The 143,222-nt window shown below is 41.5% G+C and overlaps 9 protein-coding genes and 3 pseudogenes across 23 annotated transcripts in view; 9 read left to right on the forward strand and 3 right to left on the reverse strand.

The window, feature by feature from the left end:
- Positions 1–6,690: 6,690 nt before the first annotated feature.
- Positions 6,691–10,785, forward strand: LOC127764088 (transcription factor MYB64-like). The gene is made up of 6 exons (XM_052288913.1): positions 6,691–6,859; positions 7,299–7,350; positions 8,111–8,200; positions 8,310–8,415; positions 9,143–9,271; positions 9,425–10,785. Exons 1-6 carry the CDS (start codon positions 6,794–6,796, stop codon positions 10,599–10,601), a joined length of 1,620 nt encoding a protein of 539 aa, XP_052144873.1. The 5' UTR covers positions 6,691–6,793; the 3' UTR covers positions 10,602–10,785.
- A 14,402-nt stretch (positions 10,786–25,187) lies between these two features.
- Positions 25,188–26,576, reverse strand: LOC127764463 (uncharacterized). Its single transcript, XM_052289346.1, has one exon. The coding sequence runs from the start codon at positions 26,574–26,576 to the stop codon at positions 25,467–25,469; it is 1,110 nt and encodes a 369-aa protein (XP_052145306.1). The 3' UTR covers positions 25,188–25,466.
- Positions 26,577–39,735: 13,159 nt separating this feature from the next.
- On the forward strand, positions 39,736–42,758 carry LOC127761966 (probable indole-3-pyruvate monooxygenase YUCCA10). Its single transcript, XM_052286302.1, has 6 exons — positions 39,736–40,347; positions 40,632–40,871; positions 40,984–41,106; positions 41,229–41,389; positions 42,324–42,447; positions 42,705–42,758. Exons 1-6 carry the CDS (start codon positions 39,736–39,738, stop codon positions 42,756–42,758), a joined length of 1,314 nt encoding a protein of 437 aa, XP_052142262.1.
- Positions 42,759–47,555: 4,797 nt separating this feature from the next.
- Positions 47,556–50,305, forward strand: LOC127763452 (rop guanine nucleotide exchange factor 10-like). The gene is made up of 4 exons (XM_052288155.1): positions 47,556–48,253; positions 48,374–48,720; positions 48,800–49,375; positions 49,458–50,305. Exons 1-4 carry the CDS (start codon positions 48,040–48,042, stop codon positions 49,860–49,862), a joined length of 1,542 nt encoding a protein of 513 aa, XP_052144115.1. The 5' UTR covers positions 47,556–48,039; the 3' UTR covers positions 49,863–50,305.
- A 281-nt stretch (positions 50,306–50,586) lies between these two features.
- On the reverse strand, positions 50,587–55,733 carry LOC127763453 (uncharacterized). Its single transcript, XM_052288156.1, has 3 exons — positions 55,153–55,733; positions 53,123–53,203; positions 50,587–51,463 (listed from the first exon to the last, which is right to left on the reverse strand). Exons 1-3 carry the CDS (start codon positions 55,544–55,546, stop codon positions 51,027–51,029), a joined length of 912 nt encoding a protein of 303 aa, XP_052144116.1. The 5' UTR covers positions 55,547–55,733; the 3' UTR covers positions 50,587–51,026.
- Positions 55,734–64,555: 8,822 nt separating this feature from the next.
- LOC127764663 (gamma-secretase subunit APH1-like) lies at positions 64,556–69,832 on the forward strand. Of its 2 annotated transcripts, none has more exons than XM_052289571.1 (6): positions 64,556–64,866; positions 66,336–66,491; positions 66,636–66,721; positions 68,040–68,165; positions 68,404–68,531; positions 68,633–68,979. In XM_052289571.1, exons 1-6 carry the CDS (start codon positions 64,754–64,756, stop codon positions 68,660–68,662), a joined length of 639 nt encoding a protein of 212 aa, XP_052145531.1. In that variant the 5' UTR covers positions 64,556–64,753; the 3' UTR covers positions 68,663–68,979. The 2 variants fall into 2 exon arrangements, with proteins under 2 accessions (XP_052145531.1, XP_052145532.1); XM_052289572.1 differs by lacking the exon at positions 68,633–68,979 and adding an exon at positions 69,495–69,832 and having other exon boundaries at positions 64,562–64,866.
- Positions 69,833–71,194: 1,362 nt separating this feature from the next.
- On the forward strand, positions 71,195–82,373 carry LOC127762922 (D-amino-acid transaminase, chloroplastic). 10 transcript variants are annotated; one of them, XM_052287462.1, is made up of 8 exons: positions 71,196–71,503; positions 71,742–71,801; positions 72,697–72,812; positions 78,526–78,709; positions 79,896–79,951; positions 80,950–81,128; positions 81,327–82,000; positions 82,150–82,373. In XM_052287462.1, exons 3-8 carry the CDS (start codon positions 72,714–72,716, stop codon positions 82,242–82,244), a joined length of 1,287 nt encoding a protein of 428 aa, XP_052143422.1. In that variant the 5' UTR covers positions 71,196–71,503; positions 71,742–71,801; positions 72,697–72,713; the 3' UTR covers positions 82,245–82,373. The 10 variants fall into 10 exon arrangements, with proteins under 10 accessions (XP_052143420.1, XP_052143422.1, XP_052143421.1 ...); XM_052287457.1 differs by lacking the exons at positions 71,196–71,503; positions 71,742–71,801 and adding exons at positions 73,370–74,982; positions 75,130–75,553 and having other exon boundaries at positions 72,704–72,812; XM_052287459.1 differs by lacking the exons at positions 71,196–71,503; positions 71,742–71,801 and adding exons at positions 73,370–73,482; positions 75,130–75,553 and having other exon boundaries at positions 72,704–72,812.
- LOC127762924 (uncharacterized) lies at positions 71,800–72,672 on the forward strand (annotated as a pseudogene).
- A 12,885-nt stretch (positions 82,374–95,258) lies between the features above and the next one.
- LOC127762107 (uridine kinase-like protein 3) lies at positions 95,259–103,641 on the forward strand. 5 transcript variants are annotated; one of them, XM_052286474.1, is made up of 16 exons: positions 95,259–95,474; positions 95,891–96,069; positions 96,200–96,291; positions 97,254–97,323; positions 97,417–97,532; positions 99,039–99,135; positions 100,125–100,204; positions 100,340–100,534; positions 100,684–100,767; positions 100,846–100,906; positions 101,569–101,629; positions 102,049–102,142; positions 102,214–102,286; positions 102,604–102,686; positions 103,155–103,345; positions 103,449–103,641. In XM_052286474.1, the coding sequence occupies exons 2-16, from the start codon at positions 95,907–95,909 to the stop codon at positions 103,456–103,458; spliced, it is 1,470 nt and encodes a 489-aa protein (XP_052142434.1). In that variant the 5' UTR covers positions 95,259–95,474; positions 95,891–95,906; the 3' UTR covers positions 103,459–103,641. The 5 variants fall into 5 exon arrangements, with proteins under 5 accessions (XP_052142434.1, XP_052142431.1, XP_052142430.1 ...); XM_052286471.1 differs by having other exon boundaries at positions 95,260–95,494; positions 95,888–96,069; XM_052286470.1 differs by having other exon boundaries at positions 95,260–95,494.
- Positions 103,642–103,775: 134 nt separating this feature from the next.
- On the forward strand, positions 103,776–110,162 carry LOC127762106 (disease resistance protein RGA5-like; annotated as a pseudogene).
- A 22,571-nt stretch (positions 110,163–132,733) lies between these two features.
- LOC127761265 (uncharacterized) lies at positions 132,734–133,356 on the reverse strand (annotated as a pseudogene).
- An 8,349-nt stretch (positions 133,357–141,705) lies between these two features.
- LOC127764544 (TOM1-like protein 9) overlaps positions 141,706–143,222 on the forward strand; it is a 5,511-nt gene continuing 3,994 nt past the window's right edge. Inside the window, exons 1-3 of the mRNA XM_052289438.1 lie at positions 141,706–141,968; positions 142,090–142,254; positions 142,924–143,002. Of these exons, the coding sequence (XP_052145398.1) occupies positions 142,154–142,254; positions 142,924–143,002 (180 nt within the window). The 5' untranslated portion in view covers positions 141,706–141,968; positions 142,090–142,153. The remainder of the gene's footprint in view (positions 141,969–142,089; positions 142,255–142,923; positions 143,003–143,222) is intronic.

Genomic DNA, 143,222 nt, shown 5'->3' on the forward strand with positions numbered 1-143,222 from the left:
GTAATAAATTTTATTTTTTATATAGAAAATACTTTTTAAAAAGATAGTCTATTTTTCGATGATGGTTCTGATATTTACATATATTTTTCTTTAGGGTTTTATAGCTTTTTTAACGTACATCCTTTTTTTTTCAAATGAACAGTAGGTAAAGGTATTTTTTCCATCGCTAAACGGTATGTATGTCCTTTGTTTTGTTTTTCAAATGAATATAGTACGTAAAGGTATATTTTTTTCGGCCCATAGTACATTTTCCTGGTATGCTGACTTTTTTTAGGTAAGTGTAAACGGATTATGTATATACATGAAGTATTAACTTTTTTTAATAGATCTAATCTAACGGTTTTAAATAACGGGTCCACCAACTTAAATGAAAATCGACGGTAAAATTATAGCATGCCACGTGACAACCTATGAGTGCTTGTAGGAGCGCCACATGGCAGCTTAGGAGCGTTTATAGGAAGATTAATGGACTTTTAGTATATAATAGATAGATAGATAGATGTTCTATGACTATATAATACATCTCTCATCAAGATTATTGATACTAAAAAAAATCACACAAAGTATATCTACGCGAACCAACTCAAGTACTAGTTGATGGCAACATTATTGATGGCAGAACTGAAATAAAATTCAGGTATTGTTAATTTTGTAAATTCACATGCAGTATCCTACCAGTTGACAATACCATGCCACACCAATTGCAACAGTGTAACATGCGAAGGAAGAAAGATTTTGAGGGTCACAATTCCTTAGATATTGAGGAATTCGATCAATGAAGAAGGTTTGAATCCCGATTTCGACACTGAACTGAATGAATTTTGAATTTACGAAAACTTGAATTTGGATATGAATTACCAACTTTGTCTTAAAAAAAGTGTATTTCTTATAAATATAATTTGTCTAGGTGCATTACCAGAAATACATTCTTTTTTATTTTGAACTAGGCTATTGAAGTTTGATTTTTTTTTTTAAAGAGAGAGACAAATTGAAATCCTTAGAGTAAGTTCAATAATATATCCAACTACTACCTCCAAAAACTAAAACATCGTCTACAACAAATCTAATAGCTCACTTGTATAATAGTTAGTTACACATATATATTGCATAATTAATACCTAATCCATCCATATCTCTAACATAATTTATCGGAGCTTCTGCTGCAGCTGGGTATAAATTTGTAACTCATTTTTTTTCTCTCTTCTCTTCTATTCTCCACGCGTAAGCACAAATATGATATGATAACTTATACTACCCGTTTACATTATATCATTGTACTCGCTCTTAACGCTATTAATTTTTATTCAAAAGTAATACTCCCTCCATTCCAAATTGATCTACATATAGTTTTTTTTAGGTTATTCCCAAATGATCTACATATTTGTGTTCATGTATTAAGTCTATTCGTTATTTGTGCATTGGAGTAAATAGACATTGATGCACACATCCATGCACACAAGTATTTATAACCCACATGCAATATCTTGATTTGCTATTGGCTAGGAAATAGTGGGGATGGTACATGCATCGAGTTTGTTGCTAGAGTAAATATAGTATGAGAATTATTAGCTTTTCTTGGTCTTAGTGTACCTATGAAATATATAGATCAATTTGGAATGGAGGGAGTACTACATAGCAGATTTGTTTATTAAACTTGAGTTTTTTATGGTCTCACCACAACTAACCGATGCTTCCTTCTATTGACCATGTTGACTGCCTTTATTCTTAATAGTAAAAAAAAAAGTTACCCAAAATGACAGGTGGCGCCTAAAAGATATCTATGCCCCTAGTAGGTTTTAGTTAATTGATGATAAAAGATTAAGGGACTAATGTGTTTATTGAGTGTATAATTGTTGACAAAAAATTCGCGCTCGGCCAATGTTGCCAGAACTGTGTTGGTGCGAACTAAGTCGACAAACACAACAGCTTGAGAGATCTGCTTAGCTCCAGTGCAGGTCCAAAAATTGATGAGATGCGGGCATGCCAGTCAGTTTGATTCTGCAACTGACAAGATAAATAACTATGTTAATCACCGAAGAGCCAATCAACTGACAAGCCGATGGAGTTATTCCAGCCGAGGCTGGTCCTAGCCGATGTCGATATTAGCTGATGCCGATGGGGTTTCGAGCAATTGGCTATATGTCTAATTTATATTCTGATACTTGAGTAAATAATGATATATAGACAATTAGCTGATGATAATGTAATAAAACAACAATATAATCTAATTGAAACCAATCGGGTAACAATGATATATCAGAATAAACACTGATATGAAGGTTAAAGCATACATCGGCTGAAGGTCCGATGTCATTAAATCTAAACGATTAGATAAACAATGAAACCTTTGTTGCAATCGGCTAAATCCAACTTGTATGAAATTCTAATAAGCCGATGCAGCGTCCAAATAACTCATCGGCTGAAACCCCGATGAAACCCTTATTGGCGATCAAAGGCATGTTAGTTTCTATGTTTCTAACCACGGCTATGGTCGATGCAACTCAAAGTATGCAAAGAAATATAAAGTCTAAACAATCAAGCCTTTGACTGATTTTAAGAGTGGCGGATAACTTAGCTAATCTAATCTGGCAAAGCAATTTAGTTGATACTGGCGAAAACCCTAAAGCAGATCCCAACCAATACGAGTAAATCGAGCTACCAAACTAGATTAGCCAAGATATATGATAGGTAAGCGGCAACTATATCAACCGAACCAGAGCGATCCAAGAGATCGAAGTGATGCAGCCTTGAAGCACACCAACATAGCCAATACAATTGCCTGAGCCGGCGGAACGTAGGACTTACCCCTTCACCGGAGATCGAAGTCGATGCAGCCTCACGTGAGGTGCCAAGTTCCGCCGGTGATAAGTGAAAACCTCGGAAAAGTGGGTGGTGATGCGTCTAGAGTAGTTTTATTGATCGAGAGGTAATTTACAATGACTCGGGGTGTACATATTTATACACATGGGTAGATACTATTCCTTATTGGACAAGAAAGAAACATTCCTAAATATAATAGGAAAACATAAAGTCCTTATCAGATACTAAACACACTTTTCTAAAGATAAAAAGGAACCTAAATGACTCTTTCTAATTAATAGATAAACTATCATATCGCATCCTTCTTGAACTCGGTTTCTTCTAGATAAACTTCCTTTAATTGATTGATTTCCTTAATCGAATCTACCAAGAATCTGACTATTGGTAAAATTCATGATGACCTCGGGGCTTACCAAATTTTGGCGTTAACAATAATCAAGGGATTAGTTCGATGAAGAATCGACAAAGATGATGAAGAAGAATATGCAATACAACAAGGTTTCATTGCGATCCAAGGCTACAAGTGATAGAAGATGGCAAGATGCAGTGAAGGTTGGCAAGACTTGGCTACACAATGGACCATGCAAGGGAGAAGGGCAAGCAGAGGCTTGGCGACGAAGGATGAAGGAGCAAGTGCTTGACCGAATGCCGATGAATCGATCGAGGCCATAGGGTGTCAGAAGTTGCCGAGAATCAACCCTTGGTAAAGAAGAAGTGCAAGATGAAATGTCAAAAGATCAAGAGGATATGATTTGTTGATGAACATCAAGCCAAATTCCATATTATCATTATTCAAGGCAAAGAAAGATGATGGCATAAAGGTACTCGCATTAGTATAGCTTTTCTATTTGCTCTTGAGTTGGTAGGAAAGCCATACCATTAAGGGAAATGTTGCCTTGATGTCTAGGGATGAGTTTGGTGCTCAAAATCTTTGTTGAAGTGGTTCTCACTCTTGGATTTGTGTGTTGGAGTTTTTCGGAGTTTTTTGAAATTGGTTTCGGAAGTTTTCGAATTGGTTTTACCTTTGAAAACCGGTACAGGTATTTTTTCGGAAGTTTCTGAAAGTCATTTTCGGAAATTTCCGAACTAATTTGAGTTTGCAAAAACGGTACTGGTGTTTTTCGGAATTTCCCGAAACTGCTTCAGAAATTTCCGAAATGTTGTATTGGCGAAAAACAGGTACCGGTGTTTTTCGGATTTTTCAAAATATTTTGAAATTTTTCGAAATGCTTTTTTTGCCCATTTATTGTGTTTGTGCTGGAATTTTGCACTGCTCGGAAAATTCCGAAGTTACTTTAGCAAACTTTGAAAGAAAAGCCTGAAGTTACTGTAGCAAATTCCGAAGAAATTTTCGAAAGTTGTTTTTGCTCTCTGGTAATCACTTCGGAAATTTCTGAAATATGGAATCTTTCCCCCTAACGGGTGATCTAAGGGTGTTACTATAAGTAACCCCCTCCACCCACAAGCTAGGGTTGCTGGCTCTATTGTTTTTCTTATGCCATTGGCTTGGGTTGATTTGAGATTCACTTTGAGCCTTGCCTTCTCACTTCTTCCTCTGCACTGATCTACAAGCTTGGTTTCGTGTGTACGTGTGAGTGGTTGATTTGAGTTTGTTTGAATACATGGTGTTGACTTCGTGAAGATTTATTGAGCACTCGATTCATCCACAGGAAATCTTTGTTGCATTTGTTACTCTTAATGGAAAGGAAAGAGATACCCTTAATGGAAAGTGGATAGGGTTTGAAAAGACCCGACTCATTGTGATATCCTCAACGAAGTGTAGAATCCCCTCAAAGATTTGAACTTCGAGCACATCATCTTACAAGAATCCCAGTGATATCTCGGCCACTCTTAGCTTTGATATTTGGTGCTGCTAGTAGTTTAGTTATTGTATGTGCAATCCCTTGCCTAATTGTGCTGCTCTTCCCTTTTGCTTGTCTTGCTAGTTTGCTTGTAAATCTGAGATTTTTGGAAAATTCCGAAAATATTTAGAAATATCCAAAAGGTGCTTCTACATTTATTTAAAAGTTTTAAATGCCTATTCACCCTACTATAGGCGACATCGAGGTTCTTTCAGCGCCCTTCCAGGACGTTGGTAGGTAGCAGTAGCCTATATTGATTGCCTCACAGGCTCACACACAAACTGTAACGTCCCGCCTCTCCCAGGGCGGGCCTAGTTACATTTGGCAGTTTTTCTTGGATATAGACTGCCATCAGACCAACACAAGTCTTTTCTGCACACTTTGACCACTCCGAGTCCACACCAGCCATGCGCAACTGCGACACACGCGCCCCAGGCCGGGTTCACTTACATCTGGCAGCTTTTCAAATTGCTCTAGGCCAAGCACGCTTAACCTCAGAGTTCTTTGGAGATCAGCTTCCGGAAAAAGAAGTTGCAACTTGTTGGTATGAGTATTCTATTAATCCTATTAAGCCCTTGGCCAGGATGTCACACAAACCCTCCTCTCCGTAGGGAGCTTGCACCCGCTGCTCGCTTCCCCCTCCTCCTCCTCCTCCTCCCCTGCGCCCCGCAGGTGAGGTGAGGCCCCGATCCCATGCGAAGAGCGGCCGATTCCTCCTCTTTGCTTGCGCCATTAACTCCTGTCGGTTTTATGGATTGGTTAACATGAGTTCTTGCCTTGTTCTTTTCAAATTTGGGGGCTGATGCCCCTAGCGGATTTGGGGAGCGGGGATGAGGACGTGATGAAGTGGTGAGTAATCTTACCGAGTATGCTAGAAACCACCTCATTCCGCATGTTTCTGCATTGGGCTTGGTTTCGGGGAACATAGGTTTTATCTCTAGATCCCATTATAATGCATATGCATGTAATTAGTAAATAGTGAAAGTCATAACACACTTTAACAATATATATAATGCACTATGATCATTAACTTTATAACGAAGTATATATCATATTATGGATGAGAGCTACTTTTCTCCTCGTGTGTTGGGCTACTGACCAACCTCCTTTTTCTTACCTTCTCTCGAAGTTCTCCTAAACATTTTAGGTAAGAAATGTTTTGTTTTGAGTAAAATAAAGAAGCGCTTTAACTAGATTATTTTTAGAGAGAATCCATCGTGTGTCACTGATTTTGTTCCCGTTCTATAATATGCCATTGAGTTTGTTAAGTTATACACATATCATTGTATTTTGCTTAACATTTATAATATACCATCGCCGTCCAATTAGACTCGGTTGGATACTATATAATTTTGTTCTAACTAGAAAAAATGCTAGTGTGTTGCAATAGGTGAATGTTTTTTTAATCTTATTATTGTTATACGATTTAGCTAGAATGAAATTCACTGTGGAAATTCGCTTAGATTTTATTTAGAAAATCATGAGCTACAATTACAATTAGGAGACCGACTTTCATATCAGGTTAGCATGCAAGTTTTTTTTAAAGAAATTTCTTATTGACTTCTTTTGTATTTCCAAAAGTAACTAAAATTCCGACTTAAACCAGAATATGTATTTTTAAAAGGGAACGAATTTAAAAAATTGACTCAAATATGAATGACGTACCAAATACTGGCAATAACATCTTTAATTTTTATAATAGTAGAGATAACTAAAATATCTCAAAAATTTCAAAATACTAGCATACTCCCTCCGTTCCAGACGCCTCCTAAGTTGATGTATATTGACAGGGGCTTTTAACTATTTGCCACTTTTAGATTTGGCAATTAGATATTTGCCACACCTATCTCGATGACATGTCTCTATGACATGTGGGTCCAGTGACAAATAGTTAATTGCCACATCTAAAAGTGACATATAGTTTAATATGTCATGTTGACATAGGGGTGGCCATCTCAAACTTTGCGAGTGCAGTTTTGTAGTACAAATAAAAAGATAAAAATGGAGTACTCGAGACGAGAGTATCTTCTCCTTCCCCTGGCGTAAACGAAAATCTCCTGTCTCGTCTCCTCCGCTCCTTGCGCTTGCGCCAAGACGAGTCGCGGCTGCCGATGGCGAGCAGAGCAGTCGAGGGGGAAGGGGAGGGGGAGGAGGAGGGGGAGGGGAAGGGTAACCTGGTGAGCATCCACATCCTCTTTCTGATTCATCTCTCTCACTCTCCCACCGGGAGTACTTATATCTGGATTCTTGAATTTGCTTGCGTTAACCCTAGCTTCCCTTCTAGATCTGGAAGAAGCTCTTCTCCTCCTTAATTTCAGAGCATTAACCTCTCTTAGTACAAGTAGTAACAGTTTGTTTGTTCCCCCAATAATTTGGGGGTTTAACTGACCCCCCCTGACTCGAGCGAGGTTGATTGGGTTGCGGGAGGATGTGGTAATGATGTGCCTCTGATGCTACCACACAGATTACTCTTTAAGAATTTGAGTTTCATATATGAAGCAAATTAGCGAAACCTAAAAAGCATCCATGTTTGTGATAAAACAAGCAACTAGTAAAATGGGTGTGCTACCTCGAGTTGTTATCACAGAGTATTTGACTAGTTAACTATGTGTTCAGGCTAATGCACCGGAAGACAGTCACAAGCATTGCCAAGGAGAAGAATTAGAAGGTATTTACTCTTGCTAATTGCATGTTCATTTAAGAATATGGGAAGTTCGGACCTGCATTTTCCCATGGAGATTTTCATTCATGTTTCTTGGCGTCTGGATTGTAAGAAGTGGCATGTTTTTTCAGCAGATAGCCTTCTTTTGGACAATACAAGTTTAAACTTCAGAAAGCATTTTCCTTCGTTATCCCATACAGCAAAGAGAAAAAAAACAACTTCCTGATATCGCTTTGGTCACAGCAGCTTGATTAACAACTGATGTGTAAACACTCTGCAGCTTTGTAGATGTTATTACATGTATACAGAAGGACCCTTTCCTACTATTATCCTTCAAAAGTAAATGGAAGTTTGGGACTTTGGGTAGTACATTTTCTGTTTGATAGTATGAAACTGATTACCATTCATTGATTTGCCCAGATCTTTTTTTGTTCCCGCCAATTGAAAGTTAATGGGAGTAGGACATTAGTTATATCTACTAATTCAATCAGGAGTGCTTTCTCATCTATGTACAAGTAACTAGTTGAATTAAATGTTTAGTACATGATAGTCAATTGTTGATTAACCTTGCATCCATGGATTGCATACCGAGTTTTAACCTCTCTTCATAAAGGTCAATCAAAATTGCCACAGACATTACTCAAGTTTTCCATTACTTGTTTCATTGTCTCATCATATTTATGAACCCTATTTACTACCATTAGTATTCCTATGATCCTATCTGTTCATTTTAGTCCATGATGCTTATTATGAATTTGTCAAGCAGCTGGCCAGTCTTGCAAGATAAATTATCAAGACATCATGGACAAGTGCGGTATTGAAATATCTGAAAAAAGAAGGCGGCGATGGTCAACAAAGGAAAGTTGTTTAGATTTCTACTTTATTATTTTGCTTCATGTAATTGTTGGGTTTATTTATTTGTTCATCGTTATGTCCACTAACAACATGAAATCAACTCTGAATCCAGGAGGATGAGTCACTTATTCAAATGATTAACATATATGGGCATAACAACTGGGAAACTGTTGCACGCGCTATACCTGGTCGAAATGCACAACAATGCAGAGTAAGGTAATTAAGTGAAACTAAATTGTTTGATTGAGACCTTTTATATTTTCTAGCCATGACCTTTTATACTTGAGTTAACAGCTTGGAATAATCTCCACATTAAATACTGTCTTGGTTATTTATGCTTAAGCTTTCATTGCCACCATCCACAATGGTATTTTCTTATTCTCACCCATTTCATTGTCAACCTAGTCTGTTCTGCTCATAAATATCTCGTAGCCTACATGTCTTGATTCATAAGCATGCTTGTCTACTTCTAATTTGTCTTAGAAACATAAAATCCATTTCAACAAATGAAACTGCATACTTGTGTTAGAAAATATGCTTGACATCAAATCTCTTTATGGTGCAAATTTTGTGATAGATAATTAGAAACAACAAAATGGACATGCATCTTGTGTCGATATCCTTTAAGCTAAAAAAAATTGATTCCCTAGTTGTGGCAATAAATGGAATAGGTTTTTTGATGCCTTCTGTGTTATTTCCAACACCCATGTTACAGCTGATCTTTTGTGAACAAGAATAGAAATATTTGTTGCACTAAAAGCATGTCCTGAAACTTTCTTACTGTACATTTCTTTGCTCTCTGTTATCATATATCGACTAAAAGCCTTTATGGCTTTGAGTAGTGACTAATGAGAATTCCTATAGTACATGGTCAATATGCATTCAGATTTCGTCAATAATATCTGTTTATTAACTAAGTATGGATGGACGTAATGGAAATCAGGTGGAAATTCAATCTAGACCCTGCAATCAGCAAACAGGCGTGGTCACGAGAGGAGGAGCTAAGATTGATTCATGTCCAACAAATTTTTGGAAATAAGTGGTGTAGAATGGCTGAACATTTCACAGGGAGGTAAGATCTCAAATATTTAAACAGATGAAAAATCAGGATCTCCCCTGTCCTCTAATTTTCCCTGCACTTTACCTTTGTTTACTTTATTCAGCATGCATCTAACCACTTCAAAAGGCTTTCTGAACTAAAATTGTTAAAGTCGTGTACAAGCAGGACAAGTGCTGCAATCAAAGAACACTGGAGAGGTCCTATGAAAAGAAAATTAAATTCGTATTTAGCTTCAGGATTGCTCAAAAAATCTCCTGGTCTGCCTGAAAATCTATCAGTTTCGCAGAGTAGTGACTCAAATATTCTTCAGCAGTGTGATGTTTCATCTGATGAGAATAAACTGTTATCAGATTTACGACCAAGCCTAAAATCTAAAGAAGGGATGAGCTCAAAATGTGATGGTTCATCTTCTGATAATCAACTGTTATCAGATTTACGAGCAAGCCTAAAATCTAAAGGGGCAAGCTCAAAGTGTGATGGTTCATCTGGTGATAATCAACTGTTATCAGATTTACGAGCAAGCCTAAAATCTAAAGGGGCAAGCTCAAAGTGTGATGGTTCATCTGGTGATAATCAACTGTTATCAGATTTACGAGCAAGCTTAAAATCTAAAGGGGCAAGCTCAAAATGTGATGGTTCATCTGATGAGAATAAACTATTATCAGATTTACGAGCATGCTTAAAATCTAAACAAGGGGCAAGCTCAAAATGTGATGGTTCATCTGGTGAGAATCAGTTGTTATCAGATTTACAAGCAAGCTTAATGTCTAAACAAAGAACAAGCTCAAAATATAAACAAGGGGCAAGCTCCAAATCTAAACAAGGGACAAGCTCAAAGTCTAAACAAGGGTTCATAGACCTATGTGAAAATACTGATACATCAGAAGGAGAAAGTTCTGAGTTGATATGTACAGAAAGACCAGATCCTGATTCAGGTGAAGCTTCTCAGAGGATAAGGGATAGATTGAATTGGCGTAAAAGAGCAAGGAAGAAGCTGGTTTTCCTGTCAAGCCCGGTGGAGCTCAAGGTGTCTGCTGTGGCAGAATCTGAAAGGCACTTACAGGAAAGTAAAGAAATGAGTCCAGAAGTTAACATCGTTTCTCCACCAGCTGTACTCCAAGGTTTTTCACCAGAAGTTCCATCAGTATGTGAAAAGATAGTCGAACCACCACTGGCTGATTTCAACCAAGCTAAGAATGTTTGTTCTTTGGAGACCTCCTCAGACCCATGCACACTGGAGCAACATCTGGCGAATGTCTCAGATCTTCTAGACATGTCATACATCGATGGCTTGATGATCATTCCTCCTGCAGGTTGTCCATACGATGGTGATTTCATATGAGACATGAAAGGGGCACAGACAAGTAGACCGCGCTGGTATTGCACTAGCAATCCATTGTAAAAAAAAACAAGAAAGCCGCTATGCTGCTGTGCATCTTTTGATGAACTTACATAGTTCCTGTCTAATTATCTTTGCATTAGATCAAGAACCTATCTCGAAAAGAGTTAGCAATGTTGTTCTGTTAGCAATGTTGTCCTGTGCTGCATCTTTTGACCCTCCACAGGTACAATATATGAGCATGTGGTATTGCGACAACATATTGTCTACTAGCCATATTATTGCCTCATACCACTTTTTAAGCTTCGAGGGATTTGCCAAACGACCAAGAGAGCAGAACTTAAATTTTGATTTACTCGGTCTGGTTTTATGTTTTAATCTGGCATATATAACTATCGATGCATTTCATTTTTGTAAGAACCTGGTTATTAATTAGAATACATAATACCCAACATGGCTACATTTGCTATCAGGATATATATCCTACTCCAACAGAGGCATACTTGTAGAAATTAACTTTTCTTTTCGAGGGAACGGGCAGGAGCTCTGCCATTTCAATTATAGGAGAAGAGAAAACAAGGTTTTAGCATACATTGTTCCAACAAACCAAGGGTGACACTAAGTAATGCCACTAAAAGAGAGGAGAGGGGCACAGGTAATTTGAGAGAATGCAAAGCAACTAATATCATCAGGCGTTGTAAAGATATGTAATCAAACTTTGTTTCATCGTAGGCATTGCGCATGGTGATGATGGAATACTTGTTGCATCGATCCATATGCACCATCGAAAACTCGATCATTTCTTTGAAGCCAAATTCCCCATGTTGTGTAGAAATTAAATTCACAAAGTTAAAACAGAGATCAGATATATCACTCACCAAAGGAAGGTAAACAACGTAGTATATTTAATATTCTTCAATCAAATCTCTCCAATGAGTTCACAGTTTACACTTGTCCATCCACACACAGATGATCTCAAATGCAAACTGGAAATCGATACATATATTTAGAACAGTCTCCTTGAGACAATCAAACACTATACAAAGAGCTTTCAGCTGATACAATGCAAATTACATCTCAAGGCAATATAATAATCATATAATAATGGCATGCATCTAGTACTTCTTCAAATGAATGATGAACAATACACTTAGGCTCTCTTCCTCCTGCCCTTGATCTACTCTTCGTCTAGCTCCAGCTCGCCGCCGTCTTGTGGTCGCAGTAGGAGCCCGAGCATGCTCGACACCGGGCTGTGGCGCGACGGCGCGATGACGCGGAGCACGCCGTCCTCGCCGCGGTGGCACTCCGGGCTCACCGCGTACTCGATGTCGCGGGTGATGTCGAGCGCCCGCAGGTGCTCGCGGCGTATCGCCTCCATGGCGAACAGCCCGGCGCGCCGCGCCTCCCTCTCCATCTCCCGCAGCGCCTCCCGAGCCTTCGCCCTCTCGGCGTCTCGTCCCCGGCGCCGCTGCCGCAGGAGGAGGAGCTCGTCCTCCGCGGCGGCGGCGAGGTTGGCTCGGCGCCCCTTCGCCTTCTCCGGGACGGCGGCCTCGCGGTGGGCGACGCCGATCACGTCCTGGGACTTGGCGATCAGGCCGGCGTACTTCTTGCGCATCTCGTCCACCCGCTTTCGCGTGGCGAGCACCTCCTCGTTGCTGGGCGGCGGCGGCAATGGTATGGCAGCGAATCGGGCTCGGGCGGCGCGCTTCGGCGGCGGCGGCGGCGGCAATGGCGATTTGTTTTGTTGACGATGAACCGTCTTCGGCCTCTTCGAGCTCGCCGTCGGTGAGGATTCAGGGCCCGAATTCCTCTTCTTGGAGGAGGTCGCCGTCGCGGCTGCTTCCGGTGGAGGCTTCAACTTCAAGCCGTCGGCGGCGACGGCCGACGAGGAGGACGTCCTCACCGTTGGAAGGGGAGCCGCCGGCGCCGGCTTGGATAACGACGACGAGGAAGCTTCTCCTCCCTGACCACCACACCACCGAACAAAACCCCATCAGTTCCGGGAATAATCTTCGTCACCTGAGATGAGAACGGCGTCGGCGGCAGCGGCGACGGCGGCGGCGACCTCGCAAAGACCTCGGCGGCCAAGAGCTCCCCGCGGGTGATCCTCCACAGGGAGCCACTCACCTCGCCGATCTCCGACCGGAGACGCCGCGGATGACCTTCTCCTCCTCCTCCCCCCGTCTCGCCGTGGCGCCGCTGGCCCCCTCGCATTTCTTCGTCGTCGTCGCGCTGGTGCCGCCTCGTCCCGCTCCTGCTGCGCGAGCGGCGGCGCGTCGGCATCTCTCTCGTCGGCGGCGGCGGCGGCGGCGGCGGCGGCGTGCGCTTAGGTCATCGGAGCAAAGAGAGCTGAAAGAGAGAGGGGGGCGTGCGCTTAGGAGTAGGGTTTTCTTTTCTTTCCGTTTATATCGACTATCGAGTGGGCATGAGAGTCCTACTCCTATACCAAATAGGAAACTGACACGTGGAGGCGGAGGAGCGTGCAACGTACACCCACGATATGGACACGGTAATAACGCGACCAGCTCAACCTCTTTACTAGTATATAAATCATTTATATGCATATGGTTCTACTGTATATAACCCTGATGTGGCCGGTTCACACCTATATATAACTAGGATAGAAAAAAAGCTTAGGCTTGGCTTGAGCTGGCTTAGCTCGGTTCGGCTCGAATGCCAAACACCAAGCTCAAGCCTCTTTTTCAGCTCGTTCCTAATATGTACAGAGCTCGAGCTGGCTCGCAAGCCGCTTGTTTGGCTCATGAGCCTAGTCTATATATGGATGATTTTATTTTCTAATGAAGTTATTATTTGTCAATATACACTTTATCATATAGATTATGATGAATTGAATATATAAAATTATTTAATTTTACATGTCGATGATTTGTTCTTACTTTTATTAATGATTACAAATTATATATGAAGAGGTGTTTCAACGGGAAGGCTCGCAAGCCAGCTCGATCTGGCTCAAGCTAGTGGCGGATCTAGAATTTTTTCTGAGCCTGGGCAAGCCTAACGATAGAGGAGTAGTACAATTAAATCCATACAACCACGTACACGATTTAGCATAGATCGAGTTCTAATTTATGATGAAGAGAACCAATGTGCAAAATTATATTTGATGAAATGAAACTAGCTAATTGTTAATGTTGAATACTATACATTTATATATATAGCTAGTCACTTTGCTAGTTTATATGATGATCCACTGATCTGATATCCATTAAAACTAGTTGATTAAGCACATAATTAGCTACTAGTAGTATTTTACTCAACACTACGCGACTAAACACCTGAATTTATTCCTAAGCATGGTAATTATCAGTAACTAATAAGTAAAATACACTGCGGCTGCATCCGACGGAGCCCGGGCACCTGACAAGGCTAGCTGGGCCTGGCTCCGCCAGGGGCTTGAGTCAGGAAACGAGCCAAACGGAGCTTAGGTTTTAGCTCGTTTTCTTAATCAAGCCAAGCCTAGCTTATTGTAAGCCGGCTTGGCTTAGCTCGTTTCCACCCTAATATAACAGCTAGATGAGAGGTGTAAATCATCAAAATTTTACAGCGTTTTTCATGTGAATTGGTTTGGTTTCAGAAAATGCGAAATGATTCAATCTCTGCATTAATTGAAATATACTACTTTCCAAAGAATGCCTAAAATATTTATGTCACCAGCCAATTTAATTTTCGACATCCGCCAGACCGTGCCATACTGTTATATACTCCCCACGTTTTAAAATATAACTATTTTTCTTAACTGAACGCTGCTATACTTCCGACGCAGGCGTCCAACCAACGTACGACTCATGATGCATCACAAGCTAAAAAAATCATCTCACGTATACACCGTCACTGTGGTAGTAGAAAAGTCATGTATCACAGTTGTGTGTATAGCATTTTTCTTTTTAACTACTCCCTCTGCCCTACAATATGAGAATCTAGAACAGAATGGGATATTTTATAGTACTACAATCTAGACAGTCTATCCAGATTCGTGGTAATAGAAAATGTCCCATCCGATACTAGTTTCTTATATTTTGGGACGGAGGGAGTAGTACTTCCTCCATACGTATCCACCAAAAATCTTTTAAAATATGGGACGGAGAGAGTACCTAGATATTAATACGACGATATTCTTTGCATGGACATATAAATATAAATATTGTTGGAACAAAGTGAGTGTATCTATGTACTATATGGTAGCATTCTGTATTCATCTTGTCTAAATATATGTACATCACTTCTTCTTGTAAGGCACAGACACTGGCATGCAGTTTTGGTGGTAATGTCTGCTGCATTGCTTATACATTTCCTCCTCGGTGTATAAATTAAGTACAGGTTGTCTCTAGCTAGCTACTGTCGAAAATGATATCAGTTGCTATGCCGCTTCGTCGAGAACTCGACATCAATGCATGGTTTACTCATGTTGGAAAGCGAGAAACAGACTGTCGATATTTGAGATCTCAACTACGGTATTTACATGATATGGGGATCGTCGGTACCAGAGTATATGCGAGATTGAGGTAAAAGAGATAGAGACAAGGATTTTATACAGGTTCAGACCCTTCACAGGAAGGTAACAACCCTACTCCTGTTGGCCGAAGCCAGTGTTGCTTTATATTTATCTGAATCACACAAGTATCAGAGATGGCGCTAGATCCCCGTCGTCGGCTTCCGCAGGCACCGGATAGGGCTTGCGTAGGCTTACCTCTGATATCGATGTCTAGCGACGTGTGTTGGCTTGTGTTTCTCGTGTCTGTTGTGTCTTGTTGGTCTGTCTCCCCTCCCTCTAGGGGGTGTTGTATTTATACCCATAGATGTCCCCTTGTCTAAGTAGAACTAGGGTGACCAATATGAATAGACGATTTTAATAGTGCATTACCAGGGATGCAACCATTGTCCATATAAAAACCCTTTTAATAGTTCATCTCTCCACTTGTTGAACAATGATTAAAACCCATAACCGACGTGGGATTTTGAGAACAGCATGCATATAAAGAACATAAATATAGGTTGGATTTTTAAGACAAGGGTACAAACATCACATAATAAACGGAGCATTATTCCATTGAAACACCTATAAGAGGGGAAACTCTTTTAACCCACCTCTAATATCTCTTGAATAGAGAAAACCCCCAAACTACATCCCCGGCAGGTCAGCGGCTGCTCCACCGGTACCCGGAAGACAGCGAGTGAACCGTGCCGGCGCTGCCACGCTGCTGGTTATTGTGGCCACCATGAACCAGTGCACGGCCATGGCTGACGTCCCTTGTCATTGCCCTCCACCTTCTCCTCCTCCGACGAGTCCGAGCGGTACCGAGGAGTCGGAGCGGTCGTCGTCGGTCACAAAGGGGACGACTGGATCTTGAGGTGGAATTGGAAGATTTACTCGTTCTGGAAGGCGAGAAGCACTTGTTTTCTTGGATCATGACATTAATTCCCTTGTTTTCCTGGCATGTACGCTGGGTCATCAGAAATTTCGGCAGCTCGGGAGGCACAGCAAGACACACACTACCACAAAAATGTGCCTCACACTTTCACACACTACTACAAAAATACACACAAGTTCGGTACTATATATGGCAAAAGTGTTAAAATCGGCACCTATAGATATTTCTCACCTCTGGAAACTAAAAACATAGAACCGACACCTTTTGACAATTGTAGGTGCCGAATCTAATGAAAACCCACCACCAATATATAGGTGCTAGTTTTTTTTTTTTTAAAAGGCACCTATAGTATATTAAAAATAAGATTTGGAGAGAGAGGTCCCTCCAAACATTTTTTAAAAAGAAATAGTGAGCGTGTTGGTGATTGAACACGGAACCTCCGAGTGACACACATAATATATTATAGGTGTCGTTCTTTTAAAAAAATATCAGCACTCGAAAAATCGAGCCGAGTCAAACTCTCGCGCTCTCCCCTCAACCTTATCTCCTCGCTACACCCACCCACCTGTCTCTCCTCCTTATCTCCTCACCCAACCCATCCGTACCTCCTCCCTCTCTCTCCATCTCTCTCTCTTCTCTTCCATGCTTACTCTATCTATCTATCTATCTATCCCTCTCTCTCTACCGCATCCACCCGGTGGCGGTGACCTCCCCTTCACTAGATTTGGTGGTAGGGGAGGCAGCGTGCTACTAGGTGGAGGCGGCGCCCTCCCTCGCCAGATCCGGAAAGAGGGAAGGCAGCGGCACCCTCCTCTCTCTTCTTTCTTGTGTTGTCGATGCTTTTGTGTTCTTATATTTTCTTGAATTAAATGTAATTAAAAGTGCGATAAAATCTGGTTGGGGTGATGGGGGCTAGTTTTTTTTCATTCCTGTTGGGTGCCGGTTACCAAATCCGGTATCTAAAGTGTTTTTTTTATGTAGCAGTGACATACTGCTGGTTGAGAATAATTTTTTTTTACTGATTTTACATGAATATACATGATTTAAAAAATAAAAATATACCACTACTGTGGAGTGGGAATGTGAACTCGTGACGAGTTCGTACAGTGAGCACGCGCACTCGTAACGTGTTTGTAATGTCTTCACGAGATCGCGCGGGTAAACAGCGAATTCTGACCCTGCATGCCGCGAGTAAGAACCGGGACGCCACAAAGTCGTCGCGACTTCGTAGCTAGCGAAGAAAATGTGAGCAAAAGCGCCGTGCATCAAGTTCGCATGATGGCACGATGGATTGGACTCATGGTGAAATTGCATGATGGAAGTGCAGTGAAGTTCGTACATTGGAAGTCTGAACATGCGTGTACTAGCTATATACCCCCGTGAGATCGCATGAGGGGAGAGTGAACTCGGAGTGAGGGACTACTCACTGACATGTGGGCCCCACAGACCCTCAGGCCCACATGTTAGTGAGCAGTACAGTACTGCAGAGGATCTGGATTGGTGAACTCGTGCGCCGCCACGAGTTCGTACTCTATACTTGGCGATGACGGCATATACTTTTTTTTTTTGTCAATTCTTTTCAAACTTTTATATTTCTGTAGAATCGGTGAAAATATTTTTTTCTGAGGTGCTGTGTCCAATTTCGGTATATTGTAGTATTTGTGTGCACCTTGCTCTGCTCTCTATATTTGTGAAAAACAAAAGAAGACCTCCTGCTTAATTACTTGATGCCTGAGGGAAAAAAAAAAAGGAAAACCAGAGATGGACTTCTCTTTTTTTTTTCGCGTTAGTTGGCATAAATTGAAGCAACCAACACCGAATATTTAGTGGTGGAGGTGGTATAAAATATAAATAATGGCTACCTTTATCGGGGGCTGATAAGCTGCCGTTCTTCCTTTTTGAGTATTAAGTCTCTAGTCGAAATGGAGTCCATTTCCATTTCTACTGGAAATATAATCGTCTGTAGTTAGAATTGAAAACAACTGAATTATTCTGTTTGAGTGCCATTCAGAATTTCAAAATTGTAACAGCATCAGCAAGAAACCAAGTTGATAAGAAACATTTTTGTCATAATCGCCAGTGTAGGAGAACAAAAATTATAAGGGTCCCTTTTTTGTTTATAGAAAAAAACATGATCTCTTCATCCCAAAATTAATATAGTAACCTAGTACTGGTAAGACACATTATAATACTATGAATCTGGCTAACAAATCTAGCTAGATAAGGGTTATTCAGATTTGTAATACTAAAATTTAATATCTCATCCGGTAATAGTTGTTATATTTTAGGACTGATATAGTAGGAAATTTGTATGATTTAAATTCTATATAAAAGTTTCCTACTTGATCAAAGATTGGAACTCCAACAACTAATCCTATGAAGTTGCTATGGAATAGCTCAAGACAAGAAGGTTTAGAGGAAAATTACCTCGAGGTCCAACATCATAGATACTTAATATCGCAGTACTTCATTTTATACTTGTATTCCAATCAATGATTTTTGAGGAAAATTTCTATGTTTTTTCTGTTGCTGTGTTTTATTAGTCCTTCGTCTCAAAGAGGCCTAAGAAAACCTAATAATGTTGAAAAAATATCCCAAAAAATTGTATAAGTTGTAGCTTGAAGGAGTGTACAGATCTTCAGTAGAAATATACAGGCAGCTATGCATATGCATATGTGACTTTGTTTGTGCCTGAGAAAACTGTATGCCTAAGTGGCGCACATGCAGGAGGGCACGCAGGCACGCAGCGGGGGGAGAGGGGCCTGAGCAGTGAGCACCCCTACTGCAGCCCAGGCCATTAATTGGTTCCCTACGCGTACATGAGGCTTTTTTTTTTAAGAACCAGATAATATATTAAGCGATAGAAGCATAATACATAGTTTAGCGTACAATTGTGAGATCTGAAACAGACATTTAAGCGCTTAGCATGACAGTTTCTTTCCGGGTAAACCCCTCCTGTGAGAGGAGTTTGCTTCCTTTGCAAGTTTATCCGCCATTTTGTTGATTTCTCTCGGAATCCAGCTGATCTGCAACAAGTCAATGGGAAAAGCATTGATGATTTGAACCCAAAATGGTTTTAAGCTCCAATGTCCTGATCTTCTATGAAATTTCTCTTGGTAACTGCTCTATGAACTACCGAGTTACTTTCTTCAGTTTTTGTTTTTATATGCAATTCATGTGTAATTTTGTAATTGGAAAAAGGTTTTCTCCCAACATTTACTTAAGTTGCTACCGCTTGTGTTTTTTTTTCTAGCACCCCCTAAATTTTAATCCTGCGTTGCTACTGGGCACGTGAGACTTTGATGATTTATGCCTGACAAGTGTATGAGAGAAACTTGTTAATTAGATTATTTACTCTGAAACGTATACTAAATTTAATTATGGATTATTTTTTCTTAAACTCTGAATACATCATGAAATAATTAATCTTGTTCAGCCAACATTTTATTCTTTAGAAGCGAAAAGATATAGGGAGGTGAACAGAACAAAAACAAACGAATGCAACAACTTACAGCAAGCAGCAAGCAGGATGGCTAAATAATGCAATAATCACTGATCAATCACTCAGTCTAACCAAGCGGGTGTCGCATGCTGCAGCTCACGCGACCTAAATCCATCGCCTGACTCAGGCTAATAAACTGGCAAAAGAACCCAGGCCAGGCATTGAGCAGTTGAGCTCAGGGAGCCAACCAAACACACGCTCCAGGCAAAAGAACCCAGCAACTTCACCTCGAGGTAGCAACCAAATATATAACCCCTTAGTTTACCGTCATCCACCGATTCCAATTTAAGGTACGACTAAACAGAGTCAAAATTTCCGAAATCAAATCCAATTCGTTGATTCCTACATAATTCTTGCATCCAAACAGGCTTTATTCATGTCTTTTAGAAACACTAGATTGCTTATCACTGACATAAACTGGGTGTGCACACGCATATATAAGAATACACTCTCTTATTACACCCATCTAAAGTCTAATCTATCGATGGACGCTAAAAAATTCATAATAAACCTATAAATTTCCTACTGAACACTATACATGTAGACCATAAACATGGGTAATAAATCTTCTACAGAACACCATACACATGAAAGCATAAATAAGGATATATATGGCAGACATACGATTTTAATAGTGCATCATTAGGGATGCAACCGTTGTCCATATAAAAACCCGTTTAATAGTTCATCTCTCTACTTGCTAAACAATGATTAAAACCCGTAACCGATGTGGGATTTTGAGAACACCATGCATGGATGTGCACTTATCACTTATCACTGGCGTACAATGGATGTGCATAAGCATATATAGGAGTACACTCTCTTATTACACTTGTCTAAAGTCTAATCGATCAATGGACAGTAAAAAAATCCATAATAAACTTATAAATTTCCTACTGATATATAGACCAGAAATATGCGTAATAAATCTCTACAAAACATCATACACATGAAAGTATAAATAATGATATATAGTAGCGGATGTGCGATTTTAATAGTTCTTCATTATTAGGGACACAACCGTTGCCCACATAAAAACCCATTTAATAGTTCATCTCTCTACTTGCTGAGCAGTGAACAATAACTAAACTCGTAACTGATGCTGGATTTTGAAAACACCATGCATATAAAGAACCTAAATATAGGTTGGATTTTTAAGACAAGGGTACAAACATCACAGAATAAACGGAGCATTGTTCCAGTGAAACACCTATAAGAGGGGAAACTCTTTTAACCCACCTCTAAGATCTCTTGAATAGCGAAACCCTCAAACTACATCCCTGGTAGTCAGCGGCTGCTCCACCGGTACCGGAAAGACAGCGAGTGAATCACGCTGGCGCCGCCACACCGCTGGTTATTGTGGCCACCATTAAGTCATGAACCAATGCACGGCCATGGCTGATGTCCCTTGGCATTGCCCCTCCACCTCTTCCTCCTCCGACGAGGGATAGTCTCCGACAGCAGCTCCGGCGAGTCAGAGCGGTTGTCGTCGGTCACAAATGGGACGACTGGATCTTGAGGTGGAATTGAAAGATTTACTCGTTCTGGAAGGTGAGAAGCACTTGTTTTCTTGGATCATGATATTAATTCCCATGTTTTCCTAGCAAGTACGCTGGGTCATCAGAAATTTTGACAGCAGGAGACACAGCAAGACACACACTACCACAAAAATGTGCCTCACACTTTCACACACTACCACAAAAATACACACAAGTTCGATACTATAGATGACGAAAGTGTTAAAATCAGCACCTATAGATATTTTCCCACCTCTGCAAACTAAAAACATATAGAACCGGCACATTTTGACAATTGTAGGTGCCGGATCTAATGAAAAACCACCAACAATATAGGTGCTGGTTTTTTCAAAAAAAAAACACCTATAATATATTAAAAATGAGATTTGGAGAGAGACATTCATCCAAACATTTTTTAAGAAGAAATAGTGGGCGTATTGGGGATTGAACACGGAACCTCAGGGTGACACATATAATATATTATAGGTGTTGTTTTTCTAAAAAATACCGGCAATCGAAAAATCGAGCCGAGTCGAACCCTCTCGCTCTCCCCTTGGCCTTATCTCCTCACCGCACCCACCCACCTCTCTCTCCTCCTTATCTCCTCACCCAACCTATGCTTATCTCCTCCCTCACTCCCTCCTTCTCCTCCTCCATGCACCTCTCTCTCTCTCTCTCTCTCTCTCTCTCCACCACACCTGACCGGAGGCTCCCCTCTACTAGATCTGGCAGAGGGAAGGCAGTGTGCTAGGCGGCAACGACGCCCTCTCCCCTCCGCCAAATTGAGAGGGAGGGGAGGCTGCCCAGCGGCGCCCTCCCCTCCGCCAGATCCGGGGCGCCCTCCTCTCTGCTCCCCTTGCTTGTGTTGTTGATGTTTTTGTGTTGTTTCATTTTCTTGGATTAAATGTAATTAAAAGTGCAACGAAATCTGGTTGGGGTGAAGGGGATCTTGCTTTTTTTTTTCATTCCTGTTGGGTGCCAGATACCAAATCCGGCACCTAAAGTGTTTTCTATAGTAGTGATAGACCGCTGAGGTGCAATTAAAATTTTTTAAATTTTTTTACTGATTTTAAAAATATACCGTTACTGCGGAGCTGGAATGTGAACTCGTGATGAGTTCGTAAAGTGAGTACGTGCACTCGTAACGTGTTTGTAGTGTCTTCACGAGATCGCGCGGGTGTTGATGGTAGTTATAAACCAATTTCGACTATCAATACTTCCAAAATTAATGGAGAACTAGCAATGCTTCCGATAGGGACTATGAATCTTTTACTATGAATCTCACCAATGAATTCAGATAGGGATTGTTCAGATTTGTAGTACTAAGATTTGTTTCATCCGGTACTAGTTGTTATATTTTAGGACTGAGCTAGTAGGAAATTTGTATGATTTAAATCCTATATAAAATTTTCCTGCTTGGTCCTTTGAAACAAAGATTGGGACTCCAACAATTCTATGAAATTCCTATATATGAAATAGCTCAATACTAGAAGATCTTAGAGGAAAATTCATATGTTTTTTCTGTTGCGGTGCTTTCTCAATCCTTTGCTTCAAAGGGGCCTAATCAATGTTGAAAAAAAATATCCCAAAAGTATGTATAAGTTCTAGCTTGAAGGAGTGTACAGATCTTCAGTAGAAACATAGGCAGCTATATGTGCCTATGCACATCTGTGACTTTGTTTGGTTAGTGACCTGAGTATCGTGCCTGAGAAAATTGTATGCCTAAGTGGCACATGTAGGAGTGGACGCAGCAGATGCGCAAGAGGGGCCAGAGCACCCCCTATACGTACATGAAGCTAACCAGCAATGTTGTAGTGGCATACATGAGTGCCACTTAATATTTAGGTGAGCTCTGAATAATATTCCTTCGATCCATGTCATTCATTGCTCCATTTCTTCTATATAACGTTGAGGTTTAGTATTTAGATATCACTGCTAGAATTCCATGGGTTACCTAGAGGCAAATACACTAGCTAGGGATCATATAAATATAATTCTAGGGAACATATTTCCCTAGAGTTTACCTTCACACTGATTTTGACAATATCAATATATATACAAGCGATTATTAATGCATGTTTATCGGTTGGTAGGACTGCTCTACGAATTTACCGAGCTACTTTCTTCAGTTTTTGTTTTTATATGCAATTCATGTGTAATTTGCGATTGGAAAATGTTTTTTTCTCCCAGCATTTACTTAAGTTATTACCACTTGTGTTTTTTTTCTAGCAACCCCTGAATTTTAATCCTGCGTTCGTCACTGGGCACGCGATGATTTATGCCTGACAAGGCATATGCATGAGAGAAACTTGTTAGATTATTTAGTCTGAAACACTAAATTAATTACAGATTATTTCTTAAAAACTAAAATAATCATGTATTATTTTTTCTTAAACTCTGAATAAATCATGAACTAATCTTGTTCAGCCAAAAAACTGCCTATATATGCATACGTGACTTTGTTTGGTTAGCGACCTGTGCAACGTGCCTGAGAAAGTTGTATGCCTTAGTGGCACGTGCAGCAGTGGACACAGCGCGCCCCCGGGGGGGGGGGGGGGGGGGGGGGGGGGGGGGGGCAAGACTGTATGCCTTAGATAATACTAGATATCACTGCTAGAATTCCATGGCTTCCCTTAGCTAGACCCAAATACACACTAGCTAGGGATCATAAAAGAACTCTAGGGAACATGTTTCCCAAGAGTTTTCCTTTCACACTGATTTTGACAATATCAATATATATACAAACGATATTTATGCAGTTTATCGGTTACTTTCCTCAGTTTTTCTTTTTTTTTTCTTTGCAATTCATGTGTAATTTGCGATTGGAAAAATGTTTCCTCCCAACGTTTACTTAAGTTGCTACCACTTGTGTTTTCCTATTAATTACGCCCTAAATTTTAGTACTGCATTCGCATTGGGGACGTGAGACTTTGATGATTTGACGAAGCATATGTACGAGAGAAACTTGTTAGATTATTTAGTCTGAAACACTAAATTAATTATGGATTATTTCTTAAAAACTAAAATAATCGTGTATTATTTTTCTTAAACTCTGAATAAATCATGAACTAATCTTGTTCAGCCAACATTTTATTCTTTCGAAGCAAAAAGATGTAGGGAGCTGAACAGAACAAAAACAAACGAAGGCAACAACTTACAGCAAGCAGCAACCAGGATGTCTAAATAATGCAATAATCACTGATCAACCACTCAGTCTAACCAAGCGTGTATCGCATGCTTCAGCTCACGCGACCAAAATCCATCTCCTGACTCCTGTTTGGGGAGCTTAAGATTCTGAGAAGTAGCTGATTAGTAGGCAGCTTCTGAGAATCTGGAAAAGCTGGGTTCCCAGCTTCTGGCTTCTAGTCCATTTTCTAAATTCTACAACTACAACTTCTTAGAATCTGGACCAAAAGCTGGACTGTTTGAGGGAGCTTCTGATTCTGGGAGAAGCTGCAGCAGCCAGAAGCTCCCCAAACAGGTCCTTAGGCTAATAAACCGGAGAAAAAACCCAGGCAAGCTAAGGCCTTGTTCGGTTTAGAAGGGATCAAAGAGGATAGAAGGGGGATTGAGGGAAAATAATTCCACATCATAATAGGTGTGGCATAAATCCCCTCCAATCCCTTTCTCACAGAGATTAACCGAACAAGGCCTAAGGAAGCCTACCAAAATCACATGCTACTGTCAGGCGTATGGTAGGCCAGCAACTTCATCTTGAGGTAGCAAATCAAACAAACCCTTAGTTCACTGTCGTTCACTAATTCCAACTAATTCCAATTTAACGTACAACTAAACAAAGCCAAAATTTCCAGAATCAAATCCAATTCATTGATTCCTACCTTATTCTTGGATCCAAACATGCTTTATTCGTGTCTTTTAGAGGTACTAGATCACTTATCACTGCCATACAATAGATGTGCACAAATATATATATATATATATATATATATATATATATATATATATATATATATATATATATATATATATAGAAGTACACTCTTATTATTACACTTGTCTAAAGTCTAATCGATCGATGGCCACTAAAAAAATCCATAATAAACTTATAATTCCTACTGAACACTATATATATTAGACCATAAATATGTGTAATAAATCTTCTACAAAACATCATACACATGAAAGTATAAATAGTGATATGTAGTAGCGGATGCGCGATTTTAATAGTTCATTATTAAAGACACAATCGTAGACCACATAAAAACCCATTTAATAGTTCATTTGTCTACTTGCTGGAGAGTGAACAATAACTAAACTCGTAACTGATGCCGGATTTTGAGATCACCATGCATATAAAGAACCTAAATATAGGTTGGATTTTTAAGGGTACAAACATGACAGAATAAACGGAGCATTGTTCCATTGAAACACCTATAAGAGGGGAACTCTTTTAACCCACCTCTAAGAGCTCCTGAACAGCGAAATCCATAGCCGGCGGTCAGCGGCGGCTCCATCGGTAACGGGAAGATGGCGAGTGAACCGCGCCGGCGCCGCCACGCCGCTGGTTATTGTGTCCACCATGAACCGGTGCACGGCCATGGCTGAAGTCCCTCGGCATTGCTCTCCACTGCCTCCTCCTCCGACGAGGGACACTCTCCGGCGGCAGCTCCGGCGAGTCGGAGCGGTCGTCGTCGGAGAGAGGGACGACTGGATGTTGAGGTGGAACTGGAACATGATCATTGTGCCACATTTCAACAATTGCCGCCTCCAAATCGAGCAGCCATGCGAGGTTCACCGTGGCTGCATGAGGTCCGATATTAATAGGTATAGGTCGATGGATCGCCACCGTGAACCTCTCCTTCCAGCTCATCTCCGGCGATTCGTCGTCGGCGCGGACGACTCCGGCGAACCGCCGCGCGTCTACCACGTCCTCGTACATGGGCTTCCAGAGCACGGCGTCGAGCTCGGCGACGAGGCGCCGGAGCGCGGTGCAGGTGCACTCCACCACCATGAGGTCCTCGCCGTCCTCGAACCTCGACAGGATGGCGGCCATGGCGTCGGTGGGGAGCGACAGGAGGGTGCGGCCCAGCGGCACGCCGCTCCTGGCGCACAGGTCGGCGAGGGCGCGCCGGCCGAGCCCGTCGGTGAGCGCGCCCCAGAGCGCGGCCAGCGCCGGGTCGCGCCTCAGCGCGCGCGCCGTGGCGTCCAGCCCGCCGGCGAGGAGCCGCGCGGCGGCGAGCGCGTCCACGCAGAAGCAGTACGCGTCCTCCTCCGCCACCCACAGATCCGCGAGCCCGTCGACGCGCACGTAGAAGACGAGGTGGCGCCGCCCGTGGACGCGCAGCCTGAGCGCGACGGCGGCGGCGGCCGCGTCCGGCCGGTGCAGCAGCTGCGGCGCGGCGTACCTGAGCGGGAGCGCGGCGGCCGTCCTCCCCACCTCCGACGGGAGCCTGACGGAGTTTTCTTGGTCGGCGGCGGCGTCGGCGGCGGCCACGAAACCGGCGTCGAGGAAGGCGGCGTGGGCGAGGATGATGAGGCGGCCAAGGAGGCGCTCGGCGGCCCACCGGCCGTCGTCGATAACCTTGTGGAGGGGAGAGATCTTGGCCATGGCGGCGGTCGGCGGAACGAAAATGCGCCGCCGCCTTGAGGGTTGTAGATGTGCGAGGGTTTGTGAATTTCGTCTGGTTAGAAGGCACATTTGGGTCCTTTTGTAGTCAAGAAAATTAATTTTGATAAATCAAATTAGGAGAAAATCAATAATTGGGTGTTATTATGGGTCTACTTAATTTGCATGTGAACTGGTTATTGCCTAGAAAAATTTGGTATGTTCTAACATAGTACATTTTTCCCGCACAGTTTTTCCGCGGAGCGATTTAAAATAGTTAGTTCTGTTTACATGTATATATATATGATACAATTTTTTTTTCTTTTTGGGGCAGGTAAAAAAACGCCCCGACAAATTTTATTAAGACTATGATGATAATTTATATACTACAGCAAATATGGTTGTTATGGAAGTAACCCAATCCTAAACAAGAAAGGGGTTTTACCGGCAAACGACATTGGGGTGACACAATCAAAATGTAATTAACCGTTATGTATCTCTTCGATCATGATGCTTCCAAAACCAGCAATATGTCATGCCCACCGTTCTTCCCCAATACACACCAATGGACCTCCATGGCAGATTTAGTGATTCCCTCGATGATCCTGACGTTTCTCTCCTTCTAAATCATCCAAGTAATCAAGATCGATCACTCCTGCGTAAAAAAAAAAAAAAACTTTCCGTTGAGCCTTTTGCATGGCAGCCTGAGGAAAAGTGCCACCAAAGCTTCCATTTTTGATGACATATACGGGTTCTGAACAGAGTGTAATAACCCTGTGAAATCGCAGCTGGCCATGAAAAAATGATGACAAGTTTCTGGCTCAACACACCACAAAGAGAACAACAGACTTGTTCATGCGGTCAACCAAGTCGCGCCAAATTTTCAGCTGTCAAGCAAAACTCCCGAAGAGTACAAGATACAATTTTGTTTGACGAAGCATATAGCTAGGCTCTTGTCATGCTATACCAAGCATGCCATGTCATCAATGTTTGACGATACTGATGAGTTGATGTGATAAGAGCCACTTTACATTTCACATAGGATATACAATATTTTTTGTTCCGTCATTTCTCCATTCCGAAAAAACATGTTCCTCATATCGATTGACAAACCTACACCTATGATGAGTTGATGATAAGTCGTCATACATTTCGTACATTTTTTTCCCGCCATATTCGTCCGTTCCTTAAAAATAGGTTCATATCGATTGACAAACCTGCACCTATGCTTGAGGTGGAAGATGAGAAAGCGTAACGGCAATCTTACTCCATCATGCTACTCGTCTTCCACAAACATGCTATTCACTGATATGCCACTCATGGACCGCCTTTAGTGTCACGCCCCGAACTAGTCCCGAGCGGAACTAGCCCGTGATGCTCCAAATTAACCTGTTAATCGATACCAGTCCCAGGAATCAGTGCTGGTATCACAGGAAGACAGAATATCACAGCAACAGAGGTCTTTTTATTATAGAGTAGGAGTACAATCATGTTGGGCTGCGGACAGATCCCGAGCTCACAACTGCATTACAAAAGGGAAGCGGAAGCCAAGACTTGGACCAAACATCACAAGCGTGACTTGGGAACTAGGCCGAAACCCTAAAACTCATCGTAGCCGGCTTGCTCCTGGAAGAACTCCTCGTCAGCGGGATCTGCTTCATCTTCTTCAGCAACTGGGGGGGGATTATTTATATAGAGCAAGGATGAGTACGGGAGTACTCAGCAAGCCATGGGAAATAAGTGTTTAATGCAGGCTTCAAGGAAAGGCTGTTGTTTTTGCAATTGATTTTATTTGAACTTATTTCTGAAACGACTAAGTGAGTGCTTCTCAAACGACACGGGTGAGACAGTGCGTCTCGTCCAGTCGGAGTATGTGCAATGTATCAGTCTTTTGAATTGTTCAAGATTGGTACCCGGCCAACAGCTTTCAAACGGCCACCCGGGCCTGGCTGATCCCATCAGCCGCAGATTTTCCAAACATCAAACCCATTTCACAACAGCAAATTTCACAAGGCAGTAGTCAAACAAAACTACGCTAGGAATCACCTCACACCCGCCCATGACCGTGGGCACGGCTGTTCGAACAGTTTAATAACCTCTGCAGAGGGGGTACACTTTACCCACACGACATTACTAACCCGAATCATCCAGCCCATGCAGAACGGCCACGACTGGAAACCATAAGGCTTTCATGACAAGGCATTTCGAGAGCCGACATAGGTTCACCATATGCCAACGAGAGGGGTCCCAGACCAACACCAGATTAGGTCCTAGACCATACTGTGCCAGGAAGCCCAGGGGTCCTCCCCGACACCACCCCGGCGAATCCACATGTCTCTTGGCATCAAGGCTCCCCCGATTAGCTAATTACTCAGCCAGGAGTGTCCCATTCCACCCATGTGGTCGTACTTGTCTTATGTTCGGATGAAATTCCAAGGAAACGGTCCTTAAGTGCAAGAGCGGGAAACCGTACACCCGGTACGTTCCCCGGTCCGCGATTTTGGAAATTCATTTAGTTCGCAAGCACCGACCCAAGTGTCGGGTTTTCCAAGTCTTTTGTAAAACCCAAGTTTTACCCAAGATTTTCCTCAGATTTTAAGTTTGAAGGCGACCGTCGATACCCGTGCAGGGTGCACGATTACCGAGGCGCAACTAGGTGGTTACAAGGGAACATGATATAACAATTAACAATGGAAGGATCAGATGCAACAAGTTAGGTAGGCCCACCGGTCTGCCTTGCAGACGGGGCAAACAGATTAAGTGCAATCCTATCAATGCATAATATTTTGCAAACAATATAATTAAGTTCAAATATAGGCTCAATATGTTCAAAGGTGGCTTGCCTTGCTCGAGATCTTGAGCTTGATCCTCGAAATCCTCGCACTGCGGGTCTTCGGGCTCCGAAACTACACGCGAAACGGGACAACTCAACAAACGGTGAAAATAAAGCCCTGTTATTGACCTCTAAGCGTGCCATTAGATAGATCTCGAGATTTGAGGAATTTTGGAAGTTGAACGGAGTCAAACGGACTTACGGTTGGGAAGATATTGAATTTCTAAGATTATTGGATTTTTGGTCTAAAGGAAAAGGATTTATTTAAATCCTTTTTGAAAAAGAAAAGAAAAGAAAAGAAGGAGGGAGGGAAATTAGACTTTCCTCGGGCGGCTAGGGCGCGGCCCGAGAGAAAGGGGCGGCTCGGCCGAGCTTAACGGGCCGGCCGGCCCAAGAAGGCGGCCCAAGGCGCGCGCGCGGGCGGGGAGGGGAGAGAGAGCCGGTGGGCCGGGTCTATCCCGCGTGGTCCCGGGTGGGACCCGCTTGTCAGCGACTCGGCTCATCGTGAGCGAGGTGCACGCGGGCGTGCTAAGGTTTTGGGAGGGAGGCGCGGTGCATGCGCGCGGCTTGCGGAGGACGCGGTGCGGCGGGCCCACGCGCAGCCTCACGGCTCGCGGTGGACCGCGTGCACGGGGAGGGAAGCGGAGGGCGCGGCTGGCCGGGTCAGTCGGCCTGGTTGCGGCTGACGTGGCGCCGACGTGGCGCCTACGTGGCTGCCACGCGGACCGGCGGGAGGTAGACGACGATGGCGGCCGGAACGGACGGCGGACGGCGGTGGGAATCGGCGGAGCGAACCACGGCGATACAAGCGAAAGCGAGCACATCGGGAGGTTGCACGGGACGAGGGGAGACGAGCCAACGGCTCGGATTTGCCGGGGGATGCTCGACGGCGACGGATTGCGGCGGCGGCAACCGGCGGCGGGAGAAGGGGGAAACGGCGACGAGGTCACGAGGGGTCGATTCCCGGCGGTGAGAGCATCTACGCGGCTACGGGAATCCATTGCTAGCGTCGGATTGGGTGGAAATGCATCGAGGAAGGCCGGCGACGAGAGGCGCTTCCGAGCTCGGGCGGCGACGGCGGCGAGCACACGGCGGGCGGTGGCAGCCGTCGGGGCGGCGCCAGCTAGCTACGGGGAGGCTACTCGTGCTACTACCCGAGTCTAAGAGGAGGAGATGGAACGAGAAGGGAGAACGGAGGGAGACACTACCGTGCGGGGAAGGGGGCGCAGTGACGAGAACCGACGGCGCGGGAGCGATCTCTCCGGCCTCGGGCCGGGGAAGAGGAAGAAGAGGGCGCGCCCGGAGTCCCCTTCCGCGTCCTAGCGCGCACCGGCTCCTCCGGCACACGCGACGGCGGCGGTCGGCGAGAGAGACGGCAATGGCGCGGGCGGAAAACGGGGAAGATGGGGAGGGGAAAAAGGAAGGGAGGGCGCCTGGGTTTATAGGGCGGCGATGTCGGTTTGGAAACCGACCTTGGGCAGTCAAGGCACGAGCTGGCGCTCGGCGCTTGCGGCCAAAACGGCGACAAAGGAGGATGACGCCGGCGGAGGGAGAGAAAGAAAGAAAAGGAAGGGAGAAAGCGAGCTTGTCCCTTGCCACTTTGGGAAAAGGAGGAGGGAGCGGGAGCGACGCGGCAGAGAGGGGGGGGTTCAGCCTCCGGCCCTTGGAGGCACGCGCGCGAAGAGAGGCGGGGCCGAGTCGATGACGACAGCGATGACGGCGGAGGCGGCTTGGAGCGGAGCGGCGACACGGGCGACAGGCGCGGCAGAGGCTGACGGCGGCGGCGACTGGCCGGTCGGCCACCACGGCGCGTGCGCGCGGGAAGCATCGGCGCGCGGTGACGATTTGGCGGCGTCGGCGGGAACGGCAGCGAGAGCGGGAGGGAAGGCTCGGCGCAGCACACGGCAGAGCGGAGGGAGAGAGAGAGAGAAAGAGAGCCGGGAGGGAGGGGGGAGATGGGCCGAGAGGGATTCGGCCGATCGAACCCTAGGGAGGCGAAATAGACTTTTGCGGAGGGATTTGATTTGGGAAGGATTTGGATTCGGGATTGAACTCGACGATAGATCGGGGATTTGAGATCTGAGATGGCACGGACACTAGACAACAAGCAAGGAAACGGATTTCGCAATTAGGGTTTTTAAGAGATAGTTTTCCCGCTAGGCGCCACGACGGAACGGGCGCTACATTTAGATGAACCATATTAAGCAAAATCTTATTCATCCCCTCTATTTTATGACAAACCCTAGGCCCAATGATCTGGCGACGCTAATGACCGATCACCATGTATTCCGGCAAGGCATAGAATTCTTGGGTCTGCCACTGCCTCAATGCTTGAAAAATAGTGGATAATTAACCTCCTACCTAACTCGTGCCTACACAGTTGAGAAGAAAGGATATAAAGTGTTAGACTTTAGAGCATGGTCTAAGGTAGTACTACTTTTGTTTTTTTAATGTATAACGCCGTTGACTCTTTTAGATATGTTTTACCGCTCGTCTTTTTTTTTCAATTTTTTTGTGGAAATATAAAACAAATATAAGTCATGCTTGAAGAACCTTTAATAATAAATCAAATCACAACAAAACAAATGAAAATCACATAATATTTTTTAAATAAGACAAATGATCAAACATATCTCAAAAAATCAATGGCATCGTATATTTAAAAAAAATCAGATATAGTACATGTATATCATGAGCTCATGGTTGTTCACTTTACAAGATGTAATCTTTTATCTTGGATGTAAGTTTGAGGATATATTTGAACTTTTATCTCTTGGATGTGGTAGAAAAAAAAATCCATAAAATAGAATTAAGTTGGGAGTTTGAACCTTGGTAATGAGAGACAAAATCCTCTATATATGGTTGATCTGAGCGTTCATTTCGATGGTTAGTTTTGTAGGATGTCCATTTGTCAAATAAGTTTTGTAAAGGGTTCAAAATGTCCAAAACACCAGGCCCAGGCTTACATCCAAAAGAAATTTAAAACAAGAAACTGTATCCATTTATTACTGCCTATAATCGTCCATTCTCCTACTACCACTACAAAACTTGTGTATTGCATGGACTATTATTTTTAGAATAAAATATTTATGTTCTGATCGTATATAAAATGTGGTAGTTAGATTAAAATTAGAGGAGTCCTCGCCACAAGGGTTCTAGCCTTTGACGAGACACTTTCATCAAGAATTAGCGAAATTCCGTCACAACTAGTAGTAGTATTTTGTGACAACCTAGCCTGTGACGAAAGGACACCACCGCAGAAGCTTTGTTTGGGATTACCTTATGTGTGCAAAATGCTGCATCTGTCAAATGGTTGCGACGATTTCTCCGCCCGTCGTCAAGAACTAATGACCTTCCAGATTGTCACCGATCAAACAAAAAATTTCACACACCGGTTGAGACGGTGGTGCCGCGTGGACAAGCTGATGGCATCAATACAACATGGTTTAATTTGCAGTTTGCCACACGCTGACCTGACAAACCGTTCTTCACTAATTTATTTTGTCATAAATAAACAACCGGAGGCCCAGCATATGAGGGGGCCGAGGCCCAAGGAACTTTATGCCATGGCCCATGGCCCAATGTATGGTAGAACGAGGCCCAACTAATGGTGGGTTGTGTCCCAAATTAGGAAAAAGTCCACTTTGACTCCCTTAATTGTACGCCGAATCTAATTCGTACCCCTCAACCAGAAAACCGGATAGAACGACTCCCCGAACTATTGAAACCGGTGCAATTTGACTCCCTCAGAGATATTGGAGGGCGGTTTTACTGACGTGGCGCTGACGTGGCGGTGTTAACCCGGTCTTCGTCCCACGTGGCGCTTAAGTGGCATTAGAATTTTAAAAAAATTGTGGGACCCATCTGTCATTCACACAAAAAAAATATATTGTGGGACCCACTGACATGTGGGGCCCACATGTCATCCTCTCTCTCCAACCCTTCTTCCTCCTCCCTTCCCTCCTCTCTCTCTCCCCTTTCTCTCCCCCTTCCCCATCTGCGGCCGAGGAGGCCGGAGACGAGAGGGGCGGCGGCGGGCGGGCGAGAGCGTAGACGATGAGAAAGGCGAAGAGGAGGTTGGCGGCGACGCCCGCGGAGACGACGAGTAGGCGGTCGGGGACGGGGTGGTTGCGGAGGAGGTCTGGGTTGTCAGGCGCGAAGTCGGAGTCCGGGTCGTCATCGGGGAGGTGGCAGCAAGGAAGTGGCTTGACTCGTGACGAGGACGATGGTGGTGAGGGCGGAGGCGACGGACTCGACGCTGGCGAGGAGGTCGGACGGGGCGGCGGAGATGGAGATGGGCCTGGAGGAGGAGGAGGGGTGGCAGTGGCGGTGGAGGGGGAGGTGTTGCCCGTGCCGCTCGCCGCAGTCTCCGCTTCCCCGACATGACGTCCCCACCGCCGCAGCGGCCGGCAGCTACGGCTGCGCCCCCCTCCCCTCCCCTGGCGTGCGACATCCCCGCCTGCGCCGGTCGCCACCGCCTCCCCCCAGCCGCTCCCTCGTGCCTTCCTCGTCGCCACGGCCTCCTCGCCCCACCGCGCCCCCGCGTCCCAGACATGTCGTCCCCACCGCTGATGTGGCCGGCAGCTACGGCCGCGCCCCCTTCCCCTCCTCCGGCGCGCGACATCCCCGCCCGCGCCAGCCGCGGCCGCCTCCCCCCAGCCGCTCCCTCGTGCCTTCCTCGCCGCCGCGGCCTCCTCGCCCCACTGTGCCCCCACGTCCCCAACGCCGGCACCGCCGCTCCCGCCCTTCACCGGCACTACCGTCCGATGGGGAAGAGAAAAAGGGAGAGAAAAGACAGAGAAGGGAGAAAGAGAGGGAGGAGGAAGAAGGGTTGGAGAGAAAGGATGACATGTGGGCCCCCACATGTCAATGGGTCCCACAATATATTGTGTGTGTGTGAATGACATATGGGTCCCACAATTTTTTTTTAATTCTAATGCCACTTAAGCGCCACGTGGGACGAAGACCGGGTCAACACCGCCACGTCAGCAAAACTGCCCTCCAATACCGCTGAGGGAGTCAAATTGCACCGGTTTTAATAGTTCGGGGAGTCGTTCTATCCAGTTTTCTGGTTGAGGGGTACGAATTAGATTCGGCGTACAATTAAGGGAGTCAAAGTGGACTTTTCCCCCCAAATTACCGTGCGCCACAAGCCCACAACCCAACATATGGTGGGCCCTATGATCCGTTGGCTTTGGACCAACATAAGGTGTGAAATGACCTTGATGTCACCTAGAGTATGGTGAATAGGCATTTAAAACTTTTAAGAGAATACGAAAGCTAAACTTTACGAATATTCCAGAATATTTTTGGATATTCTGAAATTCCTCGTGAAGCAAGCTAGCAAGGCAAGTAAAAAAGGGATAGCCACACAAATAGCAACAAAACTACTAACGGCTCTAAATAGCAAAGCTAGAAGAGTGAGAGAGATATATCACCAGGATTCTTGTAAGATGGTATGTTCCCGAAGTTCAAATCCTCTAGGGGATTCTACTCTCCGTTGAGGAGCTCACAATAAGTCGGGTCTTTTCTAACCCTATCCTCGTGAGGTTGCACAAATATACTCCTCATTCCACTAAGTGTATCTCTTTTCCTTTCGGAGGTGAGATCTAACCTTCACATCCCTCAGCACACCACAAATAAATCGGTGTCTCGAGATTGACTCCTAGCCATCTAGGTGTCCTCAACCACCATGAGTAATAAATGCGACTAAAATTTCTTCAGGATGAATCGAGTGCTTAATAAATCTTCATGAAGTCAACACCAAGCACTCAAACAAACTCAAATCAACCACTGATACACACGAAATCCAAGATTGAAGATTGGTGGAGGAGGTGAGAAGGCAATGCTCAAGTTAAGAAATTGGACCAGCAACCGTGAATTAGGGGTGGAGGGGCTATTTATAGCCACTTCCTGAGATATACCTGTTGTAGGCAAAGATTCCATTTTTCGGAAATTCTGAACATCATAAAATTTTAGCACGAACTCAGCCAAAAAAAAGAGGGAAAATTACATTTCAAAAATATTTTTGGAAAAAATCCAAAAATCACTAGAGAACTTTTTCACAAATTTTGCAATTCCTGAAATTTCGGAAACCGTTTTCGGAAAATTCCGAAAATCACATAAGAGCTAAATCAACTTAGAATTCAAAATTCTGAAATGCACTTTCAGAAATATCCGAAAAACACTAGAGTGCAATTTGTGGACATATCAATTTAGGAAATTCTGAAAAGTACTTTCATAAGTATTTAAAAATCATCAGAGAGCATTTTTCATGGCACGGCCTTTTCGGAAATTCCAAAAATCACCATAATGTAAAATCCGAGAATGAGAAACACTTCAATGTGATTTTTGAGCACCAAAGTCATTCCTAGAACTCAAAGCAACATCCCTTTTTATAGTACGGCTTTCCTACCAACTCAAGAGCAAATAGAAAAGCTATACCAATACAAATATCTTCACATCATCTTCTTTCTTTGCCTTGATCAATGCTATCATGGCTTTTGACTTGATGTTCATCAATGAATCACATTATCTTGATCTTCGACATTTGATCTTGTGCTTCTTCTTCACCAAGGATTGATCCTCAACAACGTGTGACATCCCATGGCCTCGATCAGTTCGTTATTGTTCGGCAAAGCATTTGCTCCTTCAACACTACGTCGGATCCTTTGGCACCAGCCGATGCTTGCCCTTCTCCCATGTCCATCGTATAGCCAAGTCTTGCCAACCCTTCACCACATCTTGCCATCTTCTATTACTTGTAGCCTTGGATCACAATGGAATATGTTTATATCACATCTTCTTCTTCATTATCTTCATCGGCTCTTCATTGGACTAACCCTTTCCTTGTACACTCAATAAGCGCATTAGTCTATTAATCATTCATCATCAATTTACCAAAACACACTTGGGGCATAGACGCTCTTTCAAGGTGGATGTGGCCCACTGGACCGTGCACCACTACCCAGCATATGGTGGGCCCTAGCTCATCAAAGAGGATTGTTGTGTCAATTACAACTTGATAATTATTAATTTTAAATTTCAAATTAATTTAAGAAACTACTAAATTAAGGGTCCAAGATGGTACGACTTTATTAATATTTTATTTTTTTGAAAATTTAATAATTATTATGTTTTAGGATATTTAACACTACAACGTTAATGGTAGTAAAAACTAAAAAATCCACGATATTTTTAATAGCTGATTTTATTCTAAATATGATTGATACACTCATAATAATTAAATCCAACTAATCAATAGATCATTTTAAGACTCAAAATACCTCTCCAAAGAGCTAAACTAGTATAGGAAAATTTGATATACTCAAAATATATGTTATTTAAATAATATTTTATGCTCTACTACACACAATAAAAAAAAATTCTTACTTGCAAAATTTTAATTCTATTTTTTAATTCATTAGAATTTATAGAGTTAAGATTTAATTTATTGGTCTACTCATCATGAAAACAGTGGGCACGTGAAAAGTACCCCACATTTCATGAGAAATTGAATTAAATAACAAATTAATGGTTGGCGCAAACCTTCAAAACAATGTAATTCATACGATAACAGAGGTATCTGTAAACAGTCGTTAAGTGCCGCTATCGACCTTCAACTATCAAAATAAATAAAGGGAGAACTAACATTTCTTACACGTATATTATTTATAAATGATGTAGTTCTACTTGTATTGGAGAACTAATACGGATGCAGGAATCATACACTAAAGTGAAAGAGAAATAGCTGGCATGCGAAGAAACACACCTCCGGCGAATCACGTGCGAGCACACGAATTGACGAGCCCATAAGTCAGATCAAACCGACCTAAAGTGGAGCCAAATCACTACGAAATGCCATAGGGGCCCACATGTCATCCCCTTGTGAAAGGCGGTTGAGAGGGGTAGGGCCTAGGGCCAAACCGACCTCACCTCCTCTCATATCCACGATCCACGTGTCACTCCCTCAGCCACTCTCAATAGCAGTTATGCGTGGATCCCAGCCTCCAACCGCCATACAGCCATCATTACAAGGATATAAATAGGGATGAGTTTCTCACTTCACAACATACACTTCAAGCAGCAATTCTCTCATTCCATATATTGTATTCTCTCAAGTAGTAGGAGAGTTAGGCTTAGAATAGTCTTTGTTCCTATAGTCTTCTTGGAGATTCTGGTATATTTTTAATACTTTACTCTTCTTGTAAGACTATAGTTGCAATCAAGAAATTATCTTCTTTACTCATTAGTGTTCACAGTTCATATACTAGCTTCACCGGTTTATACTTCATTTATATGCTTCACCTGATTAGGCTACGAGATTGCTATTGGGCGAGCGATCGCCCGGGGCGATCAGGCCGATCCCCCCTCCTCCCTCCACGTGGTTTCCTTTTTTGGTACCGCATTACTTTCCTATTTTAGTAAATTTATGCACCTAAAGTTTGTACACCTCAAGTTTACACATCTAAAGTTTAGAGACCCAAAGTTTACAAGTCAAAAATTTATATATCCGATTCAAATTTGAATTTGAATTCAAATATTTTTTATATATAGTATTTCTATACATCTAAAGTTTATACACCTAAAGTTTATAGACACAAAGTTTATAAGTCAAAAGTTTACATACCCGTTTCAAATTTAAATTTGAATTCAAATATTAGTTTATAGACCCAAAGTTTACAAGTCAAAAGTTTACATACCCGTTTCAAATTTGAATTTGAATTCAAATATTAGTTTATAGATCCTAAGTTTATAAGTCAAAAGTTTACATACCCGTTCAAATTTGAATTTGAATTCAAATATTACTTTATAGACCAAAGTTTATAAGTCAAAAGTTTACATATCCATTTTAAATTTGAATTTGAATTCAAATATTTTTTATATATAGTATTTCTATACATAAAATTTTTCAACTTTGTTTTTTTATTTTTTTAAATTTTATGGTGTACTGTAGTAGGAAGGGAAGAAGGGAAGGAGGAAGGGGGAGAGAGCGTATAGGGGTATAGGGGAGGGGCGAGCGGAGCGATCACCCACCCATTAGGTGCACCCATTAGGCTAGTCAATTCTATACTATGGTAATGGTCAAATGAGGTTGCACAAGTTCTAACTTAGCCATCCAAAGGGTGAGAGTCCCGGGGGAATTAGTCACATTATTTATTTACATAAGCATGGTGGTTAGGTTAGTTAAATGTCGTTGGATGCAGGTATGCCCCACAAAATTGAGGTAGGTGGTAGGTGGTGACAGTCTTGTTTGTCCTTTGTATTCCTCCATGTCTGGATATGTAGGGGTTCATAAAAACGCTATAAACACACTGGAAGACCAATAGGGAGTGGTCTCTCAGCAGTACATGGGTGCCTGGAAATAAGTCCTAGCTTAATCATGAAAGTGTTAAGTGTATTAGTAATATAAAAGTACATATGAACCTTAGCTCTCTACAGTTCTTCTCCACTGCCTAGTGTGTATTTATTAGAGACGCATCTCTTGTGTGTCACACTACCCACTATCATTTATCAATTAACCCATGTTCAGAATATGTAATATGATTGTAACTTGATTAAAGAATGTATGAACTTTATCTTTGCACCGTCGCCTTCCCAGCGGAAATATAAATATGGTACCCTTGGAATACTCCTAGATGAAATACTATAGTAGTATCCGTGCACTTGCTGATTTATTTGTGACCGTAATAAATACCAACTGTATGCTACGGCAATTGATTTTTTTAAAACAAAAGGCACGTACATAAGCCGAAAGAAAAGGAATGCGTACTTACGTTGGAGACAGATTAGATGGGTTTGCAAGGCCCATTAGGACATGACATTAAATAATAGAGATTAATAATATACAGTTAACATAAGATGTTTTAGTTGTTCAATGGTCAAATATATCTCATGTCGTGGGAACTCGTAGAAAGTGTCTAATTAATATATGTATAAATATTGGTAGATAGAGTAGGTAGGTAGGTAGAAAGATATGCCTCATCATTGGAAATTAATAAATGTATTTGAAGACACCTTGTCCATATTCTTTTCAAATCATAAATGATGTGATATCATCATATCAATATATAAATGCAACAAGATAATAATAAGAACCCAAGCATTAGTACACATTTAATGCATTTAGTGGATTCATCTAAACATTACGTCCAAATCCAGAAATGCATTACCTGCTATAATTTCTACCAATATGATCCGTCCCATTTTTCATACTACAAATACACCCATGTTCCTCGTTAGTATGTATCACGGAAACATCACTAACTACAGTTCTCCACTTCAGTTCACTAGTTGCATTGTGTTACGTGATTATGAGCAATTGAGGCAATGGAGGAGGTGGTTGTTCTCATCATCGGTGCGGGGCCGGCAGGCCTAGCGACGGCAGCATGCCTCACACTGCAACATGTCGCCTATGCCATTATTGAGCGTGAGTCATGCACCGCATCGTTATGGCGCCACCGTACCTATGACCGCCTCAAATTGCACCTCGCCAAGGAATTCTGCGAGTTGCCACACATGGCGTATCCCTCTGGCACGCCGACATACGTCCCCAGGGAGAGTTTTGTGGAATACCTAGACAGCTACACTGACCGATTTGGGATCCAACCAAGGTACGATACCTCTGTCGAGTCAGCAACATATGATCAAGGAAAGAAGCATTGGGCTGTGCTAGCACAGGACACTGACACCGGTGTTGTAGCAAGACTCACTGCACGGTTCCTCATCATGGCCACCGGTGAGAAAAACGCAGCAAGCATTCCACTAGTCCCTGGCCTCGCCGGGTTCGAGGGAGAAGCTATCCACTCATCAGCGTACAAATCCGGGAATGGCTATACTGGGAAGAGTGTGCTTGTTGTTGGTGCCGGGAATTCTGGCATGGAGATCGTCTACGACCTTGCCACACATGGCGCCCACACCTCCATAGTTGTTCGCAGCCCGGTATGTACATCATATTTATTCATCTTGCATGTATGCACTTCATTTTGGGTTTTGATTCTTTGCAAGGTAGACTATCTAAGTAGTGTTGAAATATGGTAGTTCCATTATGCATATATAACTGGGAATTATCAGTGTAGTACAAAATTTCTCAACGTTTAGCTTTATTTCTATCCAAGAATATTATTATCTATCTCTATGTATATTATCCAAGGCCGACTTGTTCTCACTTTCTAGCTACATATTCCCCCCTAAATTATAATGGTTTCATGGCAACTTGAATGCAGGTACACATAATGACAAAAGAACTAATACGTTTTGGGATGACAATGGTGCAAAATCTAGGCCTATCAGTGACAATTGTGGACCCTCTTCTTGTAATGGCAGCAAAATTAATTTTTTGGGACTTGTCAAAGCATGGAATTATGAGGCCTAAAATGGGCCCTCTCTTACTGAAGTCACAAACTGGCAAATCTGCTGTCATTGATGTCGGCACTGCAAAATTAATAACTAGAGGAGTTATCGACGTAATTGTGCATCTACTCTTAAGATATAAAAGTAAATTGCTTGGTGATAGTGAAGTTTTTAGCCTCAATTGATGTGACGAACCTTAACACCGTTGTTTTATGTATTTATTAGGTGCTCGAAGGAATATTGAAGATAAATGCAAACAATGTTGAATTTCATTGTGGGAGGCAAATTCCATTTGATGCCATTGTGTTTGCCACGGGCTACAAAAGCACAGTTAATACATGGCTAAAGGTACAAAGATTATTGGTAGTTTTTTTTTTCAAATCTCTTGGTTTAGACAATAATATTGTTGTAGCATACATAATTTTTTTTTCATTACTGCAAATGGATAATCCTTTTTTTGCTGTTGTCAGAATGGTGAAAGCATGTTTAGAAATGATGGTTTTCCCAAGAAAAAATTTCCAAATCATTGGAGAGGTGAAAATGGGCTCTATTGTGCTGGGTTTGCAAGGAGAGGATTGGTCAGTATTGCCATGGATGCTAAGAATATTGTTGATGACATCAGAGCCACCATGTATCAAGTGTCTTGCTAAATTTGGTTCCTTTTGTTTCCAAAGGATGGTTAAATTAGCTTAAACATGGAGATAAGAAATGACTATGTTTGGACAACTTATGCCTATTAAAATCCAACTTTGTTATGCAAAACTAGTGGAAATAACTCGATTGGCTTATTTAGAAGCTATTGTAGAATCCTTCCATTTATAATAGCTTGCCTCTTTATGGAAAAGGTGAAAGATAAGTGTATCAAACAGGGACCTAAGTACTTTGTTCCTTTATTGATACGGCTTGTGTCTTTGTATGGACAGCTTGTTTGTTACAAATATCATTCTAAACATACAAGGTATAAATCCATTATGATATATATGGTGGAGTAAAGCGGTGGATAAGTAAAAGTTAAAATTATTACAATGGCAGAAGCAGAAAAGAACAAAGGGCTACTGAATTAAAGAAAGGAGAAAAAAGATATTCACGGGGGCTTGAAAGAAAATTCATTTTGTTCTAAGTCTTCTAAAATTAGGTTTACAACCTCTTCTACACTCCTAGAATTCCCTTGGAAAATTCTTGCATTTCTTTGTATCCAGAAGTGCCACCATGTTGTGATCAAAGTTCCCAAGTTGCATCTTGTTTGTCTTGGTGTTCCATTAGTAGAGATGGTGCTAACCCACTTAGTGATAGTTTCTTGTGGTGGAGTCTTTGTGATTCCTCTTAATATAGAGATCAAGCTCCAAACTTGTCTTGTGTATTCGCAGGCTCTGAATAGATGATATGTATTTTCAAAGGCATTTGTGCACAAAGAGCATATCCAATCGCACGGCCAAAGTCTGATTAGGACATTCTCAGCTGTGAGGGCCTTTTGGTGCATGATTAACCATCCTAGAAAGCGTTGGTTTGGTTGCGCATCCGAAGACCAATTGTACTTGAAGATTGGGTTGATTGTTGATCCTAAGAACTTGGGTGTTGATTGCTGATCCTAAGAACTGTGCTTGCTATGCACTTTTTGTTGAGAAGTTTCTTGATGAGCTCATTGTCCAGACTATATCATCCTCAATGTCTTCAGCAAGCTGGATGCAGGTGAGTAGATTGCCCAATTGAACCAATTCGTGGAGTGTTTCAACATTTGTTATTTGTCTAAAGGAAGTGAGCTAGGAATTGTTGTGGATCTCAACAGAGATTGTTCTGTTCTTCTTTATCGCCAGATTGAAAAGATTTGGCAAGTCTTTGGGACATTGACCTTGAAGCCAATTATCTTTCCAAAAAAATGTTTTTTACCATTTCCAAGGAAGATCTTTGTGCATGCATGGAAGAGTTTGCGATCTACATCATTGCAGGGAAGCTCCATTGAGGCCCATAGCCTAGAATCGTCTTTCCATTTGATCACGTAGTGCTCTCGAGAATTTTTGGAGATCCAGAATTCCCAGCCCTCCAAGGTCTTTTGGTCGGCAAACCATTTGTCAGTTCAGCAGGCTATTTCATGAGTGGGTATTCTCCGGTTCTGTTCCTTTCCAGAGAAAGGCGCTCCTCAATTGGTCAATTTTTTTATGATCCACTTCAGAATTTGCAAGGAAGTTAGCTGGTAAATTGGCATTGAAGAAAGGACTGATTTCACAAGGGTTTTCCTTCCCACTGAGGTATATTTGCGTCCTTTCTGTCCTTGAATTCTTGATCCAAATTTTTCCAACAGTGGTACAAAGTCAATCTTGCGTAGCTTTCTTAGATGCAAGGGCAAGCCTAGATGAGTTGTTAGGAAAGCATTTACTTTTCCAGGGAAGCTTTGTATGGCACGTTCAATGTTCAAATGTGCACACAAAATGGTGGGGATCTCAGTTTTCTGAATATTGTTTTGTAGCCCTGAGACTTTACCAAAGAGAGCTAGTAGGGTCTTTAGGTTTTCAATCTATGATTGGAGTGCTGGTCTTATGAAGAAAGCTACATCATCCGCGAACATTGAAACCTTGTAGCTGAATAGGTCAATTTTTTCCCATTTGTTCAGTTCAATCAATTGAAGAAGCCGTGCAAATAGTTTAGAAGAGTCTGGAATCTGAATATTTTCTTTATTATTTTTTCACCAATGCTTCTCATATTTATCATAAAATTAATTATGCCATGTGGTCCAATCAGTTGTTAGTTTTACCACCGACTTGAGATAGATAGATAGATAGATAGATAGATAGATATATGTCAGCCCGAAAACTTTTCCATGTTAATCCCCAAAATAATGAATAAATCTAGTCATCCATTAAGGGGACCAAGGCCCAAATGGTTCAAATTAATTAAGATAAGAGTCTGTCCTTGTTACAAGTCGATGATTTTGAATTTCGAAACTAGTAAGTTATAAAATACTATGATTGACACTCAAGATTGAATTCAGCAACTGACTAACAGCAGCCAAAAATGCAGCAACTGGACTGCAAAACTCATGGTCAGCACCACATTACTGTCGAGTGCCAATGGTGAGTTGACACAATCAGTGTTTGCTAGCTAGGAAAGGAATTTTGATCCACCCGTATGATGGCATTTTCATAAGAGGAATTAATTGCATAGAGGGTCAGTTACACGAGGTAAAATAGGCAAACCGCAAGCACTCATCCAGCTTAATTAGGATAGAAAGGGATGACATGGCCTCCTCATGTAGCAGAAAATTAGCTTTAGTTAAAGTTCGTGGGGATCAATTGTATGGGTTTTATCTTTTATGAGATACGCTAATTGAAAATAATGAACTATGTATTATCTAAGTTAAGTGCATGGTCGTACAGGAACAGGGGTGGGACTAGAGTATACGAGGGGAATGCCCAGAAACTTCGGTCAAGAAAACTTTTTTTTAAGCTATAGCTTTCATATTTTTACCATGTGTACATCCATCTCAATATAAACTTATGTATCTACATAAGCTTAAATTCGGTCAAAGTAAAGTAAACTAAGCAAGTAGTACCTTCTTTATTTTGTTCCAGTCCATCCCTAATAGAAATACAATTGACTATTGCTTTTCTCCTGTATATCTTTATTTTATTTTCATTGTTACAGCAAGATATACTTAGGACTTTCAACGGACTCGGGCTTGTTCAGTTTTTCAGGAGTATGGTACTCCGTTAGGAAAAAAAACAGGGAAATTATGCTAGGTTAATAGAGGAAACACCGTATAGAGAGACAGGATGGGACATACTCGATTTTTTTTTTTTTTTGACTGGAAACATACTCGAATTGGGATTGGGAGTAGCAAAGATGGGGATAACTGGATAAGTTAAGCGGGACTGGTGTAGATTAGGACAGCATAGGGAATAGCCGTGCAAGGGCCATAGAACTTGCCTTCTTCTTCTTCTTCTTCTTCTTCTTCTTCTTCTTTATGTAGTAATAAAGACAGAATTTTAGTCTCATACTTTTTCGTATTAAATAGATAGCGTCCACGGATATTATCTAGATAATTCCTTACATGTCCCTAGGTTTTCGTTATGTGTCTTATATATATGTCCTTAAGTTTATCCTGTACATACCGTCGAGTTTTCGTGTCGATTCCTGTTACGCCCATTTCAGCAAAGTTGTCTATTAGAAATAACTATACTGTTGTTTGCTAAAAAAAAGTGCTAGCTAGATTAAAGAATGTCATTCTCAACATGAGAACTATTTCAGTTTAAAAATCGTATGTAATAAAATTATTTAACTCCAAACAGTTTAATTTTTTTTTAAGTTTTGCATCAAACAGTTTTGTTCCTCTGGTTTTATATAATTATTTTTTCAACTTAAAAAGTAAGTTTTTATAATAAGCTAGGACTTATAAACTAATGAGAGGCAATATAGTGTTTTTTCTTAACAAAAATATAGTGGTTTACTCAAGGCCAAATGACAGAATGAGTATAGAGAGGATTAAAACGGGGCGTAGGCCGGTGATAAGACAAACTCAAGAGTATGGAAGATATGGAGGGGATTGAAACGGGGGTATGCAGGAGATAAGGGAAAACCCAAAAGCAAGAGCATGAAAGGTAAGGGATAGAGCGAAAACTTAGAGAGACACGAGGAATTGTCTGTATTGTATTATAATTAAAGTGTGAGAGTGTATCTCCTAATAAATTAGGTAGAGGCCATAACCAATACGCATATTCCTCATAAAATTTCTAAGCATAAGTTGACTTGTCAATACAAAGTTTTGGCCACTATGTATATATCTGGGTCAACCATTCATAATTGAAAAAATAAAGGTTAATCAAACATGTGGTGCAAGAATTGTCTCCACCTGTCAAAAGTTTGTTCGTATTAAATTTTCTTTTTATATAACATTTTTGTCATTTTTAATCGTCGACATAGTGGTTATCCTATTTGTGAGACTTTGATCTATAAGTTATTTTTCTGGTATGTTCATGTTTTTCTCATATATATTATGAATTTATTTGTCCTTAAGGATTGATGTTTACAGCATATATAATGAGCAATAATATGCATGCATCGTCCGGACTGCCAACCAATCTAGCCACGAAATGCGAAATGTGATCTTGCTAGTATACTAAAAATTCGGCTAAAGGTGGTGCTAGAGTAAAAATAGGTAAAATGTATCTACACTACTCTGCAAATTAGTGGTGGTGGCAATGAATCTATGACCACTATCTCCATTATTGTTGGTGAAACCCACATACTCAATAAATTTAAACGTTGCCAAAAGAACAATGTCTAAAAAAAAATAATGTTCATATTATTTGGTAAGATCTCCAGGGAAAATTCCATATAGCTAAAGGGGATGGAATGAGTCAATCTACATGTCCTTCAAATGATGAGCGTGCAATAATATACACAGCATGATTCTTTTTTCCAATGAAGCGCATAGGTAATTTACTAGTATCTTGAAATGCAAGTAAATTTGCTCTATTATCCAAGTAAGTCACACAGAAGTTGATGCGATCATACTACTTGGATTTGTCGCGTCAGTTCTTTCTAGATAATAGAATATAACATCCCGACCTTTACTCAAAAGAGTTACAGCCCATTATTACAGTCTAGCACTCAAAATAAGCATAATCTAAAAATAATAGCGACCAGCATATAAAGATAAAAATAACCAATAAAATATATGGAGAACACATTATTGAAGTCTATTTGAGAATCTCCATCCATAATTGGCAAAAAGCTACATAACCATCGACTCAAGCTTTCTGCATGCAATTTCTAAAAGATCTCCATCTTCATCATACCTTTGTAACCATGCCCAAAAACCGGAGCCAATATGTTGCCCTGAAAATTACCTGCATATATGAAACAGATGGCGATTTATCAAAAACAATGTCATTCGTGTACAACCACAGAGCCCAACATATTGCAGAAAGCTCCCAGCAATATAAGTTTACTTTTCTTCTTGTCCACCCCTAACAGCCACCCATCAAAAATATGAGAAATGCTAGTAGGAACGTATAAGCCAAAAGAAAACTAAACTGCTCTCCATATGAATTTTGTGTAATGGCAATCGATAAACAGATGGTTAATTGTTTCATTTTTCATACAGAAACAACATCTTAAGCTGCCATTCCAGTTTTTTCTTGCTAATTATCTTTCTTTAATACCACCCTTTTAAGCAAATACCACATATATTAAGTGGCATCTTAAGCTTCCAAATTATCTTTTGATGATCTTAACGAAAGTCCCATGCGGCCGGTATAATCTCAGAGCGTAAATATATGCTTTGTTTCTATTACCTCGATCTGTTCTAGTGAAATCTCATTAGACATGTTTATTGGGATTAATACACATGAGAAAATGATTAATTAATAAACGATATTAGAACTTGATATGAGAAAGTGGTATTGGTAGATTAATTTGTCATCAAAACACCCTCATATAATTAATTTTTAAAATAGTTTTTACTACTATATAGTTAGAAAATAATAATAATTAGACATAGTAAAAAAAACAAAGGTAGTACTCATAAACGATCTTAAATTAATATCCTGTCCGTGAGTCCGTCCGATCAGGAATTGGACGGCCAGGATTTCTCCACACCATTGCCAAAACATGCAAATAAAAAGAGTGGGCGGCCACGCCCACGCGGGCCCCGGGCGCGGCGGAGTGGGCGGGAGCGTTCTCCTGCCCGTTTCCCGGGCTTTTTTTTTCCATTTCCCGTCGTCTCCACCTCACCACCTCTCTAAACAAAGCCAAGATCCCCCCACCAACCAACCACCATTGAGGAGATTCCTCTTCTTCTTCTTCTCCTCCTCCCCCTCCTCATCTCCCATCGCAAATCCGGCCGCGAGCGCGCGCGAGCGCGACATGCACCCCACGTTCGCGCGCGGCTTAAATTAGGCAAGAGGCGCGCCACGGTCGCGCCTTCTTTGTCTCTCCCTTGTTTTTTTTAAAATTTTTTTATAAGCTGCGAGGCCGCGTCGTCCGCCATTCTCTTCTTCTTCTTGTTGCACACCGCCGGCCGGCCGTGCGTAGTGCGTGGCATGTCCGTGTTCCCCCTAGCAGCTGATTGATTTGATTTGGTTTTTTTCTTTGCTTGATTACTTCCTTCGATCTTGCCCTGGTTGGTTGGTGGTGGTGGTGGGTTTTGCTATCTCTGCGTGCGTGTTCCGGCCGTGTCGGCGGCGGCGAGCGTGAGGAGGCGCGGCGGCGGAGGCGGCGGTGAGCGAACGGCGGGTGCCACGTGCCCACGCCTTGCGCGCGAAGCTCGAGGCGGTGGGCTGGGTGATGGTGCGGTTCCTCCGGCGCCATAGCCTCGACAAGAACAGCGCGCAGTTCCATCGCCAGCTGAGCCACGACAGCAGCAGCAGCAGCAGCGACACCGCCGACATGCACGAGCCTCACGGCAATGGCAGCGGGGGCACTCCCCCGCTGCCCAACGGGAGAGCCGCCGCCGCCGGCGCGCCGCGCTCCCGCTTCGGCCGCGACGGGCCGCCCTCCGGTACAACCCCCCCCCCCCCCCCCCCCCCCCCCTCAAACTCTCTGGTTCATCTCGTTCTTGATGCGCCATCAATCTGTTCGCGAAATTGATCGATTCTTGTGTTGATCTGGGGGGGGGCAGATTTGGACGTGATGAAGGAGAGGTTCGCGAAGCTCCTGCTGGGCGAGGACATGTCCGGCACCGGCAAGGGCGTGTCGTCGGCGCTGGCGCTGTCGAATGCGATCACGAACCTGGCGGCGTCCGTGTTCGGCGAGCACCGCAAGCTGGAGCCCATGGCGCCGGACACCAAGGAGCGGTGGAAGAAGGAGGTCGGGTGGCTCCTCTCCGTCACCGACCACATCGTCGAGTTCGTCCCCACCCGCCAGACCGCCGAGAACGGCACCACCATGGAGATCATGTCCACCGCCCAGCGCCGCGACCTCCAGATGAACGTCCCCGCCCTCCGCAAGCTCGACGCCATGCTCATCGTATAATTAACCTCCATTCTTGCTCTCAATTCTTGATTTCTTCCGCCATGGCGCTAATTAATGGAGATGGAGATGGCAGGGGTACATGGACAACTTCGTGGACCAGAGCGAGTTCTGGTACGAGAAGGGAGGGGACAACAAGAGGGACGACGACAAGTGGTGGATGCCGACGGTGAAGGTGCCGGCGGAGGGGCTATCGGAGGTGACGAGGAAGTGGCTGCAGTACCAGAAGGAGTGCGTGAACCAGGTGCTGAAGGCGGCCATGGCGATCAACGCGCAGGTGCTGGTGGAGATGGAGATCCCGGAGGTGTACATCGAGTCGCTGCCCAAGAAGGGCAAGACCAGCCTCGGCGACGCCATCTACCGGAGCATCACCGACGAGGAGTTCGACCCGATCGAGTTCCTGGAAGGCGTGGACCTGTCCACGGAGCACAAGGTGCTCGACCTCAAGAACCGCATCGAGGCGTCCACCATCATCTGGAAGCGCAAGATGCAGACCAAGCAGGAGGCCAAGTCGTCGTGGGGCTCCATCATCAGCTTCGAGAAGCGCGAGCAGTTCGAGGAGCGCGCCGAGACCATCCTCCACCTCCTCAAGCTCCAGTTCCCCGGCACCCCTCAGTCCCAGCTCGACATCTCCAAGATCCAATACAACCGGGTTAGTAGCACCTTGATTAATTCTTGCCATCAATGGCGATCGATTGGTGATCTTGAATGTCTGAAGACGTCATCAATGGCAGGACGTGGGGTACGCGATACTGGAGAGCTACTCGAGGGTGCTGGAGAGCCTGGCGTACAGCGTGATGTCGAGGATAGAGGACGTGCTGGGGGCGGACGCGGCGGCGCAGAACCTGACGGCGACGGAGGCGGCGAGGAGGCTGATGGACGGGGATGCGGCGGCGAGGAAGCTGGACGCCATGGAGGAGCTGGAGAAGCTCAACGAGGCGCCGGCGTCCATGACGCTCTACGACTTCATGGGGTGGCACTTCGACCAGGACGAGCTCATGAGGAAGAAGGAGGAAGGCACCCTCGACGAGGCCGGCGAGGCCAAGCTCAAGAAGGCCCCCAGCCTCGCCCCCAAGAAGTTCTCCTACGTCGACAGCCTCTCCGCCGGCGGCATGAGGAGCCCCTCCTCGCGCCACTGATCACCACCACCGCCGCCATTACACTCTCTCTCACAAGCACAAGATGATCGGCACCATCGCCGGAGTCGGACAAGATGACCGGCGCCGCCGCTTTCTTGCACGCTGTACATAACCGAACTCGACGGACACTAGAGATCAACGACGACACTGGAGTAGAGATCAGCTTGATTATTAATCTAATCAGCATCTAATCTCTTCTTACCAATGCCAATTAATGCTGGGGGGTAATTACTATTGATTTCTTTTTTTTTCTTCCTTCTCCATCTTTATTCTAGAGGGGGAAAAGAACAAAGGTGGTTTCATCTGCAATACCTGTAATTCGACGCCATTGCTACTGATCATGTAACTAGTACTGGTTTGTACCAAGCAGTTCTGAGTTCTCTTGAAAAAAGGAGAAGATGAACTCCTTGGGATGTATGTATGTAACTGGGTGGACGGGGAACACACACTGTATTCTTTCATTTGTTTCAAACTAATCTTTTTGTTACACTTGGTTTCCCATCTTGAAATGCCTGGTTCTTATCCAAACTTAGGTCACACTGTAAACTGCAACAGATTATTTTTGTAGGTTTGTGCAAGTAAAAGCATATAAGATTATATCAGAAAGTAGCCAGCCAAAAAAAAAAATCTGAAATCTGAAATAAGCCCAGTAGCACATCAGATTTAGCACTATATCGTGCTTTTACTCTTTAACACAATTCATGCACAACTCAAAAGAACAATATACTGGAAAATGAAAAGGATGGAATTTTATAACTTCCAACTGTCTCATGCTTATGACATAATATACAATTCACCTAAGCAACTCTTGCTCGACTCATTTGGCACTTCAGAGATCTCAGGTCACAAGGAAGCAATTGCCTCAAGAGTAAAGACCAACCAAGCCCAACAACATTTTGCCAACTGCTTGCTATTTACTCCTTCCACCAACACGTATGACCCAACAATGGAAAGGCAAAGGATTGACAGGAAAGGGTACAGGGAAAAAAAGGTAACCTCTTGTATGAACTTCAGTGGCTAACTAACCCTCAACATTTGTTTCCTCTAGGGGAAAAGAACAAACAAAATCACTTGTTAGCAGTCAAAACCCACGCCAAGCATTTACAAACATTACCAAACATCAAGGAATAAGTGGAGCACTATGTACATCTGTTTATACATTAGTCAACTCTCTAGATCATTCTCTTGCCTGACTTGAACTGACGCAGTTGGGATAGGCACATTGTGCTCTATATAGTCATCCGAAGCTTCCTCCTCATCATCAGAAGATAGAGTAGACGGCCCCATCCATGACTTGAAACCATCATTAATTCGCCTCTGCATCTCTGGGGTTACTTCTATTGTTGTCTCCAGCATTTCTAGACCCACATTGTGGGGAGTGTAATCACCCTCATCAAGGATCACCGCAGCTTTCCTTCTCAAGAAGAAGGCAGTGCCAGCATATAGGATTACCAAACCCCATGCTGTAATTTCATAGCACCAGAAGAGAGGAACAGAACAACTACTTCCAAGAGCCAGAAGCGTTGATCCAAGAATAATTGCCATGAGACCAAATATGACAGCAAAAACTGCATTTAGTATAGCCAAGCAACGCACACCACCTGCATTTCCATGTTTGGTGTTAATGGCTGCACTTAGGTATAAATTAACATAAAAACATTGGTATGGAACACGTTTAGAACCTTTTGCCAATAACTTTCCACACAACATATGATTTTACAAAAATAAATGGGAGGTTGCACTGTTACCACGCTGTATTAGAAAAGTGTAAGTACAAAAACTAGCTAAAACATCAGCCATACACAATTTACTCCACAACTGATGTCATGACAAGGTATTAGATTAAATTAAAAATTTCAGTCCAGTACAATCATGAAATCAGATGCAAAAAAGATCTACAGGACAGCTATCCAAAATACTTGGATGTTGATGGTTATCACAGCAGCCACTAATGTTCAATCTTGTCCACAACAGATAATCATGTCATCACAGGAATACAAGAGACTGCCTAGTGAGAATTTTGTGCATAATTAATGGCAAAATGCATGAACACATAATCACATCCTCATTGTCAAATTTTAGTAGTGATTTCTAGAAGAAAAGAAGTTCCAATTTTGGAAACACATTTTTACCGATGTCCACTAATGATCAGGGTTGGAAATTTCGGACCGAAATTTCCGAAATTTCGGTCCCCTCCAATCAGGGTTTACATTACCGTCGGTAACCGCGCGGTTACCGCCCTTACCGCGGGGGTACGATAATAAAAATACCACGGTAACCTCCTTAAATTCAAATAAATTTAAAAAATAATTTGAATTTTTGATAAATTTTGCACGGTTTCTTACGGTTTTTCACGGTTACTGCAGTTACCGCGCGGTAACCGTGCTTACCGCTGGGGCGCGATAACCCCGGCCCCAACGGTTTGGGAAACCCTGCCTCCGATACGATATTACTTCGGCCGAAATTTTTCATTTTTTCTATTTTTTCATGAATTTTGGTAATATATGTTCAAATTCAACTAAATTTTGTTCAAAATTTCGGAAATTTCGGACCGAAATTTCTGAAATTTCGGGATTTAGGTGACCTCCGATCAAAAGGGCTAAACCGATAAAGTGAACCCGGATAATAATGATGTAGAAGACAGATTTTCAGGAGTGCTGTGTCTGTTGCTGGGCAGATGGCAGATGGGAAGACCACAGGGTTGGAGAATGTGAATGTTGGTGAAATCTTTAGTCACTATCTATTTATGAGTGGAACACTTATATTTCAAATTAAGGTAATGTTGGTGAAATCTTTAGTCACTATCTATTTATGAGTGGAACACTTATATTTCAAATTAAGGTAATGTTGGTGAAATCTTTAGTCACTATCTATTTATGAGTGGAACACTTATATTTCAAATTAAGGTAAGGAAACATTATGAATGGACTTCATAAAACTTAATGTTCTCTAATATCCTATCGACCTTATGGCTTCCTTGCCTGCATGGTGAAAATTAGATATCAATCTTTAAGATGATTGTAATATTGAAACCATATGTATGTATGGTCCATGACATGTGATGGTAAATCAGAACCAAGTCTTTTGGTTGCACACACTTCCCAGAATTGCACTGTGATCCACACTGTGTTCAGCACTTCAAGGGGAATGCCAAGCAATAGATATGTTCCCAGAAAGCTAACTCATTTAAATATTTCAATAGCCGAAACAAGATACAAAATTATCGAAGATCTCTGGTAAAGATGCAGAAATAAACTCACCTCTTTTAGAAGCACAGAAGTTATTCTCGACGACACAAATCAATGGATGTCTTCTTGGAGCAGCATATGCAACAGATATGCCTGCAAGTAAATACAGATTAATTATTCACAAAAAATATACTACTCTTTTCTGGCAAGAAAAAATGGGTATAGAACAAAGAAAAATAAATTTCATGAGGTAACTCCAGGCAGCTATGGCCAATGCATCCAAGAAAATTTCATGAGGTAATGTGTCAGGGTGGAACCTTGCTCTGTTCTTAACTTCATACCATTTCATCAATCTTACAAAAACAAAATAACCTTGCAACAGGATAACAGAACTCTAGATCATATTTGGATACGTAAATTAAGGCAGACTATCTTATTTCATTAAAAAAAGTGGGAGGACAGGACAGGATCATAAAGGCGAAGAATTCAGGGTGTTTTCAGAATGTAAGTAGCTTTTGGTGCGTCTGACTCGAACAAATTTCAAATGATCATAGTTCATGGTTGGTAATTCCTAACTTCCTGATATCCTATTTCAAGCCTGGTTCTAGTTAAGGGGCTAAGAAATCTGGAAAGTTATAAAAGGCCATGGCTAATATTCAATAACACAAATAATTGCCCTCCTCTGTAAATTTGCTTTTCAGAATGTTGGAAGAATTTCCATGATTTTTGTCTGCAAAACCTTCTAAACACGTTTTCAAAAATTATTAATCATTATCAGTTACTTAAATGGCTCATTCATTTTCTTGTGGCCGTGGTGGAAGACTGGAAGGTAACCAACCGACAGCTAAAGAGCAGTAGTCGTGTCATACTGGGGCTTCAGTATAAGATTAGATTAGTTTCTTAGAGAAAAAGGCTGCTTAGGGATATTAGAGTTATCTGTTAATTGAATGGTTGGATTATTTGTTAGCTGACTCCTGATACAAAGTTAATCAATAAAGTAAAGGAAGATTCAATCAGTAAGTCCCTTCCTACTCTATTACTCCCCCTTTCCCGAGTCCTCTCCTCGCTACCAAGTGCCCCTTGTTCATCTAGTGTTTGACCTCTAGTTACCCTGTTGTGAGTTTTGACTTTGGTCAATAACACATTTCTTAGATAATTAAGTCCTAATATAACCTGAGTTTCTGCTTTGCAAGTGTACTATGACTCTATGAGTCCATAGTGGAGATATATTTTATGTTTTCATGTGTATTCTGAACTTGAATATACCATTAATTAATAATAACGTATGTGTCACACTGAAGGTACTAAACACACAATTACCCTAGAGATGCCATGTGAAAAATCAATATTCTTATAGTACGAACTGAGGAAATGTTCATGTGGCATCAGTTGCAAGAACCTGAGAAATGGCATGCCAGGAAAAGGGAAAAGCAAATCATATCCAATTAGATAATACAGCCTGTTGTTTACATGTAAGATTTACATGATGAAATGGTAAGATATACATGGTGAAATGGTCAATGAACAGCTACAATCAGGATCCAGATTATGCTCTGAATCTTTTGCCACTGGTCACTAGTAAAAAATGTGATGAATACTTTGCTAGTCATGAAATTATTGGCTCATAAATGTTTTCATAAATTGGGCTTGACTAATTCTCAGCAAAGCCTCCAATATAAAGATACGAAATGGAAAGATCATACACACTAAAGTTTCTACTTCACTCAATGGAACCGCACAAGGATATTAATCTTTCAGAAAAAATAATGAGACAACTAGGCTTCCCATTAGTTATAAGTTTCACATGATTTGTCCAGACAAAAGTCAAATGCAATTTCAGGTGAAAATACGGTCAATTGAAGTCCTATATAACTAGATACACGGTAAACCTCATAATCTCATGCCCCTTCCGATGCCCATTTTTGGTAAAAATATGACCAGCATCAAAGAACAATAGTACAATGCCCCTGATCACATTTATAATGTAATTCTGTGTATAGAGATAGCTAAGTTAATCAACCGAGTAGAATGCTCCCGATCACATTAATAATGTAATTCCGTGTAGAGATAGCTAAGTTAGTCAACCAAACCAGGGGGCTCACCAGATACAAGGTAGGCAGACGAGACGGCGAAGAGGAGGGCGGACGGGACGAAGACGACCATCCAGTAGAAGTCGGCGGCCTCGGCGGTGGTCATGTAGAAGGCCCCGCCGCGGTACCGGTACGCCTCGGGCTCCTCCTCCCTGCTGCTGGCCGCGGCGGGGAGGGCCTCCAGCATGCGGCGCTCGCGGCAGAAGGGCCGCTCCGCGGGCTCGGCGGGGAACACGATCCCGAGGCTGACCCCGGCCGCGGCGGCCACCGCGGCCGCCACGCACGCCCCCGCGGCCGCCGCCAGCGGGCGGCGGAGCCGCGGCAGCGCGCGCTCCTCGTCCCGCAGCGCCGCGTACGCCCGCCGCGGCATGAACGCCTGCCGCAGCGCGTCGCCCAGCAGCGCCATCGCCCGCAGCGGCAGCGGCGGCGCCTGGAAGAGCGGGTGGGGGGGTAGGTGTCGGTGGCCGGCGGCGGCGGCGGCGGCGGCAACCCTAGACGCGGTGAGGCGGGTAGGTGTGGGAATTGGGAGGCATGGGGGGATTTGGGAGGAAGGCTTTTCGGTTAGTTAGGTTGGCTTGCACAGGGGGAGAAGAATGGGGTGCGAGTTTCTTTCTTGGTCATGCCAAAGTCCAACTTTGATCACCTCGTACCGGTTGTTTGGCATGGGTTTGGGTCAAGAATTTAATTCCTCGACAATAATTTGGTTTGAAAAAATGTTATTCTGGGTGTGTTTAGTTTACATCAAAATTAAAAGTTTGAAATTATAAAGATGTGACGGAAAAGTTAAAAGTTTACGTGTAGGAAAGTTTTGATGTGATGGAAAAGTTAAAAGTTTAAAGAAAAAGTTGAAACTAAACCAGGCCTCTATGTACCGGACTAGGGTGATTCCAACTTATTTCTTCAAACTTCCAACTTTTCCGTCACATCGAACTTTCCTACACACACAAACTTCCAATTTTTCCGTCACATCGTTCTAATTTCTTCAAACTTCCAATTTTGGCGTGGAACTAAACACAACCTAAAGTTGCAACTTAGGAAGGCAAATTTGTGGGATGGCAAAGTTGCAAACGATTGTCTAGTATCGTTATTTTCATCAACAATATAGATTAGGGTGTGGAAATCCATCAGCATAGGATTAATTAAATATTAGCTTAAAAGACTTAAAATTAGATTGATATGATTATGTCAAAATAACTTTTCTATATAGATTATTTATAAAAAGAAATTACACCGTTTAACATATCAGGAAGCGTATACATAGAAAACGGTGTCAGCCCTCCTAAGGTCGGCTCATGACTGGGCATCATGCGCTCCCTAGCACGTGACTAAGAGTACGGTAGATCATTCGACATGGAGTGAAAAGTGTAGGAATCAGTGAAGTCCTCACTAGGACTATTTGGCTCTAATTCACCTCCCACTCCCACTTCGCTTCTTCGTCGAACATGATATCTTGTGTTATATGAACTGATGAACATGGTTACCCACAGGGTCATATACCTACTAGGCATTTCTCCTTTCCTGTAATAGCTCTCCCTCCAGAACCGCGATAGACACTATCTTGAGATTGAGCAACTGCTCGGTCGATAAGGGGTGGCACTACGCGTAACATCTTTTTTAGCATTTGCTCATTAGAAAGGATGTCTCTGTTGATGAAAAAAAACACACTGGCCTGAGAGATTTGCTTTACACTAGTCCAGGTCCAAAGATTTGCTTTCAGGTTCAGGCATGCCAGTTGGTTTGATTCTACAACCAACAAGAAGCAAAGAATCCAAAGTTGGTTTGATGGGCTGGTCAGGGATGAATTGAGCACCAATAGGCTGATGTTGCTATGGAATAGGTGATTGTTGCCCAATGAGTATCTAGCGAATCCGCTCAACAATCGGTTGCTTTGTCTTGAATAGTGCAGCAACTTGCTCTGGAGCGACATGCTGTAGATTATGCCTTGTATGCTGTGGCTGTTGCCTGAATAAAACACTTGGTTGACCATGAGCTGATGCTGATGCACCCGGCTTCCCAAAAGCCGATATTACTGCAGGCTGCTATTCTGGGATTATTCCAGATATATGTTGTCATTTACCACCATTATTAGTACTAATGGTCCTGTATTGTGGAAAAACACCCTTAGGAAGGAAAACTGGCCCCTTAGCTTGATGCTCAGTTATTGTGCCATCAACTACAAATTTGATCATATTAGTTAAAGTATTAACAAGCACTCCCGACTGATTGATCAATGCATAATGAATAGCATAATCAATGCGATCTTGTAAAGTGTGGAACTCTTCAGGATCTCCCTCTGGTTTCTCACCCTTTGGCTCGGCATCTTTAGGAGAACTTGTTCCTTCATCATCGAGTGGGAAAGTGACTTTGTGTCTTTGAATTACTGTACCTTGCTGGGTCAATATGAATGAAAGCAAATACTTATTTTGCAATTGGTTCATCATCTGCTCCAGATTCGCCTTTTGTTCTTCTGTTAGCTTATCCAACGTTACTGGGATGATGTTGTCTGGGTCAATATCATTTGCTTTGATATCAACCATGATGAAAACCTTGTCGAAGTCGGTCCCACCAGGCGTGCCAAAAGCGTGTTGATGAAAAAAAAACACATTGGCCCTTAAGATTTGATTTACTCTAGTGCAGGTCCAAAGATTTGCTTTCGGGTTCAGGGCGTGCCAGTTCGTTTGATCCTATAACCAACAAGAAACAAAGAATCCAAAGTTAAATCCATAAACGATAGCCGACCGGCTAGATTGTCGATGACGCATCGTCTAAATCGAGCCGATGCAATATGATTTGGATTGGCAATGAAATATATAGTGAATAAAGGACTAATTTTACTGCATTGGCTATAGATATCAGCAATATATAATCTATACTTTAAAATATGTTTAAACCAAGTGATTGGGATAGATCGGACAGCTACCGAGACAGTATGAATCACTTATGTCTAAAAATACTTCAAGGTAAAGATTATATAAGCTCATGTCATAGCCGATAGGTAAATCTAGTATGTATCGGCTATTGCTCCGATACTTCTTTATACTAAGATATCATTGAAGGTTAGATATATTAAACAAGAATCAATTTATCTTTAGTTTAACCTAAGCAGATTGGTCTCAAACTTAATATATTTTACCTTAGTGATATCTTGATATAAAGGGTAGATTTAACATATCAAGTAAATAGATTAAGAAGAAGATAGCTAAGCCAGGTAAGATCGGCTGAAACTCCGATACTATCTCTATTGATTATCATGAAACAAGCTAGAGATTATGGTTCTAGATATTACTTAATGGATCAAACTTAACTGATGTAGCATTAAGCATGAAGAGAAACATAATATCTAATAAACAAGCAAATGAGAACCTTTTCGAGATGGTAGATATACTATATAATCTAATTCGAGGTTATCTAACCCTATCAACACTCCCTCCGTCCCAAAATAAACAGTATGGGATGTTGTTTGATGTAGATGACATGGATAGTATTTGGAGCCAACACTAGGCAGCTGCACTATTTACCTTGCTCATCAAGTCTAATAGTAGAGCTAACTCCTAGCTATAAGCAAACGGATCCCCAAACCAAACAGATCATGCACCAGAGAAGACAAGCACGGACAACAACGAATGAGTTCAAATCGAAACCGGTTGTTCCTTGCCTACGGGCTTAGTCCATCAGCGAGAGGTGTCAGATCGATCAGAACACGGCAGCCAACTGGATGGATCTGGATCAGTTTCCCTATGGGTGTGTTTAGTTCACGCTAAAATTGGAAGTTTGGTTGAAATTGGAACAATATGACGGAAAAGTTAAAAGTTTATGTGTGTAGGAAAGTTTTGATGTGATGGAAAAGTTGGAAATTTGAAGAAAAACTTGGGAACTAAACCAGGCCTATGTATACAAAATAAACTCAAGTATGACTAAGCTTCTTAACCAAAAAAATAAATCAATAGAAAAGTAAAAAAAGATGTATCACATAAGTAAAGTTTATCTTCCAACAGATTTTATTTCACATAAATATGGGTATAAGAGATGAGAACAACTGCATGCAGATGTCTGAGAAAGTAGGAAGAGCGATGTTTGTTGAGACCAAAGATGATGGGCCCTATGGTTACTGCTCGATTTTGGGATGGATAGGGGCGGTGCGGCTAGCGAGATGGAATAGAGAGCGGCGGCAACGGCTGCTGGTGAAGAGATGAGATATGGATAGGGGCCTGCGACGGTGGCTGGGTAGAAGTAGGAGGGTCTACGCTTGGCGGTGAAAAATGGAGGGATCGAGAATGGTGGTGGAAGGTGGAGATGGGGGGTCGGTGCCCTACTCTTGGTGGTGATGGAGGCAGCGTAGTGCAATTTCCAGCGATGGGGCTAGCACCTAGCTCATAGTGGCAGTGGGGGGTGTCGCCCTATTCTTGGCATCGATTGGTGGCAGCGCCCTTCTTCTTCCCAACAAGGGGGAAGGCACCCTTCTTGGTGGTGAGAGGGGTGATGCGAGGGGATGGAGGTGGCACGTCTTCTTGGCGTTGAGGGGGAGAGGGCAACACGTGGTGGTGATGTGGGTGGCGTGTCTTCTTTGCGGTGAGGGGATGGGGAGGGGATGCGGGTGGCTATGTGGGTGGCGCGAGGGAATGAGGAGGGGATAAGGATGACGCGTGGTGCTAATGAGGGATCGATGAATTGCAACAAAGAAAGGTGAACTGGGAGGCTAGGTCTTTGACCGGAGAGGATAAGGCTAGCCCGTGTAGAAGGGATTTTAGGCACCAAATATTTGGCCTATAGCCCGCGTAACAAAGATTTTGGTGCAGCTAAATTTTTTGCGGGACTATCGACAACCCTAGCTTTGTCGATCGACGGGCTGACCGTACTATTTTAACTTACCGACAGATTGTTTGTCTCTAACAAAAAAAATACCGACAGATCGTCTGTCACAAAGCTTTGGCAACAAATTGTATGACATTAAATAGCAACCTTTACCGATAGATATCTGACCTGAATTTGGTGTAGCATGATTCGGCAAGTGGCGGGAACGGGAACGATAAGTGTGTATTTTTTTATTCCGATTTGGAAAAAGAATATGAAACGGGAACGATAATTGTGTATTTTTATCAGTCTCACCTATATGATCTCTCATTTTCTTTAACCTATACATTTAACGTATCTATCTTGGAGGACTTCTTATTTTCCTGGGTCTCTCTTCTCAACATAAACTTGTAGCTAACTTATGGCCTTGCTATTATATACTACTTCCTCTGTCTAAAATAACCGTCCCTTTTGGATGGTGCACTAAAGTGAAATGGCATTTATGCCCTTCTGCGATGGAAGGAGGATGTAGCATTGGGATCCCCACATGCAATAAAAAAATGGCATTGGGATATCCATGTACAGTATAACAAAATAAACAAATAAATGACTACACATGGCCCCTTAATATCACTCCTCCTAGCAACAAAAACGAAACCCTAATAGTTTGAAAAACTAATTGCATCCTAATAAAAGGATTTTTTTTAATGTACCTTAAAATGAGTATGGGCCATCCATACACCACGTCCAATGGACAAGGTGTATTGCTACTATATCAGTATATATTGTTTATAGTAGTGTAGTAGAAAGATATTTCTGGGAGAAAACTACATGGCATTCGTGTAAATACTCAGATGATAAATGAAGAGTTTACGGCCGATTGACCGTGCGATCAGGATACGGCCGGAGAGGCGAGGAAGCGACCGTGATGGCTAGGTTCTATGGATCGATCATGAACGAGGACATGATGCATCGCTGGCCTCCGTCCAACCGCCGTCCGTCGCCCTTTGCCGGGATGATCTGGTGCTTTCGATCGGCACGGCACGTTGGGGGTGCCTCCAATCTCCATGACCGTCGAGTCGCCGGCCTTCGTTGTCCCAGCGCCGCACCAAGCCCGCCCCAACTCCGGATCCACCGCAGATGAGGGGGAAGGGTACATCTCCGGTGAGCACTCCCCCGTCAGAACCCTCCATCCCGCTATGCTCAGCCCTCTCTGATGCTCGCGCCGGTGTACGCACTTGTCGCCGCACATCAGAGGGCATCGGCAGAACTCCTATGTCCGGATCCTGACATCCACACCGGCCACTGGCCATCGCCCCCACACCAATCCTGCCTCGATCTACATCGCGCTGGGTTTCTCATTTGCAGCTTCTCTCTACCGAAATAACCCAATAAAATGGTTACCTGTGGGACAGTCAGAATATGATCATTGCTAGAGGATACCGCAAGAACATGATTTTGCCGGTGTATGCTGTGAAAATATATACTGTTTTCTTCTAGAGGACATGACACATTATTTTATAAATTTCATCTGAATTGGAGCATGATTTTCATGTCTCACGTTCAGGAATGTGTCTGATGTGAGCCTGTCCAGGAGCAGACCATCCATGAGCAGAACTGCCGAATATCATTAAATAATGTTTATATATTTGAAGTTTCTTTGTTTTATTTTTTATTTTTACGAGTAAAACTTGTCCTCATAATAGATTTTACATAGTGTATTTTTTAACAATAATGTATTGAAATATTAACAAATACTATAAAATCACAGCACATAATTATGTCAATCGATGGCTATTCGCTACGATCTTAAGTGTGCTAGCGCAATATCTGTGCGTTATATATGGGGTTATCTGGAGGAACAGTGATGAATGAACATTTTCTTTGATCCTTATTTGGTCCTAAAATTAGTAAAATTTCTTATATTTTCAGATAGGGTTATTTAAAAATATTATACCAACTAGGTATTTATTATTATAAAAACAAGAGTAAATTTTACTTTAAACCATCCTTTAACTAACGTTTTCAATTTGAATCAGCTATTTTTACCTTTTATGGTACTGTGAACCATATTTAACTATTTTATCCATGTACATCCAAACTTGGCATATGCCAACAAGAAATAGTCTTACATATAGCTGCGAGAGTCCATTGATGAGTAGAAACCGACGTACTTGAGATCGTTCATATACTTGAGAAGAGAATCGGGGTAATCCAAAATGAATTAAAGATAAAATTATCCGTTCCAAAGTGAAAACACGAGTTAGGGTGTGTTTGGTTGGGCTTTTCAACCTGCTTTTGCTTTTGCAAAAGCCAAAAGCTAACCAAAGGGCCCAAAAGCCACAGCTACTTTTGTCCAAAGTCAGCTTTTGGTGTAGTACAAATCAAAAGCACATCTACCCCTGCTTTCATCTGCTTGCACCTCTAAAGGGTGATGCAAAGTGAAAAGTCAGATAATAAAATGTGGCCTAAATTGAAATTTGCTCTAAAAATGTTTTTACACATTCATTTTTTGGAAACCCTTGCAGTGTGATGGTAGTTTGTGGTAGTCACTCTACCCATCAACCATGAGAGTTTAAATCCTAGTGCCCACGAATATGAAACATGTGCAAGTGGACTTTAGTGAAATCAGGGATGTGTCGTTTTTTACTCTATTAATGTATAATTTACTAGGCACATTTATAGGTATGTGAGTGTAGTGTTGTGTGTGCGTGTACGTGTGACCTGTAATAAAAAAAGAACACATTCATTTCATAATTGTCCATACCAATTACTACCTCCGTTTCATGTTATAAGACTTTCTAGCATTGTCCATATTTATATAGATGTTAATGAATCTAGGTACACATATATGTCTAGATTCATTAACATATATATGAATATGGGCAATGCTAGAAAGTCTTATAATATAAAACGGAGGAAGTAATAAGCTGATGATTATTCAGGTAAGCATCCCTGGCCCTACATGCGGTCCCACCAGTCATTCATTTGATCACATACGGTAAGATTATAATAGGTGGCATGCAGAAGATGGCCAAGCCAGTATTCGAGAATGTGGCAGTGGACGTCCTTGGGCTATCAATGGAAAATGATGGACTGAGATGCTTGGGCCGTCGGAACGCTTGGGCCGTCCTCCTGCTAAACTCACGATGCTTAGGACAATTACTTAATTACTCTTCCACCTCACTTAATCAAATGATTAAAATGTCCATAAAAATCAACGGTGGGATTATTCCTACTACACTACTACCATCTCCTACTGGGAGGTACAGCTAAAGGCCTCTAAAAAAGGCACTGAAATTACAGTATCTCATTTCAAAAACAGTTCCTCCACATTATGGATTATTATGCTCCTAGGAGTAGTTGTGTGCCTGTCTTTTATTTTTCCCACAAGCCTAGCTGCACTACTAACTCAGAGCATTACATAGATATATATGAGATGGACCCTACATGATTAAGGAGTAGTTATTTGGATATAAATTTTAAACCTAAAACGAGCAGTTATTTTGGAACGAAGGAAGTAGTTGCTAGTGGAGATTAGCTAGATCCACTAACACTTGAGATACACAGGTAAGGTCTTGAATGAATGATTCGAAATCGCGTCTTCCTTCCTTAGTACCCCACGACTCTTGTCGGCATTCGACTACACATGCCATAGGCCCCCACCATGTCCGATGTGCTAGTCTGGAGCTAACTAATCTACCCTTCTCACTCTCTATAATTAATTATGCCAAGTGAACCAATCAGCGGTGCATACCTATCAACTTAATAAGATATATAGAAGAAAATCCTTTAGATCGGTCGCTCGGGGGAGGAAAAAATCGCCCCCCCCCCCCAACGCACGCATGCCGCCCCAGCCCACCACGTGTCCCCGTAAACACCTGCCATGTGTCTCCACCATATAGTCCATTATAACAAATCACACACATATTATGGAAACCCTCTATTAAAGAAATCTGTTTCATTTTTTTTTCTACCAAAAATATTTCACCTAGTGTACTCGCAATGTTTCATTGTGTATGGATCTAATGTTGGTGAATTGAAACATTCTTTTGTAACAAATCACCCACATATTATGGAAACCCTCTATTAAGGGAATTCTTTTCATTTTTTGTTCCACCAAAAACGCTTCACCTAGTGTACTTATAATGTTTCATTATGTATGGATCAAAATGTTGTAGTGACTTGAAACATTATTTCACTATTTGCTGAAACATTTGTTTTTATATAAGGTGAACCAGCGCTCGATTTAAACGATTGAAACATTTTCGATCTACTTAGTGAAATAATTCCGATGTACTTGGTAGAATAGAACAACGTGCAACATTTAAAATAATTCAACAATAAGCTAAATTTTTTTCATCGGAATATATCCATGTGTGGTCTTGTTTTAAAGATTTAGTTGCAATGAATTTAATGGTGCAATCGAATCATGATTTGGATAAATAATCTAAGAAAAAAATTAGTTTAAAGTAGTTTTTCACGCATATGTGGTGCTAGCGTCCAATTTTTACACCTACGGATCAGACGCCCGATCCATAGTCCAGTCCAAATAACTTCCACAAGATAGAGAGATAATACAAGGCACACATGAGATTTCGGCACAGAGAATCAATTTACGGGCATACCCACTGGCCTTTTTGGGGTCCACATTTTTGTTCTGCTTCTGCACTTCTGCTCATTCCGGAGCCTTCGCCGCGTCTCGCCGGCGTACGCCGCAGGCGCCCCACCTCCTCCGGCGAGCCAGCCCGGAGCTAGACGCCTGCCCTCCCCACTCTCGCCGGCGGTGGGCGCGCGGGGGTTGGCCGGACGGCGGGAGGAGATGACGGTGGCGGCGGGGTTAGGGTACGCGCTGGTCGCGCTGGGCCCCGCCTTCTCCCTCTTCGCCGGCGTCGTCGCCAGGAAGCCCTTCCTCGTCCTCACCCTTCTCACCAGGTCTCTCTCCCCCTCATCCTAGCCCTCTCTTAGAACTCCCCTGTTTCTGCCTTTGGATCAAATCGTTGGCGTTGTGAACTTGTGATGTGGGTGGCGAAATCGTACATCGGAGTTGTTCGGTTGGCGTAAAAAGATGAGAATTAAGTTGATTTGTGCGTCCCTGCCCCCTCCTTGGTTTGATTGTGCCAGGGTTTCGTGTGGAATTTTACTCTCGGATTCTGGATGCTGCTTTCTGGTCGTATCAATACGGTGCGACTTTTTACATTAGGGGAAAAAAGACTGAATCTGATTAAGGAGTAGATGTGTGTAAAATCGAATCCTAGATTACTCGGCTGTGTACATGATGCTACTCTCCCTAGGTAGTTGGAGACCAAAGCAGAAAAAGAATTACTGAACACCTACTCTTGTTGCAGATAATACTTTTTGATCCTATGTTGGTGTGCAGAGTCCAGTGAATTTAAATCAGTGCTGTTTACTGTTGGACATTGATTAGCTAATTCGTGTGCCGCAGGAAGCTTATATATTTTTTCTGAAAAAAGAAACAATGTTTTTGCCTTTTTGGTAGTGTTGGGGAATGATAAATGGCTTTATATAAATTTAGTAAAAGGTTGCCACTGAAGAAAATTCAGTTGCCAGTTCTGCTGTATGGGTATGTTAACTTTATGGATGTACCTATTATCCGGGGATTTTGTGTGTGAAGTGTTTTTTTTTGTCACAAACTGAATACCTGATCACATGCCTACTTAAACTTTATTTAAACATGGTCATCTATGTCTTTCTGTAATATGCAATCCAGCAACACTATGCAACTTCTATAGAAATGTTCACCTCTGCACCCTGCAATTAAACTCACACTATCCTCAGTATGTCCTTGATTTGGATATGTAAAATACAAAAGGCCCAGTGCTTACTGGTACTAGTACATTTGCTAATTTTAAGTTGTAGACTGCATTACTTTGGGGATTCCCTTATCAAACATGCTGCCAGGAGATCACACATAGACAGGAAGCTGCTTTATTGATGACACCATGGTTAGTAGGATATGATTAGTTCTTTGGGTCCCAAAATATGAGAAATGTTTTCAAATAAAAAGATGACTCCATCCACCATATTAGAAATTAGAAGGATTAGATGAATTTTGCCATGCAAAATTAACTCGAAATTAATCACTAGATCCACATCAGCATTGGAGCCTTGCTGTTGTGGCAGGGTTTGAGCATTCCATACATCATAAATCCATAATTGCTACATGATCCATTATTTAGCAGTACTCTTTGTTATGATAGTAACAATATTCACACAACATGCTATCTTAATTCTGCTCTTATAGTACATAACAACAACTAACTACTAAACAATATGCACACATATGTGAGGTACTTGTGAAACTGATTCTTGAGGTTCTAAATACAAAATACTGTAATATCTTCATATTTAAATGTTAATTCTGTTAATTTCTGTTTGTGCAGCACTTTATTCTGGCTTATAAGTTTGATAATTCTCTCGGGAATATGGAGGGTATTTCTCCCTATAAGATCAGGAGCTTGGTGGCCGTATGCAATTCTTATCCTTACATCTGTTGCATTTCAAGAAGGCATTCGTCTTGTCTTTTGGAGGCTTTACAAGTAGGTAAACCATAATTGAAAGTTGAACTTCACACCTTTTTATGGCAGTCCCTGTAGTGTATTCACTATGTATAGAGATGATATAATTATGGAACTTGAAGTTGATTTATGTCCTTATGATATGTGATGGTTACTGTTTTTCAGGAAAATGGAAGAGATGCTGGATTCCTTTGCTGATAGAATATCTAAACCGCGCCTCTGTTTGACAGACAAGATGCTAATATCGTTGGGTAAGTTCTTGCATCACTAGATCAATATGTCCTTATTTCAAGATTGGCTTAATATTTCTCCATCCATCGTTTATATAGAAACTATTTCTCTATTTGGCTTGTGTTTGCCTTGAATTTTTATTTAAAATAGGTACCCACTGATATCTTTACCGTCATTTCATTTCTGTGAAGAAATACATATTTCATTTGGATATGGGATGAATGGTACCTCCATTTTTTTAGGTGGTCTACAGTTGCAACTTTTTTCCACAAAAGGAATTAAACTTTAACTTTGTATTATTCACAACTCACAAATATCCCGTAGGTTTCTATTTTCCTGATGTGTCATGGGCTTGGGCCCATTTCAAGGCAGGATGGCCTGTGTGGCTGTATCACGCGATCAATATACTTATTTACTATTCACATGGCAACAAACGACTTCACATCAGTTGCCTTAGAGATAAGATTAGATTTGCTAATCTGTTTCATAGTAGTGAAGTCATCCAATCTTTATAAGGATTGATTCTCTCTCTAATATTCAAGCAAGGAATAATCAAGGTCTTTAGTCTCCTTCCCTTTCTCTCTCTTCTCAACCAAGTCTTATGCCTTGGTGGCAGCAATGGCCAACCAATCAAGGGTGTCTCCTACCTTGCTCCTCATATGTTCATACTTATATCCAACCAATGTCTTCAACATGGAGTAATAATTGCAAGCTGACGTTCTAAATTTTTTAGTTAGACTATCAAATTGACATTGACTTTGATACAGATAAACAAAACCGTACTTGTCCTGATTTTCGTTAAAAACTACTGAGTGTAAGTTTTCAACACACTCTTCATGTTCTTGTTACATGGTGCACTTAACATTTTGACATACTCTTCATATTCTTGTTACACAGTGCACCTAACAGTGGACATAATTATAACTGCAAACGATAGGCTTTGCAGTACATATATAGGTCATCTTGGACCATCCAGTTTTAAGTTCTTATTTCATAGATTACATAAAAAAGTGCAATATGTGGTAGGCATTAAGGATTCTTAGTAAAACAATTGCAGTGCTGAGTTGGTAAGATTGGAAGATTCACTGCAAAACTACCAAGCATTCTTTTAAATGGAGTATAGAACAGAGCCAAGGCACACATATGTGGTTCTTCATCTTGTGATTCGAAACTAGAAAATAATCAAAACACAAACTTGGTCTACGGTATTGGCTCAGCTGAATATTCTAAATGCAAACTGTGCATTCACTTATTGGTTAGTGTGAGCGTTTGTCCTTCATATCACTGTAAGTCAAAAATGATAACTGCTATTGTTTGAACTTTGAAATGTCTTTGCAGCTGGTGGTTTAGGCCATGGAGTGGCTCATGCCGTCTTTTTCTGCCTCAGCCTTTTAACTCCAGCATTCGGCAGAGCCACATTTTATGTTGAAAAGTGCTCAAGGATGCCATTTTTCCTTGTGTCAGGTAAGTCATAGTTTCTCCTTACTCTCTAATATGAATTGGGCTCTAGGAATGAAAAGAAGCCTTCCTTCTAATTGGATTGGTGGTAAACAATTTTATAATACAACTCTTTCTGTTAATGTTGTGCTTTCATTTGTCAACATATTTTTTAATTTCATAAATCAGGGTGATATTTGATGCAAAATTGTATTATGCTGAACTTGTATTGCATAATGATGTTATCTCTGTGTGCTGTTTGCAGCCATTATTTCTCTTGGATTCTTGGTCATCCACACATTCTCAATGATTATTGCTTTTAATGGGTACGACGAGAGAAAGAGAAGTGATCAAGTATTTGTCCCAGTTGTTCATCTGATTGCTTCTGTAATGGTAAGAACTAGGTTTCAATTTTTTATTTGAGCTGAGCATCTCTTATGACAGACCTGACAATGCTTCAACAGATTAATGTATTTTCATAATGTTGTATGCAGCATTCATTGTTTTCTTCATACAAAATATAGGTTCGGCTATACAAAATCATGGAAACATATTAATCTGTTGAAGCTTTGTCAGGTCATTCCTTAGCTCGACTTAACAATGCTTCAGCAGAGTAGATGTCATGTCTTTTGGAATGTGCTAAACTACTGTATGGTATAATATAAAGGAAATGTATTAGCATTTGACTGTTATTGGTATCAAGATAACTTTATAGTAAACTGAAACAGTGAAATGTTGCCCCAAGATGTAGGAAAAATATACAATATCATGTATAAGGTAAATGCATTAATAGGTGTTACTAGCTTTCGAAAGAAGTATAGTTACAAAATCTTTTTACCTACTTCATATTTTTAGAAAAGGCAACTTCATCTTGCATGGAAAGTTGGAGCATTTTTCTATTTCTTCTATCATGAAACTATGACATCAGTATCCATCTATATCACACCATATATTGTTGTAATATCTTTTATATTTCCAACTTATTAATTACTCCCTCCGTTTTTTTAATATATGACAATGTTGACTTTTTGAGATACATTGACCATTCATCTTATTAAAAAAAATATGTAATTATCATTTATTTTGTTGTGACTTGATTTATCAGTAAGTGTTCTTTAAGCATGATTTAAATATTTTTATATTTGTTCAAATTTTTTTAAAAAAGACGAATGATCAAACGTTGATTAAAAAGTCTATGGCGTTATACATTAAAAAACGGAGGTAGTATATTATTTGAGTAGCATGTGGTATGACATATGAATGTTTCTTCTTGATCTTCTCATGTAATCAAGTATGGTTTGCACAATGCACTGCTGAATTTGGGCCTGGCCTGATTATACCATTTGTTCATTTCAGACACTAATCAATCTTGCACCTGGGGGCTGCGTAATTGGTACACCACTATTATGCGTCATGGGTGCAGTGACGTTGCAGTACTGCTGGCAAATGGTATGGCGGAGATTATCTGAGCAGCAGCATCGGCAGTTTAGCAGCTAGTGCCTGGCAATGCTCCTTACATGTATCTTCTCATGTCCAATTTTAATAATCTTTTGTTTGGGGTACTAGGGCAAGAAGTTGTAAACGTAGCGAATTAGCGATTATACCACTAGTGGGATTCACATCTTATGAAAATTGCATGCAATTCAACGTCATGACTGAGACATTGAAGCCCATCTGTTTGGTTGCTCATGACATTTTTCATTTTCTTCTGTGCTTTGATGTTGAGTGGTGTTGCAAGTTTAGGTGCTCGGCTTCATCAGAGTTTGCACCAGTCATCATCTGACGTTAAATGCGCTTCTGTCGCTTACTGCTTAATCATCTTTCATTGGCTTCGATTTCTAGTCTAACGCCTTGGAGAAATCCTCAAACCAGTGCATTACGCTTGAACATCTTATGGAGAAAATATGAAGTTGCTCAAATGGCAATGAAGAATCTTTGCTGGTAACCATTTCTACACAGACGTAGTTCTTGTTCACTTAATTGCTGTAATAAACCTTAACAAATTTATTTTGGTAAGGCAACAAACTAACATGATTTTAACCTTATCTAACTCTGCTAGAATTTACCACTCTTAACAAAATTTGAACACCAAAAAGTGGTAAGATATCAAACCAAACAATACAAAAGTTGCAGTAGCGTCTTTTTATAGGAGTGTAGATATGCGCCAAAACCGGAATTTAATTTTAAGTATGACAAATAATGCCAATGCACAACAAATTGACTAATACTAAGGCACCGTTTAAATCAGCTTCTCTACTCAGCTTTACTTTATTCTTTTACACGTTTATTGAATTGCTAAGCAATGTGTTTTTAGAACTTTTTATATATAATTTTTAAATAAATAATTGCTAAACTTTTTTTATAGTTAATATGCTAATGACTTATTTCGTTTTATGTTACTCTAATAATTTAATGGTGCGAATATGTGATATTGGTACGGTGATATGAAAGTTTTCAAAAACATGAATAGGGCGATTATATATAAATTTTTAAAGATATAAAACATATAAAGGTTGAGAGAATATTTTCTCGGCTGTTATTCTATAGTACATTGCTACTCCCTTCGGGTTGATAATACTTGTTGTTTTGGACAAGGTTATCATTAAAGAATTAAAATTAGCAAACACCAATCTCTCTATGGCGTTCGGCAGCGAACATTCCAGGGCCTACCGTGTACACCGAGTCACCGAGAAGGCCGCTTACCCTTTTCTCTCTCTGATGGTGGTGGGTGGAGCCCTATGTTGCCTAGACGGCGAGATGAGATGATGGTGGCGGGTGGCGGTAGGGTTAGCTAGGGTACGCGCTGACCCCTCGCCTTCAACCCTCTTCGTCGGGATTATAGCCAGAAAAGATTTGTTTTTGTCCCGGTGAATGTTTTTTTTGATGTATTCTTAAATCCAAGTGTATTTTTTTTTATAAAGACAACATCAGTTCCATATTTCCAAAAAAAAAAGGAGCAATTTGCACAATTTTCACATGCAGCCACACAATTTTAGGCGATAGCGATATAAACACACATCGCTGTTCTCTATTTAACTATCCACCCATCCAGCCTAATCCCACTAACCTCCAAAAAAAAAAAAAAAAAAAAAAAAAAAGCCCTCGTCCCCGTCGCCGCTCGGAACGACGGCGTTGCTCGCCCGCTCGTCCCCCTCTCTCCCCCGGCGCTCGCCTCCGCCGCCGCCGCTGGGCGCTGGATCGGGTGGCCACGAGCTCCAGGCCACCGAAGCTTGTGGCCGCCGTTCCACGGTGATGAAGGGAGGGAGGCGGCAGATGGCGAGGAAGACGGCGCCGGAGACAGAGAGGAGAGGAGTTCGCCGCCGGTCGAGGCTTCTCCTTCCTGACATCAGCCGTCGCCCGCGCCGGTGCGGCGCCAAGCCCTTTCTCCTCCTTCTCTGGTCGCTCGGGGGCCATATGTGTCGCTCCGTCTCCACGCCGCGCCCGTGCTCTCGGCACCTCCGACGACATCCGCCGCCGGCGAATGTAGTATTTGATTAGTACCGCCTCGCCGGTTTATGAACGCAGTTATGAATTTAAAAGGTGGATCAGCTCACACAAGTTCTCCTCGGATATTATAACGTGTTTGCTTTGTCTGTTGTGCAGGTTTGCAGGTGTTTGTCTTCCGCGAGCTTCCGCTTCCCGCTTCTCGGCGCGCCCAGAGAGGTATGTGTGTGTGTGTGATGGCGGCGTTGGTGGTCGGGAGGGCGCGTGGCGGGTGGGGATTCGGGCACGAGCGGGTCGGCGGTGGGTCGCCGGATGACGCCCGGTGGGACGCGAGGAAGAAGGAGAGAGAGCGGCGGAGGAGGGCGTGAGGTCGCCGGACCTGAGGAAGAAGGAGGGGTGGGACTTTGGGCAGCGTCGCGTCGGCGGCGGGTCGCCGGACGATGACAGGTGGGACCTCCGGAAGAGGACCCGAGGTTCGCCGGACGATGCCCGGTGGGACCTCCAGAAGAAGAGGAGGGAGGAAGAGGAGAGGAATGGCGGTGGGTCGCCGGAGCCGGAGCTGGGGAAGAAGAATGATGAGGAGGAGAAGAAGAAGGTGGTGGTGGTGGCGAGGGGGGAAGAAGGAGGTGAAGAGGGGGAAGAAAAGTGGTGCGCCGGCATGCGCGTGCCGTGGGTGGAGGAGGGGCCGCACATGCTGTACGCGGGACCCAGTTTCCTCGCCGGCGCTGCACCGGATCCCAGCTCTCTCCCCATCCCCTCCTTCGGTCCTCCCAGAAGGAGGACGAGCAGCAGTGGCGGTGGTGTGGCCGTGCGCGTCGCGCTGATATTCTTGGCGGGCCTCGTGCTACGGTTACGTCAGTTGGAACGTGTACGAGTTAGTAGGCTAGCGTTGCTGTGCCTTAGCCAGTAGTAGCAGCAGCAGCTAAATAAATAAATAAATAAATAAATAATAATAATAATAATAAATAACTAAATAAGTAATAATAAATAAATAAAAAATAAAATAAATAAAAAATAAAAAATTTTGTTCTTCCTTGCCTTTTTATAGTTTAACTAGAGTTGAGACAATCTGAAGGGAAAAAACACTTGTATTCTGATCCATCCATTCCTGCAGTTTTGCCCCGTGTCCTGATGCCCGGGCCTTCACGTGGAGCACAGCCGTTGGCTGGGCTCACTCCATCTCCATGGTGCGGGTGGGGGAGGGTGCCGCCGCAAGCTCCAATCGGACCGGTCAGTCTCCTGTTCCATCCACTCTCTTCCTCATTGTTCCCATGCTGATCACCTTATCGGTTTCCTTCGCCTGCCGTCTCCTACCTTTGGTTGGTTCGAGCTGAAAAGATTTTTCAGTTTTTCTTTTCTGAACTCTTGACTCCCTGAGGTCGTTTATTCTATGAGTTCTCAGTCCAAAGGTTGCACGCTTGCACTTGACGTGTAGTTTTAGGATGACGAAGAAATGGATATTATATTTAAACATAAGTGCCATGAATTCTTGTTTAGCCGCGTATTGAAGTTTTGCATCAATTCTGAAGTGTCCCACCTCCAGCGATTAGTTTCAGGATGATAAGAAATGGATATTAGTGCTATGAATTCTTGTTGAGCCGTGTATTGAAATTTTGCATCAATTCTGAAGTGTCCCACTCCCAGCGATTAATTAGTTTCAGGATGATGGAGAAGTGGATATTAGTGTCATTAATTCTTCTTTAGCCGCGTATTGAAGTTATGCATCAATTCTGAAGTGTCCCAGTCCCAGTGATCGATCTGAAGTTTTTCCTTCTTTCGTTGTTCAGCCTAGTTGCCACGCAGACGAAATGATGGGGAATGTAGATATTTTTCCTGATGCTGCTGCTCAGGGATCAATTGAAACCTTTAGTTTTAACGATGAACCTCCTAGTGCGGAAAGGTATTGTTCTATGTGCTCGTGTTGATAAACTTCCATGGCTGTTTGGTGTAGTGATTGAATCTGATGATGATCCTTAGTGATGGGCTGTTTCAATGTGAGGCCGGTTTCTTTAGTAAAAAAAAAAACTGCCATTTGTAGTTCACAAGATTGTAATATTTTGTCATGTCTCCCTGTTTAGTTGGAGAACCAAAGCATGCAAAGCTTACTGAACATTACCTTTTGATCTGGTGTTGCACTGAATTAACTTGGTGCTATCCACTGTGGAACATTATTTAGCATTCCACATTATTTCGCTAATTTCTTTTCAAAAAAACATTATTTAGCTAATTCTGATGCTAAATCCTGGAGAAAACTTGGAAGTGATAGAAAACAATCCTTTAGGCAGTGTTGCCTCCAGTGGATTGTAGAGAATGATAAATTGCTTTATATGAATTAAGTACTAGTAAAAGATCACCACTGAAGAAAAGCTAGCTAATTAACTTGCAATATCCTCAATATATCCTTAATTTGGATATGTGTTAAAATATAGAAGGTGCAGTGCTTACCTATATTGATAAGTGATTAGCATTCTTCACTGGAGCAGCTAGAAAAAAGAAAACCTATTGATTTGATGTAGCTATTCTTTGACTATAACTGCTTGGTATGACTTTGATAGAACACATCCATATGTAGATAGAAAAGAAAACTTTTCCACAGATAGAGCTACTGTAGGTAAAGTAGGGGAAAAATCATGGATTTGGGATATCATCTGAATATAAGAGTTCCAATCCTCATCTATTTCAATAATCGATTTTCAGAAATGTAACTCTATTGTCCAAACTAAAGCAGCAATATCAGGGTGTATGGTCCGGGCTAGGCTTTTGTTAAGTGAGGTTTTTGGGCAGGGCTTTTGTTAAGTGATGTTTTTAAGCTCATGTCACTCATCAGAGCTTTCTTTTAACTGCAAGATCAATTATCAGGCTTCTATTCGTTGTCCATTTTAGAAACTTTCAAAACCTTTTTCATCCTCGCTTCTCAACTCCTGCCAACTTATTAATTTTGAATTATATATATACTGCTTTTGCTTTGGGGAGTTATTTGTACTGTTGCAGCAAGGGTCAAACTCTCCATACCCGATAATTTCTACCTTAATCATTATTTAGTACTGCAGTACTCTTCTGTACTATAGTAGCAATATTCACACAACATACTGTGTAAACTTGGTTGCTATTGAACATAATATGCACACATCTGTGGGGTACTTGTGGCATTGATTCTTTTGGTTCTGAAACAAAATATTGTTACACCTTCATATTTAAATGCTAACTTTGGTAAATTCTATTTGTGCGGCACTTTCTTCTGACTTATAAGTTTGATAGTCCCCCCAAGAATATGGAGGCTATACATATTTTGTCCTACAAGATCCGGAGATTGGTGGCCATATGCAATCGTTATCTTTACATCTATAATCTATTGCATTTCAATGAGGCATCCGTCTTGTCTTTTGGAGGCTTATATCAAGTAGGTACAAAACATGTTAAAAGTTGAAGTTAACACCATTTTTATGGTAGTTCCTGTAGTGTATTCGTTATGGATAGAGATGGTATAAATATGGAACTTGAACTTGATTTCACTCCTTGCAATATGTGACGGTAATTTGTTTTTCAGAAAAATGGAGGAGGTGCTAGTACCCCCTCCACTTCTGTAATCAAGTCAAAGTTGATTTCTTTAACTTCCGGAGGCTGGTACAGCGTGGGATCATGGATTTTGCATCTTCTGTGATCAAGTGCTGGAGTCCATCGACCACGTTCTCTCCCAATGCCCGGAATCTTGACAGGTTTGGTGGAGGATTTTTCAACTGCCTCAACCTGCAATTGTGTCTCCCTTCGAACCGGCCAGATTTTGATCAATGGTGGATGGAGGCTAGATGCAAAGTAAAGACACAGAATCCACAGGGTTTCGACACGCTTGTGATCTTAATCGCTTGGGGAATTTGGAAGGAACAGTATACGAACGCGAGAGAAGGAGCTGGATAGCCCTAATCGTGGACATCGCGGAGGAAGTGCGCCAACGGATGCTAGCCGAGACTAAGGTATAGTGCCGCTGGTTCTTTAGGAGTGGTTGTTCGCTCTGTCACACAATGTTTGCGAGACATCGCGTTTTAAAGGTTGTCGTTGGGTACTTGTCTTCCATGGGGTGGCAAGTTTTTTTATCCGTACTCTTCTCTTAATACAACAATACATGAACCATTTTACGTATTTTAAAAATAGCATATATAAAACTACCGACCTAGTTCTCAAGCTAAACTTTAGTCTCGAATGGAGGTTTCAGATCCTCATTGCTTGATCAAGACCTGCGCATATGAGACCACCGCCGGTGGTCACATAGCGAGGGAACAAATTGACTATGTGTGACTAGCGCCCGGAAATTCACCCTAAATAAAAAAAACTTTTAAAATGAAATTCTATAAATTATTAAAATCCAAAAAAATCATACTGGGAAAATTCAAATTGAGCACGTAGTATTTTTTTCATTTTCCTTGATCATTTTGCACCAGTTTTAATAGTTAAAGGGTACAATTTTACGGTTGAGGGATACAAATTGCATTGAATCTATATTGAGATAGTAAAATTAGACTTTTTCCCTGCTGTTGGCTTGTTGTTACTGCTGCTAGAAGGCTGCCATTTTTTTCCTTCCATCTATTTAAAGGGATGTCTACTCGATTTTTTTTATTTTTACATTCTTTTATTAAAATATTTACAAATATTTTTTTATTTCAAAAATTTACAAATCTAGATGCTTCTTGCCCTCTAGGACAACGTTTTAAAAAAACACCCTTCCAAAGGGCGTTATGTGGCCTAAATGTAAAATTTTTATTTGTATTCAAACCTGGTTATAATTGCTCAAAAAACTTGTAATGCTTATTCCTTACTCCAAATAATTTTAAATAGAAAAGTAGTAAACTACAAAGTTGTAGATCTCATCATCGTCAACTTTTATATAAAGTTTGTCTCCATCTGATCTCATTTAAAATGAAGATCTAAGATTTTGTTAAAATAGGTTTTAGAGTTTCTAATGAATATTTGGATGTCTAAATGATCTTAAATGAAAATGTTGTTAACTACAAAGTTGTAGATCTCTTCGAGCTCTACAATTTTTATATAAATTTTGATTTTATCCAAGTTTATATTATGTACGTTTAAGTTATAAAATCATAAAGCTAATGAGCTATATTGGAGAATTTACATTCAGAAACTTTAACGCCGTCTGGAAGGGCCCATTACAAGGGCATGAGGCATCAAATTTGTAAATTTTAAAACAAAAAATTATTTTTTAAAATATTTTAATAAAAATGTTAAAATAAAAAAATTCACTCCACGTCCTCTTGCGTTGGTCTAGTTTTCATCCTTCGACTTTTAAATCTGGCAATTTACATCCTATTAACTTAAAAAAACAGTCTAAGTTACATACTCGCTCTAGTTTGAAGGTGGTTTTATTACGTATATGTGGCATGAATAATCTAGATAACCAAAATAAATTTAAAAAACTAGGCTCTAACCGTGCATTGCCACACGCCATTATTATGTGTATTAACTTAATAAAGTAATAAAAAATTAAAAATCCAAGAAATGCCATTTATATATGTGTGGTTCTAAGTTTTACCATCGATGAATGCCAATTCTAAAAATACAATCTGTCAATGAAATGGGACCCAAGACCCCTCAACCAACTGCATGGGGCGCCCTATGACACACCATCAGACCGGGTGATCGGCACAACCATCGTCAGCCCTAACAAAAGAGAAGTGAAACAAGAACCTGGCCCATCCTCTGGCGAGGGTGAGCTCAAGTTCATCCCTGCAATTGCTCGGGACCCAAGCTCGGGGTCATACCTCTGACGGGCCAAGCCTCGAGCTAATGGCACAGCCGCCTCTTGCACCTAAGCTCGGCCCCCGTGGACTGCTCGGAGTAGCAGCAACATATTGACCGTGTGTTAACAGTGAAATTTAGTAAACCCCGAAGTCATCATCGACCTAGAGTCAGTATTGGCTTTAGAGTCCTGGAATCGGCCAATAGGAATCATCAAGTCGCCAATAGTCAGATTCTTGCTATATTCGGTTAAGGAAATTAATCAATTAAAGGAAGTTTATCTAGAAGAGACCGAGTTCAAGGAGAATGTGGCATGACAATTTATCTATTAATTAAGAATAGTCTATTAGTTTTCTTTCCTTCTATCTTTAGGAGAGTGTCATTTTATCTTTAGGAAAGTTTCTTTCATGTCCAACAAGGACTAGTATCTATCCATGGGTATAAATATGCACACTCGAGGTCATTGTAAACTATCTCACAAATCAATACAACTACTATCGGCGCATCACCACCCTCCTTACCGAGGTTTTTACTTATCATCCGGCCGTACTCAGCACCTGACGCGGGGCTGCATCGGCTTTCAATCTTGAAACAGTTTGACTATAAACTTAGGCTCTGTTTCTTTCAGCTTGGGATTATTATAATCTAGATTATTGAGTCAGATTACTATAAGCTAGATTGTTATAATCTGTAGTAGAATAAGCAGTTAGTTGTTTCTTTCCTAGATTATTAGAGCCTAAATTATTGGGTTTGTAAGTCTAAAGAGGGAATGGGGTGGCATGGTGGGTAATTTTTCACCCAATAATCTGGAAAAAGCTCACCTAAATGACCTTATCAGATTATAATAAGCTACTCCCAATAATCTGGATTATAATAATCTTAAGCTGAAAGAAACATAGCCTTAGTCAAACTTGAAACAGTTTTACTTTTACCAAAGTCAAAACGTCTTACAACATAAAATGGAGGGAGTAGTAACTAGTACTAAATAAAATAACTATTTTTTGTTGTTATTCTTCAATGAATTTTCATGCATTCTCTAGTGATGGGGTTGATGCTTCTTCTTTGTTTTTTTTATAGGGTTGATGCTTTCATTGATGAGAGTTGAGACATCAACCTGCAGGAAAAAAAAAAAACATTACCAGTATAATGCCGGCAGCATCTGAAACCTGAGACTAGAGTCTGTCCATTCCTGCAGTTTTGCCCGTGTGTCCTGATGATGGCCTCTCTCTCCACCCCACCTGCTACCGCCGGCGTCTCCCCGTCGCCCCGCCCTTCCCTCCTCGCGTACAAGAAGGCTGCTGGGCTCACCCCATCTCCATGGTGCGGGTGGAGGAGGGCGGCGGTGGCCACCGCAGCCACGAGCTCCAATCGGACCGCCGGTTAGTCTTCCTCCTTGGGTTCTGCTCGAATTCGCGGGTTGGGTTCCAGTGCTGATCGGGTTCTTGCGCCTGCCATCTCCTACCTTAGGTTGGAGCCAAAGAGATGGAAACTTTTTTTTGTTCTAAATCCTTCTATCAGTTCTGAATTCTGAGGCTAAAGGTTGCACTCCCGCTTGTTCCAGCTCCTCAGTTTGCAGCTTCAGGTTCAGGATAATGGAGGAATGGATATAAGTGCGGTACTTGCATTCTGCATTCTTGTTGGTGCGGGTCCCAGTTCGGATTGGGGTACTAAGATTTTGCATAAGTTCGAAAAGTATCCTAGTGATTCCAGGAGATCATGCAGTAGTTCTGTCATGCAGTCTGCTCTTCAAATTTGCATGTCTGTTCATAGTTGTTCATAGCTCTGTCAAATCTGCATGCTTGTTCATAGTTCTGTCAAACTTGCATGTGTGTTCATAGGTTGATGAACTGAACTCTATATGGAGTGGTGGGGGAATGTGGATATTTTTTTCCCCTGGTATAGGTCTTCTGTGAGCAACTGCTTTTGAATTTTTTAGTAATAACAGTGAACTTCCAAGGCTGGAAAGGTATTTTGGTTGCGTTCTGAGTTCTCATGCTGATGAAATTCCGTGGTTGGTTTAGTGACCCGATCTGATGATGATCCTTAGAGTTGGGCTGATGCAATGCGAGGACAGTTTCGTTAGTAAAAAACTGCAATTTGTAGTTCACAAGATTGTAACAGTTTGTCATGGTTCCCTGTCGCTTTCTTAGTGGTCTGGATGTGCTTGAAATAGTTGGATATATGCAAAATGGGCTGATGTGAATATGAAAGATCGTATCTTTATGATTAAATATGAGGTATGCCCTTTGATGTTGACTTTAAGGTTGCTGCCAGGGTGCTTTTTTCTTTCTTTCTTTTTTGTTTTAGCTAGTTTTGAAAGCAATTCTTGGCATTTGTTGATAGAATTTTTTTGATAGGAAAATACCTGTACGTTTTTTTGTTAAAATATGATTTTCAAAACCTTAAATGAGCCTTGCATGGTTGTTTTTCTCACCTTAATGATTCCTCGGTTTAGCTCTGATATCATTGCTTTGTTCTTCATATAGTGTGCTTCTAGGAGACTATGATGCCTTTTGTTTTCAATAATGTTTTTCATGCAACTAAACGGTATTCTTTTCACTGCAGCACCAGCCGAGACCATTGTCACTGGAAATGATGTCCCTCTCTTGTCTTTTGCTGAGGTGGACTTCCTTGTCTTTTCTGTGTTTGTTGGCACCACTTTCAATACCATCTTCGCACAATATTTGCAAGAAGAAGTTGGATTCTCCTTTTGTTTTAGAGAAATCGTCTTGTTCTGATTACCATTCCTCTTGTCTTAATTAATCTTCACTTGACTGATACCTGATTATCTACCTCATATAGTACATTGTTATCATCCACTCAATTTACATCCATACTAGTATGTATTAAGATTTTTTAGAACCATTTTGCTGCAACCACAGTATGATTAGAGCAGCCCAACGTTTCAAAACACTGTTTCCTCTAGGCTTTTTTTAAGTTGACTACGGTTTAACAGTCCACAGTAGTGTGCAAATACATTTGTGGATTACATTGCTGACTTTTTATTCAAGAGCAAAAACAACATATCACCCTTATATGGAGAATCGGATAAAAAAATTTGGAGTAATCTTCTTTTTTGTTGTAAATATATTTGTATCTTTTTAATAATCATGTACCAAAGTAGGACTACTGTTTTCCCTAAAAAGAAGTTAACTCTGTATATTTTCTAGCATCATTTATATTGCTACAGGTAAGAATGTCCAACAAGTCCTAGTTGAAGCCATGTCCTAGTAGTTGACATGAGGGTGGTAACTGGTGACAACCTTTGAGTATTTGTTTAGTAACTTTGATCTTGCAGTTTAACACAATCGGATTTGATAGGACTCTGAATAACTTAAATTATGCACCAAAACACTGATAATCTGAATTGAGCCCTTTAACAAGTTCCATCTTTGGATTATAGTTCCAGTCATGCTGATTACTGTGTTTCCTATCTCTTTGAAGTATTAATTACAAGTATTACTAGTTTTCAGAGAGAAGGGGTATTCATAACAGTATGTGGTTTACTATCTGTCTAAGAGGTGCTCACGATTCATGAAATTATCAAGCAGAGTAGGATCTTGTCTTGAAAAGTGCTATGACAACAGATATGTAAAGTCAAAAACTTTTTCTCTTATAGGTTGCAGAAAGGCTTGATGAATTCCATGCATCTGGAACCAGAAATCAAAATTACATGGCCATGTACTCTAGTATTTTTGGTGGAATTACCACAAATCCTTCTGCAATGGTGATACCAATCGATGATCACATGGTCCACAGAGGACATGGTGTTTTTGATACTGCAGCTATTATGAATGGGTGAGATCTTTGCTTCAATCAATTATGCCAACCCCCAAAAAAACAGATACTTGACTATCAATAGGAAATTTGTTTTCTTTTTTTAGTGTGTGGAAAATTGTAAGTGAACAAGAAGGGATCATTCTTTTTACTAAATTTCCATTCAGTTCTGATCCAAACACCATATTATCAGTATTAACTTTGTCATATTACTGTCAGGCACCTCTATGAGTTAGAGCAGCATCTTGACCGCTTCCTGAAGTCTGCATCAATGGCCAAAATCACGCTGCCTTTTGATCGGTCAACAATTCGGAGCATACTTATTCAAACTGTGAGTGCATCAAAATGCACCCAAGGATCACTCAGGTACTGGCTATCTGTTGGACCAGGAGACTTCCAGCTATCTTCAGCTGGTTGTGCAAACTCAGCCCTGTATGCTATTGTCATTGAAAGTCCATCGTTACCAGTACCAGCAGGATGCAAGGTGATCACATCATCGATACCGATAAAATCTCAACAGTTTGCGGTCATGAAAAGTGTAAACTACCTGCCAAATGCACTCACTAAAGTGGAAGGCGAAGAAAATGGTGGATTCACCGGCATATGGTTGGATGACGAGGGTTTCGTAGCAGAGGGTTCCAACATGAATGTTGGCTTCGTGACACAAAGCAAGGAGCTCCTCATGCCCCGTTTCGACAAGATCCTTAGCGGGTGCACGGCAAAACGGGTTCTGACCCTTGCCAAGCAGCTAGTGGCAGATGGAAGGCTCAGCGGGATCAGTTCAAGGAATGTGAGTGTCCAGGAAGGGAAGGCGGCTGATGAGATGATGCTCATTGGTAGTGGTATTCTTGTCAAACCTGTTGTTCAGTGGGATGATCAGATAATTGGCTCAGGTAAACAGAATTTCACCCCTGAAATTCACCTAGCTGTCGTTGTTTGGAAGAGTATCATTTTGCACTCTGCAACAGAAAGTGGATGGCTTTTAGCCCTTCAATGGCTTCCTGTAAACTTCATGCTAATTTCTTTCCTTGTTCTAACACAGGCAAAGAAGGCCCAATTGCTCAGATGCTTTTCAACCTCATTCTTGAGGACATGAGATCCGGTCCACCTTCAGTCCGCATCCCTGTCTCCTATTGAAACTGCTGACATCTCACCGATCTTTCTACAGATATGTGATAAATAACAGAACATGTATTATTAGGAACAAGGAACGATTACTAGAATTCTGAGACTAGTCACGTAAAGCTACACTCTATATTTCCATAATTCAGAAGGTGTGTTCTTCAGTTGCAACCTTGTGCTCTCAGACATCTTAATCCTGAATTTAAAGCTTTGCTATCCAGATGCTACGCCAAGCAAGGGGGGCAAGGATTTTGGTAGCTGTTGATCAATGTAGAGAAGATGTGGATATTGTACAAAGAAACCTGTGAAACTGTTAAATTTGTACAGGTTTTATTATGTCTTGAGTACCTCATACTGCAGCACAGACTCACAGAGGATGGCTTGCAAGCCACAGATTGCCAGAACCTTGAGCTCAAGCCACCGAACTAAGTCAGTTTATTATGTTTTACCTTTATTCAGAAGGAATAGTTCCAATTCAGCAACATCAACTTGATTCAGAGCTACTGCTTCTTTCTTTGGTAAGCTATGGCTTTGTATTTGATTAATCTTATCAGGCTGGAATGGTGCAAATGTTTGCTCTTCCTATCACATATTTTTATTTTCTGATGAAGAGGACGGCCCTAACATGGGCCATAGTTCGTTAGAAAGAAGGAAAAAGTACACCGAAGTCCCTCAACTTGTCTCGAGTTACAAAATCGTCCAAAACCGCAAAACCAGATATCCGGCGTCCTTTAACTAATCAAAACCGGTCACAATAGGTCATTCGGTGGTTTTGACCCCGGTTTTTTCCTACGTGACGGCTGAGTTAGCTTGGGACCCACGCGTGCCCCAAATGTCAGGCTGCCACGTCATCTCTCTCTCTTCCTCCTCTCTCTCTCTCTTCCTCCTCTCTCTTCTCTTCTCTTCTCTTCTCCTGTTCTATAGGCAAGCCGGCTAGCGGCTGGGGAGGAGGCCACCGGGACGAGGCGGGAGAGGAGGCAGTGGCGGGCGACACGGCGGCGAGCGACGACACGGCATCGGCCTCGTCGGAGGCGAGCACGGAGGCCCCACCCTCCTCGACCGTGCGGTGCACGTGGCCGCCGAGGCACGCGAAGAGGGCCCCCGCGGCGTCGAAGTCGGGCGCGGAGACGGCGAGGTGGGCGGTGGCGGCGGCGGGGGTGGGGATGGAAACGGCAGGGGAAGGGAAGGGGAGCGAGTCGAGAGCGGCGGGGGAGACCAGGACGGGAAGGGGAGCGCCGCGAGCGCCGTGTTGGCGGCGGCGACAGGGACGGAGGGGCCGCCCAACTCCACTCCGCCGTCCGTCGCTCCTCCCCCCGTCAACCGCGCACTGCTCCTCCCCCGCCGGCCGCCCGCAGCTCCTTCCCCCACCGCCGACGCGTCGCCCTTCGCTGGCCACCGACGCCCTCCTCCTCTCCCACAACTCACTACCGGCCTCGCAGAGAAGGGAGAGAGAGAGATGAGGAAGGGAGAGAAGATGGGAAAAGAGAGAGGGGGGCTGATGTGGCCACGCTGACATGTGGGGCCCACATGGGTCCCACGCTAACTCAGTCGCTGTGTCACCCATCGCCGTGTCGCCCGCTGCCACGTCCTCTCCCGCCTCGTCCCGGCGGCCTCCTCCCTAGCCGTCGGCTGACTTGCCCAGAGAACAGGAGAAGAGAAGAGAAGAGTGAGAGAGAGAGGAGGAAGGGAGAGAGATGATGTGGCTCCCTGACATGTGGGGCACACGTGGATCCCAAGCTGGCTCAGCCGCCACGTAGGACAAAACGGGGGTCAAAACCATTGAAGGATCTATTGTGACCGGTTTTGATTAGTTAAGAGACACCGGATATCTGATTTTACGGTTAGGGGACGATTTTGTAACTTGATGACAACTTGAGGGGCCTTCGGTGTACTTTTCCCTAGAAAGAAAGTGGGCTACTGGGCTTCCAGTTCCAGCTCGGTTGGCCGGTCACCTCCAATGGGCCCAAATCCCTAAAATCATTGCTTTTATTTTGTCCACAACCATCAACTACTACACAAATTGCCATGTGCGTATTGTACAGTTCATCATCTCTCTCAGAAGAAAACGACAAGGTGAGACATATAATTGACTCTATGTTAGGTAACCAGCCTATCTCATGTTCATCTAGGTGACGGTTTGACACATACATGACAGTTAGTGCTTATTTAGTTTCTAACTTTCTTTAAACTTTTAACTTTTCCATCATATCAAAATTTTTCTACACGTATAAACTTTTAATTTTTTTCTTCAAACTTTTAATTTTAGTCAAACTTCCAGTTTTCGCTTGGGTATGCATGCTCGCTTTTTGATAGAAAATTGCAGCAGCTAGTTACAACATTTGGTTTGTCTTCCCATTCAACATAGGATGGCAGTTCTTAGTTCCCTTTATACTTCCAAAAATTTTGTCGCGACAAATGTGTGGACACATACATAAAGTATTAAATGTGGAGAAAAAAACCAATTGCACAGTTTGCATGTAAATTACGAGACGAGTCTTTTGAACATAATTACGCCATGATTTGACTATGTGATACTATAGTAAACATTTGCTAATAATGAATTAATTATGCTTAATAAATTCGTTTCACAGTTTACAGGCGGAATATGTAATTTGTTTTGTTATTAGTTCCCGTTTAATACTTCATATGTGTATCCGTATATTTAAAAAAAAAATTGGCACACGAACTATAACCACCGCCGATATCGCTTTCGAACCATTGCGTGCGTCCGAATCGTTCTTATGAATCACTGCCGCGACGGATATGGATGGGATATATCCATCGCTGTCGATTTCGATTTCGATTTCGCCGTGCTCTCATCTCTATCCATTAATTTCCAGCTATGGCACATGTTAATCTTTTGTCTAGAATTTCCAGCTAGCTTTTAGTTACTGTAGGATCGAGATAGGACAAAAGGTTGCGCCGGTTTTATAGGTAGCTCGATCAAATTTGACAAAAGGATGCTGCCGCCGGTGACATGCCAAAATGAGCATTGGTATTATCTAGTATCCCAAGTACGCACTTGGTTCTATCAATTGAAAAGGTTACATTGGCCCACTGCGGAATGGTGGAGAGAGAGCTAAAGGGATTTATCGGTTGGACAAAGCCAAAATTTAAATTTTCAAACTTAGTTTTGGAGTTAATTTTAAGATATTTTAACATAGTTTTTATATTGACTTTTAAGTCATTAAAAACACATGTACAAAAGTTTTACCTATAAATTAATTTTTATTTCCTGATAAGTTGTTTTGACTTATTAGGACATGTGGATAACCGATGAGGCTGATCAAAGCATGTCGCACTCTTAACACATGGGCTCGTGGTCCTCGTGTCGCTTTCGGATGTAAATGTTATCATGTAACTCGCATATCTTTATTATGGCGCTTTTCTAATTTTAAGATGGTTGGTATTATCAAATTGATAGGAATAAGAAATAAAAACAAGTAGGACCAGATGTGCCATGCCTATGGTTACAATGAATTTGGTGTTGGCTTCATTCTCCCATAGAACAAAAAGATTGTATCTTTTCGAATATTTCAATAATTTTAGCTAACGCGATTGACTTAACATGTCATTCAGCTTAGCAAGTGAATAAAACACTACCTTTAGGGAGCAAATATATTGTAGAAACATCAACTTAGATGAAAACTTGTGTAAATCCCGATCAAAAAGTCATTTAAATTAAATAATAATCCTCACATGCAGATAACATGACACTACAGAAGAAATGATTTTTGCTCGGTCGGCCGATTTTCACAATAGTCCCGGTTCTAAAAAAGAACCAGCACTAAAGAGGTTTTTTAGTCCCGGTTTATTGCTCCAACGGGAATAAGTGATTTTTAGTCCCGGTTGGTGTTATCAATCGGGACTAAAGCTCCCTAACTTTATCGTCTGTTCACTTTGATGCCATTTTCAACCTTACCAAATTTTGGTAAAATCGTCAAAAAAAGTGGCTACATTTAGTTTGCTACCAAATTTTGGTAACTATATAAGAAATCCTGTCAAAATTTTGGTAACTATGCCAAAATTTTGGCAACGCCAATTTGGTAAGTTTTTTTTTTTTTGCAACAAAGTGAACAGGCTCTATATATCCCTTCTTCCTCCTCCAGTCCGAGCCATTGCTGCAAAATGGAGCTTTCATGGAGGGAGGTGTTGCCGAAATTTTTAGTGAAATTTTTTGTTGATAATACACAAATCAGAGGAATCGGAAATGTTAGCAACTACATTCTCTAATGCTGCATGTTTAGCATATTAGATTTATGGCTTTGTTTGTATTCAATATTTCTCAACAAGGTACATGGTGGGAAATGATGGGAGAGAAAATTTGCTGAGGAAAAATTAGGTAAAAATAATTTGGATAAATATGTGCAATTACCCGATTTAGTTTATGCAATATTAAAATAACAAATTTTAGTCTTTAGGACAAGTTTTTTCTTAAAAAAATAACTTTATATCTTACAAGCGCTTACAGAAGTAGAGTTTGGATAACACTTCTACATGGTTGTATTTAACATTATCTTATCTACTTGTGGGATCTTTTTATGAATTTAAATGACTTTATATTTGTTTGGAGTTTTACACGACTTTTCATTTAAGTTGGAATTTCTAATATATTTACAGATATAATCACTTTTAGGTGCATTACATTTTGGTTTTCACCCACACAACAGTTGTGCATGTGCCACGTGGGAAAATTATCATAGTTCATTCAAGAGTACTAATAAAATACTGCATATTATTAGTTTCGCCGACAGTGTATCATGCATGCATCCAGGAGATCGATCGATCCATGTATATTTATTATGATATCATGTCCACATCCAGGAGTACATACTACTATATATAAGTGCGTTTATTTCGTTTTCTTGCATCGTTTTGTTTCATCCATATACTATGTACTAACCGTCACTATCGAGCTAGCGTATGAGAGAGTTTCTGGGACGGCTAATATAGCTTTAATCCGTGTCTGCATCATGACTATAGCGTGTCATGGGCAGTAGGAAGATGATCACGATGGCTAAGCTGACGTTAAATATGCTTGGGATTCCTTCTCTCCGACAATCATGCACAACTACTACTCCAGCTGGACAGTACTCCATCCGACAATATATATATATCTGATATCTCAGTTTTGTCGACGACAGTGGAATCTTGATCTGCCCCAATTCCTTGGCATAGTTAGTGTTTTGTGGATTAATTGCGGCTAAATCTCCAAGCTCAGTCAAACTTAAATATGGAAACTTAATTTTAAATTGTTCTATGTGTTTTGTTTCATACTCACTCCATTCTAAAATATGAGAATCCAGAATCGAATAAAACATTTTATAGTATTATAATTGTGGATATGAGGTTCTTATATATTGGGACGAAGGTAGTAGTTTTCTTTCAGTTTACCCTGCATGCTTTTCAACCGCTAAGGGTAAACGTATAAAAGTTATGTCCTATTTTTTTTCCTCTTCCGTGTCATTGCCAGAAAAAAATATTAGCTAATTAGATCCTAAAAAATTTTACAGGAAGTCGTTAAAATATCAAAATATACATATAACACTTCAAAGAAACCCTAGGAGTTAAGTTCAATAAATCCACTAAAAATAGAGCCCTGATTTAAGCTTGTATTATAGGGTCCAACTTATAAATATCTCGTATGTGGTAGTGGTGTATATTGGTGTGCCTTCTACGAAATAAAGAGATAAAAGGGAAGTAAGCCGATCAGCGAATTGCTCTGCAGCTTAAAGGACACCAATCCTACAGAGGATCTATGTGAATGTTGATCCAACGGCCCTAGTTTTGCTGATTTGGGAAAATAGTTGTTTTCGCGGGCACCAGAAATAGAGAAATGGTGATGACGCGGTGTTGACCATTGGCATATGAATGGAGCACGAGAAGCTTCTTGGTAGTGATCGGCAAACGTAGAGATTGTCGGCGATGAGTAAGACGATGTGGCAGGAAGCGGAGGCTAGGCAGCGCAACTAGGACGTCCGCCGCAGAGCTTGCTTCGAGCAGCCTCGTAGGTGATGACAAGGAAAACCCTAACCCTAGCCATTTCCATGACTTCATTTGATTTTTTTTTCTTTTTTATAACGATCATCCGAGCCTTATACGGCTAATGGGCCTTCCTGGACCACGTGCTTAGAGGGCCTGGCTCCTCATTAGTTCGTGTCTAGGTTCTAACCTAGACTCGTGGCCAGCACGGCATGACACAACCTGTTTCATTAGCCATACCATTTGTCAACCCGTGCCATGTTGAACTGGGCTACCTGTTTGGCCACCTATACCACCCACACAACCTTTCATTTAATAGTTGCATCCAGTATTTTTTATACATCGTTATTTACTTTACAAGATATAATCTCTTATATCATACTTGCTCCGTTTCACAATATAAGTCATTCTAGCATTTCATACATTTATATTGATGTTAATAAATCTAAATAGATATATATGTCTAGATTCATTTACTTCAATATGAATGTGGGAAATGCTAGAATGACTTACATTGTGAAACGGTTGAAGTAGTATTTTTTAAAAATAATATCTTATATTATGAGATAGAGCGAGTACGTGACAAGAGTAATCCCGATGATACAATAATAATTTAGAATTATACTTTTTTTCAGTGGATAGTGAAAGTGTGGGACGTGTAGTAAATACATTCTCCTCCATAAAAGAATCCAGCTTTTCTCTTTTTTTTCTTCTTTACGGAGGGAGTACACGAACGAACGATTCAGAAATCGACAGCGCCTGTGCCATCCATCCATCCTTCCTTGTCTGGGCTTGTGTGTGCAGGCAGCCAGACAGTCATACTACTTCCGCCTCAAAAAAAGACAAACCTTGAATTTTCGTGTCCAACTTTGACTGTACGTCTTACAAGAAATTATTTTATAATTCGTATTTTCATTGTTGTTAGATAATAAAACATGATTAATATTTTATGCATGACTTGTCGTTTTAATTTTTTTTTCATAATTTTCTTAAATAAGACGACGGTCAAATATTGGACACGGAAATTAGGGTTTGTCTTTTTTTTTTTTTTTTTTTTTTTTACGGAGAGAGGTACCGGCACGGAGAATGAGGCGATCGAGTGGCACTAGCCTACCTACTCCTTGTGTGTCGTCGTGGTGCGGCGCTAGCTGCTGCATGCCACCCGCCAGCGTACGAACGGCTCCGCATGCATCATCGATCATCCATCAAAGCCGGGGCCGTCCGTCCACGGCGAGAGGAGAGAGAGAGAGGACCCGCGCGCCGCTCCTCGTCTTTCTCCCCAGCGGCGGACACGATGATTGCACATGATCGATCGGATGGCTGCAGTATTTTCCCTAATTTTATACGTACGCCACTACTTGCTAATAAGCATCTGACCAAAAGAAAATGAAAAAGAAACCAATAGTGGTCGTGCCCATACAAAGAATTGTCTTCACTTTCTGGCAGAGTAGCGGGCACAGCAAGACCAAGTGGGCGCGATCGACGAACAAAGGCTCAAGGGGTAGATTTTATTCTCTCGTTAGGCAGCAGCGACGGAAATCGACCAGCGACAATGCTAGTTAGCGGCTTAGCGCCCCCACAAGCGCCGCCGCGCACAGACGACGTCCAAAACTCCAACTCCATCGGTCGCTGGCAATCTGATCGGAACTGCCTTTGCTCGATGGATGAAGCCAAAAACAAGAGCATTTTACTACTCCCTCCGTATCAGGTATCAGGTTATAAGACGTTTTGACTTTGATCAAATTTAAACTGTTCTAAGTTAATTAAGCTTGTAGAAAAAAATAGTAACAATTTCAACGTAAGATAAATTTATTATAAAAATATATAAACTAATTTAGTATTATAAATATTACTATATTTGTCTATAAACTTAGTTAAATTTAAAACAGTTTGATTTTGACTAAAGTCAAAATGTTTTATAACCTGCAACGGAGGGAGTACTACTTTGTCTTCAATCTGTTCCTACAGTTTCAGTTCCAGTTCAGGCACCGTCACTTTCTTGACACATGACATACTTATGTACATGTGCATGATGCATCGCACGAAAACTAGAACTAGGACGGACGTATTCCAGTTGTAGAGATACTTTCGCAAGTGGCTGCCTACCCAACGAGGCAACGAACGAACGAACGTCTCCGCTCTCGCCGTCATCGAGAATATTACCACTAGTTTACGATTCCCCCTCAACCAATAGATCGGATCGATGAAGAATCGGAGACAGTTCGGCGATGACCGACAGCTTTTATGCATGTTGGCCTCCCGTCCCATCCACGTGGGTCGCTCGCTGCCTTCGTCGGCGCGGTGCACCCGATCAAGCTGCCCTGTACCATACAGGCCGGAACTAACCGATACGCTGGCTTTGTTTCATTGTGGAATTTGGGACCAGATCCATCGTATTCCCCCCCCCCCCCCCCACCCCCAAAATACTAAGCTTATCTTATCATTTACTCATCTCATACAGTTATTTCTCTTCTTATCTATTTTTATGCACTTATTAATTCCCTATTTGTTTTAACTCCGATATAATAATTACTCAAAAATAAATTTATTTTGAGATAAATGGGTGGGGCCAAAAATAAACTTATTCTTAGAATAGAAGTAGTACCCCATCACAGGAATTATTAACTATTTACCACTCTTACAAGTGGTGATAAATAATTTGTCAGTAGACCCACATGTCATAGACACATAAGAGCTTATGTGTCATAGACAACAAGTGGCAGATTCTTAATTGTCACATATTAAAAGTAGCAAAAAGTTAAATGTCCCACAATCAAAAGTCATGTATTGATCATCTGTTGTAAGAGCAATATTAATAATATTAATAGTGTAGTTAGCAGCGGGCTACAATTATTTATATTATTTTACACCTGATTCTAAAGCTAACTAGTCATTTCATTTTTAAAATATAGCAATCTAAAACTGGATGACACATATCGTAGTGCAAAAATATGGACATAGCCTTATTCCATATTAGGTTGATATTTTGTGATGGAGGGATTCGTAGTACTAAGACGTGTTTTATCCCATACTAGCTTATCCCATACTAGGTTACTATATCTTAGGGCCTAGGACCGAGAGAGAGTAGTACAATAAGGGTTTGTTTGGTTGGGTGAATGAGACTGGATGGAAGATGGTCGCCCAATTTGTGTGGAGGGAGTAAAGAGAACGAATTAAAGCCCCTAAGAAAAACAGAAAACAAATGCCGAGGACGGCCTATACAACATTTGTAGTCATCTCCGGTAGGCGCGCTTTGTGCCTGCCATTGTCCATGTTTTCTCTTTGAACTTTGCAAAGAGCCGATGGCTAAGGTTTCCAGCAATTTTGACAAATTGACCCTTTCAAAAAATGACCACATCTCAGCGCTGAGATCCAAGGTCTTAAAATCAGTAAGTAAGGCCCTGTTTGGATTCCACACAAAAATTTTACACCATGTCACATCAAACATTTAAACACATGTATGAATTATTAAATATAGTCTAAAAAACTAATTACACAGATTGCGACTAATTTGTGAGACGAATCTTTTGAACCTAATCGCTCCATGATTTGATAATGTGGTACTACAATAAATATTTGCTAATGATAAATTAATTAGACTTAATAAATTTGTCTCGCGGTTTACTGACAAATTCTGTAATTTGTTTTTTATAATGCTCAAACACCCTAAATAATATCCGATATGACACGCAAATTCTGTAATTTGTTTTTTATAATGCTCAAACACCCTAAATAATATCCGATATGACACGCTAAATCTTTACCCCCGTACCAAAGGAGAGGCCAGGGTAAACCCTCTCCATCCTTCTCTCCCGTCACTTTTATTCAGAAAATACATCCACAGGCCACGGAATCCACTTCTTTGGTCCCCAGAAGTAAATATAAAACCTAAAAAAGGCTGCGCGTTTTGCGTGGGATTCAGGAATAAAAAATCTCTTCACCTCCGGTCCTCACCATCATGGCGCCCCCCGGCCAATGGCATGCTTTTCAAGCTTTTTCATGCTTGGAGTATTCTTCTCCTCTCCTTTTCACTGCGCATCATCCAGAAAGGGAGTATTTCTACAAGGGTGGAAAGGTCGGTAAAAGAAGATCCTTTGGTTTGGAGCAGCGTGAATTTTTAATGATCTTTTAAAATTTGGCCATGGTCATCTTGGTTAGATAAATAAATACTCCTGTTATCTGCACACGTGTAACGCACAAACAGCGTTTAGATATTTATGGGAGAATTTGAGTTTGACTTGCAATTGATGAGGTGATAAGAATGGTGAGGCTTCTTATCAAAAAGAGAGCACGTGCTTTCGAGATAATCAGTGCAATAATATACTCTATGGTACGTACAGCTTCTGCCCAGAACGTGCTGTATACACGCAGCGAATGAAATACTACTTTCATTTCAAAATATATCATCGCTCTACATTCGTCTTAAAATATAAATTATTTTACATATATAATTAAATAGATAAAAATTCTTTGTATTTTAAAACAAGTAATATGCCCCAGTAGAATAGTACTCCACAATATATACACAGAGATTAAGAAACTAGTTGAAGTTAAATGGTGAGTGGTTGTAGTTGCTTGAGATAAGAAAGTATGTGAGAAAAAATAAAAAGGAGCGGTTGTAATTGATTGAAATAAAAAAATGTATTTATATTTAAAAGCAAATTTAAGGGTTAAAGGTAGCTATGGATAGGAGTATGTTACACGAGTCTCGACTCTCGAGCACCTTCGTATTGGTTATGTCCTTGGAGCAATTGATCGATCAACATATATGTACAGCCGCATCACGGCGATTAGGAAGCTAATTATAAATTGGGGATTTACGTTGGTACTGTGCGATCGAGCTGCCGCGTACGTCCTCGTGGACGCCACGCATGAGCTGACTCAGCGTGCAGATCTCGTGGGCCCCTCTCCATTTCCTGGTTACTTGGGTTAGGGTTGATCACCAACAAACAAAATAAAAAAATAGTAATATCTTCGTCCCAAAATAAACCATTCAGCATAAAACATGACATATTCTATTAACTATGAATATAAATATATAACATGTTAGATTTATAGCACTAAAATATAATATCGGTTGGTATATCTAGATTTATAGAATTAGAACGTGCTATTGAATTAGAACGTTGAAATGGAGATTCATGATACTAAAATATGTTAGATTAATTTATGGTGAAGAGGGGGAGCACATCACCAAACATGAGATGAGATGATCTGTTGTTCCTGTGTGTGAGTGTGTCCTTCCTCCCGTGCTCCACCACGCAATATAGCGTCCGGTGGTTTGCTTTGATGTGATGAGATCACTTGCCTATCTTGTTAGGTTGTACTACTACTAGTACTGCTCGGTTCATCGGTGGAATTTGATGTCTATATCTCTATTTCGGTAGATTTTTTTTGGCAAGATTTACCTTCACACGTGACTCATTTAGTCCCTTGTTCATATCTTTTTTTTAATAATGTTTGGCTCATTATTGTTGGAAAATAATTGATTTGTGATTTTGAAGCAGTTAGGTGACACTAAAATTGTTACAACCTAAATAAACCCATACATAATAAAAAAAAACGCGGGATATGTGATGAAAAAGCTTTCGTATCCATTTTTATTATTAAAAGGGGTGGTGAGACTTGGGCCGGCTAGCCCACCGCCTTGTGATGCTAACCGAAATACGGTCAGGCATTTCTCAAACTCATATATAATGAATATCATTGTCGGTCTACGTGACGAGAGCAACACTTTTTATGGCCCTATATGGTGTGTGCGACGATGTGGATTTACCCGCCAGCGCATATATTGTTGAACTTTTAGATGCTTTCGAATTAAAACCATGAATATATTTAAGTTGGATTGGTTGTAACTTTTATAATTTGAAACCAATTAATATATAATAATTAAAGAGAAAATTTAAGAAATACCATGGATAAGTGCCCCAATCCAAGAAATATCGACAAACCCAACTTACTAGAAATACCATCGTACAAGTGTTTTTTCCAAGAAATATTATTACCGTTAGGATTCCGTTAGTAGCCCTCAGTTAAGTGCTATACCAAACCATTTTACCCCTACGAATTGTTGAAAGATGATTAAAACTCTCTTTTGGTCAATGTACAATAATTAAGCGTAAAGAGCAAACTACAAATTAGTGTATGCTAATGAAAAAAGTATGAGTTTTAGCCATGTTTTAACAATTCATATGGGTAAAGTGACCCTTTTATAGCATTTAACATAGAGATGTTAACAAAAATCTAACGGAAATGGTATTTTTAGGACAAAAACGCTTGTAAGATGATATTTCTAGGAAGTTGGGTTTGTTGATGTTATTTCTTTGATTGAGGCGTTTGTCAATAATAGTTTTTAGATTTTCTCGTAATTAAAAAACATCCTACGTGTATAGTACATAAGGTGCGAAAAGCATAAGAAAGTAATGGCTGCGACGCTGCGTTGATGTTTTTTGGACCCAAAATCGACCGGCTGCCTGAAATATGGTACTACAACCTAACTTCAGAGTTCGCTATGATTACGATAACTCATGAATCAGATTCAGAACCATTTCACCCCTACAAATTAAAACGACACGGGACTAGTTTAACTTGCAATTAATTCCAATCTTTCCAAAAATAAGTACTCCCTCCTTTCCTAAATATTTGACGCTATTAATTTTTTTAAACATGTTTGACCGTTCGTCTTATTAAAATCTCTTATGAAATGTGTAAAACTATATATATACATAAAAGTATATTTAACAATAAATCAAATAATAGAAAAATAATTAATAATTACTTAAATTTTTTGAATAAGACAAACGGTAAAAAGTCAACAACATCAAATATTTTGAGGTGGAGGGAGTATAATAATTAAGTAAACATTATTAGAAAATAGCACAACCTAAAAACATTCTTTAATCACAATTCTCCTTTTTACTAAAAAAAAAGAGCAAACATTCTTTTTATAAAATAAAAATAAAATAAAATAAAAGCATTCCACCGGGCAAAAAAGGCAGCAAAAAGGACGGAATTTCTTCCGCCTGGGTCTCCCGGCGCCGACCTCGGCTTCTTCCTCCACCTCTCCCCCCCCCACTCTCTCTCTCTCCTCTCTCTTCTCTCTCTCCTCCACCGACTCGCCAACCCCTCTCTCTCTCCCTCCTCTCCCATTTCGTCCCCCTCCCGCTCCCCTCCCCGTCCGTCCCCCGTATCTGCCGCCACCGGGGCTGGGCACGGTTCTGGTTGATCTCCCCCGGCCAACTTCTTGCGGCGGCGGCGATCTCCGTGCGTGGCTTCGCGCCCCGGTTGGTTGGACGATGCGTTCTTGAGTTTGCTGTACTTGTCAGACATGATTTAATTGCATTTGGTGGTGGTGGTGGTGATGTTGCTAATCAGTTTTTAATTTTTTTTGGTGTCCGCTGAAATCTTAAAGAATTTAGAGAATTTTACCTGCAGTTGGCAGAACATGATTTCTTTTCAAGCAAATTCATCATGTTAGGGGATTAAGATGGCGTTGTTGCCAAAATAGAGTCGCAGCATCTTCGGGAGTAAGAGGCGTGTAGAGTGAGGCCAGCGTCCTGATTTGGTTGTTTCACATTCTTTCTTAGGTTGCAAACGTTGTCTGCTTTATGTTTTCTATTTTGTAGCTGCTGTGATTTTACAAGGGTGCTATGTTTGATATGTCCTGGTGATTTTAGCAGGTTCTTGGAACAATATATGGGTTCAAGACCAGTTGATGAGGTTCTTGATGCTGCCGCGGCTGGGGTCCACTACTCCACGCTCCGTTTGGATGAGCTTAACATCAATGGCTCCATGACAGGGGAGGAACAACCAACGACCTCAGGGGTGGAGAATGGGCACCAGGAGCCATTTGTCATTGGTTAGTAGTACTTGCTCAGTGCTGTTTTTGTCTGTTTATTTTGCAAGTAATCAGTAAATATCGACTGTTGTACATAATGTAGCCCTTTTGCCTCCCGATGTTTCATTCCCTGATTTGGTTTGGATTACAGGTGTTGCCGGGGGTGCATCTTCAGGCAAAAGTACTGTATGCAAAATGATAATCGATCAGCTACGTGATCAGCGTGTAGTTGTTGTTACTCAGGTTTGTCCCTTTTGCCTTGTGGTATTTGTGTCATCCGAATTTCTTTTGAATACCATATGCCACTAATAGTATATTTCTTAGTTCAATATATGTGGTATTAAGGTGAAATACATCCATGGAACTGTCATTTTTTTAGTTACTTTGTTCCATATTTCACGCATCACAAATAAAATAACCTTGTATTTTCGTCGTTAATAGAACCTAGATATTGGTATGTTTGGATCCATTACATGGATCTAGGATACTATAGTTATATAGTACACATCATTTTATCCTCTAAATGGGATTATGTTTTCCCTGATTTCATGGTTTAGCATCATGCACACCAGATGATATTTCAAGTGTACAACCTTTACCTTTGCTAATACAGTTAAGGCACAGTGCCTAGTATCTGTTTTCTGAAATTGTTGCTCTGCCTTAGATATATTGTGTAACATCATACTTGATATATACTGTTTCTTTTTTGGTATTTTTAGTTTTTCAATCGCGAAACTCTTAATGTTATAAAAGTGATTTTTCTTGTCACTCTTTCAATGAACCATGATCATAATACTTATATTGCTAACTGCTTCACATAATTCATTTCTGCGGTAAGTGGTAGGCTTGCAGGCATGACTGTCTGATTGTGATCGAATAGTACCCCCTGCTTTCCATAGCAAGTTTCTAGTTGCTCCTACTTTATTTTTCTGTATTGGCACTGTTAACCTTATTATCTTGTTACTTTTGTGATCGTGCATCTGAAAATTTGCTCTATTTAAAGCCAGCATTATGTGTTTATTGTATACTATTTCCATTAATTACTTATACTGTGTCAAATATGACAAGATAACTTTTCTACGAACATGCTTGTTACAGATTGTACAAATTAGTATATCGTGCTGTATTGCTAGACACCAGAATGTGCCCCCTTTATGCTAAATATCATATTGCCGCCATATTTTGTTTACAATCTTTCTTTGCAGGAGTCTTTTTATTATGGGTTGTCTGATGAGGAATTGGTCCATGTTCATGATTATAACTTTGATCATCCGGGTATGATGCATATTCCTAAGAAGTTTGCCTAAGTATGCTGGTGACTAGAGCTGTGCACTGATTTTGGTGCTACTGCTGCTGTCCTAATTTCAGATGCATTTGATACGGAGTTACTACTCTCTTGTATGGAGAACTTGAAACATGGCAAGGCTGTGGACATTCCTAATTACAACTTCAAAACATATAAGAGTGTTGCAAGTGCAAGAAAGGTACTACTATTTTACAGTGCTATCATAATTTACTCACCTGGTAAACTGAAGGTTTCCTCGTCCTGAGTTTCTAATAAAGCCTTAAGATTCTAATCTATGCCTGCTGTATGAACTGAGTGATCTATAAGTTAGTAGGAACTCTCCTTAAAATAGCAGCTATATTTGTAGAAAGGGTTATTTAGATACATGCTACATAATTACTAATTTTTGGGATATGCCAGTACAAAGTTGTTGCTTTATTATATGACACTAGCGAGTAGGTAAAATTAGAGATATCTCATCTACTTCACCATCTCCCGTAGCTGCTGTGATTGTTGGAGTAGCACAGTCTCATCCTGGTGAGGCTTCACAGCTTGAATTCCCTCTTGGAATCTAAGCCACCACTACAGTGGTAGTATGACTGAACTCTCGACAACTATAAAAAAAGTATTCTATAAAAAAATGAGCATAAGAACAAGGATTGTCATAGCAGTAATCCTGAGCTAACCTTCATTGTTCATGAGTATCATACTATCATTTTGTCTTCGCTCAGATCTTGTGAGTTGTCCAAGAGAAATGTAGCTGAAAATTGTGTGCTGGTCTGCTGGATAGCTAGGGAGTCAGAACACAGAAGTTTCATTTCCCTTTTGTAGGTGCTTAAGCTTTGGTTAGGAACTCATATATGCCTATTAATACAATCTGCCACCAGAAGTTTTCCATTAAAAAGCGATGGTTTTGAAATGCCGAAAGATCCAATAATTTGATATTTACTCTGTCCCAAAATATAAGGGAAATGTGAAGACATGGGAGTGATTATAAGGGATTTTGCCCATCCAATAATTACATCGGCAAAATCCCTTATATTTTGGGATGGAGATAGTATATTCCAGTAAAATTCGTAGCTTATCTGCATGGTTTTTGTCGGGCTCTGTGAAGCATGTAACTATGTCACATAACATTACTGCATATATCTAACAACAAATACTCAAAAGAACTTATCCAAGGCGACAAGCCAATTGTACAGGCCATGGCTGGGTACACCATTATTGGTGAAAGTTCTAGTCACTGAAGTAGTACATCCCTTCAGCAAAGCAACCTTTCCTGTCGATGAGGCAGAAGTTGGGGATGGTAGATATGGCTGATGAGGGAGAAGTTGGGGACGGTAGATATGGAACGGACGAAGGGAGAGGACAAGGACATTGTGTCCAGTTTGTTTCATAATGGCATATGTCAGAATTTTCCTACTTAGCAGTGGCATATCGAAGTCCACCTTGTAGTGGTATATCTGAAATGTAGTAACTCTATGGTTGCACATATTTAAATAAACCTCGTTAAAATATATTGTACTTAGTTTTAATTGGCGCAGTTTCTAGTAAACACTAAGCACCTTATTGTTTCACAATTTCAAATAGTATTATTTTATCCATGAAAATTGGATCACTGATTACAGTTTATTCTTCTCTTTGTTTATCCATATCTGTTTTACTTTATGTTTCAGAGAAACCCTAATATTTTGACTTCTGTCAGGTCAATCCTTCAGATGTAATTATTTTGGAAGGAATTCTGGTTTTCCATGATTCACGTGTCCGGGATTTGATGAACATGAAGATCTTTGTTGACACAGGTATCAATATTTGCATGCCAAACTGTCTTATTATCTCTAGCTCTTGCCCATGACCAGTAATCATCAGTTGTACGTGTGGTCAGTATGATTATTTCCATATTTTATCCACATTTGTATTTATACATGTGCATAATGTAATTTTGTTGTCTCCTATTTGATTTGAATTGGAAGTACTCCATCCGTCCCATTTTAAGTGCAACCATGAGTTTCCGTGCCTAACTATGATCATTTGTCTTATTTAATTTTTTTTTGTAATTAGTATTTTTATAATTATTATTAGATGATAAAACATGAATAGTACTTTATGCGTGACTAATGTTTTTGATTTTTTTTAAAAAAATTCAAATAAGACGGACGATCAAAATTGAGCACAGAAAATCATGGCTGCATTTAAAATGGGACGGAGGGACCACTCTTACTGTCGTACACTTATTTCCTGGACAGTGAGTTACACTTGGTACTAGTAAAATCCAAGAAATTATCAAGCATATCACACACAATCTAGACACTATAACACTAAATAGCAACAGGAGTACCCAAGAGTGACCTTATGCACCATATAGGCATCTAATACCTGATTGTGGGGGCTACCCAGCACCTAGGGCTGACTTTTAGAACACTGATTTCATTGTTCATTTACTAGTTCTTTTGTATCAACTCACAATTTTTTAGTTATTTCCATATTTTGAAATACTGTTCATTTGTTTTTTAAATACGAAAAGAGTTATTTTTGAAGTCACAAATGTCGCCAAATGTATATTGCATAAACTGCTGTGAAGGAAACAACCAAGGCTAGCACTTCGCATGCCCCCTAGTTAAAGAACTTGAGAGACATCCTTCTAATCACTCTTGTGAATTTATCACTATCTTGAACTTACGTATGTTGATAGACAGGGCCTGTAAATTCACAAGAAAAATAGTTTGTAGCTATCCATTGAACCCTGTGAATGTGTTGTCCTTTATTGTATTTCATCCTATTGAATTTTCAGATGCTGATGTGCGATTAACAAGGAGGATTCGACGTGACACCATTGAGAAGGGTAGAGATATCAAAACTGTGCTAGATCAGGTTACATGGTCACATACCTTTTTACTCACTAGAGCTGTTTTTATTTAACATGTTTACAAATCTTAGTTGTTAGGTCAGATCTCCTTGATGATTCTTTTTTGAAATTAACCACTTAATTCTACTTATGTTTTACAGTACTCAAAGTTTGTTAAGCCTGCTTTTGAAGACTTCATCCTCCCAACCAAGAAGTATGCTGATATTATCATCCCACGAGGTGGCGATAATGATGTTGCAATTGACTTAATAGTTCAGCATATTCGTACTAAGCTTGGTCAACATGATCTCTGTAAAGTACACCCCAATTTGTATGTCATTCAGACTACTTATCAGGTACTTCATGTGACCATAAATGTGCTGCAGTTTTTTCTTATAAAACCGATTGTTTTTTGATAATCTCATAATATTGAATGTTAATGCAATTATTTCTGGATTTTTGTAGCGTATATAAATATTAGCATTTCAATTCTTCTTTCTTTCAGATACGAGGTATGCACACAATAATACGGGATGCTGCCACAACAACACATGATTTCATATTCTATGCTGATCGGTTGATTCGATTGGTCAGTATGAAAATGCAATTGACATGTTTTCTTTTGTATGAGTTCCCATGGTAGCTTGAATTTTGCTGTGGAATATAGGTTGTTGAGCATGGTCTTGGTCATCTTCCATTCAAGGAAAAGCAGGTCATAACTCCAACTGGTAGGTAGTATTGCACTGTGACCATTCGTTGTCTTCCTTGTACTGTTCTGGTGTTACAAATTATCTCTTCAAATGCAGAGAATCTTGCTCGCTGCTAGTTGTATTAAGATGCTGAATCTGGACCAGTACATGATTAAACATAATGTCCTGTATTAGTATTTTTCCATTGAATTCAAGCTATATATTTCATAGTAATTTATTCTCCTGTTTCTAATGATTATGATTAAACATAATGTGGCATGTCATTCTGCGTTAAGTTTGTATGGGTTGCAGTATCATGGTTCATATTTTTTCCTTTTGTTTTTGTTACTCATCATTTGATAATTGCGCATGGCAACAAGCATCTATTTGTGGGTTCATGTTTTCTAAAATCTTGGAACCATTCATTGTTTGATCTTCTCGCATAAAACTTCTCACATCGAGATTTTGTAACCATTCATTGTTTGCTCTTCCAAATTTTCCCAAACAAGGGTAATTGTCCTCATTTTCATTTTCATATTAGCTGAATACATACAAAACCAAGGTAAATCTTGAGGACTTCTATCCGAAGGGGTTATAGATTATTTACCTCCATAGTTCTGTTCTCTTGAGAATCATGGAGTTATATGCATTTGTTTTCTCCTGCAATTAATTTATATCTTTGCCCTTATTTATGCGTGCAGGATCGGTTTACACTGGGGTAGAGTTCTCCAAAAGATTGTGTGGTATCTCAGTGATTAGAAGGTAGTAACTTCTTGATATTTTGATCTTGCACTCACTTGAGACTCTAATTGAGATCACACTTGGAACTCAGTTGGAAAGTTTTTTATTTTGTACCATGCTACTATCATGTTTGTCAGCGATATCTTTATGTTTTCTCCTTTTCTTTGCTTGATAACTCGTGCAAAATGATAAAATGGAGCGATATGGCTATTTACAAATGCTGTACCAGAAAATATTGGAAACTTTAATTCAGTGTCCTTAGCCTGGCCTTTGGGCTACATTCCTATAAACCCTATCCTAGTCACTACTAAGCATGCTTTCTTGAGCAACTCATAATCTAGGATTCATTCCTTGTCAAGTATCTTGTTAGTAAAGCACATCATAAATTTTTGAATAGAAAGGCATAACTATGTTAATTATTTTCTGCAACTTCTCTCCAGTGGTGAGAGTATGGAGAATGCATTGCGGGCATGCTGCAAAGGTATAAAAATTGGGAAGATTCTTATTCACAGGGAAGGAGACAATGGCAAACAGGTTTGGTTTAATCTACTTTTGGCATTATTTGTTGGAGTTAGTCAAATTACTAAGCTCTTGATTCCTTGCAGCTAATCTATCACAATTTACCGAAAGATATTGCAAACAGGCATGTGCTGTTGTTGGATCCCATACTGGGAACAGGTATGTTGATGATTCTCACATATCCTTCCTGTTGTTACATGAATTTTGTTCTTGTGCTCACTGGAGCACTTCTGCCTCCACCTATCTCATGTAAAAGAGAGCAAACAAATGTGGGGATTCTGTACTTTTGCAACAAAATTAGTTTGGCAAATTGTCCCTTTTCAAACTATTTCACGTGTCATCTGTGATGTTCTCAATGTATCTCATGCATATAATGTACATTGTTTTGTCTATTGACTTGCTGAAATTTCGCGCACCTGCTCTACTGTTGGATATTCGTTTCATCTCATATAGTCTTATCTTCTTCATCATACCAGGAAATTCAGCTGTTCAAGCTATATCTCTACTCTTGAAAAAGGGTGTACAGGAAACAAATATTATTTTTCTGAATCTTATATCAGTAAGTCTACTGAAGTGCTGACTTTGGATTCATTATTTATTTATTTGCATGGATTGCATATGTGCTCTATTGAAGCTCATAATCTGATTGTTTTGGTACAATAATAGATATAATATTTTTTGTCTCCTTTTCCTCTTACAAGGTTGTCCTTTAGTGGAAGCTAAATCTTATTTACGCATTCTGCCTACTTCAATACTTCACTTGTACTGGTTTGGTGAACACAATTGCTAGCTAATAAGCATATCTACTGCATTTTTCAACTTTCTGTATCTGTTGTTCGGCAAATTGCTGAACAGTTAATGGAGGGCACAGTGGATAACTCTCTACAAGTTACTTCTCGAAGTGCAGTCTGGAACTTATGACCATTGCTGTACATGCTTGCTATGTTGGAACTTATCACGTTCGCTGTTATTGTGTGGCGGTTGATAACCATTGAGCTTACCACAAAAACTGTTGGAATTGTTCCAGGCTCCCCAAGGAGTGCATGTGGTCAGCAAGAGATTTCCAAGAGTGAAGATCGTGACATCAGAAATCGAGTTTGGTCTGAACGATGATTTCCGCGTCATCCCTGGGATGGGTGAGTTTGGGGATAGGTACTTTGGGACAGATGATTATCAGTCATCAACACCATTCTTTTGTGATGAGAAAAATCGTGTCAGGTGAGACATTGCTTGTTTTTTATTTTTTGTTCCCTACGAGAGTGTTCTATTGTCTGATGCGGATTCAAGCTTATCGGCATAACAATTGACACAACTCATGCAGGCTTTTGTGAGCATTTAAATAGACAAAGTCCTGGCGGCGGCGGCGGCGGCATCATCTCCATTTTTGAGAAACTTAAATTTTACATTTGGAAATTCAGATGCCCATATTGATGTATTCATTACCAGAAACTGTGTATCGGTTGAACATTACAGGCCGATCTTGCCTAATGACATAAACGGAGCAAATTCCTTTATGTTTTTTCTTATGTCTTCTCCAGCTTTTTAGTCAGGAAGATGCTGTGATCTCATTTCATTCCCTATCTCTCCCTGTGAATTGTGGGTGTGTTTAGTTCGCGAAAAGAAAATTTTTGGGTGTCACACCGGATGTTGGAAGGGGTTTTCGGACATGAATGAAAAAACTAATTTCATAACACGTCTGGAAACTACGAGACTTATTTATGAAGCCTAATTAATCCGTCATTATATTGCGGGTTACTGTAGTACTTATGGCTAATCATGGACTAATTAGATTCAAAAGGTTCGTCTCGAGCTATCCATGCAAATAGTGCAATTAGTTTCCTTTATCTATATTTAATGCTTCATGCATGTATCAAAAATTCGATGTGACGTTTTTGTCAAAATTTGAAATTTTGGGAACTAAACAAGGCATGTGATCCGCTGCTTCTCTTTCTCAAACAATTGGTTGTATGCTACCTTGAAGCACATTTTGCTTATTTAAGCAAATTCTGAGCATATACTTGAAGCTTATTCTGATACGGATGTACTCCTACCTTGGGAATGGTCGTTCTCACTTCCGTCATCAATTATTATTGATTGGCCATTAAAAAAAACAAAAAATAGTACTATGAGTGTATGACCATTTCTCCGTCCAATGCGTCGCCAGCGCGTGAGCCTTTCGGCCGGAGAATCTCTTCCACCTTTCACTCTCCTCCTGTCCTCCACCAAACCCCACTCCACACTTCCACAGTCCACACCCACACGGCGGCAGCAGCAGTGAGCGTCGTCGTTCCAGATCTGGAGCTCGCGTGCTCGAGATGGCTGGTGCGGCGGTGAGCGCTTCCTCCGGGGCGATGAACTCCGTCATCGCCAAGCTGGCTTCCTTGCTCACCGACGAGTACACCCATCTCAAGGGCGTCAAGAGCGGCATCCGCTGGCTCAGAGACGAGCTGGGCAGCATGAACGCCGTGCTGCAGAGGCTGGGAGACATGGACGACGACCAGATCGATGTGCAGACCAAGGAGTGGAGGAACAAGGTGCGTGAGCTATCCTACGACATCGAGGATTGCATCGACCGCTTCTTGCAAAACCACAGCAGTGGTGATGCCAATGCTAATCTCCTGCAAAAGGGCGTGCGCAAGATGAAGAAGCTGTGGGAGAACCATCAGATTGGAGATGAGATCAAACAACTCAAGGAACGTGTTATCGAAGAGAAAGAGAGGCATGAACGGTATAAGATCGCGGATCGGCTCATGGCTGCACCCCAACATGTGCGCTTGGATCCTCGAGTACCAGCCTTGTATGAGCAAGCCAAAAACCTTGTGGGCATTGATAAGCCTCGGGAACAGATAATTGGCTGGATAAAGAGCGAAGAGAAGCAACTGAAGGTGGTGTTCATCTTTGGAACGGGAGGGTTGGGCAAGACTACTCTAGCTATGGAGGTGTATCACAAGATTGATGAATCATTTGATTGTCGGGCTATGGTCTCTGTATCTCGGACTCCTGATATCAAGAAGCTTCTTAGAGACATACTCTTTCAGATTAACGAGCGCGAGTATGAAAAGTTAAACGACTGGGAGATGGAACAACTTATACCGAAGTTGAGGAAGAACTTAGAAGACAAGAGGTAATTATCCATACATGATTTATTGTTCAACAGCATCGATTAAAATATTACGAATTAATTTTGTAGAACATTTTGGTAGTATGGATCTTGTGACATTTTCCAAGCCATTGGAGTATATATTTGCATGATTTAACCAACTGCTAGTATATCATTTTTTTAGCAAAGTTAATGCAACTCTTAATCCTATAAACCTATATATTCATCCTTATTTAGTACTAATAGTATTTTTTTCTGCCCATTGGTTTAGCATCATCACCCCAAATCTTTTAGAAGATTGGATCTCGACCCTAAAGTTAGAATAGAAAGTTGTTCCTGCTAGTCATCCCAAAGCCGCTTCCCAATCCTACGGAATGATTAATTGATTTCCACCATTCTTCCATTCCTATATATAAGCCAATACATATAGTTTATCTTCACTTTGTGTAATTAATAATATTTTTCTATTCCGTCGTTTAGCCATATCACCCTAATTATTTTAGAACATTGGATCTCGATCCTAAGGTTGAAAGAGAAAGTTGTTACCGTCGGTCATCCCAAGGCCATTTCCCAATTGAACGATTAATTGATTTCCACCAATCTCTTGCATTCAACATACTACTACTAGTAACTTTGTACTAGGTTACTAGGTTGTGTCTAATACTCCACTAGATTACTATAATTTACAATGGATGGAGTACTTCTTTAGCTTCAAGTATAAAACATACTCCTTTATACACATTTATTCGGATTGAGTTATATAAGTTACACCTTTTCATTTTGATAGTTGGAAATAATAATTATATTTATTTAACTGGTAACGTGAATGACATTAGTAGAAAAAATACATGATTAACTTAGAACAATTGTGTTCATTAGTAGAACAATTGTGAACATGATTAACTTAGAACAATTCGCGAGCTGGTTGGAGCTTGTCAACAATGCTGGCGAGTCCCCCGCCCCCTCCCCCTATATCTGCGCCCTCTTTGACCTCGCGGCTTCAGACCTTCAGTGGCATTGTTGTTGCCTTGCTGCCCACCCATTCCGCTGCTCATCGCGGCTTCGGTGGAGCTGCTGTCGCCTTGCCGCCCACCCATTCCGCTGCTCATCGCGCCTCCTCACATGACCATCCCTCTAAAGCTGGCGAAACCCCCCCCCTCTTCCCTTCCCCCCACCCCGTCCCTCCCAATCTAGGATCCTATTTCATAGGTCTGCCGGATTTTGGGATCATATCAGATCAATTTTACTTGTGTGCATTGTTTTGGCCTAGGTTTCCACGAATTAGCCAAGTTGTTGTACCGGAATAAACAATTTGCAAGTTATTGTTGTACCTATTTGCACCCGCCATACAAGTTTGTGTACCATAAACGCCATTTACTCAAAAGTTTTTCCTGATTGGCCAGTGAGCTTGGACGGGGTTGGGTTGGGTTGACATTGACATAACCGAGATAATAGCTAGCGTAAGATCCATTGTCATCTTTAAGATCCATTGTCATCTTTACAGTTCAGTTAATCCCTCTCACAATAAAATTAAGGGAGATTTGAAAGAGATTTATTTCATATCTATTGTGATGTGAAATTATTTTCCTTCAATTCTCTCATGTGGGAATTAACCCAACATGACCTAAAGTGGAATGTGGTGTTTGATTGCCAACAGAGAAAGGCCACCATGCAGGGGTGGATCCACCCATTAGGCAGGGTGGGTCGACCGACTCAACTATGACTCGTGTCGCCCCACACTCTCAAGACCTCCTTATCCCCTTATAGTAGTCATGGGCCATCAAATTTAGGTATAACAAGGTATAAACGCCTGACAGATTGAGACAGATATACGAATGAACTATTAATACGATATGTGTTGTGCTCGATTGCTCTTATCGAGTGAGCATCTCCATTCTCCGCCCCATCTATATAAGCTATGTCCGTCACTGCCACCATGCATGTTGGCTGAGATATCATTCGAGTTGAGGGCATGCAAGGCCAACGTGTTAGGCACAACCTCGTAAAATCATGACGGTGGTGTGCCTGAGACTGCAACCTGCAGGGGCTTTTAACTATTTGCCACTTTTAGATTTGGCAAATAACTATTTGCCACTTTTAGATTTGGCAAATAACTATTTGCCACCCCTATCTCAATGACATGTGGGTCACATGTGTCTATGACATGTGGGTCCAGTGGCAAAAAGTTAATTGCCACATTTAAATGTGGCAAATGGTTAAATATCTCCACCAAGGGGTGGACTAGTGGCTGTGATGCGGAGCAAGATGAAGAAAATGGGGGAAACTCGAATTTTTTTTGTGTATCTTTCTCCTTTGTATTACTACTATTTTTATACACTCGCTAAAAAAGATGGCATATTGTAGAATTAGGGAAATACAATTTCCAAATATATGGAATATATACAAAAGTACTAAAAATAAATGTGTCAAAATGACATTAGCAGATTGGTCGTGAAAAATACTTTCATGCAGTTATTGCTTTTAATATTTTTATGAATATGCTATTAAAAATGATCAAACATGTGTATAAAAAGAATATGAGATTAATGTGTCCCAAATGACGAGTTAAAAAAATAGAGTAATAAAGAACGTATTTTGATATTCTTTTCTCACATTTGGCCTTCGCACTTTTCAGTCTAATAAACTTATTAACTTGTGCGTAGGGAAAATATGATATATTTTTGCATTGGAAATAATAATAATACAATACCAGAAGTTGCAATGCAGCAACCGTACTAATGCAACTCCCACAACATTTCCACGTAGGTACTTTTTCATCATTGATGATATCTGGAGCACAGATGCATGGAAACAATTGAAGTCAGCCTTGCCTACCAATGACAACAAGAGTAGAATAATTACTACAACACGCATAAGAGATGTGGCAAAGTCATGTTGTTGCGACTTTGTGGGGCATATGTACGAAGCCATGCCTCAAAGTGAAGAGAACTCCTGCAAATTATTTTTTAGAAGAGTCTTTTCTAGCGAAGATTGCCCCAAACATTTGACAGAAGCAGCTAGTGTAATTTTGAAGAAATGTGGTGGCTTGCCATTAGCCATTATCAGTATAGCTGGGTTATTGTCCAATAAGAATCCGACAGTGGAAGTGTGGACCAAAATAAAGAACTCTATCTCTTCTATGGTTGAGAAAGATTCTCCTGTTGACAAAATGAAGAGGATATTGTTTCTCAGTTATTTTGATCTTCCTCAATATCTGAAGACGTGCTTGTTATATTTTTAAGTGTCTTTCCAGAGGATTCTAATATTGATCCTAGACGTTTGATACGGCTTTGGGTAGCTGAAGGATTAATTCTTGGACAGAGCAGAGCATGTACGGAGCAGTCGGGAGAAAGCTACTTGCATGAGCTTATAAACAGAAGCATGATACAACCGTCAAAGATTGGGGCAGATGGTAGAGTGAAAATCTGCAGAATACACGATGTCATACTCGACTTTATTGTGTCACAAGCTGAGGAGGAGAATTTTGTTACCATACTGAATAATAGTGACCCCAGTGACTATACTTCAAATAAGTTTCTCAGGTTATCCCTGCAAAGTGGCTTTTCTGAAGGCTCGAAGATGCCTAAAGCATCAAAGGACCTATCCCATCTCCGATCATTGCATATGTTTAAGCATGAAAGTTTGCCAGTAGTCCCTTCAGAATTTGCAAAATGTCAAGTCCTGCGTGTGCTGGCTATAAAACTTCGTCTGGGGGACAACTATATTAAACATGTTGGACATTTTTGTGAACTTAAGTACTTGAGAATCAAAGGAGGTATCCACAAGCTCCCAGAACAGATTGGTAAGCTGCAGCATCTACAAACACTTGATCTGGCATATACTCGTATTGAAAAACTACCTGCAAGCATTGTCCAGCTACAGAAACTGGTGCACCTTCTCATCCCTTTTGGAGTGCCGCTGCCTGACGAAATAGGAAATCTGCAAGCTCTGGAGGTGTTGTCGGGTATTGATCTAGATAGAGCATCAGTAAAATCTATCTATGGGCTAGGTGAGCTGAGCAAACTGAGAGATGTTCGAATCTGGTGGTCAGATTCCAACGAAGATAACAGCAAGGAGGGCCACAGGACAGCATGCATCTCCTCTCTCTCCAAGCTTGTCAAGTGCAGCCTCCAATCATTGCGTCTTGCGCGGGGATTAAGCAACCCTGATGTCATAGCTTCATTGATGATTTCTTGTGGTTTCATTCCCCCTCTACGGAGACTTGTCTTTTACGATGAGTTCCCTACCATACCAAGCCAATTTGCATCGCTCGTCAACCTCACCCGCCTACGTGTAGAAGTTGGTGGAGTGGGAGGCCTTGAGATCCTTGCAAGTTTACCCATTCTGCAATCTCTTACCTTGGACACAAATTCTGACGTCTCCAACTTGAGGTGGGTCATCAGCGGCCAAGGCTTCCAGAATTTACGCAAGTTCAATTTTGAAATTCGGGATTCGGTAGTGGGGTTGATGTTTGAACCAGGAGCCATGCCAAAGCTCCAAAGGCTGAAACTCTGGTTGTATGCAAGGTGGCAGCTCGATGTCCATGGTGGTCCGGTTGTTGGGCTGCACCATCTTTCAGCCCTCAAGTCTATCGCTCTTGTATTCAACTGTAATGGTGCCGTTGCTGCCGAGGTGGAGTCGTCGGAGGATGACGCCAGGGCTGCAGCGGTTTCCCACCCCAACCGTCCCACTCTCGAGATTCAAAGGTACAATGAACGCCGTATGAAAACAAGACAGACGAATAGCAAACATAGACTAATAACAAAACAAATTACAGATTCCGCCTGTAAACTGCGAGACGAATTTATTAAGCCTAATTAATCTATCATTAGCAAATGTTTACTGTAGCATCACATTGTTAAATCATGACGTAATTAGGCTCAAAAGATTCGTCTCGCAATTTACATGTAAACTTCGCAATTGGTTTTTTTTCCACATTTAATGCCCTATGCATATGTCCAAATATTTTGATGTGACGTTTTTAGCCAAATTTTTTTTATCTAAACAAGGCCTTAGTGTAAAATAAGGTGTCATAAATATAACTATTCACCTAGATGAAAACAAAATAATACGCTGATTATTTAACAAAAAGCCAATTATAGTGTCTCACCGTGTTTTTTTTCTTCTTATATTTCTTTTTTTTTCTTTTTTGCGAGATTGACTGTACAATATGCATATACCAATCCGTGTAATTGATGAAACGCAAGAACAATGGACAAATAAAAGAAAATGGTTTTAGGGACTGGGTCCATTTGAGGTGACCGGCCAACCGAGCTGGAATGGGAAGCCGAGTAGCCCACTTCCTTCCTAACAAACTATGGCCATGGCCCATGTTAGGGCACTCATCATCATCAGAAAATAAAAGCAAATTTTACTACAGGTAATTGTGACTTCATGGTTTTACCCGTAGGACACCGCGCGAAGTGGCTTTTGAGAGAAGACACTTTTAAAAGTTGGATATTTGCTGCTGAACACCGCACCCATTAAAATAATAATTTCTAGGTGAGGAGACAGAAATCACGAGAAATGTCAAAAATATCCTTGGGCCCACATGTCAGCTCTCCTTTGCCTCTTCTCTATCTATCCCCTCCTAGCACTGCATCGTGTCAGAGCAAGCTGTGGCCTCCGGAACTCCTCCTGCTCCTCCTCCACACCCCACTCCCCTGGCGATACGGATGACAATGACAGGGAACGGTGGCGGTGGCACCACTCCAAATCCGACCGGCGTAGCTCCGGCGACGCTGCCCTTGACCCACATGAAGGTCGCTGCCCTCGCCCTCACGGCGAGCTCCCTGGCACGTACCCTCCTTGCCGTGTCGCCATCCATCAACTAGGCCACGACCATCTCCACGCTGGCACTGGTGACCTGCGCCATGCCACCGCCACTGCTTTGCGTCGGCCAGAGCAATGCCGCATCCCCCCGCAAAAAGCAAACCAACGCCTCATTGAGTCCCTTCCCTTTTCCTCGCGCCATCATGCTCCCAAGACCTCCCTAACTCCATTCCCTCAACAAATTTCAGGGGAAGTCGAGCGGAGAGCCACAGCCGCCCACCTCGGGTCCTCGCCGCCGCACAGCTCCAAGCTGTCTCCCAATAGTCCCTAGGCCCTCCCCTCTCCTTTAATCGAGCCACCATCCACCATAGCCACGTCGTCGTCGCCGTCCCGAACCCACTGTCACCGCCAGCCATGGCACTTGCCACCTCTAGCCACCCTCAGCCACGCCGCTGCCTCTAGAAGGTGCAGGAGGGTCCACTCTACCCATCTCGGCCTTTGGCCGAGCCACCCCCTCCGCCACCCATCACCAACGGGCTCATGCTAAGCCGTCGCGCACGCTCATCTTCCCACCGAGATGGCAGCGATGCAATGTGGCGCTGGAAGGAGGGGATAGAGAGAAGAGATAAGAGAGGTAACATGTGAGCCCAAGGGCATTTTTAATATTTCACGCGATTCTCTCTCCTACTCACCCGGAAATTATTATTTTAATGGGTGCGGTGTCCACCAGCAAATATCCAACTTTTGAAAGTGTCTTCACCCAAAAGTCACTTTGCGTGGTGTCCTACAGCTAAAACTGCGAAGTCACGATGCCCTGTAGAAAGATTTGACAAAATAAAAAATATGTGATAGGAGGAGCAAACATTTGCACCATTCCAGCCTGATAAGATTAATCAAACACAACGCCCAAAGAAAGCAGCAGTAACTCTGAATCAAATTGATGTCGCTGAATTGGAGCTAGTCATTCTGAATACATTTAACCATAATTATTGACTTATTTCAGCGGCTTGAACTCATGGTTCTGGCAATCTGACTTGCATGCTACTGTATTTTTTTTCTTTGTGTTGCAGCATGAGGTATTGAAGACATGATAAACCTGTACAAAATTAACAATCTCACAGGTTTCTTTGTACATTATCCAAATCTTCTCTGCACTGGGCAACAGCTACCAATCCTTGCATCCCATGCCTAAGGTATAGAATCTGGATAGCAAAGATTTGTGTTCAGGATTAAGATGTCTGAGAGCACAAAGGTTGCAACTCCAGAACGGCTCCAACTAAGACCTTCTGAAATATGCAAATATACAACTTTATGTGATTAGTTTTAGGATTCTAGTAATTGTTTCTAATAATACATGTTTTATTATTTATTTCAGTAGGAGACAGGTATGCGAACCGAAGTTGGACCGGATCTCATGTCCTCAAGAATGAAGTTGAAAAGCGTTTGAGCAATTGGGCCTTCTCTGCCTGTGTTAAGAACAAGGAAATAAATCAGCATACAGTTTGCAGTAAGCCATGGAAGGGCTAAAAGCCATCCAATTTTCTGCTGCAGAGTGAAAAATGGTACTCTACCAAATAAGGACAACTAGCTGACTTTCTGTCACGGCATCGTCACCTTCTGTTCCTGATCAGACAAGCGATGAAGCTTCTTCGTCACACCAAGATGGGCTCGGAAAGTCGCGTCGTGAACGGCGGCCCAATCCGGCCTATCACGGGAGTGAGTGGACCCAGTAGTGACTGACTGGGCCACATGTAAGGGAGAGAGATCCAATGGCACATTGCTATATAAGGATCGGCAGAGAAGAGATGTGAATTGAATGATGTAAAAACAGAATTCCCCATCTAATTCAATTCTTCTCTGTTCTATCTCTGCTTCTCTGAGTTCTTCCTTTTCCCTTCCAATTTCTTCCAAAATCCTATCGAATCCTCCATTGTTGCAGCGCGAAGCTAGGGTGCCATGACAAATTGGTATCAGAGCTTGTTAATCCTGGAGAAGCCATGCTATACCTCTCGTTTGCAGCTTCAAGTGGAGGCTATGGAGAAGCAAAATATTGATTTTGGCAAGGTGCTGGGTGAGATTCAGGAGTCATTGGTGTCGCTGCATCGAGCTCAAGGTGATACGCAGGCCGCCATCATCAAGCTGGATCAAGGCGTGAGTGCTTGGAGACCACAAGTGGAGGCGGCTGTGCAGGATCTGCGTGAAGAAGTTGGCGACCTTCGTCAGCAGGTGGATCTCCTGAACAAGGCGAAGCAAGCTCCACCGGCGGCGTCTTCCCCTCGGGTCCCGTTGACGGGCGAGGAAAGGAAGGCCCCATTGCTGCCAACGTCGACGGCTACCTCGCCTGCAGCTGTGGTGGAGGGCGCGGAGAAATGGGCCAATGGCCACCGTCTTCATCAAAATTTCCGGGGAAAGGCATCGGGTGTAGTTACTACCCTGATCCATTCTCTGGGCAAGGGTACGTCTGATTCCAATCGAATTCCCTTTTGATCCTTGGAGAATTTCGATTTTGATGGGGGGTGAGTGATTTGGATCAGGGGAATCGGCAGTACAATCACAGAGTACCTAAACTCGATTTCCCTAAGTTTGACGGATCAGACCTGCAGGATTGGCGCATGAGATGTGAGCATTACTTTGATGTGAACAACACTTATCCAGGGCTATGGGTGCGGGTTTCCACCATCTATTTCATGGGTAGAGCTGCTTCCTGGCTTAGATCATCGAGGGCTCATGTTCGGTTTCTAGTTTGGGAGGATTTCTGTGTAGCAGTAGCTAACAAATTCGATAGGGATCAACATGATGAATTGATTAGGCAAATGGATACAATTAGGCAGATAGGGACTGTGTGGGAGTTCTATGAGAAATTTGATGAGTTGATGAATCACCTGTTAACTTATGATCCGGCAGTGAGTATGAGATATCTGATCCATAGGTTCACTGAGGGTTTAAGACGGGATATTCACAATGCTGTTCTTCTGCAACGACCTCGAGATCTAGAAACTGCTCTTGCTATTGCTACTTTACAGGAAGAAGCGGCGGAGTTGTCGGGTGGACAATCAACTCGTGAACCAAAGAAATTTGATGGCCATCTGAACAATAAGCCTTCAATGAAAGGGGCTTGGCCACTACCTCAACCCCTAGGTCGAACAGTTGGGAGTAATCGCACTGAAGACCGTCTGGGTACTGAGCCCCATCGCTCGACTTCTTCTCCGTCAGACAAGATTTCAGCTCTCAAGGTACAACGGCGTGCACAAGGACTTTGTTATATCTGTGCTGAAAAATGGTCTCCTACTCATAAATGCTCTACTTCAGTGCAACTGCATGCAGTTCAAGAGCTTTTCAGTATTCTACAAGAGGCTGATATTACTCTCGAAGATGAGTCATAGTGTCGGCCGATGGTGCATTGATGGCAATATCTCTTCAAGCAGTTTTGGGTTCTGAAACTGATGGCACCATGCGAATGGTGGGTCAAATTCAGGGGCTGGAGGTTCTCATCTTGGTAGATTCTGGCAGTTCTGTGAGTTTTCTGAATTCCACCATTGCTGACAGTTTAAGGAATGTTCAGAGGAAACCACAGCAAATTTTTGTCCAAGTGGCTAATGGAAATATCTTGCACTGTACTTCTGCCATTACTGATTGTCAATGGAGCACTCAGGGGTATGTGTTTAATACAACTCTCAGGGTTCTTTCTCTTAATAGTTATGACTTGATTTTGGGCATGGATTGGTTGACGGCGCATAGTCCCATGACAGTGAACTGGGCCACCAAACAACTTACTGTCTCACTGAAAGGCCAATTTATTTTGTTGCAAGGAATTAATTCTCAGACTTCTCAGTGTAACTTACTGCTTGGTCATCAAATGAAACAGCTGCAAGCTAAGCAAGCCGTGGCTCATCTTGTTCAGTTATGTGTCTCACATAGCAAACCAGAACAGGAGTTTATTCCGGACAGTGTACAGCGGGTGCTTCAGGACTTCTCTGGTATCTTTGATGAACCATCTGGTTTGCCTCCTTTGCGATCATTTGATCATACCATTCCTTAGCTGCCTGGGGCTCAACCTGTTAGTGTGCGACCCTACCGTTATACCCCTGCCCAAAAAGATGAGATAGAGTCACAAGTTACTGAGATGTTGAATAAGGGAATCATTCAGCCTAGTGCAAGCCCATTCTCTTCCCCAGTGCTGCTCATTAAGAAAAAGGATGGCACGTGGCGGTTTTGTGTGGATTACCGTCATTTGAATGCAATTACGGTCAAGAATAAGTATCCCCTTCCTACTATTGATGAATTGCTTGATGAGTTATCGGGTGCATAGTGGTTTACCAAGCTTGATCTTCGATCGGGTTATCATCAAATACGGATGAATTCTGCCGATGAGCATAAGACTGCCTTCCGTACTCACCATGGCCACTTTGAATTCCGTGTCATTCCCTTTGGTCTTACCATTGCTTCGGCCACTTTTCAAGGGGTGATGAACAACATTTTATCCTCACTCTTGCGGCGTTGTGTTTTGGTTTTCGTCGACGATAATCTGATCTATAGCCGTACGTTGGAGGAACATGTTAATCATTTGAGGGCTGTTTTTCAGATTCTCACTAGGCATCAGCTCAAAGTTAAGAAAATTAAATGCTCATTTGCACAGCAGGTTATCATATCTGGGTCATGTCATTAGTCCAAATGGAGTGGCCACTGATGAGGAGAAAATTCAAGCAGTGCAAATGTGGCCTACACCTACCTCTGTCAAGGAGTTACGTAGTTTTTTGGGTTTGGTGGGATATTATCGGAAATTTGTTCGCCATTTCGGTATTCTCAGTAAGCCGCTTACTAATATGTTGCGCAAGGGTCAGATTTTCATCTAGACTTCGGTGGCTGAAGAATCCTTTCAAGCTCTCAAACAAGTTCTGATTTCTGCTCCTGTTTTGGCAATGCCTAACTTTGCTCTTCCTTTCACGGTTGAGACCGACGCCTTAGATAAAGGAATCAGGGCTATTCTGCTGCAAAATGATCATCCAATTGCCTTTTTGAGTCGTGCTTTGGGTCCTCACCATCAAGGATTATCTACTTACGAAAAGGAGAGCTTAGCTATTATGCTTGCCGTAGAGCATTGGCGCCCATACCTTCAACATGCAGAGTTTTGCATTCGTACTGACCACCGTAGTCTATCATTCCTATCTGACCAGCATTTGTCAACTCCTTGGCAACAGAAGGTAGTCACTAAGCTTCTTGGGTTGTGTTATCGCATTGTGTACAAGAAGGGTACTGAGAATGGGACAGCTGACACATTGTCTCATGTTTCTGATTCTTCCCTGGTCATGTTGTCTGCTTTGTCAGTGTGCATTCCGGAATGGATGCAGGAAATCATTGATGGTTATCAACTGGTTTCGGATGCTTGCAGTAAGGTTCAGGCTCTTTGTATCAATAATGCTGCACTTCCTCAGTTTACTTTGAAGAATGGAATTTTATATTTTCAAGACCGCATTTGGATTGGTCAGAACAGCTCTGTTCAGCATAAGATCTTAGCTAACCTCCATACAGCAGCCATTGGTGGCCATTCTGGTATTCAGGTGACCTATCAACGCATCAAGCAGCTCTTTGCATGGCCTGGATTGCGTGCAGATGTGGTCCGATTTGTGCAAAGTTGTGACATCTGTCAGCGCGCCAAATCAGAACATGTTCGGTATCCGGGGTTTTTACAACCATTGCCAGTCCCTGATCAGTATTGGCAAGTGGTTTCTTTGGATTTCATCGAAGGCCTTCCTCGTTCCGCGTCATTCAATTGCATCTTAGTTGTGGTTCACAAGTTCTCTAAGTATGCACACTTTGTGGCCTTGGCACATCCTTTCACAGCTCTTGAGGTGGCTGAATCTTATGTGCAAAATATACATCGACTGCATGGTTTACCTCAAGTTCTCATCTCTGATCGGGATCGCATTTTCACTAGCACATTGTGGACAACTCTTTTTCGATTGTGCATGCTTGCCCTTCCAATGCAGCCGCTGGCTGGCCCTCGCTGAGTACTGGTATAATACCTCCTTTCACTCTTCATTGGGTACCACACCTTTTGAGGTTCTTTATGGCCACAAACCGCGATACTTTGGTTTGACGGCCGCTGCCGCTTGTCCAACTTCAGATCTTGCTACTTGGCTAACAGAGCGTGACCATATGTTGTCTTTGATTCGGGAGCATTTGCAGCGGGCTCAGCTCCGCATGAAGTCCCAGGCTGATGCTAAGCATTCTGAAAGAGAGTTTGCTGTGAGAGATTGGGTGTATATGAAGCTGCTGCCCTTTGTCCAGCAATCGGTTGACTCGCACTAATCGCAAGCTTTCTTTCCGGTTCTATGGTCTATTTCAGGTGCTTGCGCACGTCAGCCTGGTGGCTTATCGTCTGGCGCTTCCAGCTTAATTCATCCTGTGGTGCACGTTTCTCAACTCAAGAAAGCATTGGCTCCTACTAAAAAAGTTCAATCTCACTTGCCAGTTTTCCTTGCTGATCAAGATACTTCACCAACTCCTCTCCGCATTTTGGATCGGAACTTCATTCGCAAGGGAGCCAAAATGGTGGAGTTTGTTCAGGTTGCTTGGTCTGGACCAGATGTTCAGGTGATCACCTAGGAGAATGCTCAAGAATTACGTCATCGCTTTCAATTGGTTGAAGCTTGGGGACAAGCTTCGTCTCAACGGGGGGAGAATGTCACGGCATCGTCACCTTCTGTTCCTGATCAGACAAGCGATGAAGCTTCTTCGGCGCACCAAGATGGGCTCAGAAAGTCGCGTCGTGAACAGCGGCCCAATTCGGCCTATCACGGGAGTGAGTGGACCTAATAATGACTGACTGGGCCGCATGTAAGGGAGAGAGATCCAATGGCACATTGCTATATAAGGATCCGCAGAGAAGAGATGTGAATTGAATGATGTAAAAACAGAATTCCCCATCTAATTCAATTCTTCTCTGTTCTATCTCTGCTTCTCTGAGTTCTTCCTTTTCCCTTCCAATTTCTTCCAAAATCCTCTCGAATCCTCCATTGTTGCGGCGCGAAGCTAGGGTGCCGTGACACTTTCAGGGGTAAAATTATTTTTACCTGAGCCAATTATCTGATCATCCCATAGAACAACAGATTTGACAAGAATACCACTACCAATGAGCATCATTTCATCAGCAGCCTTCCCTTCCTGGACACTCACATTCCTTGAACTGGTTCCACTGAGCTTCCATCAGCCACTAGCTGCTCAGCAAGGGTCATCAGAACCTGTTTTGCCAAAGGATCTTGTCGAAACCGGGAATGAGGAGCTCCTTGCTTTGTGTCACAAAGCCAACATTCATGTTGGAATCCTCTGCGACAAAACCCTCATCATTCAACCATATGCCGGTAAATCCATCATTTTCTTCGCCTTCCACTTGGTGAGCGCATTTGGCAGGTAGTTTACACTTTTCATGACCGCAAACTGTGGAGATCTTATCGGTATCGATGATGTGATCACCTTGCAGCCTGCTGGTACTGGCAAGGATGGACTTTCAATGACAATAGCATAGAGGGCTGAGTTTGCACAACCAGCTGAAGATAGCTGGAAGTCTCCTGGTCCGACAGATAGCCAGTACCTGAGTGATCCTTTGGGTGCATTTTGATGCACTCACAGTTTGAATAAGTATGCTCCGAATTGTTGACCGATCAAAAGGTAATTTGATTTTAGCCATCAATGCAGATTTCAGGAAGCGGTCAAGATGCTGCTATAACTCATAGAGCTGCCTGCCAGTAATGTGCAAAAGTTAATACCGATGACAATGGTGTCTGAATCAGGATTTCATGGAAAGCAAGTAAACAGAATGATATCCTCTTGTTCACTTACAAGTTTGCACACACTAAGAAAAAAATTACAAATTTGTTATAGATAGTCAGGTATCTGTTCTTCTTCTATTTTCATAATTGATGGGAAAAAAAACCCTGCATATTCCCCATAGGATTATCAAACTTGTAAGGGTAGAACAAAGTGCTGCATAAATAGAATTTACCAAAATTAGCATTTAAATATGAAGGAATAACAGTATTTTGTTTCACAACCTATAGAATCAGCGGTACAAGTACTCCAAAACAAAGCAGTATATAACTCTTTTGCAGGAATCGAGCAGCAAGGATGAAAAAGGTTTCGAAAGTTCCTAAAGCGGATAACTAATAGAAGCCTGATAAATGGTCTTGCAGTTAAAAAGAAAGCTATGAGTTTAAAAATCTCACTTAACAAAAGCCCAGCCCAGCCCTTACACCCTGATATCGGTTTAGTTTGGATTGTGGAGTTACATTTCTGATAATCAATAATTGAAATATATGAGGATTGGAACTCTTGTATTCAGATGATCCCGAATCCATGAATTTTGATCACAAATATCTCTCTAAGTCGTTTCCTTGTTAATCTACAGCTGCTCTCTATTCGTAAAAAGTTCCTTTTTTTCTATCGAAGTCATATCAAGCAGTTAGAGTCAAACAATAGCTTACGTTTTCCTTTTTTTTTCTAGATGCCCCAATGAAGAATGTCAATCACTTACTAGTACAGGTAAGCACTGAGCCTTCTGTATTTTATCACATATCCAAATCAAGAACATATTGAGGATATTGTAAGTTAATTACAGGGCATAGTGGTGAACATTTCTATTGTAGTTGCATTAGTTCCACTGGATTGCATATTCCAGAAGGACATAGATGGAGATGTTTCTATAAAGTCCAAGAAGGCATGGGATCAGGGACTCAGTTTACAACAGAAACGCTCTCATGATCAAAATCCAACAAACCCTGATAATAGATACACCCGTTAACATAGATCTCTTGAGTAACTCATAGCATTGTAAACCCATTGGAGAAGATACAGAAGAACAGTACTTGCAGTGGTACGATGTCACGATACATGACAGCAGAACTTGCAATTGAGTTTTCTACTCTTTCTTCAGTGGTAATCTTTTACTAGTACTAATTTTATATAAAGCCATTTATCATTCCCTACAATCCACTTGCCAAGACTCCCAAAAGGATTGTTTTCTGTTACTTCTAAGTTTCCTGCAGGCTGCAGCATCAGAATTAGCTTTGCCTGCTTTTGGTTCTCCAACTAAACAGAACAAACGGCCTCAAGGAGTCAAGAGTTCATAAAAAGGAAAAATGAACCATCTTTTTAGCTTGAACCAAACGTATCCTACGGCAGGCGCAGGAAGCCAATCAAGTGATCAGCACTGGAACCCAACTTTCGAATTTGACCAGAACCCAAAGAGGAAGATGTTAAAGGGTATATGTGTCTTTTCATCTCTTGGATACATTATATGTGGTCCTTGACCCTAAGTCAATTGTACACAGTAAATTCCCCAAATTTATCTATCACTGTAAGGCTGTGTTTAGATCTAAAGTTTGGATCCAAACTCTAGTCCTTTTCCATCACATCAACATATCATACACACACAACTTTTCAGTCACATCATCTTCAATTTTAACCAAAATCCAAACTTTGGATCCAACTAAACACAACCTAAGAGAAGATAGTGGATGAAACAGGAGACTGATCGGTCCGATTGGAGCTTGCGGCGGCAGTGGCCGCCGGCACCCTCCCCCACCCGCACCACGGAGATGGAGTGAGCCCGGCCAGCGGCTGTGCTCCACGATGAAGGCCAGGGGCATCAGGACACGGGCAAAACTGCAGGAATGGACCATTGGCACCACCTTAGTCTTAGCTAGCATCCATTGGTGCACTTCCTCCGCGACGTCCACGATTAGGGCTATCCAGCTCCTGCTCTCGCATTCATCTGCCCTGTTGTTACACTCCTTCCAAATTCCCCGAGCGATTAAGATCACAAGCGTGTCGAAAGTCGAAACATTGTCGATTCTCTGTCTTTACTTTGCATCTAGCCTCCATCCACCATTGATCAAAATCTGGCCGGCTCGAAGGGAAACACAATTGCAGGTTGAGGCAGTTGAAAATCCTCCACCAAACCTGGCAAGATTCCGGGCATTGAGAGAGAATGTGGTCGATCGACTCCATCAATTGATCACAGAAGACGCAGAATCCGTGATCCCATATTGTACCAGCCTCCGGAAGTTAAAGAAATCAACTCTGACTTGATGACAAAAGTCAAGGGGTACTAGCACCTCCTCCATTTTTCTGAAAAAAACAAATTACCATCGCATATTGTAAGGAGTGAATCAAGTTCAAGTTCCATATTTATATCGTCTCTATCCAATAACGAATACACTACAGGAACTACCATAAAATGGCTTCTTCAACTTTTAACAAGTTTTGTACCTACTTGATATAAGCCTCCAAAAGACAAGACGGATGCCTCATTGAAATGCAATAGATGTAAAGATAATGATTGCATATAGCCTCCATATTCTTGAGAGGATTATCACACTACTAAAAAAAGCTCATAGAGATCGGCACTATAGGTGCTGGAACAGCTAAAACCGGCACCTATAATACTTTTCCCTCCTCTATAGACTGAAAACACATAAAACCGACACCTTTAAACAACTATAGGTGTCGGTTCTAAAAAAAGAACCGGCACCTATCACATAAGTACCGGTTTTTTTAAAAAAACCGACACCTTTAATATAATATAGGTGCCGGTTTTCTAAAGAAAAACCGACACCTATACTACAGGTATCGGTTCTTCTTTATAACCGACACCTATTAAAAAAACCGGCACCATTCTAAATCGAGCCGAGCCGAGCCAGGCCGACGCCCTATATGAGTCAACTCTATCTCTCTCTCTCTCCTTATCTCTATCTCTCTCTCTCTCGCTTTCTCTTGCCTCCTCTCTTGCTTCTCGTCTCTCTCCCTCTCTCGACATCTCTCTTGCGCGGCGGCGGTCGAGCGACGTCCCGGCAGAGGCGGATCCGGCGGGAGGGGAGGCGGCGGGCGACGGGCTTCGGCGGCGGCATGATGGGAGGCGGCGGGTGGTGATGGCGCCCTCCCCTCCGCCGGATCCAGCGGGAGGGGAGGCGGCGGGCGGCGGCGGCGTCCTCCCCTCTACCGGATCTGGCTGGAGGGGAGGCGGCGGGCGGCGGCACAAGAGGGGCCCGCCGACGGCCAGCCCCTCTTCCTCCCTCATCTCTTTGTAATCTTTATTAGATATTTTGATCGATTTTGGTGACGATTTGTGAATGATTATCTGTGATGTCAATCGATTTTGGTGACGATTTGTGGATGATTTGGGGATTTGGGTATTTCCATTTGATTTGGGCGCATGGGCGCATGGCTACGGTGCTCAATGAGTTCGGCTCAATTCGAGCTGGCTCCCTTTTTTTTTTTTTTTTGCTCGAGCAAAGCTAAAGGTGCCGGTTCTATAACTGTCATAGGTGCCAGTTACTCTTATTGGTACCGACCAATAGGTGCCGGTTGGAAAACCGGTACTTATAGCCGGTTCCCAACCGGCACCAATGACCCTTTTTTTAGTAGTGTCAAACTTATAAGTCAGAACAAAGTGCCGCACAAATAGAATTTACTAAAGTTAGCATTTAAATATGAAGGTATAACAATATTTTGTTTCAGAACCAAAAGAATCAATGCCACAAGTACCCCACAGATGTGTGCATATTGTGTAGTAGCTAGTTACTGTTCTGTTCAATAGCAACCAAGTTTACACATTATGTTGTGTGAATATTGCTACTATAATATAGAAGAGTACTGTAGTACTAAATAACTAGCAGGGTGTCCCATGCAATTGCGCGGCTAGCGAAAAAATATATATTGTGATGTAAAATTATCAATATTTTTTCAACTTGAAATATATTTTTATAAAAAATAGAATTGTTGACTCGTTGCTAGTTCCGTAATCAATCGTATCGTATTGTATATATACGCATATCTTGTGGACAGAGAGCTTATATCAATTCAATAATATGCTTGCTAAGAGAAATATTAAATAAAGTGTCTACAACAATTTTTCTGCTTCGACTTCAAAATGATCGAGCATCTCTGACGGACTACCTATCCTACACCATTAAATTATCGTTTTATAAAACAAAACTTCATTTTCTATAATTTTTACAAATCCTGCTAGCCACCACCATCCCTTTGCTCGTCTACATCATGTCCTTCCTCTTCATTTTCGTTGTCACCCCTTAGCTCGCCCTCCAATACCATTTGTCTTTTATCGCCTGTCTACTTAGTCTGCCATATCATATCTCATTTTTATTATCGTCGACACATTATAAAATCAAATCTTATTATCATTGAGGTTTCTTTTTATAGTTTTCAGAAGTCATTGCTTCTACTTTACTCCTTTTTGCCCTCGAATCGCTTTTCCATGAACACCACCGCCTCCCTACTCCAATGTAGCCTATCCACTTGTCAGCTTGCGCTGTCTCTCTTCTCTGTTGTCGCTGACACCTAAAAAGTCAAAATTTATTGTCGCCATGATTACGTTAGAAGACCTGCCAGCTATTGCCGCCACACATCCCGTGCCTTACTTGTTCTCTGTCTGTTGGGTCATCCTCTTGCAGCTCCTACTATTTGTCACTTGAGCATCTCACACTCCCGTAGCCTCAGTAGGACTAATTTATGAAAACATTTTCTAAAGCTCGATGTGTATTTCTTTAATTGTCAATCCTAGATTTTGTCATTTTGGTAATCAAAATAGAACACATTTGTACCTCTTGTTTAGATATAAATTAGAGATGCAATTCCTCTCAAAATCTACATTTATTTATTTTTCTTAATCTATGATCTTATAATCTAGTTTCATCATACAATTTAGCCTTTTCTATTTTCTTCAACTAATGTGGTAATTTCTAGATATGCAAAGTGAGCATTGTTGTTTTCTTTCAGGGCCCATATATCAATCGCAACACCACGTTTTATTTCTTAATATATTTTATTCTAAATTTCAATTATTTTCAAATAGCCTTCCTACTATATTCAAATTTATTTAGTTTATTTAGAATTAGTATTTAAAAACAATTTTTGAATTTGTTTTTTATTTTGAATTTTAGTTACTCTTAATTTTGGATATGTATAGATTATGTTTTGCTATGTACACTTCTTGGCATGTAGTCTTTACTTATTTAATTTTTATATTATACTTTTGTTCCGTATTTTAATGGTATTTCTGTGTTTATTAGGAATTCGTATTGAAAATCCAATTTCAAAATTTATTTTATTTTTCATTTTGAATTTGAGTTAGTCATAAATCGTATTTCTAGTTGTTGTTATTTTTCTTTTCCTCAGAGTAACGTGTGAATATCTAGCTTGTAGAGTAAATGTGTTGCCTCCTTTTAAAGTTGTCTTAATACTTTATTTTTTATATGACGCTTAAAAAAAACTGGGGAAGTGTTTGTTTGTATAAATTTTGATATGTACATTTGATTTCTTTGACTATGCAAAAGGTGCTTTGTAGTATTTAAGGTTAGAAACTTGAAAGTGAACCCATCTTTATAACTCACACATATATTTGAAAATTAGCATGTGCTGAAAAAAAAAGCATATGCTGGTCATTAAGATTTTTGTAATTAGTGAATAGGATTAGCTAGTATTAGTTATATATCTTTATGTCTTTGGAAAAAAAAAACAGAGAACGCGTCCTGTTGCTTGGCCTAGCCCGGTTTGGAGTTCAAAAATGAACTTCAGCCTCGTTCGGCTAGCTGGGTGTCCAACTCCTAACCGGAGTCCAAAGTTGTCCATTAGTATCTCTTATCTACTATTATAAAAGTTGAACATGTTTTTATAGGTACTTTGGTATACGTCATCTGTGTATGAGTCGGTTTTCAAGTTCGTTCACTTTTGGAAATACGTATCCATATTTGAGTCGTTTATTATGTTCGTTTCCTTTTGGAAATACAAAAGAGTCATATAAGAAATCTCTTTAAAAAAACTCACATGTTAACTTAAGACAATCAGACTCTAATTATAGCTCATGATTTTAAGCAAATTCCTGCAATAAATTTCACCATAATTAAACCGTATAACAATAATAAGATAAAAATAGCCTTCACCCGTCGCAACGCACGGGCATTTTTTTCTAGTTTTTTATAAAGTCTAAGTAGGACTTACATATATACATAATCTAATCTCAGCCGTTACAGTCTAAACATATTACGATCAGACGGTTTAGTGATATTTATATTTATATTTATTGGCATTTTCTAAATTTATTGTTAGTTGCATCTGACCTTGCTCCTGTCTGTCATCCTTGCAACCATGTCATTCCTTGCCTCTGTGTGCTATATATATTTTCTTTATCATTAATCAAGGTGCATATCTATCTACCAATAGGCAACAACATCCCAATGCTGTTATTTTTAATCTATAATTATCGGTAATAGACACTTGTATAACATTGATGTTATATACATGCATATTTGCTTGCACGTTAAATTTGAGGCACTGCTAGGGGCTTAAAAGTGCTTTTATGGAGAGAAAAAAAGAAACGGCTTTGCTGAGTTGCCTCGTAGAGGTTTCCTAATCATTCTCAGTTAGGAGCCTTGAGTTGCCTCGTAGAGACCGAGTCCTGATCAAAGTTAGATTACATGTATTTCTATGTCTGGTTTTCTTTCATATATGGAGTCCAAATCGGATCTATTATTACCTATAATCAATCTCCACCGTTATAATCTAGATCCACCATGATCTGACGGTCTAAATATTTTTTTTTCTTCGATTAACGTGGGAATTTCTAGCCCCCACAGCGAACATGGTGTCTCCTTTCAAAGCTGTTTTAATAATATAATAGATAGATAGATGATTAAGGTAGAAATTATCGGGTATGGAGAGTTTGACCCTTGCTGTAACAGAATATATAACTCCCCAAAACAAAAGCAGTATATATATATATTATATATATATATATATATATAATTCAAAATTAATAAGTTGGTAGGAGTTGAGAAGCGAGGATGAAAGAGGTTTTGAAAGTTTCTAAAATGGACAACGAATAGAAGCCTGATAATTGATCGTGCAGTTAAAAGAAAGCTCTGATGAGTGACATGAGCTTAAAAACATCACTTAACAAAAGCCCTGCCCGAAAACCTCACTTAACAAAAGCCTAGCCCGGACCATACACCCTAATATTGCTGCTTTAGTTTGGACACTGGAGTTACATTTCTAAAAGTCAATTATTGAAATAGATGAGGATTGGAACTCTTATATTCAGATGATCCCAAATCCATGATTTTTCCCCGTCTTTACCTACATTAGCTCTATTTGTGGAAAAGTTTTATTTTCTATCTATATGGATGTGTTCTATCAAAGTCATACCAAGCAGTTATAGTCAAAGAATAGCTACATCAAATCAATAGTTTTTTTTTTATATAGCTGTCCCAGTGAAGAATGCTAATCACTTATTAATATAGGTAAGCACTGGACCTTCTATATTTTAACACATATCCAAATCAAGGATATATTGAGGATATTGTAAGTTAATTAGCTAGCTTTTCTTCAGTGGTGATCTTTTACTAGTACTTAATTCATATAAAGCAATTTATCATTCTCTACAATCCACTCGAGGCAACACTGCCTAAAGGATTGTTTTCTATCACTTCCAAGTTTTCTGCAGGATTTAGCATCAGAATTAGCTAAATAATGTTTTTTGAAAAGAAATTAGCTAAATAATGTTCCACAGTGGACAGCACCAAGAATTCAATGCAACACCGGATCAAAAGGTAATGTTCAGTAAGCTTTGCCTGCTTTGGTTCTCCAACTAAACAGGGAGATATAACAAAATATTACAATCTTGTAAACTACAAATTGCAGTTTTTTTACTAAAGAAACCGGCCTCACATTGAAACAGCCCATCACTAAGGATCATCATCAGATTCAATCACTACACCAAACAGCCATGGAAGTTCATCAACACGAGCACATAGAACAATACCTTTCCGCACATGGAAGTTCATCGTTAAAACTAAAGGTTTCAGTTGATCCCTGAAAAGCAACATCAGGAAAAATATCTACGTTCCCCATCATTTCGTCTGCGTGGTAACTAGGCTGAACAACGAAAGAAAGCAAAACTTCGGATCGATCGTTGGGAGTGGGACACTTCAGAATTGATGCATAACTTCAATACGCGGCTAAAGAAGAATTCATGGCACTAATATCCACTTCTCCATCATCCTGAAACTAATTAATCGCTAGGAGTGGGATACTTTAGAATTGATGCAAAATTTCAATACACGGCTAAACAAGAATTCATGGCACTAATATCCATTTCTCATCATCCTGAAACTAATCGCTGGAAGTGGGACACTTCAGAATTGATGCAAAACTTCAATACGTGGCTAAACAAGAATTCATGGCACTTATATTTAATATCCATTTCTTCATTATCCTGACACTACACGTCAAGTGCAAGCGTGCAACCTTTGGACTGAGAACTGACAGAACAAACAGCCTCAGGGAGTGGAGAGTTCATAAAGGAAAAATGAACCATGTTTTTAGCTTGGACCAAAGGTAGTAGGCAGCAGGCGAAGGAAGCCGATCAAGTGATCAGCGCTGGAACCCAATTTCTTTTTTCGGGAATACGCAAGGAGCGCATTTTTTTCCATTAAGAGAAATAAAAGTTATTTACAATGAGAAATGAAAAACAAGCACGGGACTGATACTGGAGACTAGTGATCTAACGGGATATCTCGCGCTAGATTTGGCTACCACGACCTCGCAGAGGTAAAACAGAAGGGGCCCCTGCATTTGCCGTTCCAAAGTACGGCTTCTTCCACCATCGCTTTCGCCACTTCGATCCAAGACTTGGTCTGCTGATTGAAGATCCGATTATTTCGCTCCTTCCAAATCGACCAGGCCACCAGCGTTGCAATAGTGTCAAAGCACCGGCGATGTTGCTCTCTCAACTTCATCCGGCTTTCACAGAGCCAGAGGTGAAAGGATGGTTCGTTGATGGGTAGACAGTCCGGATTGCCTATTGCTCTTAATGTCCACCACCAAAGCTGCCTCGACTCTAGGCAGCCTACCAGAATGTGGTCGATGCTCTCCTCCTGTTGGTCACAAAGGACACAGCGGTCCGGGTGAGGCAACGGCCGGCTTCGCAGACGATCGGTGGTCCAGCATCTGTTCATTGCTACCAACCACAGGAAGAAGCGGCATCGAGGTGGAGCGAGTGATTTCCAGATCGGGGTCGAGAGGAAGGAGATCCGACCAAAGAACAAAGCCTTATAAGAAGATCTTGAGCTCTACTGACCTGAGCTTTCCCATTTCCAGCTGAAAGAATCGAGAGTGGTAGGGATACAGGTCACCGGTTGAAGTAGCGACCAAAGCTTCAGATACTCCAGGATGGCTTGGATCCCAAGTGCCCTGGCGATATCCCTGATCCATCGACGATCCGTTAGTGCCTCAGCCACCATCCGGCACCAGCGCACGCGAGGCGAAATGCGATCGTAGATGTTAGGAGCAATGGACTGGATGCAACCTTCTTGCAGCCAGGTATCCTCCCAGAAGAGGATCATTTGTCCATCTCCCAGCTGACAGACTGTGGATGCAGCCACGAAGCTCTTCTCCTTTTGCGACCCCAGGATGTCTAGGCCTTGCCATGGTTTACTTAGTGAAGTCTGCTGCAGCCAAGTCCATCTGGAGCGAAGTGCAATACCCATCAACTCCAAATTCGGCAAGCCTAAACTGCTATAATTCTTAGGAGCATAGACCCTCAACCAAGTGACCCGACAGCAACCTCCATTGGCTTGCGCCTTGCCTGCCCAGAGAAACCCGCGCCGGATTTTGTCAATTCCTTTGATCACCCACTTGGGTGCATCGATAGCAATCAGCAAGTAGATTGGGATTGCACTGAGTACAGCCTAAACCATTGTTACATGACCTATTGACGACATTTGGTTGGATTTCCAAGCTGGAAGCCACTGGGCTATGCTGTCAACGAACGACTGCAGGTCTTCCTTCTTCAACCGGAAGATGGAAAGGGGCAGACCTAAGTACTTGCAGGGGAAGGAAGCAACAGGGCAGGGCAATTCCGGCTGTATCTCAGCAAGAAACTCCTCAGAGCACCAAATCAGCAGGGTTGAACATTTTCTAAAATTTGTCCGGAGCCCAGAGTCCTCACCGAAGATGCTCAAGATTTCAGTTGCGACCTTAACCTCCTCAATCGCCGGTTTGATGAAAAAGACCACATCATCAGCATAGAGAGAGATTCTGTGAGGGATTCCCAAATCTTGCAATAGCCCCTCATGTTCCGCCTTTTGAAATAGAAGGCTGAGAAAATCCATCGCGAGGATGAATATCATTGGTGAGATTGGGTCACCTTGGTGAACACCTCGGCGGTGAAAGGAACCCAACTTCCGAATTTGACCAGAACCCAAAGAGGAAGACAGTGGATGAAACAGAAGACGGACCGGTCCGATTGGAGCTTGCGGCGCCGCCGGCACCCTCCCCCACCCACACCATGGAGATGGAATGAGCCCGGCCAGCTGCTGTGCTCCACGTGAAAGATGTGGCATCAGGACACGGGACAAAACTGCAGGAATTGATGGATCAGAATACAAGTGTTTTTTCCTTTCAGATTGATGTGACCATGGCTACCACGGATGCAACCATTGCTCACATCATGGATGAACAAGAAGATATTAAGATCAAGTCCTCCAAGTGCTGGAATCCGATTCGGCCACCTACTACACTGCTGACTTCAAACGGCCGCCGAATCTGCATACGACCTCCGTTTTCGGCCCGTGAGTACTTGATGGAAAGCTCATGGAGTCCTCTTTCCAATGGATCCAGCCTCATTGCAAAATTCCATCTTATGGAGCCGCAATTGAAGCAACAAGGTGCTGCGTCACCTATAATGGGCCTATGGGCTTGTAACTTCGTCTGGGACCCCGGCCCAAGTGGGGCCCATGTGGGGTGCGCCCCAACCAGGTGGAGCACGACCCTAGGGTTCCCTTAGGTCGTCCTCCCACCTCCTTAAATAGTTAGGTACCCCTTTAGAGTTTCTTGGGTTTTGATTAATTGTAAGTTTAGCCATTGCTACTTCGCTTGCAGCGCGCGTGTCGGCTAGACCGTCCGTCTGCTTGTTCGGAACCCCACTTTATAGTGTATCAATTTATCTTTGTGTGTCTTGTCTATCTAGCAATTCAGTTGCTTTATATCTTGTTCTTGCTTGTTCTCGATTGCTTGCAGGAATAGGGTTGGTCTGCACCGGCAAGATCAGCAACCCACGGAGAGGTGTATCGATCGCTAAGGCGCAACACAACGTCTAGTACGGTTGTAGTCGGATCGTCAACGTTTCTCTCAAATCGTAGTTATCACAACTCACCGAAAGATCGGGCCAACAACAGCCTTGAGTGTCGAGAGGAACTCAGGGTTCATCAGGTGGTATCAGAGCGACTAACCATGGCAGGATTGCGTAAGGGAATACGAGAACATCGACTTCTACACCTTCGACGAGATATGACGACTTCTCCACGTGATGCATATGAGGTACATGACTATAATTTTGAACAAGTTGCATCTAAGTTACCATTCTATGATGGGAAGTATGATTCTGTTGCATACATTGATTGGGAGCTAGCAGTAGACAGTGAATTTGATATATATGATTTTTCTGATGCTCAAATGATTAAGGCTGCTAGTAATAAGTTTACCTCTTCTGCATTATTTTGGTGGTCTTATGTTAGTAATAAACCTGAAACTTGGGATGTATTGAAAACCATGATGAGAAAACGCTTTGTGACTTCTTATTACAAATGTACTCTTCGGGAGAAATTAGAACATCTGAAACAAGGTGATAGAACTATTAGGGAGTACATTCATGAATTTAAGGTCTGTATTATCTACAGTGGTCTCAAAGAGTGCAATGAAAATACAATGCGTAGATTTTTCAATGGGCTTAATTCTGAAATTCAGGTTTTGCTTGATAATGTGACATATAATCATATTGGTCACCTATTCATGCTTGCTCGTAGCATTGAGAGTCAGATCATATCAAAGGCGAGGATGCATGACCAATGTGATTTATCTCCTATTTCTGAATCCCCAATATACTTATGTAATGATGATGTGCAAACATTGGAGGAGCAATCTTTTGTCTCCCCTGTTACTAACGTTTTGCAGAAAGATCAGCACATCCAAGAAAAGGAGAAGGGTATACTTGAGAAGAAAGAGGATGAAGCACCTGCGATGTCTAAAGAAAGTTCGCAAGGTAAATTAAATGGTGCTGAGAGAAATGAAGGTGAGTATTCTCAAGGTGAGCTACACTTGTCCACTTTTCATGCTATAGTAGAGCAACCATTAGTGGAATCAATTGCTGAATTGCCTTTGTCACAAGTTGATTTACTTGCTGTTCCTTGTGATAAAGAAGAGTTGTGCGATAATGCTTCACTTATATCCATGCCACAACTAGTGAATGAACATGCTATTCCTGTTGTTAATACTAACTGCGCTGATTCTAAGCATGTTGTTCACATTGCTAATGAAGTAGAGGAACGCGAATTGCTATCTTCTTTAAATACTTTGGGCTATGTTCAGTTTGATGATTTTTGTGAGCTTGATAATTTGAAGGAGAAATTAATTGCTGAATCTGATTTGCCATGTCCAACTAATGCTATTTTTCATATCTTTGGCGAATATAATGATAGAGGAATATTTTTGGTGCATAGAGTTTACATTTGTTCAGATTTAGAACATCTTGTAGTTTCGGATAAAATATGCAAGCTAGAGAGACATGTTACTGCTAATCATATTGTCTCGAGTTTGTCTTGTTTTGATTGCAAGAAACAGGTTGTTTTCAGTGTACTGCGTGAAGAGCACCATATGGAAAAACCGAGGACGGTTTTCCGTGAAGAAGGGGAGGATGATGTGACCATGGCTACCACGGATGCAACCATTGCTCACATCATGGATGAACAAGAAGATATTAAGATCAAGTCCTCCAAGTGCTGGAATCCGATTCGGCCACCTACTACACTGCTGACTTCAAACGGCCGCCGAATCTGCATACGACCTCCGTTTTCGGCCCGTGAGTACTTGATGGAAAGCTCATGGAGTCCTCTTTCCAATGGATCCAGCCTCATTGCGAAATTCCATCTTATGGAGCCGCAATTGAAGCAACAAGGTGCTGCGTCACCTATAATGGGCCTATGGGCTTGTAACTTCGTCTGGGACCCCGGCCCAAGTGGGGCCCATGTGGGGTGCGCCCCAACCAGGTGGAGCACGACCCTAGGGTTCCCTTAGGTCGTCCTCCCACCTCCTTAAATAGTTAGGTACCCCTTTAGAGTTTCTTGGGTTTTGATTAATTGTAAGTTTAGCCATTGCTACTTCGCTTGCAGCGCGCGTGTCGGCTAGACCGTCCGTCTGCTTGTTCGGAACCCCACTTTATAGTGTATCAATTTATCTTTGTGTGTCTTGTCTATCTAGCAATTCAGTTGCTTTATATCTTGTTCTTGCTTGTTCTCGATTGCTTGCAGGAATAGGGTTGGTCTGCACCGGCAAGATCAGCAACCCACGGAGAGGTGTATCGATCGCTAAGGCGCAACACAACGTCTAGTACGGTTGTAGTCGGATCGTCAACGTTTCTCTCAAATCGTAGTTATCACAACTCACCGAAAGATCGGGCCAACAACAGCCTTGAGTGTCGAGAGGAACTCAGGGTTCATCACAGATTGTCTCAACTCTAGTTAAACTATAAAAAGGTAAGGAAGAACAAAATTTTTTATTTTTTTTATTTTTTATTTATTTTATTTATTATTATTATTTATTTAGTTTTTTTATTATTTATTTTATTTATTATTTATTATTTATTTATTTAGCTGCTGCTACTACTACTACTACTGGCTAAGGGCTAGCAACGCTAGCCTACTAACTCGTACACGTTCCAACTGACGCAACCGTAACACGAGCCCCGCCAAGAATATCAGCGCGACGCGCACGGCCACACCACCGCCGCTGCTGCTCGTCCTCCTTCTGGGAGGACCGAAGGAGGGGATGGGGAGAGAGCTGGGATCCGGTGCAGCGCCGGCGAGGAAACTGGGTCCCGCGTACAGCATGTGCGGCCCCTCCTCCACCCACGGCACGCGCATGCCGGCGCACCAACTTCTTCCCCCTCTTCACCTCCTCTCTTCTTCTACTTCTCCTCATCATCATTCTTCTTCCCCAGGTCCGGCTTCGGGTCCTCTTCCGGAGGTCCCACCGGGCATCGTCCGGCGAACCTCGGGTCCTCTTCCGGAGGTCCCACCTGTCATCGTCCGGCGAGCCACCGCCTATACACGACGCTGCCCAAAGCCCCACCCCCCCCCTCCTTCTTCCTCAGGTCCGGCGACCTGACGCCCTCCTCCGCCGCTCTCTCCTTCTTCCTCGCGTCCCACCGGGCGTCATCCGGCGACCCACCGCCGACCCGCTCGTGCCCGAATCCCCACCCACCACGCGCCCTCCCGACCACCAACGCCGCCATCACACACACACACATACCTCTCTGGGCGCGCAGAAGCGGGAAGCGGAAGCTCGCGGAAGACAAACACCTGCAAACCTGCGCAACAGACAAAGCAAACACGTTATAATATCCGAGGAGAACTTGTGTGAGCTGATCCACCTTTTAAATTCATAATTGCGTTCATAAACCGGCGAGGCGGTACTAATCAAATACTACATTCGCCGGCGGCGGATGTTGTCGGAGGTGCCGAGAGCACGGGCGCGGCGTGGAGAATGAGCGACACATATGGCCCCCGAGCGACCAGAGAAGGAGGAGAAAGGGCTTGGCGCCGCGCCGGCGCGGGCGACGGCTGATGCCAGGAAGGAGAAGCCTCTCTGTCTCCGGCGCCGTCTTCCTCGCCATCTGCCTCCTCCTTACCTTCATGAGCCTGGAACGGCGGCAACAACGAAAAAGAATCCACCTTTTATACTGATGTACGCCTCCGATCGACCAGGCACGGACCACCGTCGAGGTGGTAGTGGTAGTAATACGGTGAGGCGGCGGCGGAACTGGAGCTAGGCGAAGGCGGCTCGGGCGGACGGGACGGCGAAGTGATGGATCGACGAACGTGCGCGTACGGCGCCTCGCCGAGAAGGGCGCGAGAGAGAGTGAGAGGAAGAGGATTCGAGAGATGAGAAGGAGAGAGTGAGAGGAAAGAGGAAGAGGAAGAGGAAGGAAGAAGACGATGGAGCTGACAGGTGGGCCCAGCAGGAGGGGGAGTCGGGAAGGAGGCGGACTGGGCCAGCGGCTGTGGCCTGCGAGTGAGGTAAAGGAAAAGGCCGTGTGGCCAGAGGGAAAGGAAGGGATGGGGGCCCAAACAAATAGTGGCCTTTGATATTTTCCAAAAATTTGATTGAAAGGACAATGGGCTAGCAAAATGCCTGGTTGCAACAGGACGTCTCACGAAAATAAGAAGCGCATGAAGCGTGGTCTGGAACAAAAGTGTCCCGTGTTATCTCGTGTCGCATGGGAACCAGGAGTGTACACTTCGTTTCAATTGGCAGGTTGAACTAAATCAAGCTTTGCAGCAGCTGAAGGCTGAAGCCACAACTAATTAATTTCCATTTAGAAATTTCTGATGTCAAATGTGCAAGAAGCAAACAATACCGGCTAGTGATCTTCATAAGTACTCCTAAGCTAGACACCCCGAACATCTTCATAAGTACCCCTCAGCCCCTGCCAGGAAAGGCGGCTCCTCCAAGGCACCGCCTCGTGCTAGCCCGACTCGGGCGGAAATGCTGTTGGGCGATCGATCGCTCTGGGGATGGGGTAGCGATCACCTCCCCCCTCCCTCCCTCTACATGGTTTCCTTTTTTGGCACTGCATTACTTTCTTATTTTAGTAAATTTATACACCTAAAGTTTTTACATCTCAAGTTTACACATCTAAAGTTTAGAGACCAAAAGTTTATATATCCGATTCAAATTTGAATTTGAATTCAAATATTTTTTATATATATATAGTATTTCTATACATCTAAAGTTTATACACCTAAAGTTTATAGACCTAAAGTTTACAAGTCAAAAGTTTATATACCCGTTTCAAATTTGAATTTGAATTATATCTGATTCAAATTTTAATTTGAATTCAAATATTTTCTATATATAGTATTTCTATGCATCTATAGTTTATACACATAAAGTTTATAGACTCAAAGTTTATAAGTTAAAAGTTTACATACCCAATTCAAATTTGAATTTGAATTATATCCAATTCAAATTTTTATTTGAATTCAAATATTTTCTATATATAATATTTCTATACATCTAAAGTTTATACAACTAAAGTTTATAGACCCAAAGTTTGTAAGTCAAAAGTTTATATACCCGATTCAAATTTGAATTTGAATTCAAATTTTTTATATATAGTATTTCTTTATATAATTTTTTCTAACTTTTGTTTTTTTAAAAAATTTTGTGGTTTACTGTAGTAGGGAAGAGAAGAAGAGGGAGAAGAGGGACGTACGTACGTATAGGGGCAGCAGGTGCAGCGATCACCCGCGCATTAGCAGCCCCCCGACTCGGGAGTCTGACATGGAGGGGGTGGACGCATAGTAAGCCCAACGGGTGGCCCGGCCCAGTACTACACGGGCCCACAAATGATACGGCCCGCACGAGCACGACCCATTAGGCACAGCTCCATAGCGGGGCCGTGCCGTATCAGCCCGCGTGTCACTTTCGAACCTCGTGCAAGTGAGATTGGGCCGGCGGTGCCCAACGCCCGACACAAGCGTAGATTGGGCGGCGAGAACAGCGGGACGCGCGCAGGGGATTGGGTGAGAGGCCGTGGCAGGAGCACGCTCCGCATGAGCCCATTCGCCCTGACAGGCGGCGGCATGGGCCTGCCAGGCCACTGCGTGTCGTGTCGGGCCATGTCGGCCTGCTACAGGAGTCATGCCGTGCCATGCCAGCCCATGGGCTGCAGCCTCGGCCCAGGCACGGCACAGCCACCCGTTCCAAGCGAGGTCGGCTACTGTAGCAGTGTGCTTGGGCCGGCCCATTACAGACAAGCCCATTTGGCTAGCTATAGGCGGACGTGCACACTCGAAAGGAGTCAGAAGACGAACCAAGGGTAGGTAGAAACAGAAATTGCGTACCCGTACATAGACATCGTATCGGAATAGGATGATACACCAAAATTTTCGATAGAAACATCTTCAATTTTTTTAACAATAGAGATATTTGATTTTAAATTTGATATTTGAACTAATGAAATTAGGGGGAAGCTAAGGAAGTGTATTCAAGGGAAGAGATTGACATTTGGTGGATAATTTTGAATTTTGAGAGGAGCAAGTTGGAAGGATTGGAGGGAAATTCGAATCCCGAGATTTGAGCTTGAATGGGAATTTTTGTTTGAGATTATTGGACCTGAGAAAGGATTTTATTTGAGATCTTTTTGGCACTCAGATCCTTAATCACACAAAGAACTTTTTTTCGAAAATAGGACTTTTATTAAAAAAAATAGTTTTCAGTGGCCTAAAAATCGGGGCGTTGTCATTGAATTACAAAATTGTCCCTGAACCAAAATACCATATATATAGCATCCCTCAACTTATAAAACCGGGTCACTCTAAGTCCTTAGGAAATTTCGTCTCCAGTTTTATCAGATAAAACCAGAGTCAATGTCGCCATGTCGGACAAAACCACCTAAGGATTTAAAGTGACCCAGTTTTATAAGTTGAGAGATGCAATATATCTGTTTTTTTTTTCAGAGATGATTTGTAACTCGACGATAAGATGAGGGACCTTAGGCACAATTTTTTATTAAAAATATCAGATAATTTGTATGCCTCGGGCTTATTTGGGGATGAATCTGACAAGTGGATCCCAACCCCACCTATTAGCAAGAGGTGGCAAAATGCCGTGGGTGAGTAGATCGGCCAATCCAAACCTCACTGGGGCGGCAGAAGAGTGGAGTAGGGGAGGGAGGGGTGGGTAGGCTGGCCTGTTGGCGGCCGTGCACGTGGGAAGGGAAGAGGGAGATGGGTTGGGTTAACAACCTAGGAAGAGGAAGAGGATTAATATAGGATTTGTATTTTAATTAATCCTAATAATTGATTTGATTGATTAAAAATAGTTTTTCCCTATAAAATTTCAAGTGAAAATCAAGTAAATGCTTTGGAGCATGAGGAAATTTATAAAAAAAAATACACCCATCTATCATGGATTCTTATTTAAGGATTTACGTTCTCCTTTAAGTTTTTAAACATTTTCTAGAAATGTATTATTAAGTGATTCATTAATTTAAGGGATAAACTCAAAGCGATACATCCATGGATTTCATTGGCGTGGGTGGAGGGCGTGAGAGAGATATGAGGAGGAGAGGGAGGGATAGATGCTTAGATGGTGCTCTTAGGGACTTTGATGGCGCTGGATGGGTGGATGGTAAAAAACGGATATACATACAATTAGGAAGGAAAGAGGGGGAGGGACGGAGAGGATGATGAGGTTGAGGGAAAGGAAGAGTGAATAGGGGAACAGAGAGAAAACTGATGGATCGATAAAGAAGTGTTAGGGTGCAGTGGCTGCTAAATTTTATCACTCATCCTCGATTTCTACAGATGGTCCGTGACTGTAAGAAAATCCGCATGCACAAATCGATTGGCTCTACGAAAATTTATCTTGTGAAAATATCGATTTTGTAGTAGCGAAAATAAAAGAAAGGAAAGTAAAATGACTCCAAAAGTTATTAAAGTGAGCAATGTGTACTATACACAGAGAGACATGTAAAAGGTATCATAGTGTCAAGGAGCAGTTGCATGCTGAGTGGACTCCATGAATTGATTATGCATTGCAAAGTCGTCGATCGCCGTCTTAGTCGGTCGTGGCACTAGACAAAAGAGAAGGTCACGCCGTGTGGATTAGGTTGCCTTGCCTGTCGTCGTCAACGCCGTGCATACATGCATTATATTTTTGCTTTGAAATTGCCCGTCCTAGTTATTGACTCTATTATTAACCAGTGTTTTTAAGCATTTTGGCAGGCAGGAGAATGGCGACGTTGCATTGCATCGCATTCATTGGTCAGCAGACAAATGTGAGGTCAACCTGGAACAGGGAGACCCGTGTTGTTGCTCTCCAAGATCATCAGAGACAAGCCAATTTGATGGATATGTTTCTTTTTTTTTTCTTTTGAATGTAACTAGGAATATGGCCCGCGTACGCGCGGGCACTTATATTATATTTATTGAAAGGTAAGATTATTGTTTATTTAGAAATTTTGTCTCATAGATTTAGGGTAAACTTTAGCAAACTAAAGTTTGGATAATATTATTTTATACTCCCTCCGTGCCCTAATATAAGGGATTTTGATATTTTACTTACACTGCTTGACCATTCGTGTTATTTAAAAAAAATTGTTCAAATATAAAAAATGAAAAGTTGTGCTTAAAGTACTTTGGATAATAAAGTAAGTCACAATAAAATAAATAATAATTCCAAATTTTTTTAATAAGACGAATGGTCAAACAATGCAAGCAAAATGTCAAAATCCTTTATATTAGGGGACGGAGGGAGTAATAATTTAAGTGTTCTATTTTTCTTAAGGTATCTTAAAAAACCATTCACAACTTTTGAGTAGGAGATGGATTAAGTAGTTACGACTTTTGAATCATGTTTTTTTTCTCGACTAAATAAGAAACTATTGCTAGTTAATTGTCATACAGTCCATCTATATACATACCGTACGTGTAGTATGGCTGCAAATGAAAAATGCGAGTGCAAGATACTAAAAATTCTTTTGATTAAATCGTCTCATGAAGGCGTATGATATAGTAATAAAGGGAGGGAAGCATATGCATGGGATAAAAAGAAGAAAGAGAAAAATGAAAAAAAGGGAGGGGAAGCGTACGTACCCGCGCACGTAGGTGCGTACCTATGCCGAGGTGGGACCTCGTAGTATTTAGTTTGTTCTAAGATCAATTTAATCTAACGGTTTATAATATTGGACCTATCGATTTAAGTGAAAATCAAGTAATAGATACTTTGATTTTTTTCCTTAGAATTTCTAATATTTTCCCTAATTTATTAGAGCGCCACGTGGCAGCTTGAGAGCATTTTAAGGAATTTTAAATAACTTAACACATGTAATTAGAATATTAACTGCGCAATATATATATGTATGGGACATATGGTAATATTTGTTCCAACTTCGTCCATGTTTATATACACGTAGAGAGAAATTAATTTTGTGGTTAGCAATTAATTTTGACACCTTTAGATGTCTAATTAATAGCAATTAATTTTGACACCTATTTACAATTGTTCAGAGTAACTCTTACATATTCATCTTACGACTTTGATGATCCGTTGATCACCAATTTACTGATCACCATGACTCGCATGAAAAAAAATGTAGTACTTAAGGTTTAGGATGAAATTGATGAATTATATAATTTATGTGATAGCTATTTGAGGGTATAAACGAATGAATTGACTTCTAAAAAATTAGAATGTTGTTTAAAGAAGACACCATTTAGAAACTTAGAAAGCGTGCAAACAAAAATCCAAATATGGAATTGGGAAAAAAGAGAGGGCCTTAAACTCCCTTTATCACCCTTGTCGTAGGAAGAGTTCTATTGATATCCATCAATATTGTGCTTACATTTATAACATAATAATTCCTTTCACCTGTACGAACAAATAGTACCAAATCCAAATACGACATAACACAAATACATTATAATTATAATTATTATGTAAACAACTCTCGGTTTCAACTTAAACAGAGTTAATTAGTGTTGAGAAAAACACAACCCATAGTGCTTAATTATTCTCTCGCTGCATCACACATTTAATTTTCTTTTCATGTTATTAACAAAATTAATTATCTCCATATATGATTTGATATGTGGCAAAGCGGTAGCGCTATAGCGGTTGTGATAACCTTAGATGTCTCAGACACTACGCTTTGTCACACGTGCGAAAGGCAAAGGTGCAGGCGTGCATTGTGCAGCGGGCAAAAAGAGAATTTTGGACGCTTTATTTATTAGCAAACAATTGATCCGATGATTATAATAATAGGTCCACCAGTTATAGGGTAAGTGTAAATTAGTTAATATAGATTTTAAATTGTTAATTTAATGGGTACATAATATAATGGTGTAGACCTTATTTTGAAATAGTGGATTACTTGAGAATAATAGGCCAATGTAATAAAAATAGATCCGATGATTTATATAATGGGGCCATCAGTTTAAGTGCACGTATAAATTAGTTAATATAGATATTATTTATTTGATAGGTATACGATATAATTGTGTAAATTTTATTTTAAAATAGTGCATTATTTGAAAATAATAGTGCAAAGTAAAGAGTACACTGGTTTAAGTTATATGATGGTAGATTCTTTGTTGTAAAATTATGATTATTTAAAAATATATATCCATTATATATATATATATGGTAAAAAGAAGAAAAAAGGAAAAAAAAAAAGGAAGGAAGCGTATGTACTACCATGTAGGTACGTATATACTCCACCTGCCAATGCACGGGAGGAGGATAGGTGGGGCCCATGGTATTTAGTTTGTTTTAAGATCGATTTTATCTAACGGTGTATAATATTGGACCCACCAATTTAAGTGAAAATCAAGGGATAGATGTTTTGCTTTTTTTCTTAGAATTTCTAGGATTTTCTCTATTTTATTAGAGCGCCATGTGGCGACTTGAGAGCGTTTGTAGGAAGTTTCATGGACTTTTAGTATATAATAGATAGATAGATAGATAGATAGATAGAAGATAGATAGATAGATAGATTTCCACTACCTGTCTTTCCTTTTCCATTTCTCTCCAAATATTTTATTTCAGATTTTATGTACTGAGATTTATTCTATAAAAATAATTTTGTGGTGATTAATTTCTCTGAAGAATGATCTCCACATGCATGTTTAATTTTGGATGACTATTTAACAACCCCTAGCATATATACGATCCATCTAAAGAAAATCGTCAATGTATAGGTTCTTTTTTCCTCTCTTGTACTCCAACTTTAATTGTAGTTTTAGCTCAGCAATTAATGGAGCTAGCTTTACCATCTCCATAATTTCCCAGCTGACTGATGAACTATAATTTCTCAAATATAAATTAGTAAATTTCACAAAATTGCATATAATTTGATTGATCTATTGCAAAAGATATGTATCACAAAACTATGATTTATCACCAATTTTTCAAGGAAACTATATAATTAAGGCATTGCAAACTATAGATTAAACATAATTTAATCAGAAAACTACAGTTTTTTGTAACTTTAGAAAAAACAATTGTGCTACGGACCTATAATCTAAAATATGTAATTCATTGATAACTTCCTCACTAAATCTATTTTTTTATACAATGACTTAAATTTATAATTTTACAATAAATTTGATATTAAATTTGTAGTTCTGTGATTTATATCTTTAAATCTGTAGTTTTTGATAGTTTGGCCAAATGTTTGTAGTTTTGTATATTTTAGTCAATATAACGAGACAGCGGAAGTATTACTTACGAGTTTCGACCTATGGAGTAATTAGAAATGCATATAAATTGAACCGACAAATAAGTTAGTAGATACAAATTCTGGCATGTTTCCTAGCTAGCATCATGTAATATAAAACATTATGCTTTTTTTTAACCATTCTGGCGTAATATAATATACAAAACTTCTACTCCACCTTACATCACAAATAACTAACTTATGAGATTTAGACATGACAAAAATTCAACTACATCACACCCCAATTGGACACACATAATTTATGCAAAACGCTGACGACATTACATAACATGCACTACAATAAAATCTGCATGATTGGTCTAAAAATTCCCCTTTTTCACTCAGGCAGTTAAGGAAAGAAATAGAAAATGGAAAAAAAAAATAAGAAAAAGACAGAGGAATCGAAGGAAAAAAGAAGGGCGCAGTGGGCGGAGAGCGAGACGCAGAGAGACGAATGAAACCAACCCAAACAAAAACAATCAGAAGCAGACGAACAGCGCCACGGAATTCATCGAAAAAAAATTATCGTGCCGAAAGCCGGCCGCTTTGAGACCATCCAAGAACCGCGAATCCTTCCTCCCTTCGACGACCTTAATTTCCTCCGCCATTTGAGCCCGCCAAAGGTCGCCGTTTCTTGGCTCTCTCTCTCTTTTTTTTTTTCTCTAGGAGAGATTTTCCATTTTTTGTGGCCAAGAAAAGGGTTCGATTTTTTTTGGGGGTTTTCTCGTGTTCTTGGGTTCGCAGGCGGCTCCGGTTTCGGATTTTTTGGTAGGAGAGTTGGTTGGTTTCCGGCGAGGGGGGGAGCAGGATGCCGTCCGTGCTGGTCGACCGCGCGACGAACGACATGCTCATCGGCCCGGACTGGGCCATGAACCTGGAGATCTGCGACACCCTCAATCGAGACCCAGGGTGAGGAAAATAGAAAGATTATTCGTTCTTTTTCTGTATTTTGTTCATGCGGTTTTCTTTCTTTACTGTTGTATTGGTTGAGAGGCGTCGCATTCGTTAGCGGATTTTGTTGATTTTGGTGAGGGTTCCACCTTTGTTTTCTCCGTCTTGAGCGAATTCTGTTCTTTCTTATTGGCGGTTTGGCTAATTTTCTTCATGTTTGTTTTGGTATTGAGACAAAATATTTCGTAATTGAATTCAGTGACTTTTGATTGATTCGTGTGAGTTTTCGATCGAAAAGTACGTATTCTGTTTCATTGTGGATTATCCTGTTTGGGTTGGGAATCTATGTGTTCAGATGATTTCTATGTGAAAGCCGACCTTGAGTCCTTGACAGTTGAGAAATGTTGGTTTTAAATTTAAACAGCAACGTCCTAATTATACATCAGTTACAACTAGGGCATCGAAGTTTGATCTTGAAAAGATCTCTTTTTTTCTAGTTCTTCTGGAGTTAGTTTCATGTAAAAATAGGATCGAATTAAAGTTTTCATGTGACTGTAATTCTGAATTTCGAGCTTTTCCTATAACATGCAAACTTGATCAACATTTTGGTCTTGCGGCCAGTTCTGTGTGAAGTTCTACGAAAATTTCAGTCTAAGAAGTTCTCAAACTTCACTGCTATATTCATAGGCAAGCAAAAGATGTCGTGAAGTCTATCAAGAAACGAATTGCACACAGGAATGCGAAGGTCCAGCTTCTTGCTCTCACGGTGAGTATAATTTGAAATGTTTCTTTTTTGTGTATTGAATCTTTTTTTGGAACTATTTTTGTGTATTGATCTAATACATCAACTGTTAGTTATGTACCCTGTACACATTTTATTTAGCAATGCTTGCGTATGGGTACTGCATGTAATTGAGTAATTTACAACCTGCTAACTGTGTGAGGCTGTGTGCCTGTGTGTATTCTAACTTGTAACTGTCAGCTCC

This window comes from Oryza glaberrima, chromosome 2 (genome assembly GCF_000147395.1).
Source record: "Oryza glaberrima chromosome 2, OglaRS2, whole genome shotgun sequence".
In the NCBI taxonomy this organism is placed as follows: domain Eukaryota; kingdom Viridiplantae; phylum Streptophyta; class Magnoliopsida; order Poales; family Poaceae; genus Oryza; species Oryza glaberrima.

Coding starts and splice junctions, on each gene's coding strand:
- LOC127762922 (XM_052287458.1), top strand. CDS start 75,389: ATGCAAAGTAAAGACACAGAATCCACAGGGTTTCGACACGCTTGTGAT. Junction 75,554..78,525: donor GGATGCTAGCCGAGACTAAG/GTATAGTGCCGC, acceptor CCATTCCTGCAG/TTTTGCCCGTGTGTCCTGAT. Junction 81,129..81,326: donor ACTGCAGCTATTATGAATGG/GTGAGATCTTTG, acceptor TATTACTGTCAG/GCACCTCTATGAGTTAGAGC.
- LOC127763452 (XM_052288155.1), top strand. CDS start 48,040: ATGGTGCGGTTCCTCCGGCGCCATAGCCTCGACAAGAACAGCGCGCAG. Junction 48,721..48,799: donor AGCTCGACGCCATGCTCATC/GTATAATTAACC, acceptor TGGAGATGGCAG/GGGTACATGGACAACTTCGT. Junction 49,376..49,457: donor CCAAGATCCAATACAACCGG/GTTAGTAGCACC, acceptor CATCAATGGCAG/GACGTGGGGTACGCGATACT.
- LOC127764463 (XM_052289346.1), bottom strand. CDS start 26,576: ATGGCCAAGATCTCTCCCCTCCACAAGGTTATCGACGACGGCCGGTGG.
- LOC127762107 (XM_052286474.1), top strand. CDS start 95,907: ATGGGTTCAAGACCAGTTGATGAGGTTCTTGATGCTGCCGCGGCTGGG. Junction 100,907..101,568: donor GCAGGTCATAACTCCAACTG/GTAGGTAGTATT, acceptor TTATGCGTGCAG/GATCGGTTTACACTGGGGTA. Junction 102,143..102,213: donor AAGGAGACAATGGCAAACAG/GTTTGGTTTAAT, acceptor GATTCCTTGCAG/CTAATCTATCACAATTTACC.
- LOC127761966 (XM_052286302.1), top strand. CDS start 39,736: ATGGAGGAGGTGGTTGTTCTCATCATCGGTGCGGGGCCGGCAGGCCTA. Junction 41,390..42,323: donor GATGACATCAGAGCCACCAT/GTATCAAGTGTC, acceptor GTTGATCCTAAG/AACTTGGGTGTTGATTGCTG. Junction 42,448..42,704: donor CTTCAGCAAGCTGGATGCAG/GTGAGTAGATTG, acceptor ACATCATTGCAG/GGAAGCTCCATTGAGGCCCA.
- LOC127763453 (XM_052288156.1), bottom strand. CDS start 55,546: ATGGCGCTGCTGGGCGACGCGCTGCGGCAGGCGTTCATGCCGCGGCGG. Junction 53,204..55,152: donor GTCTGCCTACCTTGTATCTG/GTGAGCCCCCTG, acceptor ATTTACTTGCAG/GCATATCTGTTGCATATGCT. Junction 51,464..53,122: donor CTTCTGTGCTTCTAAAAGAG/GTGAGTTTATTT, acceptor ATGGAAATGCAG/GTGGTGTGCGTTGCTTGGCT.
- LOC127764663 (XM_052289572.1), top strand. CDS start 64,754: ATGACGGTGGCGGCGGGGTTAGGGTACGCGCTGGTCGCGCTGGGCCCC. Junction 66,492..66,635: donor GTCTTTTGGAGGCTTTACAA/GTAGGTAAACCA, acceptor ACTGTTTTTCAG/GAAAATGGAAGAGATGCTGG. Junction 66,722..68,039: donor CAAGATGCTAATATCGTTGG/GTAAGTTCTTGC, acceptor ATGTCTTTGCAG/CTGGTGGTTTAGGCCATGGA.
- LOC127764088 (XM_052288913.1), top strand. CDS start 6,794: ATGGCGAGCAGAGCAGTCGAGGGGGAAGGGGAGGGGGAGGAGGAGGGG. Junction 8,201..8,309: donor AAGGCGGCGATGGTCAACAA/AGGAAAGTTGTT, acceptor AACTCTGAATCC/AGGAGGATGAGTCACTTATT. Junction 8,416..9,142: donor GCACAACAATGCAGAGTAAG/GTAATTAAGTGA, acceptor AATGGAAATCAG/GTGGAAATTCAATCTAGACC.